General features: G+C 38.6%; 1 protein-coding gene across 1 annotated transcript; it reads right to left on the reverse strand.

The window, feature by feature from the left end:
- Positions 1–32,617: 32,617 nt before the first annotated feature.
- Positions 32,618–103,661, reverse strand: LOC137598909 (uncharacterized). The gene is made up of 5 exons (XM_068319474.1): positions 103,326–103,661; positions 98,857–98,981; positions 95,317–95,364; positions 41,567–41,772; positions 32,618–35,774 (listed from the first exon to the last, which is right to left on the reverse strand). The coding sequence occupies exons 1-5, from the start codon at positions 103,381–103,383 to the stop codon at positions 35,549–35,551; spliced, it is 663 nt and encodes a 220-aa protein (XP_068175575.1). The 5' UTR covers positions 103,384–103,661; the 3' UTR covers positions 32,618–35,548.
- Between the last annotated feature and the right edge of the window lie 40,518 nt (positions 103,662–144,179).

The following is a 144,179-nucleotide window of genomic DNA, read 5'->3' on the forward strand; positions in this document are numbered from 1 at the left end:
CTATTCATCACTCTAATACCTGACAGAAATGGAGGAAAATGTTCCTTTGAAGATTCAATTACTGCTGAGAGGGAGAGAGGTGTCTCTCTTCAGCAGCCACAAATTGAATGGGCTATTTGCAGAACAAATTGGTGTTTGAAGTCCTTGCGAGACCTAATAGGTCTGAAGGAGGGATCCGGTAATGGCTGATGCTCTTATCAGTGGAGTCTGGGCCTCACCGTCGTCCCTGAAACTGTGCAAAAATCATGCAAAAATCTACTCAAATGGAAATGGGCCAAAAGAGTAAACAGACTTCTGTGTTTTATTTAAATATACTATGGTAATCTCTGAAACCAAGAACAATGTTTGTTATTGTTATTATGTAGTGTTTCTGAAATAATTTCTCAAGGTAGCATAGCTACGGTGTTAATACACAAGTTCTATGAGATATATATATATATATATATATATATATATATACAAATAATATAATATAGCCTAAATGTATTAAAGATGGACCAGAGCACCTGCTCTAGAGGAGGAACATATGTTAGAAAAATAATTAGCTCTGCCAATGAGTTTAAGGTTTTTTTTTCCTGGCATTGTCTGTTAAAGACTTTGTAACTATTACAGGACAGACGATTACAGGATTTTATCTCTAGCGTCATGGATAATGTCTACAGTTCTTGGACTAAAATGACACAATGACATCATAAGTTCAGGATCCAAGTAATATTCAGTATCTGTTGATCAAGAATGTCAAAATTTATAAGGCTCACAGAAAATTCACACCTACGAGAAAATAATAATCCTGCAGACATGAACTCAAATGCACTCCAAGAGCTGTCTAGTTTTCGTGTTTAGTTTAAGTTCCTTTCTAACTTGCATAGATTCACTTTTTTAGATCATATTTGGACAAGCGTCTCGTTACTGAAGCATATTTCTTAAGATGAGACTGACTGATGAGGATTTAACAAAACTAAAATATGAATCAGAATCCAATAGAGCACAAATAATTCTGACCTGACTCACTGTAGTTAATTGTGTGTGAAGAGGCCACGCATAGGACATTAACAAACCCTGGTACATACAGGTATAATTTAAAGTAGGAGTTTACACAAGAAATGAAAATTTAAAACTAAAGAGAAAAGACAGGTTTTGTCTTGACAACTAAACCCATTGTCACCCTTCATGCTGTCAAAGGGACATTCAAAATCTTACTCTTGTTGAAACTCATCGGAAATTTACAAAAGTAAGTGGTCAGATTTACAAATATATGAACAATCTCTGGGCGTAATTCTGTTTTTTCATGTAACATTAAAGGGAGCTTTGGCTAGAGGTTGTCAGAAGCACTTAAAACTGGAATTTTTGGGAATAACTGAAAAAATCATCAGAATATAGTCAGCATTAATGTTTAGATGACTGAAAAATGTTCCAAAACATCATCCTCATTTAGCTTAATGTGCTGCATTTTGATTTAAGGTCTTTTAGGACGATTTAAGGATGAAGCAGTGGCCATCCATAGAGGATGTTTGGGTGGTGATGACCAGCGAACCAGATCATACGTTCCACTTTCACCTGCTTATTCCATGACTCGCAGGCCAAAGAAGCCTTTGAGTATCAGATTTTTAAAAAAAAGGAATTATCCTTTAAGTTGATTTTGGGTTTGATTTTGCTTTGAAGTGACCTCAGTAATCCACATCTGAGCAACACTATATCGTGCAATGCTAGCGTTGGCCTCTCCCATTATGAAATCCTCTTGGTTCCATTAAGCTGTTTACTCTGTTTACACACACACACACACACACACACACACACACACACACACACACACACACACACACACACACACACACACACACACACATAGATACATGTGGCAAAGACAGATTTGTTGCATCACCAATTTATCAAACGAATCAAAACGCTCTGCTCCAGACTCGCTGAGGATATTTTAGAAAACTATTTACACATAATGCGTATGTGAGACTTTTTTGATGTGGTGAACCAGAGTGAGCGCTAATGGATCTCACCACAACAATGGAGCACACTTAAATGGCACATCTGCCTGAGGGAAATCATTGCGCTTCAACTCCAGCTCCTTCCTGTTCTCACTGGGGAGTCTGCTGATACACCACAACTGCATTACTTATGATTAGTCACCTTGTATTAATTTGTAATTGGTTTACGTCTTCATTCTGCAGCAAGTTTTTCATCACCATTAAGCTCAGTGTGTTGGGGAGTTTTATGGAGGAGCAGATGTTGTGTTCTTCATTATGGGCTGTGCAAACTGCAAAACTTCATTTGAAATCTGCAAGCAAGTTTACTCTTTTTTCACCTCCACCAAGACGTTAATGTTTTTACCAGAGATTGGTTTGTTGGCTGGTTAGTTTATCAGCAGGACCATCCTAAAATTACTGGATGGGTTTCCATGGTAAATACTGTACAGTTGAATGAAATACAAATGCTTTCTGTGGCTCCTGATAAAAAGATAAATGATTTTTTCTAAGAAACCCATTTCCACAAAACTTTGTGAACGCATTGTAAATGGGTCTGGGTTTGAGTTGTTTATAAACTTGCAAAAAAAGAGACATCACATCATTTAATGGAAACCACAATTTACAAACAATCTTTTTTCACAGTTTATGGTGAGATTGCCAGGGAGGTGCATGTGACCCAGGGGAACATGCAAAACTACAGTATTGTTTCCTTTTTCATTGCTCAGTTAGAATAAAATGTTATTGGACATCCGCCACAGTAGGTGGCAGTGGCACTCACGTATCATTTTACTAAAAACAAACACACAGAAAACATAATGAAGAATATTTAACTGGGATGACAAGAAAGACAGTGACAGAGATAATAAGAGAAACAAAAGTCTCCTGAAAGACATGACGGGGAAATATGAATATGGAGAATTTCACTGTGTCTATAGTGGAAGATGAGGAAAAACATGTTTACTGAGTCTAAAAATATTGGCAGTGGACATCATGAAGACAAATACATTAAAGGATCACTTAAAAAAATTCACCCCAACCATGCTGTTAAGCTGCTGGAGTGGTGAACAAGTATCTGCCAACAAGCATTCCGTTTAGCGAATGTTACTGAAGAAAAATACAGGCACTGTTAGCATCAAAACAAGAGGAAACCCTGCTGTAGGGGGATCTTCCAATGCACAAACAAAAACAAATTGGGTTCAAGTACACAGATGACCCTGCCACTAAAAAAAAAAAAAAAAAATAGGCCACACTCATTTTACCTGTAGATAATGGGCAAGGATATAGGCCCAGTTATGCTTCCTTTATGTACGTAAATGGATCTGTCCCACCTTAAATTGTCTATCTCTGACTTCTTTTTTGTAGATCCTTTATTGCAACAATTATACAACCACATGAGGGTAACAACAAATATGACAACAGTTAAGTAGGTTGTGATAATGTACTTTCTTCTGTGCTAACCTCACTTACTTGTCATGCCTTTCTTACATAGTAATGATATTGCCCCCAACCATCTGAGATGGTATAACTCTATTTCACCCACCTATTTTCACCCAACTTATCATCTTATTACAGATAGCAGATTGCAGATAGCTTTGTAGTGTCCTCTTCAGTGGATGTATTGTGACTTAGGTCACCGATGGGTGTCTAAGCCATTGAAGAAAGGTGAACATCCAATGGAGAACTTTTTAGGACCTTTTATAGGGGATAAAATGTCATTCTTTGCTGATACAGCTGCCCTATATTCTTGGAAAAATCGTCCTTTGTGTTCCTCTAAATCAGGGGTCTCCAAACTATTCCCTGTAAGGGCCACATAACTTTTCCCTTCTTTGATGGGGCGCCCGGGTCAGTTTGTAACAGAAAACTTGATGATTGCAGGGGTGTCTAAATATACACATTTGTCTTCCAGAAAGCCACACATAACCAAATATTAATAACCATTTTCGGAAGCTTAACAGAAAAAAGTAATGAAGTAAATAAACTATTAATGAAATAAATAACACTATTTATGAAATATATAGTAAACAGGGTGTTTTTCTGGTACTGTTCAGGGAGTCGTGCCAAACATGGTGGCGGGCCGCATGCGCTTGCGGCCCATGGACCGTCATTTGGGGATCACTGGTCAAATGGTCAAATAATCGTAGTTCCCTCTGTGTTTTATTACAGAAGTTCAGGAGATATATTGTGATTCATAATACAGCCATTTTTATTTAATGTGATTGGCATACCTCTAAGATGCTTTGTGTCCTCCAAACACAAAAGAGCTAAACAGCCAAATTGCAGGCTTTTATTCATGTTTATCCTGCATATTCTCTCTATGAAAATTTACTTCACAACAACAAAAAACATTCAGTTTTGAATCTTTCAGAGCACAACCAGGTTTTGTGATATGTCAATGTAATCTGTGATAAACATTTTGACATTTGCATCAAGAAATTGCATCAAAAGCATGACCTCCTCTGTCAAGGTAACCACGGTTTGTAAAGATTTTACAATTAATGCATCATGACCACATACTTTCAGTGCCCTTTTCATTTTTCACAACTGTCCCTCAGACAATCTGAGTCCAACATGGTCTACTGGCTTGCTCACACAGCATGGAATCACTAGTCGGTAAAGTTATGTGAAGTTTGGAAACAGAAGTGAGAGGACATTAAATATCATGATCTCTATGATTCACCTGAAAATGAGATTTTGGATGCCTTCAAAATTGCCCACCCCTACAGTATTCCTTCAGTACATTTTATAGATTTATTTATTGGACAAAGTTAAGAGTTTATGACCTGGGAAGAGCTGGTTTAACACAAGTCTAAGCACTTCCAAATTCATGACCTGAACGAAAAATCCTTGATTGAGTATAAAGCCATTTTATTAGCTATAACATTATCCTGCCTTTTCTTATAATCTACAGTTGGAAACAAATTATTCAACTCCATTCTATATATTTTTTTCTTGTTGCAAATTATAATATACATCAGCTATTTACAACCACATCAAGCAGGAAACTTCAGGTAGCTCAATACAACAGATATTGCAGGTGTTTTCCCAGACATAATACAACATGCTAGTTTTACTGACAGGCATAGTCTACTATAAATGAGTCAGCCCTTAGTGGAAAGCATCCCTATTTCTTTGGAGACTCTATAACCTGCTGCAAACATGATGCATATCCCTACACCAGATTCCTGCAGCTTTCCTGAGGAATCTTAGCCCATTCCTCATGGATAAAGACCTCCCGTTTCTGGAATATTTCTGGTTTACTGGGTTTCCTGTGGGATTCAAATCCGACAAGTCGGTCTCTTAAACAATCCTGACTTCTTCTGACACCGAGCCTTGATGGATTTGGAGGTCTGCTTGGCATCCCTGTCCTTGTTAAATGTCCACTGAAGCTTCATTTTCCCCACAGATGGAGAGGTATAACCTTCTAGGATTTCTTGATACACAATGATTCCCTCTGACCCTCTTCCACTGATGGTTTCCAGTGACCAAAGTAGAAAAGCGTCATCAAGCCAAAGCCATGTTCTTCTCTGCAGAAGCTTCATTCTTCCTCCTCCAGACGTACCTGTGATTCATAGACCCCAAGAGTTACAGTTTGGTTTCATCACTGCACAGAACAGAATCCTAAAGCAACCAAGTCTTAACTAGATGGCACTGAGCTATTGGAGCAGACTATTCTTGTGCTTTATGGTTCGCAGTCGTCAGCCTCTGGGAATTGAGACGTAGGGCACCTTCAGGCTTCAGTAGGAAAACCTTTGTGACCTTACTGTTAGAACAGTTCTTTGATGGTTACCTGTGTTTTGACATCTGATTTCTGTGTCTCTTTTTGTTCTGGTATTCAGATGGTTCATTTTGCGACTGCAGTATCCACTTAAAAACCAGATTTCCAAATTTCCCTAAAAATCAAGTATACATAATTTAAAAATCTGTCAAAAAAATTGTTGAATCTCATATAGGCTCAGCACTACGAACAGCCCTCTTCAATCTCCTGCACTATTTTGTCATTATGTTTGTATGACTGAAGTGTTGTGGAGCGTGAACTCCTTCTATTTGATGGCTTGAATGTCAAAATGAACAAAAGACAATATAACAGTAATGCAAAAAGCACAATTAATTAACAGGACAAAAGTAAATTTGTCAATTTAAAAACAGTGTAGTATTATTTCACAAAAAAATGTAGAGTACAACCCTGGTTTTACAGCTGCTTAAAATAGCACAAGCCCAATATGAAAAAGAGCTTCAATCCTCTATAGCTCAATTTTTATTTGGGTCCTTCTGACAATATACACATTTAGAGATCCCAGCTAACAATAATGCCAGATTTTTTTTTTCTATCAAGATTGACTAATTATAATGAGAGGCCAAATTTAGGATGTCCTATCTTGCCATGTTGAAGTAAATCAAATAAATTTAGGTATTCCATCTTTGGGAATCAAAAAAACCTTTAAAACTTAGGCAAGGAGCTATAGAACAACTAAATCAGAAAGTCAGTTGGCCACATGCTAATGTTAGGAAATACATATAATTCCAAATCTGCTAGAATGAATGGTGGTTAATTGATAATTTTGTGTTATCTTGTGTTTCCTGGATTTCATATAAAATACAAAAAAGTGCATTACAAGACATGATGCATTAAATAAAACTTCCATACCATTATTAAACTTTTTTTATTCGTTCCCTCACTAGCTCATCCATCCATCTGTTTTCTTGGCCAGTCTTGATCAGATTTTGCCAAAACTGTGAAAATTATGCATCCCACTATTATGTTCCAGGATTTCTATAATTACACTGATCAGGTCCAAGGAGTTTTTGTTTGTTCCTTTGTTCATTTGTATTCCATAAACCATTCATCACTGTTATAGAAAACTCGGACAAATGAGACAAATCTCAAGACCAGACTCTTGCTTTTTCGGACTGCTGCACTTACTGGTCAAATATTAGCCAATTTTGAATGTAATCACAGTCTGTTTGCATTTTCAGTCATTTAAATGGTTAACTGCTCCATAGGCACTGATTCCTAAAACAACGTCATCAACATTAACATTATTAATTATTGATGTAACAACAATATTTATTAACTGATATATTAATTTTGAAATATTGTTGCATATGTCCACTGTAGTCCCCCATGGTAAACTATCAAAGGATGTTTTATAATCTGATTACCAGAGTTAGATTATATTGGTGAGCTGCATTTTTGAAACAAAGATAATGTAAAAAACTGATTTGAGTGATTTTAATGTTTAGAAAAGGCCATTGTATCCACGCAGTGGATGACAAAAATGCCATATGTCAATAAGTAGGCCTCCTTTATTTATTATATTATTTATGTCAAAATAAGCCCATCCTTTAATGTTAATGAAAAAAAGCTCATTCTGGATCCATGACTGTCATACTACCTAGCACCACAAGTCCATCTCTCCAAGAAGTTGCAAAACTCCTTGAATAACTTTTTTTCTGCTCAAACAAGCAGGACATACTTTGAGATCACAATATCCAACACTGCTGATGGAGGTAACAAGAAATTATGAATTTAAATGTGACTACCAGAGAGCTGTTGATAATCTGAGACCATCCATGCTGGGATACATGGCGTTGAATGAGCTTTCAATGAAACCTGAGGCCCCTAAAAACACTATAATGGTGTGAAATGCGGTTCATGATTGTCTTGTTTTAGCCCACTGTGGAATCAGCAAACAACTTAAAATAGTACCTGGATTGCGGTGCTCAGTTACTTAGCAGGGTGTTCAATAACACGGTGAGCGACATGCAAATATTGGTAAGGCAATTATTGGCAGTCATGTTTGGCCTAAAGTAGCAGGTAACTCTATCCTCTCCATTATGCATGCTGTGAACTCTGGTGCAAGGAGTGCCGTTCAAGCTTTGCTTTTTACTGTTAAAAGGCCTGCCTGATGAAAAGGCTCACTTTACACTCAAATGTCTTTCTGAGTGGAAATGCACTCATAATGCAACAAGAGAAACAAAGCACCTCCTGCCCTCGGGACTTTTATTTTCTTAAAGCCACATTTACTTTGCATTTGTTAAGTTGCTGTTATGCCTTGAAAAAAAGAGGCAAAAAATAAATGAACCACGTTCTTGCTAAGAAAACTTTATTTGAGAATATTCCAAATTTTTTTCAAAGAGAACTTTCCCGTCATTCTGACACCAGGAGACGCAAAGACATTTAATGGGTTTATGATATAGTCATCATTTTCACTGAAACAATAAATACAGAAAAGGAATGAGAGCACATTTTCCCTTTGACATAAATGTTTACTTCACCAGAGAAGATTGTAAACATGACATCAGGACTCAGGCTGCTTTTATGAGTTGTTATTGAATAAAATGAGCATTAATACAAAAAGGATGAGATTGTCGACACTTATTTACCCTAGGCAGGCATACACACACACATGCACGCACGCACGCACGCACACACACACACACACACACACACACACACACACACACACACACACACACACACACACACACACACACACACACACGTCCTCCCTTTTCACTGGTTTGAGGCTTGAAAAGCATTCCTTGTTCCATTTTCCTCCTCAAGAATGTAGTAACAATAATAATGCATTAAGTGGACTGAGCACTCCAAACACTCAGAGCTTCCTCTCACAATAAGTGCAGGACCAGTTTGCCTGCTGTTGAAAGCATCTCACACACAGACCTAGAGTGAAGAGTTCAACACCCCTCCCCAAACTTCTTTTTTCTTTTTGCTCACACACACAAGCACAACATATAGACTACGACACACTGATGAGCCCAACACTGCCAGACTTTAGCACCGTCCAGTGACTCACAAGAGCTCAACATGTGATATAATTGTGTTTGCACCAGCGTCTTATGACGCCTGCAGGAAGAAAAAAAAAAATCCTCTCATGCTCCTTCCTGCTCTAGCCACCAGCATGGTGCAGCTCTGAGCAGGGGGTTAAATCCCCCATAAGAACACCAAAAGGTCACCAAATGCTCTTGTTTATCAGCCATCCTAAAAACTAGTGCCGGGTGGGGATTGATTTTAGCTTATCCATGCCAGCATCATCACAAACATACCATAGCAATGACTCCAGTGCCCCTAGTCACACATATGCAGTAGATAGAGCATGTAAAGCAGTCCTTCAACCTTCAACTTGTTTAAATGATTTCTCCACTGAGTTGATATTGCGTTTCTTATCAGACACTGTGACTGCTTGACTGAAATTGCTGCAGCAGAACCAAGGGTGATTTTTTATTCCAACTGTTTGTTTTTCTATTAATGTTAAGGATTATTTAGCTTGAGCCTCAACAAATGCCAACTTCAGTGACATCACTTGAGGACACTTGTCAAACTTTACACAGCTACTTCCTTTTTTGCACAAGGCTTCACAGCAGCTCCAATAAAAACCCATTGGCGTCAGTGTGAAGCGATCAGACCAACTTGCCATTTCAGCCAAAAGGAGCTTGTGTCACAGATCGTTATATAAAGATAATGATATATTAATAACAACATATTATACATATACTGATGTTGACTGCATGTGTGCATGTCTTTTTGCCTTACACAGGGGGTTGACAAAGTATTTGATGAGCTCAGTTGAAAAAAAACATTTTGGTAATATATGAATATATGAAAGTGATTGAAAAATAGAGTTGAACCCTTTTTCAGAAATTAAGCATGACAAACATCAGTCTTCAGCAGCTTTGGGTCCATATGTACAGCTCAGCAGTACAAATGAACAATCTGAGTCTTCAGAGTTGGAGCCATTAAAGAGCATTACATCAACTCACCAGTTGTCTCAGCAAAGGACTGTGTGATTTGGCATTATCTCTGCAATTACAAGTGAGGGAAAAGGATCTGTGTAAGATCTATCTGTCTGTGCCCTTTACACACACACGCACACACACACACACACACACACACACACACGCACACACGCACACGCACACACGCACACGCACACGCACACGCACACAGACTGAGTGAGCACATTAACACTTTGTATACCTGCAACACATCCTTTGTCTTTATTATCCTGGCTCTGCATAGCCTAAATATCTGAAATACCATATTATTATAAATATTTTCTGTTCATCTGGGTCAAAGCCTCATTTCGTTTAACTACACTTGTCATATTACATTAAAAGATGTACACCAAGAATGTGGAAAACAGCAAATATCACAAATACCCGAAGACAAAAATGCAAAGTAGAAGACCTGAACGTGAAATTTCTCTTCCCCTGGTCAATGACCTATACTGTACATGTAATTATGGGACCAGTTCAAGCTGCTTCAAACATACCCTAAAGAATGTCCTGAGCCATCACTTCATCGCCTCAGAAAGGACGTTTTTTTCTTAAAGGCATTACAGTTTGTTGCTTCTTCATATGTCACAAAGATTCAGAGTCTGTGACCTGTAACAGCCTGAGGGGAGCGACTTCACAGGCAGTTTCCTCTGGGACTAATGTGTTTTCAGAGCGGCGACCATCTTTTTCGCTGTTTAATGAGCTCAGTCATAAATAAATGCATGGCCTTAATTAGCCTGTGTGTGGCGGGGGCACTGGAATTAGTGTGAAGCTGTGGAGATGGCGGCTCTGCGCCTGCCTGAGTTCTTCTGGAGATGATGATCCGGGCGTGGGGAGGTGGCCTTTGAGCAGATGCTCTCACTCTCTGCTGGTTGAGGCTTCCATGATTCCTCCTTTCATCTAAATCTATTAAGCTGCTCCTCACTGGGCTCTCCTTGGCTGGTGAGGGGGCTTATATCGGACAGTGGTCCAGACCAGAGCCAAAGACTAGTCTTTTTTATCATAATTAAGTCAGAATGAAGAAGTTTTAGTAGTTGTTGAAGTAAAGATGGAGTTCAGAATGTGTATGTGTGCGCGCGCGTGTTTGTGTGTGTGTGTTTGTGTGTGTGTGTGTGTGTGTTTGTGTGTGTGTGTGTGTGTGTGTGTGTGTGTGTTGTTCCTCACAGTTAATGCATTCCAGGAACCACACGCGATTAACGAATTCCGCGATAGAGCGAAAAACTATTTAAGTTATTATCTACAGTAACTTAAACGTTTATGAACCCTCCCCATACTGATATTAAACCACCTTCTATCTGTATTACCTTTTTCCACCCTCTTACTGACTCGTTAAAGTGCTTTTGTGTCTCTCGTAATTCCCAGACTCACCGAACTCGCACACTTCTGGATGCTGTCAACCAATGGAATGCCCGTACGGTATCACATGACTGCCTACCAAAAATCCGTGATGAGGTGAAGTCGCAGGCGTTGATGAGTGAATGCGTGTATACATATATATGCACTGTATACATATATATATATATATATATATATATATATATATATATATATATATATATATATGTGTGTGTGTGTAAACATAAACTTTGAAATAATAATAATAATAACAATAATATTATTAATAATAATTATTATTATTATTATCATTGTTCCAACATAAATTAGTACAGAGGATAGTTGAATATTTGCTCGATTTATATAAATTACCATTTACTGATCGTTATTTGATTATTTAGCTGGTGGTACTATTGTTTGGGAATTTCAAACTTGGCCATTGTGTATTTGTACAATACTCCTACAATAACATCACCCGCTGTTACTTTAGATTCAAATCACTGATTGTAATCATTACTTTCATTTTATTGAATCATTTCAGACCTCTAATATTACATCTGCTCAACTGAGACGAATAATTGCAAGTTAAAATGGTTTCATTTCATCAGGTTTAACTTCCACTTCTCTCCATAAAGTCAAGATGTTACCATCCGGTTTAGTGAAGGCACTGGGGTGGTAATCAGTTTCCTGTTTGAAGTGTCAGACAGAACAGAGGGAGAAGGTTGTGGAATTTCAAGGCTTTGGTTTAAAAGACAAGTAAATCGAGCAGCCAATTAAAATATCTGAATGTTGTTAAATGTCAAATTGGTTGTAGACAAAGGCAAAGAGAACTGACGGATTTGTAGCTGTATTTGTGAACAGAGTGAACTAAGTTTCAATATATCTGGGGGAAGCATTGTCCAAGCATAAACAAAAAGCAGCCCCTGACAGTAAGGTTGGCAACAATCTCAGTTTCTTCAAACCAAACTGTCCTAAGAGCTACACAAATAGCATTTCTCTACACGAATGGCCACTGAACAGTCACAACTGGTGGTCCCCCAGGCCAAATCCTGACCATGAGAGGATTCGCTCCAGACTTTAAAGCCCTTCGACATGATGGAAGAAAGATAATCAAGCCTGCTATTACATTCTGTCATCAAAACAATAAATGTAATGTATCGCTATGCAGTGAGTCTCACTAAAATTTTCCACACACATATAGGAACATATATTTTTGTGGATTTTTTATTATTTAAAACTTGTCCTGTATATAGTACAGGGTTAGGGTCAGGGTTAATGTATAGTCACTCCTGTAACTGTGGAAAATGAACTTGAGATATACTGAAATGTACAAAATGGATGTTTATCCAGTAAAATGAGTGATTAACTGGACGACTGAACATGTTTGCATGAATGGGACGTTGTCAATAGAGGCTGAGCCCCCCGAGAGATCTGAATCACCCCCGGTTGACAGTTATACATATTATATACTATTCATTTCTGGCTTTATTTCATTTACTTCCTTTTAGTAGCAGCGCAAATTATCTCTGTCCAATCAAAACTCCGGACCCAAATGTTTGAACGCAGTGGACATTGATTGATTCAAGGGCTGATGGATTGTCTTTAACCGAAGGTTCAGAAAGGAGATCAGTATCTTCCAAACCAGAAGATGAGGTGGGTGGCGGGGGCCGGAACACGGACGTCTACAGAACACAGGTGGTGTCAGAGTCATCACTGCAGTGGGTGAATGCCTGGCGGGGGCCGGATGATTAGCTGCGCTCTCAGATTACATTCTGTTACAATGAAAGTATGAGAAGACTGGAGCCTCCTTCACATTAGTGCTGCTAAAACCTGATTACACACACACACACACACACACACACACACACACACACACACTGATGACCGTCCAATCGGACTCTGATGAAAGCAGAGAGGGGCCTATCATCTCTCTTGACCACTACATCCATCGTCCCTGACGTTACTCCTCTGGACCATGTGAACAGCTTGAGCACAGTTCACTTCTCCGTCTCGCCAGTCATCAACATTTGATTTGACCAAAACAATTTGCGGAGAGTGGTCCTGGCTCCGGATTGTAAAAATACATTAGGAACAGACATTAGTATTATTGCTGGGCCATATGTGTGGCAGACCGCTGAGGTCACCTGACACCGAAGGTCACCTTTTTCAGTACAAATTATTAAGTGCTTCCCTCCTAATCAGATGAGACGTCCCACATACGGCTTATGCACACAGCAACCAGTTTATTTATAGGCTCCAAACTGAAATGACCAGTTGGTTTAATTTAATAGTGAGCAATAGGATTATACATGGAAACAAATTACCTAAGTGGGGGTGCACACTACCAAAATCTTTTAACAATGATGGAAACCACGGACATGATGTCTCCCAGTATTATTTCATTACTGGGTTTAGCCTGTGCGTCTGTCAGCTAGGCCTGGCTTCTGGATGGACCCAGCTTGCGTCCAGACTGACACACAGCTGCTCGCAGCTCGCATAGACCCACGCCCCAGCCATCCCACACGGAAGGGTCATTAAGGGGAAGGGCAGCATCCCATCCCACCCACAAGCACAGCTACCCAATTACAATTCAATCTCATAACCCACCGTAGTCCAAAAGAACGAGATGTAGAGGTTTCGCATGTTGACTACCTCGTATATCAACACAACAAACTGAAAATGCCTTCATCTGCGCATCATGATATCTGTTATTATTTCTCCCACGTGCTCCTGGTGGTGAACAGACTTTCTCTGCTAGCGTCTCTGAATGAGAGTAAGCGTTGACATTATTAAATCTGATGGAGTCCAACAGCGTATGAGCACAAAGCTTAAAGTCGTTGTAAACCATTTCTCCACTGAAAGGCTCGTGCTGGTGACAAGGTTTTTATTTATTTTATTTTTTTTATCAAGGAATGCAATTAGACTTCAGCCTTAATATCTCAGAGGCTGTCTCATTCTCAAACTACTCTGCCATGCTTGCCAACTGCAATCAGAAATAACTCTGTCCCTTCAACTTAATGAAAAACAAGTACTTGGCTATAAACTTGTAGTCATCCTCTATCCAATCACATTGTCTTGAGTAATTAAAATGATTAGCTTAATTAGCTTAATTAACTAAATTTGACTACAGGACATGGCCATATGGTGAAGAAAAACAAAGATGGGAGCTAATTAAAGTTAAAATAATGCAGGTTTTAATTAACTCAACCCTTAGGCATCAACATTTTCAAATTTATCCAAGCTGATAATTAAAAAGTCCTCTTGCCCAAGCAACATTTCTTCTCTGAGCTAATTAAATCTGGAAATAAATTAGCAACATGACGCTCCAAATATTAATTCCTGCTAGAAGATGACTTCACTTTCTAATGAAATTAATTAGCTGCACTGGACCCTCAATCAGATGCCAGGCGCTGTCCGTGAGCATAGACCTCATGTAATCTAGCGCCGGGCTAAGGGCCCGGGGGCAGAAATTTACAATTGTAATGAACACTCTTTAACTGTGTGTCTCTCTTAATATACCAAATGAACATGTAGATCTATTTATGCCAAGGGCTTCCTCATTTATAAAGGAGCGGTACAACCAGCTAGTTAAAACTTTATTTTTTTTAGAGAAAATATGGAGAGAGAGAGAGAGAGAGAGAGAGAGAGAGAGAGAGAGAGAGAGAGAGAGAGAGAGAGAGAGAGAGAGAGAGAGAGAGAGAGAGAGAGAGAGAGAGAGAGAGAGAACATAACCACATAGCTGCCAAAAGCAATGCCAAGACCAGCTTCAGCAGCCTGTAAGGTTCCACAGGCTGTGCCTGTGTGTGTGCCAGCCTATTACAGAAGACCCTCATGAATTCACCCCCTACTCTCAATTGGCAGCTTAAGGGGATGACACTGTGGACAGGAGAGATGCAGTAAAATGTATCCGCCTGCATTCGCTGCTCCTTACTGTCCCTCTTTCTTAGGTATGGCATTTCTTGTATATGCTGAGATGGAAAACAAATGTCCTTTTAGACCATTATGGATTTGTTTAAACAGATGTCTTGTGTGTGAGGTGCCCTCAGCCAAAACATTACTTTACTGTACATTCTTATGTATTTAAGGAGAACTTAACCCTTAGCACTGAGCATGAAACAGGAACAGTTTACTGCATCAGAGGAAAAGCAGGTTACAAGATATTCAAACAGATTCCAAGATTATGATTAAGAAGATAAGATCAAGATGAAATTTTAATGAACCCCAAAGGGAAAGCGCATAAAAATGAAATTATTACAGCAAGATCCAGAAGACTTAGGCTGAAGTGCCACTACAAGTCTGCTTTTAAGATGAAAATATAGATCACAGCAATGACATTAGGATTTATGTTAAAGATCATTCAGGCAGGGCAGCATGGTGGCACAGCGGGTAGCGCTGTGAGGCAAGAGCTCATTCAGGCATTATTTAAATCCACACAAATAATGCATAATATGTGTCACTGAAATCTCAGGTAGATGTTCATCACACAGTTGAGAAAATGTCATTCAATGGCCTCTTGAATGCACTTATGTTGAGACAATAATAAAGCTAAGAACCAGTGTGACCTGAATGAATACGCTGCATCCTCAGCCTCGTTAGCGCTGCTTTATTCAAAGTAATGAAGTCAGTCTCATGCTCAATGACACTGATCAATATGATGCACTTTGTATTATTGAGAACCTGATAAACATCTCATCAACCAGGCACACAAACAAAGATGCAGACTGTGCAGTAGGTGGCTCTCCAGAGGCTACACCCCATCCTCTCTTACTACCCTTGATTCATACATCCCATTGGGAGCAGTTCCTGATGAAGGGCAAACCTTCACTTTTGAGTGGTGACACAAGATGCTGTAGCCTTTGTGAGGAAATTTTTCTCTCAAAAACTGCATGCAATGTCTTTAAAATTGAGATAATTGTGTTTACGGGGCGTAGAAAGGCTTTGAGTCTGTGTAGAAAACAAACTACGTGTAGGAAAAAGCTGCTCTTTTTATGCTGTCAGTTTTTTTTTAAATATTTAATGCCCTCCTCTGGCAAATTTGATCCAATATGTAAATAGTATCTCATCCCATTATGCAGAGCATTGCTGAATATGACAAAATTCCAAGAGATGACAGTCCAGCTTTCAGAGTTATGGCAAAAACAACAATACACTAATGACCCTAGTTTTTTATGTCTGCCCATCTGAGACTTTAGAGAATCTGAAATTAAAGGTACAGTTGGCGAGCACGTCAAAGTGGCCCTCATCTAAGTGGAACACTCACATCAGTCAGGATGCCGCTATGATGCGCCTGAGCTGAGCTTAAAGCTAGATATAGCTCACATCAAAAGAGCGTCATCATGCCCAACAGCTACCCGTGCCATTTGGATCCCACTGATTCTGATCCTTTAGTTACATTTTTCAAGCTACTGTATGTCTCATCCTGCTTCCATGGTTAAACACCATTAAAATGGAAAATATAGTGTTTTCTGCATCAGCCCTGGTCTTCGTTATTTCAGACTTGTTCTTGTTATCTTGATCTCAGTAAACAAGCAGCACATCCTCCTCTGAGTTCCCCGCTCTAGTGTGGAGTTGTCTGACAAAGTGGTCAAGAATGTAGACACAATTAGTGCTTCAAAGAAATGTCTAGATATCAACGAGGTGGTGCGATGACCTTTAAAACAAAGGATTATAAACGCTGGGATCAGAGAAATGTGCTGACTGCTGCCATGAGGGTCTAACTCATTTATTTCAGGTATTTTTCATATGTTCTGGTTTGAGAAATAATAAATCTCGATGCTTTAATCATGCGGTTCGGGGCTGGGATTCTTCCCTTAGATATTATTAAAAAAAAATATACAGCAGCATCAGACATTTGATGGGAGATGTGCACATCTTCTACTCAGAAGGAAGGATCTCACTGCTAATGTGACATTTCCAAATGATCCAACAGAACATTAAAATGTATAGAATTTCTTGCTTCCTTCATTTTTAACGCTGGTTCTTTTGTTCTTTTTAAAACTAGTTAAACAGAGCACAGCTGTGATTTATTTTAAAAGGTCGTCTGAAACATCTTTCAGGACTCGTGTGAGGAAACCTGGTTGAATGTCTCTAAATGATGTACTTGCAGATACACCAGTCTTGCCCAGCGACCCCAAAAATACATGTTATGCTTTAATAACCCCCGACAGCATACAGAAGTCATTTCAAGACCTCCTGGCACATGTACCTGCAAAAAAAACAAGCCGTCCTCCACCAATAGTACATCAAGTCTCCCTTAAATGAGTCTTAACATGTCTCCAGCTGCACCTTTCGTGACCTACCTCAGACACAAGAGGTTAATCCATGACAGGGTTAAAAACTTATCTGGCCTTTCTGGTCACATAACATCCCAATTACTTTAACAATCTCACAGTGAATGGGGGAGAAAGAGGGAATGAAATAAAAGGGAACAAAGAAAAATACAATAGATAAAAGTCTGTCTCAGAGTAAAAGATAAGTTCTTATCTTAATCTAATGACTCCACAGCTTTAATTTGTCAGACCTGACTTGGGGGATGGAAAAAATAGAGATCCTTGTACACAGTGTTAATAAGGGACATCTCTCAAGTCTCCGTGCCTGCGAACAGAGGAGAAAGGATCATCATCAGAACATTCAGTGGCAGCAGGGAGATGTGTTTCATTCTGTGGATATACAGTTTTTTTATTTTTTTATTTCTGCTAACAGTTGCTAATTAGCACCATATCACCCTCCAAGTAGCTCTATGCTGTGGAGATGCCAAGCCCTGAGTATTTATAACCCGACTTCAGTGACTGAGGAGATAAACAGCTCAGTGTGGGCCGATGGCCAGATCAAACATTTGGTGTTAAGAAACTACTTTGCCACTTTATTCTACAAAAAATATGAGATTCATTAAGACAACAAAAAACCTTTTAGACCAGTTTCACATGAACTCATTACTGCAAAGGGCGCTCTGTACAGCTAGCACCACCTCCAATTAAAGAGACAGCGTTTCCACATTTGAACTTCCACATCAATGAGGCTTTTAGGTTTTATTTTGCTTAATTGTTTATATTATCCAAATGTTTCCAAATTGTGAAGATGATTTCAGCTGAGGTCATGCCACATTGATTAACATCAGCAGGGTGGTTGTAGAATAACAGCTCTCATAATGTTACAACATAAAACTCACAGTTCTACCAGTAAATTGCTGTATATTTGGGGTGGCGGTGGCTCAGTGGTAGAGCGCGCAGTAGAGCGGATAGTCCAATGATCTGAGATCAGCGGTTCGAGTCCCGCTCCCACCCCCCCCAAAAAAACACACCCAGAGGTGAGCTAACAGTGGGAGGTGTCAGCTCACCTCTGGTTGTGCCGTCCCCCTTACAAGTTGCTCATTTGGGCACACCACGAAGGAGCTGCCCGCCACTCTACCTCCCTCTGCATGCACACAGGCCCCTTGTGTGTGTGTTTGTTTATTCAGGGCCCGTATGTACTAACATGTGCATGTGATTTGAATTAACTAACTAGAGTGTGTCACTAATTTCCCTTCAAGGATTAATTGAGTATATTAATATTTAAATTTAAAAAAAATAAAAAATTACTGTCAAGTTTATTTTAATTCATTATATAGATGATGTGTGTCTTCATAGATACAGCCTGTATGAAGTATGTATATTTCATACATATTCTACATATACATATATCTATATGTGTATCTATCTATCTATCTATCTATCTATCTATCTATCTATCTATCTATCTATCTATCTATCTATCTATCTATCTATCTATCCATCCATCCATCCATCCATCCATCCATCCATCCATCCATCCATCCATCCATCCATCCATCCATCCATCCATCCATCCATCCATCCATCCATCCATCCATCCATCCATCCATCCATCCATCTATCTATCTATCTATCTATCTATCTATCTATCTATCTATCTATCTATCTATCTATCTATCTATATGTGTGTATAGATATATATTTAGATATACAGTATATACTGTATATATGACAGTTATGAATTTTAGGTGGACTCCTCATATATAGACAATAACTGGTACATTGACGTACATGCTCGACAATACACAATAACCATTCTGACAACACTAAACTGAAAACTGTGGATTACCACTAATACCCCCCCTAAACAAAAGAAATGTTTTAAAGTGGATTGTGGTACCATCAGACAATGTTTGCAATGCTACTACCTACACCACAATATCACACCTGAAGCAGCAAAAAGAAAGTTAATGTTAAAACCCCAACCCTAACTCCATAGAGCCCTATTCATTTTAGACTACCTGGACAGCACCCCCTACACACATAGAAGTACTTAATGTGCTGTTTTACTACTATTAGAATAATTCTACCCCCCCCCCCCCCGCTATTCATTTTCACATAATACATTGCAGGGATGTTTAAAGTACATTCTTGGATATGATGCATTTTTGTAGGTGTTGTAAACACTAACTGTTTTCCCAGCTTACATTGCAGTATACTGTGTAACATATCACTGTGTGGCAATTGGAATATTGTTCAAATTTCATTGTATGTTTATATCACAGATTTTCAATGTTCAAAAACAGTGTAGTTTGCCCAGGTGATGCTTTTAGCAATCACTTGGACTCTAGCAATACAGACAATAGCCGTCAAACTGATGGGTAGTACATATCAATGCAAAGGTAACTTTCCTCCCACTTGCTCAGGAATAGCAGGATATCTGGCATGTACATTGTTTATATAATATTTAATATGACTCATATGTCATCAACAACTTCACTCTTTCTGTACACAATGAATTTGTGAGTATTCAGACTTCAATTATGTCTCTAAGATGATGATTCTCCACGTCAAACCACAGCTATTTGTGTGCTTACGGCGGTGTTACTATTGCTATGAATGTAGTCCTTTATTACATGGATGAATTCCTTTGGAATCAAGGCACTAAACCTGGCACTGTTACTGACATGCTTTGCTACCAGAGCTAGACAGAAACAGACTGACGGAAATGGCTTGAAAGAGAAGCCATGCCTCTCCCATGCAATGTCTTTGGTGAGACAAAGAAAATAGAATGTGAGCATTGTGTGAGAGCAAATCTCAATAGATTAATTTGAAGTGTTCACTGAATTGTGATTCCTTTTAATTAATGACAGAATTAACTGCTTTGTTAATGCGTTCCTGGAGGAAATGAGCTGCTGGCGAATTCTGCAATGAACAAAAGGAGGACACTCTCTTGACATTTACACAAGTGTAACTTTGCCAGTGTCAGGGAGCAATAGCTCATGTTTTGTGAAATGTATCTTGAAGGAATGTTTTCCTCCACTGTTGAAAGACAATGATTTGAAACCACAATTGTGTGTGAAATCAATAAAGGCAGTGCTGTTAAAAGTAATGGAGAACTGATTCTTTAATGCTAACTACAGCCAAAGCATCGAGTTCACCATGTTTAACCTCCATGTGAGTTTGTGGTTTTAATTATAAGCCTTGTATTGTTAAGAAGAACCAAAAGTCTTTTGTAGTAACTTTGTTTACGACAATAAAGTACTGAACAGGTTCACTGATGACATCTGAGCACATGCAGATCATGAGGTGCTCTGTATTAATTCATCTTTACTGTCAGTACGTTACCTGTATTGCAGTAAGCTTAGCTGCAGTAACATGGCAAAGTTATTTCTGTCAGATGAGACTAGTGAAAAAATAAAAATAATCATTTATAGCAGAAGATCATGATGTAGTTAGTCTGTATGAAAGTCTTAACAAATAAATGTCCCTATTGTGCCTGAACACTAGTGGTGGTGGCGGCTGATGATTCTGGTGACAGCAAAGAGTTGACTGAAATAAATGAGTGAATCTGTGAAAACTGGGTGGTGATCTGCATGAATGGTCCAGAGGTACAATTCAATTCAAGGCAGTTTTTTTTGTAGAGCACCAGATTATTACAAAAATGATCTAAATGCACTTTCCAGGTAGAGAAAGCAAGTATATGCTCCTATACAAGCAATATGTCAATGAGGTAAGTAAATACTTCCTGTTAACAGGCAGAAACCTTGAGCAGAATTCAACAGACAATGAGAGAGAGAGGGAAAGAAAGAGAGAGGGAGAGGGAGACAGAGAGAGAGAGAACGAGAGATTTGACTTGATTTTTAAAATTACATTTATTCATAAAAGCCAAATTACAAGGTATGCATGTTGACACGTTAATAATCATGTTGAAATCCAAAAGACATTCACGTAAAAAGGAATTCACACCTCAAAAACAAACAATGGTAGGATTTTCAACAGTACTGTGTGTTTCCTGAACAAAGAAAACATCTAATCTTTTAACATTTATCAAACTAAAAACAGAGGCTCTTGTCTCCAGGGCTCCGACTCTATTCACATTCAATGTACTTGAAACTCAGTTGTTGTTGTTGTTTTTTTAAAAAAGCAGACAACATTCAAAAAACAAGAGAACAAGACAGAACCAAGGACAGAGGTAGGCAGAGACAGAGAGAGGGTGAGTGAGTGACAGAGACAAGATAGAGAGAACATGAGCAGACAAAACATAATGCAATTACTAATCTATGCAGAGGTTCATATGTGTGTATGTGTGTGTATGTGTGTGTGTGTGTGTGGGGGGGGGGTGTCCCCTAGCAGTTTATACCTTTGACAGCTATTGGATGGATTAATTATAGAATGCATTAAAAAGGAAAGTTTCAATCTACTCCTGAACCTGGCGATAGTGTTAAATCAGGGAGCTGATTTCACAAGTCTGCTTTTACAAATTTTGGAAGCACAAGCAAACTGCTGAGGTGTAGTGGGGTAGCATGGAACAATGAACGGTTCAAGATAGGGGGGGATCCGGCTATTAAGGGCTTTAAAAGTGATAAGGTTTGTAAATTATGTTTATGTTTTAACACTGAGCCAACACAGAGATGTTAGCATTGGGGGAATGTAATCTCTACATCTGGTCCCTCTTAGAATCAGCTGAAGATTTTAAGTGTAATTGTTGGGACAATCTGACAGTAATAAATTGCAGTAATCCAGCCTGGATGTAACAAAGTCATTGATGATCTTTCCTGCATCGTGTTGGGCTAATATTTGCCTGACCGTGAAGGATAAATAGTTTGAAATTGACTAACAGTAACAATGAATTAAAATTTACTGAGAATTTTTTTTTTTTTAAAAAGAAACAGACACTGATTTTGAATTGTGGTTCATCAAAATTTATTTTAAAAAACCCAAACAAACTAATTTAACAGTCCTAGACAGATAACACTAGCAAAGAATCAAAATAATTTGACCATGTTTAACTCAAGCATGTCCTCTAGTTAGCATCACAGGAGTCATCAAAGCTGTATTCAGTCAGTCTGAAGACAACTTGGACAAAACGTGACAGGTAGTCAGTGAGTTTGATGACGTGGTGTTTATCACACTGAACATGGACCACAGGAAGCGAGGGAGAGTTGTCTCAGGAGATTAGAATGAAAATTATAGACAAGCTTGTTAAAGGTACATGTTATAATACCATCTCCAAGCAGCTTGATGTTCCTGTGACTATGGTTGCATACATTATTCAGAAGTTTATGGTCCACAGGACTTTAGACAACCTCTCTGGATATGGACACAGGAGGAAAACTGATGACACATTGAAGAAACGGAAAATATGAATGGTAACCAATGTATCCACAACAACCTCCAAAGAAATTAAAGGTGAACTTCAAGTGGAATGTATATCAGAGTTAGATCACACCATCCGCTGTTTGAGCCAAAGTGTATTTTATGGGACATGATCAAAGAGGACACCATTGTTGAAAGCGAGTCATTAAAAAGTAAAACTGCAATTTGCCACAATGCAACAAGCCACAAAACTTCTGAGAGATTGTCATTTGAACAGATGAGACTAAATTGGAGCTTTCTGGTGAGATACATCAGCTCTATGTTCAAAGATGCAAAGCTGAAACTCACCAAGAAAAAAACCCACTGTCCCTACTGTGAAACATGAAAGAGGCTTGGTTCTGGGCCTGCTTTGCTGCATCTGGCACAGTGTGTCTTGATTCTGTGCAGGGTCAACTAAATCTTCAGACTGTCAAAACAGAGAGACTTGTGCTGCCTAGTGTCAGAGAGCTTGGTCTTGTTTGCAGGTCATGAGTCTTCCAACAAGATAATATCCTAAACCAGGGGTCACCAAATTGGCGGACCGCAGTCCGGATCTGGACCGCGTGATGGTTCTGTCCGGACCCGTGACCAGTCCATGATAAATTCAAAAGAATAGATTTTCTTGATGCATTTTTACTTGCAGTTCGAGGCTAGAGATGGTAATAGCGCCACTCAGTTCAGCCAATCAGATCATTTGTCTACCCTGCGCTGTCAGTGCACCAGGAAGTGAGACAGCTCGCTGCCGCTACCGCTGTGAGTTTACCGCTACAGCGGAGCACAGAAGAAGGGAGACAGCATAGCTCCAAACGAAGGGAGGTTAACGAGGAAAACCGCTGGTTAACAATGAGTGGACGGACTTTGTTTATTTCTTCGTCAGGCAGTTCAAAACCATTTTACCTGATATGATCTGAACACGTAGCATGAATTAAAAGCGGTTACATGAAGCGCCACTATGAAAAAAAGCACAGATCTTTTGCGCAGAATTATCCCCTGAAGTCCCCTGAGCTGAGGGCAAAATGAACCAAAAAATGCAAACGAATGTTCACTAAAGGCATGGTAGAGTTTGGGGCAACATAAAACATCTTTTAGTGATGGGACAGTTGTTAATAAGTGCTTAAAAGCTGTTGTTGACGTTTTGTTTGGGGGGAAAACAAAGACGAGATGTGTGGAAAAACTCCCAACGTCAGCTTCAACAGCAACCAGAAAATCAGAAATATTAACAGCTTGACGCAGCTATTCAGAGAGCACCATGCATATCTGTGGCCATTGATGAGTTGTATTTTTTGTGTGTGTGTGTGTGTGTGTGTGTGTGTGTGTGTGTGTGTGTGTGTGTGTGTGTGTGTGTGTGTCAGGTTCCTTTACAAAGATAAGGAGCTCTTTGCTGAATGTAGCACCACTATGAAACACACACAAGGGGAGAGGACATACATGCAGCAATAAAAGATGCTGATCAAGTCCAGTGGTCTTTTTCACCAACATTACAGAGACCACCACAAGGTGGACCACCACCACAAGGTGTCCAGTTTCATTAGTAATTGTGCTGAACCACAATTCAAATGTAATGTGTATTTTTCATTGGTTCATTTTCACAACATTTATTACTGTTAATTTTTCGGGGACCATTGTTGGGTTTTTCTTTATTAACAGAAGGGTACCAATAATTTTGTCCATGTGTGTATATCTACTAATGAGTGTCACCGTGTGGCACAGTGGTGCAGGGGGGGAGCGCTGTCCTGTGAAAGCGGAGGAAGTCATGCGGTCATCATCCTATTGATGCTATTGGATGACAAAATCTGCAGAAAAAAAAGGTTCATTATGTATGGGAAGTCTGAATGTAAGGATAGCATTAACATGCAACACGATTTCAAGACATTCTTGATTCTTCTTTATTAAAATTTACATTTTACTACATGTTTATACATTGATACAATTCTGCATTGGTGTGTCAACAGTCATCAACAAACCAATACACTATATGCAACCAGAAATGTTATTTTAAAAAAAGTTTAAAGAAGAACAACTTGTGTTCTCTTCTTTCACTGCTCCAAAACAAATTCTCTAATTCACAAGGAAAGAAATAGAAAAAAAAACATATCTTTCTAAATGTATTACAGCAAATATGTTGCTAACAAAATGCTTCATAATACTTCATAACTGACTACATGCCAGTGTCTATGTATGGATGCCACATCACTTACTCATCCTTAGTAATTTTATGCCAAATAACAAGTTCAGACAGTTCCAATCTGGGTACATTGTTGTTCAAAATTTGTGATTTCTGTACAGTTTTTTTTTAAAAAGAAAAACAATTAACAAAAGTAAGACTGAAGATTTAATAAACTTGAATCAACCTTTCATTTTCTCCTCATTCCATTCAATTTATTAAAGGACACGAGCAATTTGAACAAACAGAGTTTTACAAGAACAAATGTGACTTTTCCTTTCACACAAGCACATGTCCTGTTCGTAGCTGTCTGAGGAGGGATAGGCGTCACACTGAAAGGGTGTTACGACACCCTCCACCTCCACATCTCACTGCTCATTTAAATATACACTGCCTTTTCAGAACATGCCTTTAGCTGCTTCCCTGAGTGCCGATGTTCTTCTGAAATCTGACATTCTGGAAGTACTGATAGCCTATTAGGAAATGGCACTTAAAACTACACGGGCCTTTTACTAGGATGGATGTGTTCTTACATGAATTAGAAATGTCTGTTTCCATGCACCATCTGTTTGAGTAAGTAAACTAAGAAAACAACATACGTGCTGTATAACCATGTGTGCAGGAATTGCACAAAGAGAACTTGACAGCAAAAGCTGATTATACCATTATATTTGATTTACTTGTAGGAAGTATCACAAAATACTTCAAAATGTAAAGGAGTTCTTCACAGACCAAGTTGGAACTTCATTCTTCTTCAGAGTTGATGACATCAGTATACTGTGTCCCCTCTGAAAGCAGCATCAAGGAAAGCTTCAAGTGGTTTCCATGTTTCAGAACATTCTTTTACTACACTTTGTGATGATTTTGTATTTGACGGCACACGGAGACAGAAAATCAATGAGATTTAATGGACAGTGATATTGGAAGTGGAGTGTTCCAGGCTACATCTCTGCAGTGACTTTTAATACCTACTGAATTAATCTGGGCCCACACCCAAATTCATAAATCCATCAAAAGCAGAGAAATAAGGAAAAAAAAAAAATCTGTGACGAGCGAAACACATCTTTTCATACCATCATTCAGAACGTTTAATGAATTATTTGGTATGTGCCTCTCTTGTGAGTTTGGTGTGCATCTATTCAAAGGGGTGTTTATTCAGGAACAGCTGTATTCCACCCCTTCCTACAATATGATCATGCCTTTTCAATTTAAAGAGGCTTTTAACTCATATGAGCCTTAACGTGCGGTTTTAATACAGGACAACCAGTCCTGACTCCAGTGGGACTATGATTTCAAGATGGTTTACCTATCAGGCTCAGAGGAGCACATGTTCACGCAAATGTCACCTTGTGTGAGCGGTGCTACCCCCGCCGACCGTTCCAAAAACAAACAACAGCAGCATATTGTATTCAAGAACAGGGAGACCAGGCATCCAGACAAGCATAATATCACGGAGCGGCCGTTCCTCCCGCAGGCCTGTCGAGCATGATGTACGCAACGGACCGGTATCTTCCCTACCAGAGCTCAGATTGTTTTGATATTTTTATTAGCATGTCCTCAATCATAAATCACCCCGATGAAGTGAGGCCAATCCCTCCTCTCTGCGCAGAATCAGATTATACATATAAGACAAAGTAATCGGACACCTTGCCACGTGTCTCGCGTTTAAGCTACAACACTTCTTCTTGTGTTTGTATTAATGCGCGAGACTTAAATTCAGCATGCACTGAAACGTTAGAATGGTGCGGAATATAATATACATAATGTTATGTAAATGAACCTCGCAATGCAGAGGCTGGGATTCAAAACCAGTCTTCTGTCCTTCACTTGTGTTTATCGAAGCTGGAGACTAAACAATTTGGACAAGCAGTAAGCACGTCTTGCTATGTCACGATTTGATGTCATATCACTTTAAATAACCTCAGAGGACATCATTTTGTTATTGCGCGTTTTGTGATGTTATCTGCTTATAAAAGGGCGTATTAATGTATTGTTTACACACAACACTGTCCATTTGCATCACACTACGACTCCATGCTGGGTTTTTTTTTCTTCTTTTTCTCAGCGAACTACTCAGTGCTCCTCGACTCCACTCTGGCCAACCAACGTTAGCTGTTCTGTAGCCACACACATTTCATATCATACTAACTTGCCACTGTGTGCAAAACTGTCACACTCTCTCAAAGGCTAGGGATGGTATGTGTAATTCCTTTAACACAAGGCCATGCAGATGTTCCTATCATCGGTGTAATGGCCTGCTCATGCCACCCTGCATTGTGCGAGCTTGCACAAGGCAACTGGTAATTAATTTAATTTATTCAAGCCGACCTGCTGTGGATCACACCACACTTGTGTGTACGGCCGGAGTACGTGGCCGGACACTCAGCAGCCTTTGTCCTTCAAAGGTGATCTGAGGGTCGTATCTGATTCTATCACAGGCCAGAAAAACATCATTCATGGATTAATATCTGCAGACAAGGACTCACAAACACCACAGCTCTTGGAGGAGAGAACCATGTGGATAAAACCAGGGTTCTATTTGAAGGTAAAGAACTGATTAATCAAAGATAATCAACTGTTTTAACTACAGCCTGTCTTGATGAAAGCTTTTTTTTTTTTAAAAAAAACATCATCAGAACAGAGATTGCTTTGTTTGTTTAATATGTAAACACCATCTGTATTTTGTTTAATCCTCCCCAACAGGTAGCCAACTCTAAAGCAGATCCCCTGTCACTCACAGCGTAGGACATTTGGCACTCTGACACACTGATTCAGATCTGTGTGTTGGTGCTTCAAAGCGGGTATCTTGTTCACATGAGGTCTGAGGCTCAGCGGGTGCGTTCAACTGGATCTCAGTCAGTGCAGAGAGGGAGTTTTATCTCTCCTGGTAGATCTGGACAGTCATTATAAGGAGGACTCGTCTAATGAGCTCTGATTTTACAAAAGCCTTGGCTGGAGTTCAAACTTATAGAAGTGTAAGGCATTAACAAGTTGCTAAATGGTGAATTTATTTGGAATTTGTTTTTTGCATTTTGAGATAATTTATTTACATTTTTAAAAAAATTGTCAATAAATGTCAGGGTTTATATTTAAAAAAAAACACATAAAAGAACAAAATGCAAATTGCCTGTGTATTTACTTACCTTAATGTTGGTGGAAAATACGAACGTTTATTATTTCAGAAGACATTTCTGGAGTTCACGCGCAAAATAACATTGGTTAAGTTTCCTACTGCACTTGGGACACTTTTATAGAATGCACAAAAACAATACAAGATGAACAAATATTGCAACCTGTGCATTCTTTAGTAATTACTGGCACTCAGAGGCTGGGTTACACACTATAACATCACAAATATCACCGTTTACTGACATTTTTAGTCATGTACATAAACCTCATTCTCTACTGTTGCCTAATCTTGTAATATTAGTTGCAGTTTTATTAAGATACTCCAAAAACAAACTTATAGGGATAGTTCAAGTAACAAATAAAGGATAATCTTTAGTGTATGGAGCTATAGGAAACCCAACATTTATTATTACTTTTTGGATTCATTGATATGATGTTTACTCTGTTGATGATAGCAGAAAATGTTCAACTTGGGGTCTCAGTGTCAAACGTGACCTTTCCATAATGCTTAGAGTAATAACGCACAGCATATTTGTATAACATGGAAAGTAAAGTTTGTCATGATGAACTCTCTAACATTCATTGCCTGGCTCTGTAGGTCTTCTGGAATCTATGGAGCCTTTTATCAATCTTCAGCTCACTGTGCTTTCATGACAGATGTACAATATGTACATTTCGCATCAGTTCTAACATGTTCAAATGCCTGGTTAATGGCAACAGTTGGTAGGCCTGATAAACTGACTGGAATACCTGCTCAGCACCAAATGTCAACATTGGCAGGTAGCTGCTGAACTTTCTGTTTGACCCTGATGAACAGTGATGACAGTTAATCAGAACGCAATGTGTTGAAATGTTGATGGTGGTGTTGTCTTGCTCATATGGGCAGCTGCAGCTCAGCTGGTTGGCCATTAATCACAGTAGCTCGTCTCGTTCGCATCATAAAGTGTCCTTGATTAAGACTGCACCCCAAATTTTTCCCCAAGTACATGTATGGGAAAAGTGTTAGCATACAGGATGATAAAAGATAGTAAAGAACACTGACAATTCACTGTTTGGGGAGAAAGTTTATTATTTTGAGATTTTAACATTCTAACTACTACTTTTACTTTTTTACTACTCATCTTCATGACTTACAGGATGTCTTTCTCATCCGGTCAGTGTAAATGGCCTACCAACACCATACAATGACCTCTGACACCTGGAAACACTGGTTTGCTTCTCCAGGGTTCGGGGGAACATTTGTCTTGCAGGACAGTCTCGTAACATTTTGGTTTGCCATTTGCAGTGCAGCCCAGTCTCTGGGTATAGAGTCCGCTGGGGGGGTGCTCTCCCCCATTAGCCCACCTGCCTCTCTTGCCACAGTCTGCTGTACCATGTGGAGCCCCAGATGTAGCCGGCAGAATAATCCACACTCATACACTCATGAAAGTGTCCATCTGGCCCCGCATGCACACATTAAGCCCCCGGAACCATGGAGGCATGAGGACACTGGGATGCCTCTCCAGTCCTGTTGTGGTGGCATTTATTACATAGTGAAGTGTGAGGTGCTTCTACACTGCTATTCTAGCCACAGAGAGGCCAAAGCTGAGGCGCTGCACAGGCACAGGTGAATCAGTTGGCTGCAACCAAAAGGTGAAATGAGGAGGGACTGAGCAGGATAAGCCCACAGAGCGCACTGCTAGCAGAGCAAAGCAGGGTAAGGAGGATCTTTTTACGTTAGCGGTGCCTCAGGCTCATGCAGATAAGAGCAGAGCTCCTGCCTGGCAGCAGAGGCACCAACATTACAGGCCTGCATCACAGCTGGTAATGTTTATCCAATCAAAATAAAAAGACTTCGTTTCATTTCAAGCTTCTCTTTGCAGATCTGAAAACTATCTCATGTGTTCTCCTTTGACTAAATGCTGCTAGATTTGAAAACATTTCACCGAAACGCCACACAGAAGGCCTCCATCACATTTCATTTGTTCCCGTAAATACACATTTTTGAAAAGCATTTTTGTTTACAGTAGGAAAACATCCATATATAAGTAGTACAAATAAAAGTTTTACAGAGGAGCGTTTTTTACGGTACAGTTTAAGGCAAACAACATTAAATGAATTTCTATAGTTGTGAAATCTGAATCAGTATTGTAATACTTAGGGAAATAACCAAAGTAATGTTATCAAAGTTTTTCAGTGATGTCATTCATGATGTTGTTGGAGCATTAATTGTACATCTGGTTTATATTTTGGATTTGTGTGGATTTGTGTGGATATAAACCAAGACCTGAGCTCCTTTGACGACTTTCTGAAAGGACAGGTTTTTTTTTTTCTTTTGGCTGATAAAGATATTATCTGCTTTTTGAAAAAAAGAAAGAAAAGTTTTAATAAAGTTTGAAAACCGTTGTTGAGCTTTTAAAGACAAAAATAAATGTGTAAGAAACTGTTTAGTAAGACAGACATGGCTTTGTTTCGTTTTTTTTAGAGTAGTGCAAAATTAAAATGTATTTTCTACCATAGTGTGAAATTGTGTTTGGCTCAACAAAATATGAAATCAGCATGAGGAAAGTTGAAGTCTAAAAAAGTGACAGAAGCGTTGCAACACAGCACACCAGTAAAAATAACAGCTATGTGACATGTAAGGTATGACAGAAGACTGTAATACAAATAATTGTAGAGCAAGATGTAGGACTCACTTATCATGTGTAAAATCCTGAACTAACCAGTTATAACACTTTTGAAACATATTATAGTAAACATATAGAACTCTGGTATATCTCTTTGATTAGCTGACCAGCTGCTCTGGTCAACCTATTCCTACGTGGAAAAATAAAAAATGGACTCAATTTGACTTTCGTAAATAATTTATAGGGTTGATTCATTAAGAAAATGTATTGCTTGAAGATGTCCTTCAGTTACAGTTTTAACAAACTGATTATTAAGTAAGGTTAAATCATTTGTGTATTCAGTAAAATAGATTGGAACTCCAAATGATCACGATAAAAAAACTATGAAATTATTACATAAATTTATATAAAATATAAGAAACAGATACCAAATTTAAGTGGAAATAAATAAATAAAATGATCACTTCATGCAGGAAGAACATTTGTCTAAACCAATTTAAATATTAGAACCAATTGTTTTAGTCAAGGATTAGTTTCTTGGCCTCAATAAGTGCTCAAAGATTTGAAATAGGAAATTCTCAACGTGCTTAAAATCTGACTCGCTACAATCGAATGTTACATAAAAAATACTGATATTTCTTAATTAACTGTTTTGTAGTCTAAATTTTAGAAAGAAGGACGATTTCTGCATCAACTAAGAGCTGTAGTCGTCACACTTGGATAATATCTACACCAGCATGTCAGTACTGTACTTGACAGTTCGTACACTCATTAGTTATTGTCTAGGCCATCAACTGAGATTTCGGCTATTTGATCAGCTGGCATCATATATCTGATAGCACAGTGACACATCTTCATTGTTAGCCTATACAGTGGTACCACTACTTACGAACGTCTCTTCATACGAAATTTTCAAGTTACGAAATGCCTCAACAGGAAAATATTGCCTCTTGTTACGAAAGAAATTTCAGGATATGAAAGGTAAAAATGCAGTATCGGCTGCTAATCGCAGCTCCCAAAGGTTCCTGAGCATACAGCAGAGCATCCTTTTAGCTGCTCTGCTATTGGCTATTACCTAGCATCTTCCTGGCATCCCATTGGCTAAAAGGGACCTCTACATTTAGCTAGATAGGTGTCTATGCAGCATCCTCATCATTCGGCCCTCGACCCATGAGGTGTTGTCATAGTTTTACATAAAGCTTCTTCTTCCTTTCCTTTTGGCTTTTCCCTTCAGGGGTCTCCACAGCAAATCAATTGCCTCCATCTAAACCTGTCTTCTGCATCCTCTTCTCTCACACCAACTACCTTCATGTCCTCTTTCACTACATCCATAAACCTCCTCTTTGGTCTTCCTCTAGGCCTCCTGCCTGGCAGTTCAAAACTCAGCATCCTTCTACCAATATATTCACTATCTCTCCTCTGGACATGTCCAAACCATCTCAGTCTGGCCTCTCTGACTTTATCTCCAAAACCTCTAACATGTGCTGTCCCTCTGATGTACTCATTCCTGATCCTATCCTTCCTGGTCACTCCCAGAGAGAACCTCAGCATCTTCATCTCTGCTACCTCCAGGTCTGTCTCCTGTCTTTTCCTCAGTGACACTGTCTCTAGACCAAACAACATCTCTGGTCTCACCACAGTTTTGTACACCTTTCCTTTCATTTTAGCTGAAACTCTTCTATCACACATCACACATTACACTTTCCTCCACCCGTTCCATCCTGCCTGTAATCGCTTCTTCACCTCTTTTCCACACTCTCCATTACATAAATAATTTGCGAAAAGGCAAATGCCATTTTTAATGACCTCGTGAAGGAGGATTCAGGGATTCAAGTCAGCAAAAGAACACCAGGAGTTTAAGGCATTGCGTGGGTGGTTGGAGAAGTTCAAAAGGAGGACTGGAATTCACTCTGTTGTTCGGCATCGTGAGATAGGAGCGCACGAACCAAAGAGGGCAAAAAATAATGGGGACAACAGTTAACAGGTAAATGACCATCATTTTTATTCTTTATTCTTTGTTTTTTACATTATGTACAACTCTCATTCATTGTGTAATAATCTAATTGTAACGTATTTGTTACGTGTTTTGATGCATTTTTATGCTTTTAAAAACATTTATGTCTGAATTTTGGGGGGCTTGGAACAGATTAGGGCATTTGCATGGAAAACGTGTCTCTAATTACAAAATTTTCTATCTGAAATTTCTTCTAGAACCAAATAATTTCGCAAGTAGAGGTACCACTGTATTATCTTCTACTTCCCAATTATCATCCAGCCTTTCAAATTCACCAGACTCATCGGCCACCACCACCTCCAGTTCCTGGACTTCAAGGGGGGGGGGGTGACTTTTCTCACTGTTGCTTAGGACAGATACAACTACATCCCAATTTCCCTGAAAAAGAAAAAAGTGTGACTTCAATCACTTTGATCTTGCAAATGTCTAAATACTAACCTAGATGGTAAAAGCATTGAACCTGTATTGTCACTATGAGGATGTTATTATCATAGATCTATTGGTATTGTTGAATACACTGATTTTTAGTCCTGGCAGTAGACATACTAGCAGCAGACATAACTAACTATAATTGGCTAGCTACAACTTTTGCTCGCACATCTGACAAATATTTTTACCCCATTTGTTCACTTTCTATTTTTTCATTGTATTTTCCTTTTCAGACATGTGACCAGAACTTGAAAAGGTATATTTTTGTTTGGACCTAGTGATGCTTAAATAGATCCTCTACCCTTCAAGCATTTTACTGTCATTTCCCTTGAATCCACTTAAAAATATCTGAAATGAAGAAAAGGTTTCTTTCCAAGACAAGTGACATTTACTCCAAGTCAAAGGACCCTCATTAAAAAGACCTTGATGATCCATTTATAGTAAAAACTACATTTTGATTCCAAATTTGTGATTATTACATCTTGCGCATGTGCCGTTAGTCTCTGTGACCTTTTTAAAATATGGAAAGACCGAAGTTTCCCTCTCTTTCGACACAATATGTGAACTAAAGTATGTGCGCGCTGTTGCATGATCTGTCATTTTGTCATCTACATTGTCACTTCTGCTTTGATAAACTTTGGCTAATTAGGAATCATTGTAAGTGACAGAACATTATTTCTTCTTTCAGAATACTCGTGGAATATTTCATTCACATGATTCATGTCTGTCAGCCATTTTTACAGATGTTAATATTGGAGGTGTCACCGCCATGCTGGTACTACTTGTATTTTACTTGTTGTATTTTACTTGTTTCATTCCTTCGGTATGCTTGAGAAGGAAGATATCAGTGCTTTCTGATCTCTCAAAGGGCAAACTGTAACACCCTTACAGGTACCTGGGATGTCCCAGATCAAGAGAGGATGTAAAATTTCAGTTCAAATATTGAACTTAAATATTGATGGAGGGTTTGGTATATGCAGATAAATGTTTCAAAGCTTCTAGGAATAAAAACAGGTTGTTTTGGAGAATGCTTCCAGGAGCCTTTCAGCCAACCTGCAGCATTAATTCTGACAATAAGAGTGATCTTGAAAACACTCTTGAGTGAAACAGACTAAATATCCTAAAAGAGAAAATTAAAATTTAGATCCACAGCTTAATATTTGCCTGCATATTTGCTTGTTTTCTGAATTAGAGTCCAAAAAGTGTACAAAGCACATCCTGGTAATTTTGCAGGAGATGGCTTTTCCACTTTAATTGTTGTAATGCCTAATCTTTGAGCCATATCTCTGATATCTCTGATTGCTTGGACTGAACACCCCATCATAGTCAGCTTTGGCCATGATTTTATCCACTTTGCTGCATACAACCTGAAAATTAGACAGAGTGATAACAGGCAAAGCGAATCAGCAAATGTGTCTTCATGATGGCTTTTCCAACAGCAGTCGCCAGACAACAGGAACAACATAAGGTAAAGAATGATTCATTATCATACCATGACTATTGTAATTCAGTGCTTTTTATATGGTTTATATCTTTGCACCTCATTTCAACCATTTCAATGGATCAAACATCCACTGGAATTTAAGAAAAAAAAAAGCACCACAAGATACAGGTTGTAAGAATTACAGGAGCTAAATTTAGTGGAATAAGTTCTGTTCCATACTAGGGAGTCTGGGATGCTGATCCAGATTTCACAAAATTAATTGGTACTCCAGTTTTTTATTCTAACACTTTATTAGCATTGCACACATAAAATGAAAGAATATTCCCTTGAATGTCTTAAGACTCCATCCAATGTGGACACTTATACCTTGAAGAAATGTGAACTCTTCATCCCACTTAAAGCACAGCATACACACAAACTGAAAGCCATGACATTTTATATACATGAATATTATCTGTAGATGATATAATAGTAATATAACATGAGGGCTACATGTTAACACGTCCTCTATCTGTATGATAATGGTTTAGGTTTTGGGAATAACAGCAGTGCCGCACTGCCTCAAAGCTTTACTCTAGTTTCTGAAGCAACAGCGGGACAGACGCTCCTCTCGCCCTCGTCCTCGTCACCACTTCACAGGCAATTCAATTAGCAGGAGAAGCATGGGAGATGGAGCCATAATGGAGCTGATGAGATGCACAAGGACAGGTGACACTAATCAGAGCGGCACCCCATTGTCTCTGTGTGGACATCATTAAGGAAAGAGAGTGATTTCAGGCTTTTTCCCCCCTCTGAGCCTGAACACACTCATGAATGCTACGTGCATTTTGTCCCTCATGAACAATTTGCAATATGTGAGAATTAATCCACAGAATAAAGGGAGGGTTTGTCATAGAAGAAAACAAGAATATTTGACACCTTGAGAATAGGTTTTAAAGTGCAAAATCTCATGAATGCCACACTGATTAACTGGCATGATGTCTTGAATGGTTGTTAGAAACATCTTATACCCAAATACTTTCTCAGCTCATACTGTAAACTCCGTCTGTGAATGGCAGAGGCTGAGACATTGTCCTTTTTGGACATCCTCTTTCTTTTCCTCCTCTTGAATGGGTGACACCACTGCTAAAGCAACGTCAGAGCAGTCCCAAGGGTCTGGATTCATCCTGTACTCTTCAGAACCTCTGGCTTGAACTGTGAAGGAGCTCTGCTCCGCCTGCCGGTAACGACTGCTGATGTAGCTGGACAGACACCTGAGGAAACACAAGTCGGACATGATGAGAGAACAGACTGATGAATGCATTCCATGTTTCTGTCATGAAACAACAAAACATAGCATAACATGAAAGGTTACAGAACCTCTAAGGGTACAAAAGCAGACCAGAAATATAGAAATATGGATTTTTGGTCTGCATGGGACAAGATCTGGTAGGACGGGGAAAAAATTCTTCTGTTTTCCAGAAAATAAATTCTGTGGACAATTTCATGCCGTACCATATTATAGCATCAGTAACTCCCCATAATGTAATAAAATATTTTAAGTTAACTCTGAAACTCTCGAAGAAACTTGTAGTTTGGTACAAAGTGGAGCACTAGACCCAGTACACCGACCAAAGGCATAAACCCAGTGCACATAATAATTGGCTGCTGAGGCAAATCAACGGTTCAGATCAGAATGGAAGCATTCGGCTTGTTTACAACATCTATCATTTGTTCTTATCAATTGTGATCAGAGCAATTTTCCTTCCCTTAATATAGGTTTGATGGGACAAAGAAAAGCTCAATTCTCAGAGAATTGGAAAACACATTTCTTGTGCTTTGTGGTAACTAAACTGTCAACAGATAAGAGAGTCTATAGCATCAACTTGTGAGTAATTCACCTCACTCTTGGCAGACGTGTTTTCCTGCTAAACAGCTTGGAAATATTGTTTGAGGCCTTTGCTCAAATGTCACAGCTAAAGGCTTCATCCGAATGCTGAGACAGAGGAAAATGTAACGCGGAATGCAAATACTTTAAGCACCATTCTTTCTGAATGGTCTAATGTGCAGCTGCTACATTAAAAAAGGCACATTTGTACCCTTGTGTTCTCATATGTCTGCAACTGGGTGACGAGCAACTCATCCTCAGGCAGAAGCGTAAACTGCTGTAGACAGTAGCGTGAGGTGAGAGAGCAGTGTAGGCCACTTTGTATCATGTCAGCACTAGCAGTTAGACGCCATCTCCACAGTGGCCCTTGTCACCAATCACATCCTTTTAAACCACCCAGGGAGCTCGATACCCCCTCCCCCCCGCCTTAAACACACACACATGCACGCACGCACGCACACACACACACACATACACACACACACACACACACACACACACACACACACACACACACACACACACACACACACACACACACCCTTATCTGTCAATGCTGCTTAAATAATGTAATTAATGACTTAATTAACATTTCCATAATCTATTTTAATAAATCTAACACGGCATAATGAGAGTTTCTAACCTCCAGGCAATGGCATATAAAATTTCACAGTGCAGAGCAGCCTGGTCAGGGCACTATCTCAGCGCCCCGACTCTGACAAATGTCATGTGGCTTTTAGAATGTGTCCAATAACAGACCTGCAGCAAGAGGAGGAGGGCAAAAAAAATTTTTTTTATATAAATAAAAACGGAGGTTTAAAATGTTGAAAGGAAGTCAGAGTGCTCTAGAGTTTGAGATGTGAGGGATTCATTTGAAAGAAGTTTGTAAGTACACTGTAATGAAGGACACATGATAGAGTGTTGAGCAAAAACACAATTACCTTGAAACCACAGCGGCTGTGCTCTCTTTTTTACTGCTTCTAATGATAAAATGTCTTTATAATAGCAGGACAATTTACTTTCCTTTTTAAGTGAAGGAAAACTCCAAATTGAGATGAAATTACCATTAATGGTTTGTCTGACATTATTTAATAGTGGCTGTAATGATTCCTACACACAATGTCAATTGTTAAAAATGTGTAATGAGATTACAGATCCCTAAAGTGAATGGGCACCATCATTTTTGACAAACATGTCTTAGACAGAAGGAAAAGGTGCAATGGGCATAGAAATGGAAGAAGGTTTCATTTCTTTGCTTGGTTCTTGTTAACCGTTACAAAAGGAACAATAGAAATTTAATTATTGAAAAGTTAAATATATGGCACGGCTATTGGATGGCCCGAGACAGGACAACTTACTCCTAGGTTTTTGGGAAGCAAGGGAACCTGTTTACGGTTTATTCTGCTGTTTTCATGGAATTTATTGGCAATAAGAAAAATAGAAAATGATGGTAAAGGAACTAAAGGTTGCATTAATGAAGATGGCCATATGTTTCATTCCAGTGAAGACCTACATCCTCAATCAAAAGCTAGAGGACCATTAACTGACAGGGGAGAACAGTGTTTTAGTGCTGCTGACAAGAACTGCAATGACTACATGTTTACAGCGAATCAAGAGGTGCTTTAAATTATGAGCACACAACATGAAACACAATAAAGGCCACACTGAACTGTTTACTTGTTTACCTCATCCTTGTTGTAATGACTAGCAAAGCCGTATGCTCTGACAAGTGGGTTGATCCTTACAAGGACTTCCACCCTTGGGGTGAAGGCTGACTCAAATGCACCCTGACAAGGGGCAGCAGGAGGCTGGCACATCCCAGGCAGCACAAGCACCACAGGGCACGGGTCTATAAGGCCCACCAATCCTAATAAGGGCACCCACCACCCTCCTACTGCACCAGCGATAATGAAAGCCTCCACTGACGGAAAAACCTGTTCAATGTAGTGCCATTTCATATGTCGTGTCCTACCCGAAGAGATAAATACATGGTGAGTCCCTGGTTCCATATAAAATACAGTTTCTGTTGGGTGAATAGTTTGTACTGAATGCATTTGAAAGTGTTTAGAACTTGGTATCAGCCAGCTGTGATGTGAGTACAGGCCTGTATGCATGCAGGTTATGGCTAGATAGAGGGGCGGGCAGCGGCTTTGGGAGCAGTGCTCAGGAGGTGAACTGGCACCTCCCACTGCCAGTTCATTACAATTCACTTTTTTTTTTTGTCTGACTAGGGCCTCGAACCTGCGACTTTGATTCCTCAGCCCTACAGTAACTTGGCCTGGGGCCTAAAGGAGCTACTGCCACCCAACTCCAGAATTCTTGACAGTTTTTTTTTGCGAAATCCATGAGACACAAACAATTTAAACAACACTGATCTTGTTATAAATGCAGTAATTAAATAAGTAAAGATGTCACCAAATGAGACAAATTCTTATTCCATACATTGGGGGCCAGTCGTCTTATCCTCTAAAACAGCCTATAGGACATATGATAGTCATCTGACCAAAGATAGAATTTCCATGTGTAGGTTAAAGGTTACTTCTGGGGTTCAGAATACATAGTGATTATTTGTTTTCTTTTTAGGCTTTTTAGTTTGATTCAAACTAAAATTGCAGCTGAAACATATGACACAGCAACATGTTTTACATTCCAAAAAGCAACAAAAGAGTTTGACCAGTCTTGTTGCTGTGTTCTCGGTAGAGGGATCATGAACAAATGCCTTCTGTCATTTGAGAGGCTTTAAACCAAATTCAGTTTAATCCTGCCAGCCCTTCTCACCTTGTGTGGTTCATTCTGTAAGGATCGGGACCAAGACTCTGAAACGCTGCTCTACCATCCTCTTCTCCCAAATTGCATGCTTACAGACCCTTTGTTTGTGTGTGTATACCTGTGTGTGTGTGTTTGTGTGTGTGTGTGTCTGTGTGTGTGTGTTTGTGTGTGTGTGTGTGTAGATGTGTGTGATTGTGTGTGCGTGTGTGTGTAATATATATGAATGGAAAAATAATCTCCTCATGAGGATCATTAGGATATAGAAAAAGATATGGGTGAAGAAATTTGGAAACGTGATTGTGAACTTGACAGAGCTGACAAACTTGGTGAAGATTTACGATTAATGTTAGCATAAAATCACATAATATGTAACATGTGTTTTAATATAGGAAAAATAAGCTTTATTCGTATTTCATTTTGTGACTTAAATATTAACAGTATGACTGGTTTTTGTGGGGTGTGGTGGTTGAAATCGGGCCACCCACCTACAAAGTTCACCATTGACTTTGCACATTGTACAATTGTGATTTTGACATTAACAACCAGTGATTAATAATAATTAGAATTGTAAGGACTGAATTTGGTAAAAGAGCTTCCAGCTTTGCTGTCCCCTCTGCGTGGAATATTCCACAGACTGAACTTAGACTCTTTGAAGTCATTCCTCTTGGAGTCTTCCGTTCTATCCTGAGGGACAGACAGCGTGAGACCACTGAACAGTGCCCGCATTTTAACTGTAAACTGTTGTGTGTTGTTGTGTTACAGCTCTCACGCTTCTTATTGAAAGCACTGTTGCAACTCCAAAAGTATACGTTTTAATCTGTGCTTTCACTTCTACATAACTGTTCTTCTGTCATGTGCTGTTGACCTCTTGACCTTTTGATCTTGTTAAAGAGATCATTATCTCAACAGGTTTTTCTCTGGTTAATTAAATTGAAATACAATTTTAAAAATATGTCATTTGATTCAATGTAACAAAAATGTATAAAACATGCATCTTGTTTATTTACTTAACACTAACAAAAACATTATTATTCTAATTATTATTATTGTTATTGTTGTTCATTCATTTACTCATTCATTCATTCATTTTAATAACCGCTTCATGTGGGTTTATTATTATCAAATAATAATAATAATAATAATAATAATAATAGTAACAATAATAGTAGTAATAATAATAATAATAATAATAATAATAATAATAATAATAATAATAATAATAATAATAATAATAATAATAATAATAAATATTTTTCTAGACCGTACACATTAGACCTATATGATTCAGACTTTGACACTTTAGCACGGCGTGCATGTATAATCAAGGGGTATTTGTTAGTATGACAACATATCTAAACATCTTTGTGATCATACATTGAAAAAATACCTGCAGCTGCTGAATGTGTTGTAAACAAACCTGTTTCCTGTCATAAAATTACAGCTCATTATTAGCATGGATAAGGGCTTCAACAACATAATGATGTAGAAGCACATTACCAGTGCAACCACATTTATTAATTACCAGCTCACTAGCCACATTCCTTGCAAATGCGGCTAATGAGGGGAAAAAAAGTTACGAGCCTTGTTGAGTTAATTACAAACAGGCTCTCTTGTTTAACTTGAGACATATAATTGAGGAAGGACAAAGTTTTAATTTTGTTACTGGCATGAAAAGCAATTTAGGATGATTGGAGGGTTACATCGCATCTGCTGCCACCCTCGTACGTTACCATGAATGGAAGAGGCATGTTTGTCTGAATGGCAGCATTCACTAGAGTAAGGTCAGCCAGTCACATTAAAATGAGATTTTATTGTGACACATACAAATTTTGGCTCTTTTGATTTTTACGTGATACTTTATTTATTTTCTTTCTTTATTTCGTAATTAAATTATTGCTTGACACATTTGCAGATTACTTAACCTGTAGTTGTAATCTGATTACACATATCTGCCATATGTTGCTTTCTAATTACAGAGTAGATATTGTTTATGCCAGGAATCTAATGCATTATTTACAAGCTGGATGTTGATAAAAAAAATAGACTGTTCATTTACTAATGGTTTAAAGTAATGGAGGCATTATTTTAATTAGTAATATCAAAATGGGGAGGAAGACTTAAGTGAAAAACAGAGAGGTGGGGTCGAATGATATCATGTTTTAAGAGCTGATTATTTTGTTGACAGAGAAAAGTCTTGTTGTCAAACTCATAACATTGAAATTTTACTTGAAAATATTATAGCTTTTGGCAGATGGAAACACAGAGCAAAGAGTCAAACATCATTGTTTTAATCATTAATATTTTGACTGTATTATGACATGTTATACAAAGTTGAAGTCGAGGCCACTTCAAATCAAAGAAATAGTAAAACTGTTATGCTTATAGACATTGGAAACTTAAAATACTCACTTTATCAGCAGGATCTCTGTCAGCAGACCAAAAGAGGCTGCTGCCATTTTAAAGCTGAAGGGAGGAGGAGGGTCAGTGAAGGCCGTCATCATGCAGTGAACAACATAAGGCACCAGTCCCAGCAAAACAAACGCCGTGATCAGCACGAGCCACGTCTGCCACCGGAAGCTCATCAACCGCCATGGAGAGCTCCTCTGGAGCTGATACTGAGCAGGGAGACAAGAAAACCAGCCTCAGTCTGGATATCTTTAGCCCAAATTTAGATGCGTAAAAAACATAGAAGTGTCCAACATGGCAGTGGTGATGGTATCAGTCCAGAAGCAAACATCCTCACAGTTACTGGTTTACAGCTGGGTGACAAAATAACTGAAGGTGGCAGCTTTGGCAAATTTTTTAATGCCACTTTTTATCATATTCATTGTAAGCAGGCTGGTCTACTGATGTTGCACTTTATGTTAACCATGGATCTTTATGAAACCTTTATATGGATTATATTGTTTTTAAAAGAAAAAAATAACAGATCTCAAATATTTTTTTTAATCTACGTACATACAGTATATACAAAAAAGACCAAATGGTTTATAAACTTTAACACATTAAATGGGAAATTAATGTGTGCTGTTTTCTACCATTATATTTTCTCCATCGATGGTACATCCGTTGGTTTCAGCTCCATAGACCCTCATTTATTTTGGACGACCTTACTAGCATTGGCCACGTGACCCAGACAGCTATCTCTATGCTAGTAGAATATCCATGTTTCCTCAAAGCTTGCATGCTAGCGTCACTGTAGTCCCAGCCTGATTATCAGTATTATCACTTATTAGATTGAATTTTATTTTTTTTATTTATTCAGTTTATTTTTTCTTCTTTCCAGACATGTTATTACAACGTATTTCACTTTCATCAGTGTTGAAACATCATCATCAACAACATATCGAAAAGAAAAAAAAAAGGGTTAATGGGTAGAAGCCATTGGCTTGTAAGATTCCCGTCCCCTAAATCATCAACAAAACATGTCTCTCATTAGAATATGTAATCAACAAGCTCAGACATTAAAAGTCTTCAATCAGCTCATACATTGTATTCTGACCGATGTTCATACCCTTATCCACTTCCAGATATTAGCCTTTTACCCTAGAGTATAACCATGTTTACATTCTTCCTAGGAACACAAGGTTTGTTAACATCATGTATAGTTAAAACAAGAAGTTGACCTTGCCAGTGTTCTCCACAAGAATATAATGATCACCTTCACCTCTTTCAGCAGACAGTGTTTATACAAAAATTAACCAGTTTGTTACAGACACTTTAACAGTTTCACATGGTATTATATGGTCAAAAGATATCAACATGCTCTTTAAAGTGTCAAAGTTAATGTTATCCCATGTTATCACAAATACATGGTTTTGTTCTGTTTTTTTTGTTTTTTTGTTCATTAGTCCATGTTTCTGACATCAATGATGTTGATTTTTTTGACTCTTCCATGAAATACTTGACGTGTCCAAAATTGTAGAGCTCCCAATACTGAAGTGACTCTGTTGTACTGATCTTTGGTGTAGTAACAATTCTTGTCAGTCTTTATTGCTCATATTTCACCAACTCCTCTGCACTCCTGATCACCATTGTTTTCATCTGCTCCGGAGAAAGCCCCTTTGTTTTGATGAAGATCCTGCAGTTGTTCGTCCAGGTGTTGTCGATCAGCCCATTCTTCTTCAGTTGTCGAGCTTTTTTAGAGATATCAGCATTCTTTTTAGTGAGATTCTCATTAATGTAGACATTTTTTCCTTTCAGTTTGAAGCCTTGTTTCGGAAGAGCAATCTTGTGTTTACGATTGTTGAATTTTATCAGCACTGCAGGTGGTCCCTACCTCCAGATGGTAATGCCGAGGTGCCCTTGAGCAAGGTGCCGTCCCCCTTACAAGCTGCTCAAAATTGGGGTGCGTTCCGAAGCCGCTGCCCGTCACTCTGCCTCCCTGATGTGTGTAGTTTAATGTGATTGTACTAACTGCATGCTTACAGGCCCCCTTGTATGCTATGTTCAGGGGGCCTGTATACTTGTCAACTAACTGAGTGACTTTGTAATTTCCCCTTGCGGGGATCAATAAAGTATACTTCTTCTTCTTAATGGGTAACATGTCTCAATCTGGTCCGGATTTATAGTTACCTCCAGATCCCTCAGTTGAGAACTCACTTGTTGCTTCAGAGATTCGATGTCAATGCTAGCCTAAGCACTTCTGTAATTCCTTGGCTTGATTTTGATTCCAGTGATGATCACATCATTTATGCGAATGCTTTGTTCCAAGTCATCCATTCTTTGTTGTCCCTGTTCCAAGAAACCAATTTTTTGTTCTTTTTCATCCATGTCTTCCTGCATTTTCTTCATTTTGTCCTTTATTTCTTACAAGGTGTCTAGCACCGGTTTGAGCTTTTCTTCCAACTTTTTATCAAAGTTACTCCCTAACTTATCAAAGTTGCTCTGTAACTCACTCTTTAATTATTTCTTAGAGACCATCTGGTCTTTAGTATCCTCTGATTTTCCTTTTGGTTTCGTCATTTTGCAGAGAATAAATGAGAGTCAGTCTGGGTATGAGTTAGAGAGATAGCGACAACAGGAGACAGAAGAAAGACGTCTGCTCCCGTTGAGAGCTGGAATTTCGCCCGATTTTAAACAACAATAGAAAAAATATCAATTCACGCACAAGTATGTCTGCAAACAGGGCTGAGCGTCAGTGCCTCATCTGCAGCAGGACTTTTGGGATTATAAAATGTCATTCAGATGTTAGTTTTTGTGAATGTAGCTGCAGGTAGCTAGTGCGGCTGAGGCTTCACCACTCAATCCTGGTGACAAAACTGTGATTGGGAAATTGGGACATTTTACAATCATAACAATGAGAAATTTTGGCCCACTAAATTCCCAAGTCATGCTATGTACTGGAATAGAATAGATAGATTAGAATAGATTTCTAATCAAATGAAGAATATAAGTGCATAATCAAAACCACACTTGTATCATTAAATAATAATTGTTTTTTACAGACAATTTCATTATATTTCTTTATATTATTTATTCATTATATGTTTCAGCCTAGTAAACAAAGGCAGTGTCAACAAATACAGTATTGTAGAAATAATAATAGCAATAATAATAACCTCACACCTGTTATGCATATACTGTCCTCTTCCAGTACTGGATTGCCACTTCACTATCTGCATTGAGAAGTGAAACAAATGCCAACAAAGGTACTGACACAGGCACATAGATAAAAACATTGAAGTGCATACAGTCATCAAGGCAGCATGCAAACACAACTTTAAATCCTCCTCAAATATTGCCTCGCTCTGGAGACAAACCAAACCACTTAAACAGCGTTTGATTAGTGTCTGGAATTCATCTGCAAATGCACACTTGCCTTGTCTTCTTTCATGGCTGCTATTCATTAATTAGACTCTTTGTGCATCTGAGCTATCCTAAATGTTTAAGGCCTCAGTAAGTGGCTGCCTGATAACAGAATGCATCCATCTTCATTACTCAGTTCTTTCTGTCGAGGCATGCTCCTCTGCAAGTGAGCTATGTCAGTAGGTTCTGAGGATCTCATACATTTATTGCATTCAGATCCTGAACTTTTACCTCCTTTGATTTTAGTCACTCTGATTAAATTACTGGGTTGTGGTTTCTATCCATATCAGGTTCTTTTGTATCTTCTCCAGGAGGAACAGCAGCGCCACAAAATGAAACCCAAACACCCTTTTTGTTTTTATATTACAAACTCTTTAACATGCTCAGTGAGGATGGATGCTTTGAGCAATTGCACCCATACAAGTCAGTAAAAGTGGGTCTTTTTTCAAGTTAATCGGTTTTATTAAAAGCATTCTGATTGATTTTATGAGTAATCTTGACAGGCCAAAGCTGTGGATCAGTCTCCCAGTTAGGTTATTAATAAAATAAAAAAGTCAATTTGAACTCATTGGACTTAATAATCAAAAGATGACTAAATTTAAAATTAGATTTTGGGCAAATTAATTATTTAATTGATCTTATGTAAATCAAAGGGCTCCTGTAATATGTATAAATCTTTTAGCAGTTGGTCTCATGCAAAAGAGCTTCTTCTACATCTCGTTATTAACGAGAGTGAGAGAGAAGAGAAAGAGAGAGAGAGAGAGAGAGAGAGAGAGAGAGAGAGAGAGAGAGAGAGAGAGAGAGAGAGAGAGAGAGAGAGAGAGAGAGACAGAGACAGAGACAGAGACAGAGACAGAGACAGAGACAGAGAGAGAGAGAGAGAGAGAGCTTCAGCTTCCATCAAGGCAAAATCAGTTTAAATGAGGTTCAAGCAGCTCAATATGTGTTTAATATATAAAGTATCCCCTCAGCCAAGGTAACTACCTGACTGAACTAGCTAGACGGAACTACACCGCATGTGTCAAACTCAAGGTGAGGGCATCAACGGTCTAAAAATCTTCTCCTTTGGGCTTTTCCCTTCAGGGGTCGCCACAGCAAATCAGTTGCCTCCATCTAACCCTTTCTTCTGCATCCTCTTCTCTCACACCAACTACCTTCATGTCCTCTTTCACTACATCCATAAACCTCCTCTTTGGTCTTCCTCTAGGCCTCCTGCCTGGCAGTTCAAAACTCAGCATCCTTCTACCAATATATTCACTATCTCTCCTCTGGATGTGTCCAAACCATCTCAGTCTGGCCTCTCTGACTTTATCTCCAAAACCTCTAACATGTGCTGTCCCTCTGATGTACTCATTCCTGATCCTATCCTTCCTGGTCACTCCCAGAGAGAACCTCAGCATCTTCATCTCTGCTACCTCCAGCTCTTTCTCTTCCTCAGTGACACTGTCTCTAGACCAAACAACATAACTGGTCTCACCACCGTTTTGTACACCTTTCCTTTCATTTTGTCTGCAAACATCATAGTCCATGGAGATTCCTGTCTAACCTCGTCTGTCAGCCTGTCCATCACCATAGCGAACAAGAAGGGGCTCAGAGCTGATCCCTGATTTAGTCCCACCTCCACCTCCACCAACTGCGTTTGACACCCCTGAACATCACATCATCGACAAGCTGTTGGTGCTTTCTTGTTTAGTAGCTCAGTTCAAAGAAAACACAGTAGTCCATCTCTTTCTTTGAGGAACCCTCATTTTAGACATACTATGGATTAGGACCATCCAGCAGATACCAAGGATGTGCCTGACATGCTTGTGGGATCTTTTTTTTTGTTGTTGTCAGAATTATTTTTAACATTTTCTCATGACTATCTTAAATCCAAATAGCATGTGATAATCCAAACACTAGCCCTAGGAACAAGCCACAACTTCAGTCAACACGCAATTCATTAACCAGTGGTTAAAAATCACAGTGTGTTAATTACATTCTGATGTTTTATTACTGTGACCTTTAAACACTGTAACAATCCATCAATAAATGAGGGAAGCAGCCTACTGGGAATATTTAGAGCCACAGAATCTGAAAGTAGGACACTATTTATCCAAACACAATCGTTATTAATAGCTGGACAGTCAACCCAAATACTTTTTCTGCATATATTCTGTATTACCCCCTCTCCCTCCAGGGGTGCAACAACAACACATTGTCCAGAAAGGAGATACTTAATTAGCCAGGGGTTTTGTGTCTCTATAGCTAAAGGGACAGATGCAATAATATCTTTCTTGTGGTCAGATATGCTGTTAAAATGGTGCAGATATGGAGTATTATCAAAAAGTAGTCAGATAAAGGTTTTGGCGTTTTGTTCATGCGTGTTTGGTGGGGATTGATCTACCATTAAAAAGAAAAGTAATCTTAGAAATAATAATTGCTTGATTCCACTCATTTTTAGTAAGCACATACATTTCATCATCTGAAATTATATCTGATGCTTAAATATAATATCAGATAGCAGGAAAATTAAAGCAAATATACACACATATAAATATATAAATGACAAGGCGGCACGGGCGCCGTGGGTAGCGCTGTCGCCGCACAGCAAGGCGGTTCTGGGTTCGTGTTCCGCTCTGTGCGTAGTTTGCATATTCTCCCTGTGTCTGCGTGGGTTCTCTCCAGGTTCTCTGGCCTCCTCCCACCGCTCCGTGGTGCACTGGCGTTGTGCCCGGAGTTTCCCCCGCCTCACGCCCCTAGACAGCTGGGATAGGCCCCAGTTCCCCGTGATCCACTATGGCGGATAAATGAATGAATTAATATTTTTAAACACCAACAATATACTGTACAAGTTTGCTTATAAAATTCACAGTTGAATCAACTGCTATAGAACAAGAAAGACAACTAGGTAACTAGTTCTGGGAAATTTTAAAGCTTCTTTCAATTTGTCGATTTTAACATCTGAATCTACAGTCAGGGGTTCCTATCATATACCCGCTGATGAATATTAACTGTCTGGGTAAAAACTTAGACATTGGTTAAGTAATCTGAAGAGTACACCAGAATGATAGAAACGGACAGGGAAAATACTTTCGGTGGTCACAGAATCAAGTCTGGGCTCGAATTAAAAAAACAAAACTAAACTATGGTATACCAATGGTTTTGGTGGTGGTCAAAGTTAAAATGTCTTCTAGTCCAAGTAAAACTTACAAATAAACATTGAGTAATATTTCGTATGTCTGTATCTTCAAAAGTGAATGCAAGTTTTCAATTGTTGAATCTCACATTTATTCCTGCATAAAGTAGGACAGAAATAAAGATAGTTCAGCTTGAACTGTTGACTTAGTATATAGTATATTTTTGTAGGTAAACTGAACAGAAGATTTTGCCCTCAGAATGCAGGAAAACAACCCCATTTTCTAAAAAATTCCCGGGGGAGGCCCCCCGTACCTGCCCTTACAGGGGGTATCCCCCCTACCCCCCCTCCGCAACAAGCATTGGTCATCAGCGCGCTGCGTCGCTGTCTTGGACACAGAATGTGGCTTTTTGTGGCTTACTCAATTCTTTTACACTGAGCCACAGTGGCTTGGTCATACTACCTCCTAGTGCAAGCCCAGCAAGTTAACGTAATGTTGTAATGTGACAAAGTTAAAGTTATTCTAAAGGAGAGCTAAAATGATCTGCTGCCATGAAATAATTGACACATCCAAAAACAACACAGAAAAGGTTCATATGCTAGATTTTGATAAGATCTTGTAGATTTCTTTCCTACATTGCTTTCAGCTGTATGTCATGACTAATACACCTCAAGTGTCCTTCCTGTTGACAATTGCATTACATGCATTCAGTTAAATGAGTAAGCAACTTAAAAACTGCATAACATATTTGCCAACCACAAATATCTGTTTTATACTTGCTGCAGCACAGATCTGGATATTTTTTCCTAAACTTAGTATGGAGCAGTCTCTAACTTGCCACTTGCCTCTCTTGGTGTATCGACAAACTTCAGTTAGATCTTCTCATTTCAGCTGCAATGCAAATCAACTGTGTAATGTGGAAATGCAAAGAAGCTCTCTCCCATGTACATGCTGCTTGTTTGCAAACAACAGGATGAAGTTCTACTTAGCAGGAGCAGGACCAGAAAGTCTATTAACTTATTGAGATTAAAAGCCTGATGCATTCCCTCCCACTCAACCCTCCGTGGCCCCTTCCCCTGGACGATATCGCGCCTCCAAAGGAGAAAGGTGATTGATGAGAGCCATCAGGCAGCTTGGAATCTCTGCTCTCATTAGACTCCTTATGCATCTAAGCTGTTTCAACACACAGAGAGCAAGGCAAGGGGGGAGGGAGGGAGTGAGGAGGGAGGAATCCATCTTTTGACTTTTCAGAAGATAAGTACTCACACTAAAATATTTATCTTGTACATTAATCTCTAGGAAATTAATTTACCATTATATTTTCTCCGTGAATTTTTTTTTTTTTTTCACAGAGGTGTGTTTTTCACCTTTCACTCTTCGTGCTTCATGGCCTCTCTTTTCATCCGCTCATGCAATTGCTGGGAAATGAATGTCCCTGAGGGAACAGTGTTTGGACACTCAGGGTGGATCCTAACATTGACCTTTGAGGCTCTCCCGATAAGGGGTTAGTTGGAGTGGCGGAAAAGAAAGAAGGCTACATGTGGGTATCCCCAAAGCAGACATGCTCAATCACATTAATGCAACTGCAGCACATTATTATGTACTAATTGCCAATGGAGAGTATCTAACAATAATGTGCTGCTGATTGTATTGCTGCAAACCAAGTGGGGTCCATTCTGTTCAGATAAATAACCTCATTGTCTCCAAGACAATAAACAAGATAAATAGTTAGAATAAATTCCCTCTATGGAAGCAATTTAGTTTGTTGCAGCTCATTGTGTTCACTTTAATTTTACACACTTTTACAGTGGACTGCAAGTTTTGAAGCAGAACTTCGGTTTATTTAAAAGAATGCTGTAAATTATGATTCAAAGACCAGATTCCCTTGAAGTCTTAATAGATTTGAAATCCATCATTCAACATCTTCAACAAACAAATGTCCAAATGTAGTGTATCCAAATGTGCAGACTGCCTTCAACTAGGCATAGCTGAAAAAGTGCCAAACAGGTCTGGGTGAGGTGATCACTTCTCACTTTTATCAGCTGTAAAGCTAACATTAACCTCACTGTCTAATGTGTTAGCCTCGTCTTTTCATTTAAATCTGAATACCCGCATTGAGTCTGTGTATGTAAATATAAAGTATTTAATTAAAGTATTGATTACATAGGAGAGGAAATAAGAAACAATACTAATGCCATTTAATTTGTCTAACAGTGAAGATGATTTTGCACACAAACCACCAGAATTCTGCTGCTATATGTTAAGGATTTTCAACTGAGTTATTTAATCACTGGTCCATGAATTTGCAAACACTCTTCTGAATCTGAATTCAAAATGGAATTCAATGACTATCTAAAGGATGACCAGGACACCCTTTTGTTTTTGACAGTCAAATGTAGATCTTTCTGATGCAGTAACAGATTATTAATGCCACAAAGTACACATTAAAAAGCTTGGATTGTGTAGTGCTTCAACTATCTAAATTAAATTAAAGTTGCATAAAAATATGCTATATATATATATATATATATATATATATATATATATATATATATATATATATATATATATATATATATATATATATATATATATATATATATATATATATATATATATATATATATATAAAATTGCCAGAAAAATGGTTCCTCAAACACGTTTCATTTTTGGGACCCTCAGTAATCACAGCCTCCCAAATGACTGATACACAACCCAACCTTGTGAGAGTGAACTACCGCTAAACTAATACACACCAATCAAAGTCCCAGAGCAGATTTCTGTGTTTATAACTTACTACTCACAGTGGAACCATACTGCTAAATATGAGGAAACATTTTTAGTCCATTTAATTTTGAATCACTAGTTAGCCATGTGAAAACGGAACCCTGAAAGGCACATCAACACTTGACAAGTAGTAAAAATCTGTATGTCTTTGAGGAGAAGTGTAAGACAATGTGTGTGGATTTGCATGATTGTATATGGGTTGGAAAGACAGAAAATGAATTGTGGAGAGAGAGAGAGAGAGAGAGAGAGAGAGAGAGAGAGAGAGAGAGAGAGAGAGAGAGAGAGAGAGAGGGAGAGAGAGAGAGAGAGAGAGAGAGGAGAGAGAGAGAGAGAGAGAGAGAGAGAGAGAGAGAGAGAGACAGATTGATCTGATTTTTATAATCACATTTATTCATAAAAGTCAAATTTCAAAACAATCACGTTGACACACAATCCAAAAGAAATTCACATAAAGAGGATTTTCAATAGGACTGTGCGTTTTCTGAACAAAGAAATATCTAACCTTTTAACATGTATCAAACTAAGTAAAAGCAGACAAAATTAATTTAAAAAAAAAAAGAGTTGTCCACAATCATCTCTTCTACAATCACGTCTTTAACTTTTTTCCTTAGTTTTTTCAATCTATAAAACTCTCGGTCTGTAAAAACTGGTTCACCACTTCTTGTTTTACTATATAAAAGCTGATGCTAACCAGAAACATGTTGAGGTCAGGAAAAAAAATTTCTACTTTTGCCCTTGAACCTTTTGTGTCTTGCAGGATTTTTTTTCCGAATCTTTTGCCAATCATATTTTTCTGTTATGGCCTCTTTCAGACTGTTGTCATTTTCATTTTCATAGCTGCTTGTATCAGGAGGTGTCTCAGGTGTTATTTTAGCAATTTTCTTTGCTTTATTCATCCTTGTGTTAGTGTGTTGTCTTTTAAGAGCTATCTTAAATAATTCCTCATCCATCACAATATCATCATCCTCCTCCTCGTCCTTCTCTAGCAGAGACTAGAGTGAGAAAGAGAGAGAGAAACCGTGGAGGGTGGGGTTTTGGTCATCTGCCATCGGATAAGATATCCTGACAAGGCAATCAGAGAGAAACAAATTCTGCAGCCAGACGGATTCAACTCTCTCGTTCTTCACTCCGATTAGCTTTTTTAAAAAAATTGAGTGCAGCTGAAATTGGTTTTGTATAAGAAGCTTCAGATCTGTCTCTTGTCAGGATTATTGCCACCTGTCTTCATTGGTTGCAAAGGTCTGTTAATTAATCTGCCTCTCCTTCTTGGTGGCCAGAGACGACAGGCTGAGCAGGGTGCTGTATTTCCTCCTCGGCGCTGGTGTGTCAGATGTGCTTTACCAAACAAATAGTCATGTACCTCATGATAAGACTGCTGTGATGTCCAGAAACTACCCCAATCAGTATAATTAAAATACTTCATCATGCCCTTCCTTTCTAATTTTATGAGTGAAGCTCTTTAATTGGGTATTTAATTTAATTTAGTTAATGGAGGTCCTTGGAAATTTTGTTTGAGGGACAACGATATGTTATGGGATCAATGAAACTCTCCAGAGTGCCTTCCTAACTAACCATGTCTGACTCAAATGGTAACTTTGTACCAAATATCAATCAATACTAATGCAAAAATTCCTCTTTGAGCATGTAGATATACAGGTACAAGGTTCCATAGGAACGCGATTCCTGGTAAGACACACAACTATTGTCACTAAATGTAAGTATAAGCCTGCAGTTAAGAGCACGAGTGTGTGATCCAGCATTGATTAATTGGACATGGATAGATTAATATGCTTCTAGCGATCCCGCCAAGCTCATCAGAGTAAAAGTGTTATTACACAACCATCAGCTGTGATTCTATAAATGAGCCGGAGAGTGTCAAGGGATTTACTTGGCCAGGATACTGAAGACAAAAAAAAAACAAAAACTCTGGACTTCTTTCCTTTGTTGCATCAGACCCAATCACAAACCCACATGGAACTTGCCACTAGCATCAGCCTTGCAAAGTGTCAAATTGATCAAGGGTTAACTGGGATTGAGTGCTGCAGAGTCCACACCTGTGCATTCCTGTAAGTGATGAGATCCCGGCGATTCTTTGAGCAAAGCTTGAACTTGGCCGGCTGTTTGCACCTCAGGCATACCCAGACTTGCCTGGCTTAGAGCCGCTTGTATTCTACACACACTCTTGTCACTCTCAACTGTTTCTTTGGAATGTAAACCACCAGTGTCACACCAGTGTGATATACTGGGGCTGCATGTTTTTGTTGCAGTGCAGGTGCAGTTGGGGCTCAGCTCTGACATGCATTGCCAAGTCATAACCTGCCAATGATAGCAGTTACTTGGATTTAACATGCAACAAAAAGTTTCCCTTCTCAAGTTGGAACAAAGAATATCATCAGATAATGTTCATTACATTTCCCCTCTGAATGCCACCGTACTCTTAATCAACAGCGCTATTACATACGTTTGATTAAAGTAGAAATGAGCTGTTGTTTCTCCAAGGACATCATTTCATGTGAACAATACTTTTTCATTTAGTAGATTCTTATATGCAGAACCGTGTTGTTGCCGCCCACAGGTATAATCAACCAGAAAATTAATAATAACTCTGCAGGGCTACAATAAATCATTATGCTTTGGACAATTAATAATGGAGGCGAAGCTCTGGATGTCTGATTACAATAGTTATGATGCATATCATTAAGATTTAAATTTAACATTTTACAATGGGTTTTCAGACACCAGTGCACATTACTGATGTTTAAATTTGGCATTAGGATGAGTTAAGGAGTGTGAATCTCCAACCATAACTCCAGCTAAAGTGCTATTATAAATAATAAGAAACAACACAGTTTATAGCTATATATTTGCAATTCATCAACAGGCCTAAAACAGGATTTTATGGTTTCTCATGTTACTTCACAAGCTTAAGTCAAACGATCAAATATTTATAATAAATAATAGTATTTTAATATTTAACCTTTACTTTTTGTCTCGTAAATAAGTCATATTTTTCCCGTGAATAAATACTACAGAAAGGAGACAGCTGTGAAAACATCTTTACTTTAAAAGTCATTGTGACGCTTTACGGGATGCACATTGTCTTGTCATAGCTTCCCTTTTTGAAAAGAACTCAAACTACATATTGTGTATAACAGTGCAGTTAATAATATATGTTCATTTCTAAAAAAAAAAAAAGATATACATGCGTGAAGCTGACAGATCCTGAAAGAAAGACACGTCCTGGTAGGTTTATAGCAATTATTAGAAGTTTTCATGAGTAAAAGCGGAACAAAATTATTGGTAACTGATTACTGGTATCTGGTTCTAACTTGTTACCTGGTGTTTGTTCCCATTCCTGTAGGGTCTTGGTTAAAGTGAAAAACAAAGTCTTTGAGGGTCATCGGATCTGACACATTCTGCATGAACAGTCTGTTTAGGCACTAGACTAGTGGAATCCTATAACCCTGACTGAAACTTTGCACAGTTTAATAGAGAAATTCCATCCCAGCTGAGTGATTCAGACAGTAATTTCATGGCTACTGTCATCTTACTTAATTTTTGTGCTGCATTTGATTTAATAGACCATTAGATACTCTGCTGTGTAATATTTTCCGGTGGACTTTTAATTGTATTTCTTCTTAATCTGATGGTGTATCCTGGAGAGTTGTTCTGTGCTGCTGCTTTGATGTATTTTTGACTTGTATTAACGTTTGCTGAAGACACTAGTGTTTACATATCATCAACCAGCGATGAAAATGAAATGGAATATTGAAAAATCTCTGTAATTAGATTTCAAATCATTCTGAGCCTCCTTTTGGGTCTTTACAATTCTAAAATTGTACAATTATAAGATGTAGTAGCCAAGCACAGAAGGCAGAAGTTTAAAAAAAAAAATCCTGAGTTTACTGGATTTAGAAATGTGGCTGCGAAACCTGCCTACACTTGTGGACAGCGTCTGTTTAAATGTCTCCAATCTCTGGATTAACTCCTTTATCCAGATCTAACAGTGTGATGGGAATCCGTTTACAGATAATGTGAAATCCTGCCGGCAATCCAACAAAACAAGCATATATGAGAGAAGATGTGAGTCCTTTCTCAAAGGTTAGAAATTGAATTAATTTCAAGGTATTGAACATATCAGACAAACATACATGTAGGATTATTTTGCCTCAAATCAATTCCCCACTATAGCTACCATGATTAGTTTTATTTCAACAAGTGTCTCTCAATCTTGCATCAACTTGCAAAATATATGTTTCCACCTGTGTCCCTCTGTTAAACTTGTGAGCAACAATATGTAAAAAAAGAAAGTGGACTGATTTACAAAAATAAGGTGAGTGAATGAGACATATACTTGTCTGGCTTCTAGTTTGTCTCATAACACAGGTGCACAGATGTTTTGCATGCCGTGAGGCCAACTGTCAGCGACTCCACTCAGTTTTGATATGCAGCTTTGAAGAGTCAGAGAAGAAACACAAGGGTCCCATACCTGAGCGGGGCAACCGGCTCACTGAGTGGACATAAACTTCCTCCACCTGACACATGATGGCTGGAGGATTAGTGAAACACTCAGCCCTGGCTGACTCACGATGTGGAATCACAAAGTAATCTTCAGGCACATTCACTTCGGCAGCGGTGTGATGATCCCAGGCCAGTGATTTATTCATCTTAGACACGTTGCGAGGCTCTCAGAATTTGTCAAGTTAGAATCCTAATTAAAACTGTTAATCACAGATTCCTGTTTGTTCAGCACTCGAGTGAAATGAAAAATGTGATCAAATTATTCATTGCTCTCTTTCAGACAGGTAAGGCAGCACAGCCTCCAGCACCAGAGTGATGCAAAACATTTTCTTCAAGGCTTATGAAGAATTTTTTTTAGAGTTGACTTTTTAATCCATTTGATATACGTACAATTTTTAAGTTTGACATTAACAACTTAACCACCTGATCATTGTTGGATTTATCTGTTTATGCAGATGAGTATACGTTAAAGAAATGTGGAAAATGAGCTCCCAGAGATGAGAAGTATGCAGTGGCCTGAATCAAAGTGCATGTTCTGAACTGCTCCTACGGAAAGCCTGGAGCGACATCACGCAAAGAAAAGGTGACTGATTATTTTCTCAGCACTCATATTTGAATCTTCATTTTGATTTGCTGATGTAATGAAACAGCTACATTATTCTTTTAATGAAACCCCCTGTGTTATGGGTTCTTTCATAAAATAAAATAAAAACTGTTTCACACAGTGTGACCTAAACCTGCCCGGTACTCCGGATCCATCAAAGATAAATCTCACAAGCTTGCGATAAAGCTTCAGATACTTGTTGTTCCAGAGCAAAAGGGAAACCAGGAGCATTGGGGAGTCTGGAAGAGGAGACGAGTAGCACAAATGGTTGTAGGGCTGCCTGCTGTGAGGATCCAATAAAAACAATGTGGACACCAGCAGGCAGTCATTCTAAACACCACCAGTGGACCCCTTTGATGTACAGTAGCTGCCCGATAACAACTCAGACAGTTTGACCATGACATTCCCCTCCATGTGGATATGGTGCATTGATTACCTCACATCAGAGTACAAGTAACTCCACTCCAGCCTTAAATAACAACTGAATTCAATGGAGAACATGACTGCTAAGGATGATCAATCGTATATGTGTGTTTAGCGTAGCTGATCCAGGACTGTGTGTGTATGTGAGGGGTAGATTGATTGGCCTACTTCCTCCGGTGTGACTTCCTAGTTCTTTCACCATAGAAACAAGACATGTGTGAACTGTGTTAGATGAGCCTTGTTCAAAGAATATCTGAACTGAAGCTAAACACATACAGCGAGGGCCACCAGGGGCCTGGCGCCATACACCAAATGTCTTTGATAAGATAAAAAGCATTACATCATGCTGCTGTGCATCTGTGTGCATCTTAACATGCAGGTAAATCTCTGGAATTTTGATCTCTCACATCATTGGATAAAAGCCCTTCTAGTGAAATGTATAACTGTTAGGAATGAGAGATTGATATATGTAACCTGAGTCTATCTCAGGTACAGTTTACAGCAGACTGGAGTCCAAAGGGAGACGAGGAACCACAGGGACATTGCTGTTATTGATATTTTATCATTAGTGACATTTTAATCGGCCAACAATGAGCTGGCATCTTATCTAGGGTGTACCGCACCTTTTTGACTGTATCCAGCTGGGATAGGCAACAGTTGACCTTTGACCTGCAGGGCAGATAAGCAGATGTAGACAAGATGATTGTGATCGTCTCGTCTACAAGTAAATTTATGTCACCCACATGTCACTCATCTCTTAGAAAGATGAACATTGCAGTTCTCTGAATGCTCTGTATGGACTTCAGATTATTACTGGAAAAGGTATGGATTTTGTGTTTGTCTTCAATTCCAGTGCCTAGGATTCCAGATTTAGTTATCACATTATGAATGTCACTCTGGTAGAATATAAACCATTCAGAATTCAGAATCTCATGACGTTATTGAAAACCATGGACATGAATGTAAACATGAATCATGACATTTCTCGAGCTGTGATTGGAAATAATGATGTTGAAGAGGATACATTTGATGATAAACTCCATCTTAAATTTCCTCTAAAATCTCAAAAATGATATAAACCATTTCATAATGAAAGTAACTGTAAATCTCAGAATTAATAATCAGATCAACAGAGAGCAGCCTTCCAATCTAGATAACTCTTCATTGTCTTCAACTCATCATAAAGAGAACTTCATCTAAATCTTTTGATAACTTTTTTCGGATCAACAGTCAACAAACAAACAAACAAACATCTGTTGTCAGAGATAATAACACTAGACAGGAGTGGAAAATATTAATTTCTTTAAAAAATACTGTTACTGTCTATTCTAATTTGTATTACCATTACCGTTCACTTACGATTGGATAAGATGCATTCAGTCGTTCAGTAAATAACAGCAAATAGGAAAAAGCAAACTAGTCATTATCAGAAAGGAGGAGATAAATTACTATCATATTGTGTCCTTAGTTTTATTTATTGCATTGTGTTGTGATAATGTGGTGTCAGTGATGCGTTCCAGCTTAATGAGCTGATACAATGGTAAATTAGCAGCTTGTAAATTGATACATTGCTGTTCTTTTCCCTGATTTTCCCTATGGGAGGCTGCTGCTGCGCCCAAACGGAGACTCAGTAACAGCTCTTCTGCCTCCAGGGCTGCTTATGTCACTTCCTCACTGAACAAATGGAGGCACTGTGTTTTATTACAGTCCTGTTTTTGACTTGGTTATTTTGATATTATTTAATTATATGTGTACAAGCAGGGGTTCCAGAATTTTTAGCATCCAGAAAAGAAACATGTCTTTGTCACTGCCTTTTTGTCTGAATGAGTTATGACCTGGTCAATAGACTTAAGTTTTTTGTGGGTCAGCTGTTCGCGACTGATTCCCTGGAGATTATTAAATAATTTGGAACAAACTCTGATTTGATTCTGTTGCTTGCAGACCAAATTAATTTCTAGGTACTGTGAGAAATATATATATTAATTTGTTTATTATTTGGATGTATTAAACTGTTGTTTGAAAGACAGTTTAGTATTTTTTGTTTATTGGAGGTGTGACAACAGAAAACTCTCTATGCATTACCTTTAGCTATGACTACAGTTCCCAGACGCTGGAAAAACAACACAAAAAACACACTGGTGTCTAGTAGTATTTAATATTATCCATAATTAAAGATTCCTTCATGAAAAAATACAAGCCTATTCTACGTTAAATAATGTAAAGTACATGAATTAATTAGTCATATTCCTGTCAAGCAAGTTTTTGTATTGTAGGAAACATTGTCAGACTTGATGATGTAGAATCAGTACATTGTAACTGTTTGCTATGATTGTTTTTTAATTATACCTATGAAAAAACGTTATATTTCTCAAAAGAAAAAAAGCAGTGCTTAAAATTTCCAAAATATCAAGACCTCTCTCAGTATGTAGGAGGTGTAGATGTAAAATATTGATGAATTTATTGATTGTAGTACCAATAATAATCACCTGAGACATATTCTGCTAAAAGACACAAAATGTATTCAACTCCACTTCAACCGTAGAATTGGAAAAATACAAACAATAGTAAAATCCTCACCAGCTAAAGAAACCATTTTGCTTTTGTGAGTGGGAAGCTTTGTTAAACAACGTTGGTCATTTAAAACAAACTAAATCACCAGAATAGGTCTATATCGTAACTCTGCGAATGAAAAAAGAAAAAAACAAGAAAACAACAACAAGAGGCACCACTTCATATCATATTAATATTATACTAAGCAGTTTTTGAGTTGTGCTCTGGAAACCAAACTAATAGATGGAGGTGATTATGAAGCCTGTTCCTATATGTCTCTCTCACAGCGTGGTGAAGGAAGAATTATGATAATTAGAAAATAATATGAGAAAAATACATTTTTACCTCATAGCCTGCTTTCATTCTATGACTCTTCCCCATTAGGCCTGACCTCCCAGCTAGGAACCACCACTATCACATCGGATGCCTGTCACTATGTGGTCAGTGACATTTTGAAATGTTCTGTTCATCTGATCATGTAAGTGCAACTCAAACTAAACATCTGAACAAAGCATGTAATTGTTGGAATAATTTTTAAAAGGAGGGTGTAGATCATTTGCGTCATTAGTTAGAGCTGCTGTCACTCAAGTCCTCCTTAGGCACCCTGGACTGGTTTCAGGTGTTCAGTCTGCCGTGTGACAGCTCACGTAGCTGAGTGGTCCCCTCTCTAAAAGCCCATCCAGACAAAGATGCATAGCACTGGTGACCTTTAATTTCATTCAGACTGTGTACAAACGACTTCAGCATAGACCACTTAAGGAAAAAAAAAGGCCTGTGAAAGAAAGTCTTTGCAAGATTGGAGCTGCTTTGGGTTTGGGCACAACAGCATTATCTACTCCCAAGCTTTAATGACTTCCCGCCGAGAGGAGCCACGGTGAGAGCCTTGGCAGTCAGACTAAGAATAGCATTAGACACAAGGTTATCTGGGCATTACACTCACTGTAACATGCAATTAACTCTACTCCTCCATTTTCATTACACAATTATTCATTAATGTCAATTTAATTTTATGCATTGTTCTACATGACCAAAGCCTGATTACGGGGCCCTTGCACTCCAATATCCCAAGTTAACTGGTGCCGGCCTCACTTGCAGGCCGACTAATTGCAATTTAGCTCAAGACAGCACCTCCCTCTTTAGGCTGTCCTTAATGGAGCAACTGATTCACAGACAGGTAACGATTGGAAAGACAAAGTGCTTCTCTCTCTGAATGGAAAACAAATGCAGTGCTGCTAAGCTGTTTTCTTTGTGATAGCACTAAGGTCTGCCCTTTGTATTCAGAAAGGGACAAGAGGCAATATGTTTCCTTAAATCCTATTTGTCTTCCAATTCTATCTCCATATAGAAATAAGAAGACCCCTATTAAATCACACAGGAGTCACAGTGAGAGCCACGGAATTTAGTTTATGGGCAGATAACAATTTGCAAAGCTTTGTCAAGATTAAAGTAGCATATGCAAGTTTCTAAAGTTAAAGGCAACAATAAACTTCTGATACTTTCATTCTCTGACTATTGCTGTTTCATGAACTCGGTGTTCAGCGACTTATTTTCTGGGTCATAAACAATTTCTCCTCTATGTTATTATAAAAGTTCACACTTCGCTAGTCAAATTGCTTCTTATGAAGGAAGGTTAAATTAAGGAACTGTATACAGGCCCTGGGAATGAGGTTTCATGCTGCCTGTTTCTCTGCCTTATAGATCACCTTCAACTCCTTTGTTCATTAGAACTGGTGAACGAAAGCTTGTTATTTTTTCAAGAACACATAGACCTAACTTTAATTAATAGTTCATGTTGCAATAAGACATTCATTTAGTTGCAGCTTGTATTATTCTGCAAACTGCACGGCACGTCCTGACAAATCAAAGCTGGGCAGTTTTAAGCTGTCTTCTCATCTCATCTCATACCTCATTGTATCTGAGAGATTTTTGCAGATCTGTGATCTATAATGAAGTTCAGGACTGGCAGCAACATGTCCCACTGATTTGTTTTAAAGAAAGGAAGAAATCATATAAACTTTCATTCATTCATCTTATAGAAGATGAAATGACCATGAGGATGCCTGTCTGAAATATGTTTTTTTGTGTGCATAGACGGAGCCTATTTAAGCTGACTATGGGAGAGAAGCGCCAGGTCATCACAGGGCCACAAGGTATACAGATAACCATTCTCACAACATTCACACATATAGTCTATTTACAGTGACCAGTTTATTTAATTTGCATGTTTTTGAAGGTGGGAGGAAGCCAGAGAACCCAGAGAGAACCCATGCAGACAGCGAGAACCTGCACACGCTGCACTGGTACAAATAGGTTTTTGTAACATTTTTATGTTTAACTTTTAAGTTAATTACGGTTCCTCAAACTCTTGAACTCATATGTTTTGCGCAGCTGTTCAAAGTCTTTCCCCTCAGGTGATCTCCAGTACTGACACATGTATCTGACACGAGAACACAATAGGTGATCTCCACTTGGATTACTGCGATGCTAATATGTGCGTGGGTTTTCTTACCTACGGAGGCAAGCAGCAGTTTAGTATTATTCTGCCTGTTTTAACGTATTCCATTAATGAATTTATAACCACAATATAATAACATCCCAGACTCCTCTAAAAATGTTTGAGTTGTTAGGCAAGGAGAGACTTGATAGCATTTCTGCTGCAGCTGGTATATTCATTAGTATTGACTTGTAAATTAAGACTGAAATACAAAACATGAGGCTTCTTTCTTTTCTTTCAAATCCTGTAAAAGAAGCAGCATATGTGTGTGCATACTGCATATGTGTATTTTTTCAGTGTACCATGTTTATGCTACTTAGTATGAATGCTAAACTTTAGCAAATTATATAATGTCACCATTATTTCTTTTAAAAAATTTTTATTTTGTATACTAGGAAAATTAAGAGCGCACTCTAGTTGTCTTCAATCAAACACATGTTAGTGTTTACAGGCCCCTGTAGCACATGCACACACACACGGGGCCTGTAAGCATGCAGTGGGAGGTAGAGTGGCGTGCAGTTCCTTCCTGGTGCGCCCCAAATGAGCAACTTGTAAGGGGGACAGCGCCTTGCTCAAGGGCGCCTCGGCAGTGCTCTGGAAATAAGCTGACACCTCCTACTGTTGACTCACACTCCAAGGTTGCTGGGCGGGAGCAGGAATTGAACAACTGATCTTGGGAACATTAGACGACCCGCCATACCGCTAAAACCACTGTGAAGCAATGTTACTATTATTCCTTGTAAATTTAGGAGATTAAAAAATTGTCTGTTTCATGTCTGTTCGCAATTTCCATCGGGCTCTCATTTAAAACAACACATTTGGTCTTCATGTGTGGGCGTGGTCTGGTCTGGATATACTTAACAATAAATAACAGACAGAACGACAATGACGATATATATCAGAAAATAAAAATGGTCTCCATTTTCCTGTTGTTTTTTTTTAATCAAATTGATTTGATTCAGTTTTCAGGAGTTTTTATTTGTTCGAATCAAGTGTTTTTTATTTAATTTTTTTTTTATTGCTATTTCACCTACACAGCAGGGTGTGTTTTTACTTGCTCCTGCGTTATCATTGGCCACTGGGAAAAAGATCACAGGTAATACATATTAGCATCTTATGATGGATCTGTTAGCTGGTGCTGTTACCATGAAAACAGCTCGACAACTAGGAATTTAAACCTGCTTGTAATACAAGATAGACAATTGTAGTACGTCCAGTCGTGTCATATTGTCAAGATATAGAAGAAAATAAGGAATCAAAGGATATACAGAGCAGCATAGATATTCCTGGAGCCCTGTTGGCAGCGTGGCTAAAAACGGGTATGACTGACCTTTCAGTTGCATCCATCTGATGGTAATTAGGTGCTGCTATCCCAATGTTTATGAAGGTATTAACACAACAACTGTTAGGGATTTTCCTCCTATCCTGGCTTCTGTCTGTCCTCTGTAATATCCTTCATCAGCAGCCATGAGTGTTTAGTGTGATGACTAAAACCATATTTGAGAGCAGCAAATTTTTTCACACACTTCTGTTGAGAATGTGGCCTCATGCAATCATGGTGAAAAATTATAAACCATGAGAGACCATTTTTTTAATACACCTGACATGGAAGACATGATTAAAGAGTGTAAATTTGAGGGTCACCCCAGGCCAATTGGACCTGTCTTTCATGCACTGATTCACATCAAAGCGTCTCAGGCAAGACTCCTTCAGGCACACGGTATGTGATCAAAGCAGCCCTTCTTTTATTTTATCCTGTTCTCCATATTACGTTTTACAGGAACCATACTCATCTCATGCATAATTGTGGAGAGTGGGGTAAAGGACTTTTTTTTTTTTATCTTCCAGAACTGTGTTCAATGCACAAAACAAGAAATTGTAATGTAAGATAATGACTAATGTACTTCTTTGTTGATTGACCATTGAAAGGGCTACTCTTTCATTCTCCTGTTCCTCAGACTTTCTGAGCATTGGAGCTGTAATTACCATTCAATTTCAGAGTGGGAATAATGAAGGCCTTCAAAAGAAAATTAGATAATAAGCATATAAAGTATGAAAGGAAAGAAACAGCCAACTTGGGCCTTCACAATAAATAAAAGATATGATTAACATAGCCAGAGGTTTGCTGAAATTATGTGTGAACATAATAGATATAATTGCTTTCATGTGGAACTTAAGTCAATCCATTACGATATACGTCAGTGAGGTGAACTTTCTCTGGATTTAACGTGTGTATTCCCATGTCTTTGGTCATAGTGAATTAGCATCTGTTATTATTGCTACAAGAAGATGGATGGATGCATTGATGTTATTGTTGTAATTTTATAACCTTTGAAAAACCTATGGAGACATGTGATTACATAAATAGACCCTTCCATCAACATGCATATACATTCTATTCGAGGAGAATTATTCATTCATTCATTCGTCCTCTAACGCTAGTTCTGCTGTTGCGGGTCGCGGAGAGCTGGAGCTTATCCCAGCTGGCTTAGGGCGTGAGGCGGGGGAAACTGGGCGTGATGCCAGCGCACCATGAGGAAAGTTACTCATTTTCTACAGAATTACCTAGCATGTGTGAGGTGTATAATGGGTTTCACTGAGCTTACAAGAGCTCTTTTTGTGACGCAATCCTTTCCTCTCTTGTAGTCAGAGTTTCACTCAGAATTCTTTGCTGTTTTCTGTGTCGTTCTTGCTGTTTGGACTTTCTGCTCAAAAACATGAAAATTGTTGGAACAGTTATGACACTGTAAAATGATGTTAACTTGGAAGTCCATGTAAAGCTATTTTTCCTAACATAGCAGATGCCTTACGCCAATTTGTTCATGTGATTCCTTCTGGCAGATGCGCCGTGATTGGTTGGGCACCGTGATTTGTTGGGGGCTTGATTGACAGGTAGTGGGTGGAGTTGGTGACACTTTTGAGCTTATTCAAATATATAGGTGGTGATAATGTTAGCTTAGCTTTGTTGGCTGAGCTCAGAGACTGCAAAGATGGAAAAGAGGCCATCCTTACTCTGTTGACCAGTTTACCAGTTAAATCAAGAGTAACTAACAATGAAAGATGTATCCCAAACAGATATAAATGTCCCATGACTGCCTTGCAGAACCACATCAAATCCCAAAAATCAAACAAATGAAATCTTAAATCCATAGGATCCATCCATCCCTAAATATTTTTTTTTTTAAATTGCTCGTAAATTTTGTCATCTTAATCTCGAAATGAGGAACTCCATCTGTGCACAAATATAATTTGTCCCTACATGTGTGTGATGTGTCTAATGTGTATCCTTTGACAGCCAGCTACACAGTGTGTTATGTGCCTTTTTAAAGGTTTTTCTTTTGTTGCATTATTTCAGCTTTTCAATTTTTTTGGTATCCAGTAACCTTTTTTCAGCTGACTCTCTCAGCTCTTCCCTCAGTGCTGTTCTTGTGCCCCATAAGAACTTATTTTTACTGTTAACAATGCGTTAGTATTGTGAGCCTTTCCCAGTATGTTAAAATATTTTCCAAAAAAAAAAAAAGGTTCATGTTATAGTCTTAAGAGCTAACATGAAGTAGAGAAAAAGAGATGGCAGTCCATAATATGGGGTTAAAGAGGGCTAAGTTGGTGTTGTTTAGAAAAACGATAACTGATCAAAGTATTCATCATGTTGGTTTAAATCAGTGAAAATAAAACACTCCAATCTGCTGCTTGTTAGTCACTTCATTCTGGTGGTGACTGATGTGCCATCATCATCCTGCTTGATTTGTAGGGATTAATTAACATCTTCTTTCATTCCCCAACTTCTAATTTCTTTTTGTCTTTTAATTAAAAACTAGTTTAGTTCACCTCTGGCTGTATTGTGCAGCAGTGTAACGAAAATGAATGAAGTGGAGCCTAGGGTGGGAGCACTCCTCATAAGATTAGAGGCGTCAAGATGAAAACTCTTCTAAACAAGATTCAGTTTAACACATTTTCAAATATGAATTGTTAAGTGTATTCCTGCTGCACAATGAAAACATGCAACCAGAATTTTATTTTGTTATATTACAAAACAGCACCATTAAATATTAAATGTGACTCTTGGAGAATCTTGGAGAACAAGATATTTCGTTTCACATTTTTCATTTCATTTTCAAGTGTTTACAATAGACAAAACAAAAAAGGCAAATGCACAAGAAAAAATAAGTCCTGAAATATTACTCTGAGATCCAATGCTGTTGCAGCAGCATCTGGGTAATCAGGACAAGAGGATAATTACATTAAAAAAAAAAAACAACTTAGAGCTTTAAATGCTAACATAGATAGTTCATGTGCTGCATATCAGTGTGTCCGCACAACTTAAGGGCATATGGGTAGGCATTAGTATAAGCACAGAAGGCCCTGGATGTTAATGGGAGGCTGAACTCCCTCTGCTCAGCTCTTCAGCTTGAGTGTTGAGATGGCTCGACTGATTGTCCACTGAGAGTTGTTTACATTTCTTCAAAGGCTCCATTTAGTTTCCCCTGACAAGGTGGAATAAGTGACTTGGCCATGATGGATGGAGGCACCTGTCCTAATGGTGGCTCAAACTGTGCCCACTAGTGCACGCTACATTGATAAATTGACAACAGTTGGGACATGGTCTGCTAGCATGAGTACCAGGACATTTGACTGCTCACCATGTTTCTGTGTCAGCATTATGGAACCTAACAATGTGGAAGCCCCCAAACAGCTGCAGCAGAAGAAAGAGTGCTCTGAGGGGTTCCATGAGTGCTTTGTTCTCGGTCGCTGCTGGAAAACAGACTGAGGTCTGACAATGTAGCAGTTTAAAAGGTGCATGCATCTGCTACATGATTGTATCTATATCATATATGTACATAGTGCGCCCTCGCGCATTCGCGCATCAACGCTCGCGACTTCACCTCATCATGGATTTTTGGTAGGCAGTCATGTGAAACCGTATGAGCATTCTATTGGCTGACGGTATCCGGAAGTGCGTTTCGTTCCATGAGTCTCGGACTTACTTGAGACATGCATAAGATAAGAGTGTGGGAAAAGGTAATACAGATAGAAGTTGGTTTAATATCAGTATGGGGAGGGTTCATAAAAGTTTAAATTACCCTAAATAATAAGATTAATAGTTCATCGCTCTATCGCGCAATTTGTTAATCGCGTGTGGTTCCTTGAATGCATTAACCACAAGGAATGAGGGCGCACTGTGTGTGTGTGTGTGTGTGTGTGTGTGTGTGTGTGTATGTGTATGTACATGTGTACACTGATTTTGATTCTTCTGTGATGATACTCCATCAAGTACAGTAGTTTCCGCACTATAAGGTGCACTGGATTATAAGGCGGTCCTTCAATGAATGGCCTATTTTAAAGTTTTTTTCATATACAGTATAAGGTTCACTGGATTATAAGGCCCGCTGTTGGCTTTTGAGAAAAATTAAAGCTTTTGGTGCACCTTATAGTGTGGAACATACTGTAATTTATGCATTAAAGACAAATGAACCAAAATGTAAAAATTTAAAGAAAACGAAACCTAATACATGACCCATCTTCTTGATTTGATTACATTTTACTGTACATTTATATTGGTTCTTTGCTACCACATGTCCCTCACACCAGGTAGTTTTTGTGTAATCCTGCCGATGATCAGACAGACAAACAGCAAACATTCCCTCCTAGGTGAAGGATAGAAACACTTTGTCACTGCTGAGGTAATGATGTCACTAAATGAAATGTGTGCTAACTGAGCCTGTAGCTCTGAGTCAATTCGAAAACAGTCTGAGTAATGGTGGAGGTCATGTTTGTACTACATATATGGCCCTGCCATAAACCAGCTGCTTATGGAATGGAGTTTTGCTTAACACTCAGCAGACCCCACTCTAAAGACAGAGGGACTTTTCACTTAATATTTCACATTAATTCAGCAGCCATACCTTTAAATACTAAACCCTGTAAACACCATAAATTAGGAGAGAAAACACACCTGTTCCCTGCTCCTCCTGGCTTATAGTGAAAGGTCACTTAATAAGCACAACAGCTATGAAAATAGAGACAGCTCTGCTCTGCCACAGCGAACATTAACTAGAGATTCCATTAATAGGTTGTTTATTTAATATTTTATGTCAAAGGAATTCATATTTGTAAAGGTTAGTTTTTTAAGAAGGTAGACTGAAAGGATGTTCATTCACACCTACTTCTTTATTTCTATGAAACGATAAAGACAACAAGCACAATGCTCAGAAACTTAATCAGGGACTTCTATGACATGAACAAAAATGAATCTGCATATTTTCACAGGTTAGTGTCGGGTTTATAACAACAAAGAAATTCATCGATCATGTAGGTAAAACAATGTTGAGATATTTGGGGATGAGGCAGATGACAATTTTACATTTAGGCCTCCGCTTGGTTTGAGTCATCGCCATGAATAAAACAGCTTCCACACATTTTCCATTCAACGCTAATGATGACCACACAAACAGCAAATGGTGGTTTTAAAAGCTCCAGATCATTATGTAACCTGTATTGATAGTTATGTAATCTATCTTTCAAACAGCACATACAGTGAATAATGAGCGTCAGCTCAGCATACCTCAAGTGAGACTCATAAAGCTCCCCTTCCTGCTGTCTGTTTTGCCTTAGTGTGATATGGGGTCCATAATAATCAGCAAAGCCCTAATTATTTTTGGCACTCAAAACTTGCTCTGAAGGAGAAAAGACCAACTTGAGGCCTTTAACATGCCTTAACCTTCTTTTAAAGAGCCAATTAGCAGCGTATCTACCCATGAAACCCAGCATTACACCATTTCTGTCAATCCTTTGGCGAGAAACTTACTTTATACAATTAATGAGGATACTTTGCAGCTTGTATTTCTAACTATAACAGCTATTGTTTGTCTTCGAGAATTTGCTGTGCACGTGTCAGCGCATATTCTCTATGTAACACTACCAAAACAGTTTTAAAGTGTTTTAAATTAAATTAGGCTATATGGTCATAGAATTATGAACATTCATTCATGGAATTTTTAAACAGAGAATACCCTCCAGACACAGGTAGGGACTGTTGCACCGTGGTAGGGAAGTGAGACAGGTCAATGGACTATCACCTCTCATTACCAATGGGTAACTTGGTCAAATTTAAATGAAGTTATTTGGACAACTATTGCTTGTAATTATCTCACATCTGCAATAGTTTATTTGGGTTGCTCTGGTGATTAGTCAAGGTCCTCAGGCTGCGAGAGATCAAATCCAGATGTTTCTGTTTGTTCACAGCTCTGACAGCTTAATAGAAGAAAACAGTTATCAATGCAGTGAACTCTGAAAATGATCCTGATCATTCTGCATCATTCAAAATACATGTCTGTGTAAATGAAATGGGCTCACATAGTGGAAAGGGCCTCCATAAAGAGCATATAGGTAGAGTGTCTGAAATCCTATAGATGTAATTTCACACCTCATCACAACAACATCACATTTAGAGACTGAGGCCTGTCTCCACAACAAGTGAATCATAATGGTTAGTCATTTGTCTCATGGAGAGAAATGTCATTAATGCTCTTGCTGTAATTAAAGCTGCTGTCTGTTGGCTCTGTGAAGGCATGCTTCCAGCTTTGTCAGACATGCGTCACCAAAACCTGCTGCATCTTGGAACATTTCTTTTGGTACACCACATTAGGTTTATTTTATTATTTTTTATCATTATTTCTGAAGATATTTTATATTTCAATACTCAACTGTCTCTGTGTGCAATTTTACTTTACAATACCAAAAAAGGCATCTCTCCTCCTCCACTGCTCAGTGATTAAATTAAGGACTAGAACTCCATGGAAAACCCACGCTGCACATAAAATGACGTTTACATTTTCAGCAGCAGTTTGTTCTGGTTTTGACAGCATATTACTGTAAATGAACTGAGAAAAATGTCATTTTTAATGGGTTTCAACAGATGTGACACAAAATTATGGAGGTGTTACCTTTAGCATTACCACTTCAGTTTGTTGGATTGCTGAAAATGTGATAAATGGAGCGCTGGATGACACTTCCCACTGAGGGGACCTGATCACTGTAATGTGTGTTATTCCCTCATCAGGAACATGTACTGTAATACAGCAACAGATACCTTAGGTGAAAATGGCAAAGATGAAGGTCATGACGTACCAGTAAGATGCACAGGAGAATTCATTTATAGTTTGCAGTATTTTACCTTGATGACAAATGCAAATGAGAAGCATCAAAGTAAGAATTTTATTTGAACTGATCTGACATTGTTGTGTAAATTCTTATTTCATGTTTAAATGAGCACTAGGCAACAAATGTAGATTATAAATCAGTGGTATTGTATTGATAAAGCGTCTTCATCATCGGTAACAGACACAGGCTATGCTGGTATTTTTTTTCTTTTCAAATTCGATTTGAATCACCTTTATATGTGGTTCTAAATAGAGTGCACATGTGATTGTGTCCATGCGACATGAATGGGATGAAGTTGGAACTTGTTTAGACTTTTAGAATTTGAGCATCCAGAGATGATGACAATAATGCAGATCCTCACTAATTCAAAACCTGCTCTAACAAAACCCTCCTCTAGGTGAACGTGTCGTGCATACCTTTGTTCTTGTACATCCATTTTGGTTTAAATGTCACAAATATTCTCACAAATGTGATCATTTGTTGATTTTGACATGGTGACTTGTCCTGAATATACATGCAGACTTTCAGAGCCAGATGCAGGTCACTTGTGAATCTGGTAGAACTCAGCACTGAGGTTTGTATGTGAAACTATAGCCTCAGATGATAGAAGGAGGTCATTCTTATGCTTTTCAGATCAATTTCACACCTGAACTTCAAATCTTGACTGTTTCATGCATATATTCCATTATTACTTTTTAACCACATTTTTTATTATTATCACTTTAATTGCACCATTAGCTTAATATAAGGCCCGTTTGGCTTAAAATAATTGCAAGAAGTTAATTTATCCCATCTGAGCCTGAAATTATTTATAAGTCTATAGGTAGTTTGGTTTGCTCACCTGTCATTTTTGCCACTTTTGTTGATTTTGTCTTCAGCTTTCACTAGACTCTGTAAATTTTTAAAATTTGTGGTAAGCTATAAAGTAGCCCTAGTTCATACCCCGAGGTCATTGCATCATTCACTCATGTAAAGCTACCTAACTGACATGATTATCCAGCATGCCCATCTCCTTAAGATCTGACAGCCAAACACAAAACATAGAAAGTGTCTGAACTCAAAAAGAAACAAATGTAAAGAAAGGAGAAACAGAATATATATGAGTGAGCTGTCCCAGTTTGGTACACTTGCATTCAATAAAGTGAGAATGGAGGCAAACTCCAAATGTCAAAGATAGGTGCAGAGCAAAACCAGAATCTGAATACCGATTTACCGTCTTGTTTAGTAGTAATATGAATTCCTACATACCTTGTTGTGATTTAAATCAAGATCATTAACTGTGATATGTGGGCAAATGCAGAATTGGGGCATTAATCCTGCCTTACGAGGTGTGATCACAATGAACTGAGAATGAATAGTTTAAAAAATGCAACAAAAAGTCTGTGTCACCAGACAAATCTCCCACAAGTTTTGCACACAATTCCTGAACTGTTCAAGATGTCACAGAGGGAGGAAAATCTAGGGCCATGATTTCCGTCCCCACGAGCCCCATTTTCTCAGCTATTTATTGTGCATTGCTGAAATTCTCTGAATGTTCCGAGCCTACTTCTTAGGAGGAAAGACATTACTGCCAGGATTTACACCCATTTTAGATGAGATTAATGGAAGAATCGCGATATGTAAGTTTGTGAAGCATGAAAGCCCTGGAACAGGTGAGGAGAAGCTGTGATTTCTTGATTTCCTTGTTTTGTTACCTCCTTGAAGGAGATGCTTTTGCCTTGTTTTTGTTTGCTGGCTTGCTTGTTGTGTAGGGCTGTGACTGGGTAGGACATGGGTCAGGAAATAATCATAATAATAGTAATAGTAATAATAACAACAATTCTTGTAATAATGTGGTCCCTCTCATCAGACTCAGCATCAACTTTGTGCTAATTATCCACTGTTTACAAGCTGATGGGCTAGGATGAACATCACACCTTCTGAACATCTACACCTTAGCATTGTTGGTGTGAACATGTCAGCATTCTGGTGGAAGCACTTAGCTCAGAAGCTGTGTTTACCTTAAATCTCTCATAACTACTAGTATGGCTAGTTACCATTGATTCCACTTTGTCACTTTGTTCTTTTTTAAATATGTTTCCTATGTCAAACAAACTACCTTCACTTATGTCTGGCATGATGCTGGGTTTAACAGCAGCTGCAATCAAACAGACATCTACTGGAGATAAAACTTCTTCCTCAGTTTTGACCGCGAGACGGCCAGCTGATGAAACAAATACATCTTTTTGAGTTAAGTGACTGAACTTATGTATCTTTATCAATTAAAAAAATGTCCTGTTCTCATAATAAAAGCAATAATTTGATGCACAGATGCCGCAGGAATTAAGGAAACTGTAGATCAAAAAAACGTCACTTCCTTAAAATCACACAGTACCATGTGGCCTTACTCTTTTGTCTCTATTTAAAGGAGATTGAGAGTCTGTGTATTAATTAGAGTGGTGCATCTGCAGCTTGTGGCAAAGGTAAATCCCTTTGTTGGGAATTGGCAGGTGTATAAAATGTCTGACAGCTTCTTGGGTTTATGAGCTCTCAGAGTCCTTACATCTCACTTACACATTTTTTAGACTTCACCGTTGGATAGAAACCAGATTAGATCTGCGTGTATAAAATGGGATTTCTTCTTATGTCGAACTTGAATTGTGAGATGAGATAAGTTAAACTAAACTCAATCTAATTTCTGCCTCGATTTCTGATTCGCATATTCTGTGACTACAAAGTGGAATGATTCACCTTTTACACTTCCACAGATGGGATCATCGAGGATCAGCTGATACATCAATGTATTTAGAACCTTTTTTTCAGCATTAAGTAGCTTTTGATAAAGACTTAATTTCCTTACTACATCATTATTATCATTTGATACCAATGTGCCATCTGGCAAATGTTAAAGCACAAGCAGATAAGAATGCATAATGAATATGGTTGACTCTATGACAGATTGTAATAACAGAGACGGGCTGTGACAATTATCGCAGAGACAGAGCGTGAGGGCATTTGACAATGTGGCAGGCCTGCACTTGCTAATTGCAAAGCTGCTCGTACATTTCCTCTATCTCACCGATCATCAGAATTCCTTTATGTGCAATCACATCTTTTTTATGTTTCCACTCCTAAAATCTTCCTCTCCTGCCCGAGTCAGCCTGTTCGTCTAAATGGGGTATTATTTAGTGGTTAAATTGAGTTCAGTAATATATAACACAGGACCTATCACACTTTCCCACCTACACATGGTGAGAATGAATCCAAATTGTTCTCTTTCACAGCCGTGTCAACTCCTCCCCAGCACCACCTGTCATCAGGATATTTTGCAGTAATATCAGAGGAAACACTTTGGAGATTGCGTGAGCTGCTTGCTTTCATCACTGTCCCTTAATTAAATCTACCTTTCCCTAGGCTCTCCTGTGATCTCTGCAAATAAAATACAGAGTAAACACACCTAATTAAAGAATTTAAAAAAACACAGCCCAACCAGGTTCTGTCTCAATGTCAGTGGCTGGCATATCTGCACAGTCTTCACAGTGTGCTGTAATTCCTCCCCAGCTCACCGTCAGAGCAGGCTAAAATCATGTGTCATTAGTAAATTACACAGGTGCCAGACTGAGTTATCATCTTGAGTATGAAAAGCTTCATAATAACCTAAGGAGGTGCTTCTAAAACGGTCCTATCTTTTAAGCTAAATGAACACGCCACACTGATATGAGATTATCCAGCTTTGGAGCAGACACGGCTGCCCTGAGGCCTGCAGCCAGTTTATGATGCACTCTTCTGCCCTAATCTTTTTCAACCTTAACAAGCAAGAGTAAAACGAAGAGGAGAAGAGAGAAAATGTGTTAAATAGATATAGAATTTTGTTTTTAAATACTTTCAGAATGATTGGTGGAAGAATTTGTCTTGCAGCTCCTGAACAGCTGAACAAATCCCATCAAGACACCTTCATAAATAACAACTAAATGATTAGTTTCATTGTTACATGAACAACATGAACAGAAACTGACAGTATTATTTTTCTTACAAATAGTGGAACATTTGAAAGTTCGAATTTCATCTGAAATATCCAGTGTATTACTCAAGTAAAGACAATTTTACCCCTTTGAGTAAATAAAAGACATAGACTTAAAATCTAATAAGAACGACCACCCCCAATTACAGTTGGTTCAGTCCTCCAGCACCCCACCACTGTCAGCTCTTCTAATGTGATTCTGATACTGGCTCGAACATGTGGGGAGAGAACTGGTGGAGAAATATCAATAAAAACAAGTACAAAAACAGAAAAATCACTGTTGTGGATTAAGTCTGACTAGCACAACAGACATGTAGAGACATGTAGTGTAAGGTTTGTACAATAAGTATTTATCTAAAGCATGAAATACTCCTGACCAAATAAGGAACAGCATTTTCTGGGCCTCCTGTTGTTAGTTTAGATTTGACTGACAGAGCTAGGAACATACAGAAAGCAAACAACACCTAAAATGAAAAGCCTGATTATTGAATAGAAGTCCATGATATACATTTTCAGCTAAAGACCATCCAGTTAACAAATCTTGTTCATGTTGGCAGAAAATAGTGATCAAACAGATCTTCATCCCTCATAGTGAAGATTAGAAAAAGTTGCAGGACCCTTAAGTGAAATACATAAAAGTCCTTACTAGAGAAAAGAGACATAAAAAGTCCTCTATACATCATGAAACAAACAAATACATATATGAATACACTCAAATAAAACTGTATTTATCAGAACAGAAGACGTGACTGCTGGCCAGATTAAAATCTTGCATACCAAAGAAAGCAGGAACAATTCTCTGCCTTTTATGCTGATTAATGTGTAAGACATGAGTCAGATGTAGTGTGGCTGAATAGATGAGTAGATTAACAAAAGTGACTGTGTCTATGTGAGACCCTATCTCATGAAAACACATTGGATTAGCAGTCTATAATTTACTCCATAGTCCCACAGGCCAGTGTGCATATTTTACTGAGCGATGGTCAAACATTGTCAAACAAAGCCGTTGCCATATTTATTCAAGATTAAAGAAGATATGAGTGGAACAGGTGACTGTGAGAGTATCCAGGGAATCACAGAGCCAATGTATAAATCATATTACTGCGCTAGCATGACCATTTTACAAATGCTCAAGTAAATGATTTGTGTGTCCAAACTGTTGATATGACTTTCAGGCAACAGTTACTTATTTGTGCAGTCTTTTAAATTAGCCTTTGTGTACATTGTTTGTGACTATTAAATGGGATACCAGCACTTTCATTGGCTGGTCACATCTATCCAACTGCACAGCAACATAACTTCAATGTCAGCCTATCATCTTGCTGCTGTCTTTTTAAAAAAAATATAAATCTCTCTGTACCTGTAGTTCATTCACACCACCCTTCACATCACAGTTCTATTTTATCAGCCTCACAGGACTCAGCAGAGTCATTGGCCGTCACCAACACCAGTGTCTCAACTCCATCAGGTGATGTACAGTATATTGCTAATTCTGTATGTAAGTATAAAGGTCTTTCTTAGAGACTAATTTGCATATAATTTCATTATCATATTCATCTTCTGCAGACAACAATTTTGTCTGGCCCTTCAACTGAAATAAACTTGTGTGAAACTAATAAATAGCTATGTATTTCTTAAGGAAAAAAAAATCTGTTTGAAAAGCAACATGTGTAGAACTTTGTCTTCAACCTAGCACTACAACTTAATAATGTAGTTTGGATTGTAAATGTTTTTGTCAGTCCATTGCACTTCTACTTGCAAGGCTTCCAGTTTGTGACTGTCCAGAGCTTATCTCTCCAGGACTTATAGGACTTAATGAGAGCAGCTTGACAATGTGAAACTACCCGGAGCCTGAGGGTCTGTTGAGGAGTGAGTAAACCATTAGACTTGGCCCTGGGGCAAACAGTTACTGAAAAGTACTGTGTTCTGCAGTACCATTTTATTTCCATCTCTATGCAAAGGCCAACACTCTGCTGTGTTTACTGGAGACAACTGTTTTGTCCATTTACTTCCATTGCAGATATTTAATGCTGTGTGCCATCAGAAACCTGAAGGCCAAGCTAGTCAAAACAAGTCAGAGATATAACACTGACATGCAGTAATCCCTGCTACCAACACACATGCACTGGCTCTTTTGCAAAGCAGTGAAGGTTGATACAGCCAAGGGTAATGGGTCTCTCACCTGAAACGTGATCCCGTTTTTTAGAGGGAGGGCTGAAGATGGCTGGGTGTGCCCACCCGCCACCCTCCCTGTTGGACAGCGCTATTCTGCTGCTCATTGTCTTCATGTGATGGGTCAAGAAGATAAATCCTCTTTGCTCTCTTTTCACAAACTGCCACAGAAAAACGATAGCCCTGGGAGCATATTTTTGGCATCATATAAATAAGAAATGAAAAAAAGAAATTATACTCCTGAAAGATTCATCTGATTGCAAGCCATCCACAATCATGGACCCATGACACAATTTTACATGCCAGAGTACAATGGTAGCACAGCATGCCAGTGCTGCATGAATGTACTCATTCATTTGTTTGTTCATTCATTCATCAATTCATTCATTCATTCATTTTTTCTCTCTTTCTTTTTTTATCAACTTCTGTAAAGTAGAAACGAACAAATGCTTGATAGAAATTTTCTGTCATTTGAAACTGTCTGAATTGTAAATCAACTGTAAATAACATAAATAAATGCAATTTAATTAGATTAAAAGGAGAAAAATTATTATTTTAAAACATATTTTAAGAAGCAAATACATATAACTGTAACTGTCCGTTTTCATACAGTGTGTCTGTACATGTATGCTACTTATTTTAAGTACAATATTTTGGGATTAGCTGATATCATTGATATAATTAATGAACAAATAATTCCAATTGTAGCCAACTGTTTGTGTAGTTACATGTATGTTCTTGCATTAAAGGACAGTAGCAGTGTGTCTTCAGCATCTAACAATCTACTGTTAGATGCTGTGTGTTAACTACTCTGCTGAGGCTCCATGAAGCAGCTTTAAATGGAAGTATTTAATTGGTCATTCTAGTAAACAGTGGCCCTTTGCATTATCATAAATAAGTTTGTCAAAAATAAAAGTCAAATGAAACACCTTTAATTGAAGAATCTTTCAAATCTAACAATCTTGAATCTGTAAAATGAACAGTGGTGTAAGTGTATTATCTGCAGTCGAAAAATGACAGCATAGAAATAGAAGAATTTGCCACTGAAAATTATAAAAACTACTGTAAATAGTGCTAAATGGTGACTTAAAATATAGCAGAAGGCTATTGTAAAAAAAAGAAGATAATTTCATCAAAATGTTAGAAATATGACAACCTGATTAACTAGTATGGGGAACAAGCATATGAAGAATAATCAGTTTAAACTGCAAATATAAAACCAATAATTCCGCTATGATTTAAAATACAAGCAGCATAAAATTAATGTATGTGTACTAAAAAGCAAACTCGAACCAAGAGAAAGATCACCACATGTTCATTGCAGAAAATCCAAGTCTAGCAACTTTAAAATAATTTAATTTAATGCACTGTTATAACAGCACAAAAACCTCAACAGCAGAATTGTCTAGAAAAATTCCACAAAAAAACAAAACAAGAACAAATTTACACCCTGGTTCTAACTGATTTAATCTTCTTCTGTAGTTGTTCTGGCATGAAATCCAACCAGTGCACAAGCATTGATCAATAAAAGTGTAAGGTTCCAATATTCTTACTTGTTCATGGTGAGCATTAATGATAGTTAAAGACACCTTATATATAAAAAAAAAATACTACATGATAAATTATATATACCATGAATATCTTCTAAAACCTGTATTATTATTATTATTATTATTATTATTATTATTATTATTATTATTATTATTATTATTATTGCTATTATTATTTAACTTATAAAATTTACTATTAATGTACTTTATATACAAATGTGAATCACAATGTTGAAGAGTGAAGTAATTCTAACCCTGCTCTGTGTCATTTTTTAGGTCAGAAAGTTTGACAGGTGGAACATTGTGTACGGCTTTCCAGACTCACACAGTTTAAGAACAGTGGCTGCTCTTCGGAGTACATTACAATTATTGTAAAACATGTGAAATAATTCTAAACATGGAGATGATTTATGGCATTAACGCTGAGCGCTAGAGACCAGCACAAAGGGAGATTGTATGAAGATTACAGTGATGAAATAGTCAAATTTATTATCCTGACAGCTGGATATTCCAATTTCTTTGCCGCTGAGCCATGTAGATTTTCCAGAGTGCCAAGGCATTTAAGTGCTTCTTCAGACTCAATTAAATCAGATACTAGTTAAATTACCATTTTTATTAACCTACAGGTTCACATTTTTGTAATTTTAATTACTTTTGGAAAGACTATTAGAGCAGCTTTCCTATGAAGACAGAACGAAGGGTCATTTAGACAGCGGCGGAATTAATCACACAATGTCACTTGGAATCTACCTTTCAGTTCACTCTAGAGCTCGCTCTATGATTTACATGTGCACCAAGAATTATCTGTGGTTGGTTAGAAGAGAGATTAGGAGTGGTGATGAGTGGCAGTCACCTAAAGCTCCAGGAAACTTGAGCATCACACCGGTGCCAAAGAAAGATTATTAAAATGAAGGCTGCACACTTTTTCAGACGGCTTAGGGTGCTGCTGTTAAATGTCCAAAGTTCAACCACTGCCAGTACTACTTGACAAATCTTTCTGCATCCCCGCCGCCCATTACCTGTGGAGCCTCCATTTCTTCCTCCATTGTGGGGTGTGAGCCGTCTCTAGAGCATGGAGAGTAAATAATATACCAAGAGAACATTAACCTTTAGTTGTGGTGTTAAATCGGAGCCTCAATTAACAAGAGTAAATAATCCTTGTGATTACTTTTGGCTGGCCTTTATCTCGTACATAACCTAATTAAATGGACCATCCAAACATAAAACCACAACTAATCAAGAGCTTTGCTGACGCATTGCAATATGACTGTTTGATTAAAAAACCCCCACATACGTGCAAGCATTCATGCGTTCCCCACACGTGCATGTGCACACACGCAGACACCCACACCCAGACGCACGTGTGCTCGCACACACACACACACACACACACACACGCACGCACGCACGCACGCACGCACACACACACACACACACACACACACAGACACACACACACACTTATTTTGAGGAGACCCAATAAATGATTAACATTTTTTATTTAGGAAAATCAGTAATTCCTCACTATTCACTTAATCAATTGTGGGAATGGTTTTACTTTTACTCTCTCTCTCTCTCTCTATCTCTCTCTCTCTCACTCTCTCACTCTCTCTCTCTCTCTCTCTCTCTCTCTCTCTCTCTCACTCTCTCACTCTCTCTCGCTCTCTCTTTATATATATATATATATATATATATATATATATATATATATATATATATATATATATATATATATATATATATATATATATATATATATATATATATATATATATATATATATATATATATATATATATATATATATATATATATATATTATAACACACACACACACACACACACTACTCACAATAAGGTAGGACATTTTGAGAGACTCATTGGCTGTAATACATAGGGTGTTTGTTTCACTTCGGCGATGTTCGGGATAGGGAGGCAATTGTATTGGGGTAATAGACACACCTCATTTTGTGTTTTCCACATATTGGTCTCACTATGTACAGTGTGCCTTACATATTGGGGCCAATACCAAAAAGTACAAAAAGACAAAACTTTTCAATGTGGCATCAATTTCAACATTCTGTGGGTATAAAAAGCTGGGATTGTCAGTAACCCATTCCAAGTTCATCATTCAAACAGTTATGAACACACGACGTCACTTAACGGACAAGCAGCCCTACCTGGCCATAGTGCGCCTTCGGGTCGGTGGCAGGCCTTCAGATGTTACTTGTGAACTTGGTGTGTCTCAAAGGGTCATCAGCAGACTTGCATCAAGACACAGAACTACTGGCAGAGTTTGTGACAGACCCAGGAGTGGAGCCCCACGAGTGACAGACCACAACGACGACCAGGGCCTAACGACCTATGCACTCAAACATTGTTATACAACTGCCACATAGCTGCAGGCCTGTTTACAAAATGTGAGTGGTACTCAGGTTTGCAGACAAACCTATTGCAACAGACTCCATCGGGTTGGCTTGAATGCCAGACGACCGTTGCAGGTGTTTCCACTGACACCAAGACACCGCCATGAACGTTTGCAGTGGGAACAAGACAATGTGACCTGGACAATGCAGCAGTGGTCCACCGTCCTGTTCACCGATGATTGTTGGTTGATCCTTGCACAGAAATGATGGTCGTCAGCACTGCACGGGAAGGCGAGGTGAGCAATACACCAAGGCCAACATGGTTGCCAGGGTTTGCTTTGGTGGAGGAGGTGCAACAGTCTGGCCAGGCATCACCAGCCAGTGTATAACAGATTTGGTTGTTTTAAATGGCTAAGTCACTGCATGATCTTACCTTAGAGACATCATAGAACCCATCATCATCCCCCAATTCCGCCAGGACACCCCCAACTTTCTGTTCATGGATGATAATGCTCCACCACATTGTGCCAGAATGTTCTCAGCTCGATTTCAGGAATTTGGACTTCCTTATATGGTATGGCCAGCAATGTCCCCTGACCTGAATCCCATAGAGCACATCTGGGACCAGCTGAAGCAGAGACTGGATGATCGTACCCCACACCCAAGTGATCTGGCAGAACTGCGTGTAGCACATTTGGAAGAGTGGAACGCATTGCCTCGGAACAACATAATATGGCTAGTGAGGAGCTCAAGACGTCGGTGTCAAGGTGTCATTGCGGCAAATAGTGGAAACACCTGCTACTGACATTGCCAATTTTTGTTATTTGGGGCTATCCTTGTTATTGTCTAAATTTTTGGGGTAATAAATATTGAACTGATGAAAATGGTGTTTCTTCTCATTCATTATTAGTAATTTCAAAGGTGACTTATTAAGATTCAGAACAAATCAGAAAAGGACTCATGTAAATAACAATATCCCTAACTTATTGTGACTAGTGTATATCTCCCCACCTATAGATTTGAAAAGCTCACTTGAAAGTCTCACCAACTCAACCCACTACCTGTCAATCAAGCGCCCAACCAATCACGGCGCCCAGCCATGGGTTCCAGAGGTTTCCGCTAGCATACATTATATATATATATATATATATATATATATATATATATATATATATATATATATATATATATATATATATATATATATATATATATATATATATACATATATATATATAGTGCATATATATAGTGTATATATATAGTATATATATATATATATATATATATATATATACACATACAGTATTTAAAAAGAAAAAATATATAATATATTGTATTGCCCTTTCTTAAAGTTTATTTATATTAAATTGAATAAACTTTTATGATTTCCAACTAAAAGAAAGCCAATTATTAACATACTGTAGATGATGAACATTCTTTGTAACTGAAGAGATGTATTAAATTTACTAACTCACAGTGGCCTTGTGATTAGTGTCTTGAGTTCTTGAGAGTACAACCAATGACTGTGGCCTTTAGAATTTATCGAAAATCCATTGAAAAGATGCAGAATTAATTTAAGTTTGAATTAATTTAAGCAAACAACACCAAGGGTTATATGAAGCTGCAGTTATAATGTATTTTTTTCCCACAATAACTGCAATATACAACATTTTGCAGGTGGGTGTTTAATCTTTATTTGCCTTTCAAAAGATTTGTTTTAAAATACAATCAGAAAATAAAACATTCCACCTGCATCCATTTCCGTTCTTCTGCTTTAACTCCGGATCTTAATTGAAAGAAAATCAATGAAGTGAATGAAGTGTATGATTGCTCATGGATATTCGAAGCAGGAATATGTAAATTGTGAGCTGTCAATTTCAACAATAAAAACATTTAAAGAAAAAAATAAAACTTTTTCCACCAAAACAAAATACTGAATTTAACAAAACCCACATCTGGATTTTTCTTATGGCTACACCTGTACTTGCTGGAGTAATGCCAGTAGCCTGGCTAATGTTAGCATATTTCAGATAAGCGTTACTGTGAAACTAGTTGTAGCCAAGAACAAACTTAAACGTGTGGTGTTTTTTTCAGTTTCCTCAACAGCATTGCAAGTTATTAATCGTGCATTGAGCCTGTATCACCATCATACATTTGCCTAAGTCTTTTTCAGTTTCTTATTTTAAAGACTACTGATTTGATTTTACTGTAAAATTTTGATTTTGTTTACTGTATCATGTACAATAACTGAAGTAATGTCAACTTGGGTAACATAAACTGAACTGAAATAAACTAATTTAAGAAAATTATTCTGATTTCCTTTAATGAAGGAAAAAATCTTTCTTTTGTTCATGTTTTGCCAACCAGATAATCAATGTGCTATATTTTTATGATCATTATTGTTTCTGTCATTTGTTTTTTCATCAAGTCATCAGATTTTAAGCTGTGGTCACAAAATAATAAGCATCCTTCCGTAAACAGTTTCCCAGCATAGATCTGAACTTTTTTAAGGTCTTAAGACTTTGATATCAGATTTGGTGTAATGGTGTTTGCAGGTTGGAATTGGTTTAAATAGGCCATAGGAAATTGTCTGTATTTCATCTGAGAATTGAAATGTAGACCGTGTAATCAGGTCTCGTTCACTTGCGGGCCAAGATAAGACTGGTTTTATTTGTGTGTAAATCTATCCTGAGAGGCCTCATTCTTGGCTGTGGCTTTAGTAAGCCATGCCTCCAAGCTACAGCAGCGAATTTGTGTGTGTGTGTGTGTGTGTGTGTGTGTGTGTGTGTGTGTGTGTGTGTGTGTGTGTGTGTGTGTGTGTGTGTGTGTGTGTGTGTGTGTGTGTGTGTGTGTGTTCGTGCGTGCGTGCATGCATGTGTGAGTGTGACTAACTGGTCCTCCACTTGGGTCCCCACCCTCTGCCTCAGGATCCTGGTGTAATTGAGAGATGATCTGGGCATCACACACAAAGCATGGTCACACCGCCTCAGGAAGTGAACACAATAATCTTTATAACAAGGCGAGGAAGCCTCTTCCTCTTTCATTGTGAAAATAAGGAAATGTAACTTAAGGGGAGATTATATAATTCCTTAAGTGTGTTGTTCAATACGAGAAGTTCACCAGAGGTTAATATGAAGCTAACACCTGAGAGTTGCAGCAAACAAAAGTTGTAGTGTAACACAATACACAAATATGTGTGTTCATAATCACCTGCATTCATATCTGTTACTTTAGCTCTGTAGTCTCACAATGCATGATGATGAAGACTTCTGTGAGTTGTCAGCTGAGCCTCATTCGCTTTAATTACATGTATGGTGTGGACATATATGCATACAAATGGCTTATTTGGAGAGTGGATGAAAAGGAGTTCATTTGAAAAACTACAACAAAACCATTTGTTCTCACCAAAACAGCACTTGCTATATGACAAATGATGCTTTAGTCTTATGAATAATTCTCAAATTCCAAGCAATCAAGTTTTAAAGATATCGTAAATCCTGTTTAAATTGCCTCATTCATTACACCGTGGGTATGGGAGGGATGCTAATAAAGTGTTACGTCTGAAATTGTCACTGACTTCATGCGTTGCTGGGAGATATTCAGCAGCGAGCTGATGTATGGTGCGACTGACTGTATGGTGATGGAAATGTCGCTGTGGCCTCGTTAGCATTCTGCTGTAACCCTCGGGCAGGGGTGTCAGATTCCCTCAAAATTCTGTTCTGTTCATAATGGCTGCAAGGGGCCTTATAATAAAAATACTGATCCACATTAGCAGGGTCAGCTAGGAGGGGGATGTTGATTCATGAATAAGCATATACTTCAGAAGTTAGAATGTGTCTGAAGAGGCCAAAATAGTTCTAATTAAATGCCCTTTATGTCAGCTTTCTCTCTCATAATAATTTCAGTCAATGACACAACTGTTCTGTGTAGTGATCACCAGCATCACGTAGGTCTAAGGCCTATCATGTATCAAGCCCAGGTAGTTATCAGGGCTTCATGTTTAGACCTACAATGCCAGCAAATCATTATAATGAGACCACCATAGTACTGCCTCATATCATGTCTTATATGTAACTGCAAGCAGAAATAAAGGCATGCACTCTATGTGCGAGGGAAATAGAGTTGAATAATATTAACAAAGTCATAAAAATAATTATCAGTCATTATTATATCCACCAAGGGGGTTATGTTTTAGCCCACGTCCAGACAGCTGGACATATTTTTAATGAAAGGTGGTGGAAAAGTGGTGTACGGAACAGGAAAGAAATCATCACATGTTGATGCAGATCCAGAGAGAGAGGAGGATTCAGATGTTTTCCACATTCATCAACATGGCAAGGTGGCGTGTTTTGTGTGTGGCATTCGCACCAGGAAAGAACCCCCTTTAATTGTTGTGTAGATGTGGATAAAGACGTGGAATTTCTATACACACACACACACACACACACACACATATATATATATATAAATTTATGTATATGTGTATTTGTGTGTGTGTGTGTGTGTGTGTGTGTGTGTGTGTGTGTGTGTGTGTGTGTGTGTGTGTGTGTGTGTGTGTGTGTGTGTGTGTGTGTGTGTGTATGTGTGTGTGTGTGTGTGTGTGTGTATGATAAACGTTTACCTAAATACGGCCAGTATAATGATTTTGACAAACCTTTGTGGAAGGTGGGGCATGGTGGCTAAACTGGAAGATAGGAAATATTCAGTTTTTGAGCACCACTGAAGTTATTATGTTTGAGATCAAGGCTTATGTCCATCAGAGTGGTTCGTTTTATTTTTTTTTATTGTCGTTTGTTTGTCTGTCACTCAAAAGTTATGAACAATTTTAATGAAGTTTGTTAGAGAGATAGGATATGGCCCGAAAAGCAATCCATTCGATTTTGGTGGTGATCCGGATCAAAGTTGAGTTGCCTCAGTGGAGTCCTGACTTATTTTTATTTCATTACTGTCAACAAATCACATTGAAAAACCCAGAAAAATAAAATTTAATTGATTCTATTCCTCCATGCTGTAAATCTGCTATGTCCAAGAACTACTAAAAAACACATGAATGAGTCTCTCTGTTGCACTGGGTGACATGTTTTTCATTACCATGAACACACACTAGTTTATTTTGACTCAGTCCCACATCCACCCTTCTGCTGCTAACACTGAGTACGGTGCTAAATGTGTGCTTATCTGCAGCTAAACCGAAACTTGCTTCTGTTTGAGAAACATTTAATTAAAAGGACTGTAGTAGAAGTTTCTGATGATAGTTTTTTGTTTTTAAAAGGGAAAGCATGTATGTGGCGTATCAGCAGGAACTGATGCCTTTGGATCTCCTTACCACAGATGGGAAAGTAGAGTCAGAAGCTATTAAGAGATGGGCTAAGACCATATTGATTTTAGCGTCTGTTATCCAAAAGACAAACCGCCAATATTATTTGAATTCAAACCCTGGAAGTCCTTGTACATGTGGTCTAATGTGCTTTTGGCCATGTGCTGACCTGCATCTTTAAAGGTCGTATATGAATGTAAAAAATTAATTCACTACCTCAGCTGCTCTGAAGGCAACACATGTAATTGAGACAGTATGTAAATGTCTCTAAGAAGGGTAGAAAATGTGAATTACAACTAAGCTACTTAACCACAATGAATTAAGGCATAACGTTTGAAAATTTGATACTGAAATTACTGTCATTATAGTGCATTATGTCTGAGCATAATGATTGCTTTGGCGCTGTTTGAAGACAAAGGCGGGCTCTAGGGGAAAAGCACAGTCAGAGAAAAAGTTGATTTCATGGCTGTTAATGATATGTGAACTTCAAACCTTCATTTTAGTAGCCATCATTTCCTGCCATTTCACAACTCCTCTTTTGTTAGATGCTGAAATCGTAATGGATTTGCAAATGATTACTCTTTCTGTGGACCCAGAGTGAGCCACACACACACACACACACACACACACACACACACACACACACACACACACACACACACACACACACACACACACACACACACACACACACACACATCTTTTATTAGATGTATGTTTGCTTTGTGCCACATGTGCTTCAATGAAGAGCAAATAAGAGAGAGCATACTGTAAAGGCTTAACAGGGACAGTGTTTTATCATGCTTTGTTAATTAATGGATATGATTGTAGAGGACGCTGTGTTCTCTGAAACCATATGCATCTTCTAGCAAAAGATGGAATAGTAAAATATACTGTATTTGTGCAGGGTTTTCTTTGGCCTCTGCTGTGTTTTTGTGGGTACAACATTTGCACCAAATATCCAGGGTGCTGACAAAGAGATGAATTACATAGCCAGATCTCAGACCACACACTAACTGTGACCACCATGTATTCTGCAAGACTATTTTTGAACTCTCATAACAGACATATGGAAAATGGCAAATGAGTTTCTTTTTTTGTTTTTGTTTCCAAGGTTGCAAACAGAGACCAACTTGAGTTGTTATTAATTCTCCATCAGTTTCAGTTTGGATGCCTGAAAGCCAATTAAAGTGTGTTTAATTGAATCAGTCTCAGGACCCTCCCAAACAGGAACTGAAATGAATTGTGCTCCTGGAAGGATGGCAGGAGGAAGATGAAGGGCACAGAGGTGAAATAAAAAGGGTAAAATTACCAAACGTCCAGGTATTTTTTTTAAATAACAGTGAAAGAGTAAGTCCACTATGATATAAAATAAACATTATTCATTATTCATTCTATGAAGATATAAAGTGGGTCTCTCCTGTTCCTCCCCAGACAGCAATAGTAACAACGAAGTAGTAACAATGCAGGACCCGACATCTGTTAGCAGCAGAATGGTGTTGTTTTTGAATGATTTTTTGTAAATGTCGCAACCACGAGACTTAAACACAATTATGATATATTTGATTTGATATCGGATTATTATATCAAATAAATGGTAATTTGATTGGCTCATGCCTTTCAGGAAATGAGAACATCAACTCCACAGTCCGTTTTGCGATATATACCTCATGCTGAGGTCAGAGTCTGTTGTACTATTCATTCATGATAACGTCTTCTATGAACATGAAATACAATAGTGTGGTTGACTCTGTTGAATGGGCTGATGTTACATTCTGCTTTATCAAAGAGTCAACCACTGTTTACATTAATTTACAAAGATACTAACACAAAAAAGACTCCTGTTAATTTTTTTTTATGTTGAAAAGTTCAAAATATTGTATACAGCAGACCACTACTACACAGTGCACACATACCTACACACAGAGTTACATACACTGCTGGCATTTTGGATAATGCGCTCACTTCCATTCATCATGTACATCTAAACTCAAACCTTACTTTAAGCCTGACACAGACTTCAGTGATTTGCAATCTTTGGTCCCCATTGGGACTGCTGGTCCTCACAGGATGGAATCCAGAGCAGTAAAAGGTCCCAGTTTGTTTCACACACACACACACACACACACACACACACACACACACACACACACACACACACACACACACACACACACACACACACACACACACACACACACACACACACACACACACACACACACACCTCAAGGCCATGTTCCATTGTCCTGTTAGAGACATGAGGAGGATTTCTTTTCATGTGTCATCTCCTGTCACAGCGCCGTCCTGACAGAGGCTTAGTGACATACGAGAGGCCTCGGCTGAATGTCCTGCTTTTAGTCAAATGAAGAGTCTGGCAGCTGCTGTATTTAATTCATCAAAATCGAAGGATAATCTGCTTTCCATATGAAATCAAGTGATGATTAACGTTCTTTTTTCAAAAAGGGTGATGGGAATGAAAACGGTAACACCTTTAAGGAGACACTTGAGAGACACGAGGCGGGAAGGCTCCAAATGGGGCAGAATTTTTGAAGTTACACAAACTTTGTGTACATAAACTAATCTATTGGGTTCGGGTGTTGCTCTGTCTGGGCTTATTTCTCTTCTGAGCTAATCATCATGAAAACAATATAATTCCTGAGGCATAAAACACATATCAGGCACTGTAACTCTAACTGCCTTGTTAATTATATACACTTACATTTAGGTGTGGAAAACGTTAGTACAAATTAATGTGTGTATTACGGTTGTGGTTCACTGAAATTCCTGTATGGTGAAATGGTGTAATATCCATAAGGAGAAAAAAATCTTCTTATCGCTTAATTTATTTTATAAATATATTCTTATATTTTGAAATAAATAAGATTTAATATGATTTTAATTAATAGCCATGTATATTGTATTAAACAAGCATGTTTTTATTTCTCTAAAAATATGTTTAGTGTACTACAAATTTCTGACAGTAAATAAAAACAGTGCTCAAAATTTTGGACCCACCCCACTGAACTGACTACCAGGCATAACTTACTGGACATTCTCTGTGATCATTATCAATTAATTAATTCCGAGGGGCCAGCATAAGAGTTGAATGGAGAGACTTTATTTCTGGTGGCAAACAGTAGTGTATTTTATTCTGGACTGCTCTCAGTCCACTGATGGTACAGGATCAGCGATGGATCAATGTCAGCTGTCCATCATCTTCAGACCAGAGAGTCGCCAGTTCTGTCATGTTTAATGATGTTTTACTGTTTTTCATTTTGTAGATTAGCCCCATGAACTTGGCGTGAGCATGTTGTGAGGCTTATGTGGTTAGCATCTATTGATCAGACTGGAGTCATCTCAAGACTAATGTTGAGGGTAAGTCATTAGAAACTTTATGATTGTTGAACCTTAGGTGACTCCATCTAAATGAGAGTAGATTGGTGGGTGCTGTTTTTTGGGAGACTTTATACTGCAGCTGTTGTTCAATTAGCACTAGTATTGTTGAGTTACAGAAGCCTGTTCTGTTTTGTGCCTGTGTGTGTGTGTGTGTGTGTGTGTGTGTGTGTGTGTGTGTGTGTGTGTGTGTGTGTGTGTGTGTGTGTGTGTGTGTGTGTGTGTGTGTCTTGCTGTTGTATGTAGATTTGCTTGACAGACATGCCCTGAAGATAACATTATAGCTATGCAGAATAAAGAATTGCCAGTCAGCAGAAATTCATTTGCCCGGCAACACTGTGCCTTGATTAGCACCATTAGGCCACCAGGTATAGAACGCAAGACTAATTTAGAGAATTCATGACATCTACTCTAATTTTTGGTACATTCGACTAAGTAAAACCAAAAATCAAAAATTACTAGTGTGATCTACCTTCTGATCACATTATCTGTGGCTCTATAAGAAAAGAAAAAAAAAACCCAGAAAATGTTCCAGATGTTTTTTCTGAGTTTATCTTAGTATCCATTACATTTCACCATGCAACCACTATTTGATACCTTAACTTCTTTAGAAAAACAAAAGGATAATGTAGCACAGCGTCTGTGCTCCAGTTATACTCAGAATAACATAGACAGTAACAGAGAATGTCATATAAAAACGATTTTAAAAATACAAATTTATAAAAATTGATTGCAGACTAGAAACCAGTTTTCTAGGGTGAAACGTCTGTAATGATATGATAAAATAATCCTTTTTCAGTTTTAATTCAAGTACTATTTAAATGTTATTCAGTACATTCTATCCAATTGTATCAAAGGTCCTCTGGTTGTGTCCAAGGGTACTAGTATCTTTAAGTAACTAATCATTTCTTAGAATTAGACATTTCAGCCATAGCTTTTCTGTTTCAACCAATCAACAAGTTAGATAAATGTGCAAACCCTTGCTACAACACATTGTCTCTCTTCTCCACTTCAGTTCTGTGTCAGAAAAGAACTAATCAGGAACAAGAAAAAAAACCTTGAATTTCTTCCTCCTTCAAAACTCCCCACCAATGTGGGGAGTTTTGAACTTCAACCAAAGGGAGCAGAGGCCATTAAGAGGCTCCAGAATGTAGACCTCTTCTATATAATTACACCCTCCTGGATTGACTGTGCACCAGCTAGCCCATTGCTATTTGTGGTAATTAGTCCAGAATGTGAGCTGTCAACATGCAAAAATCGTGCCAGTAGGTCCACAACGCCACAGCCACCCCCACTGTGTTGAACAACAAGCACCTAGCCTCGGCCCCTGGAATGCATTAACTTCCTCCTCTCTCTTTTTCCCTCGGCGACTCATGTCAAATTCAGGTCCCTCAGAACAAAATCTTAATAATTAACTGGCAAATTTTAACATGATTGCTTGTGACACACCTACTCTGGTAATTATTGCTTTGAGGCCATGTGCTAATGAAATTAATGCATTCATTGCCTCAACAAATTAGCATAACTCATACAAATGGCCCACATTTGAGACCCCGTTGCAAGCAGGGATAAATGTGTGAGAAAGAGACACAATCAATACAAAAAACAAATAAAATGAAATAATTGGCATTCTTAATTTTACACTGTGTGATGAGCACCGCTTGCGTAAAGTCTTAATAGCAACAGCCTCTTAATGTTAGCAAAGAGTGATAGCAGCACAGGACTAAAAGATTATCATTATGATCATCACAGTCATTGTTGATCTGCTTACACATTCATCTCTGGACAAATATTTAACGGCCATGCCACTGCAGACATTAAAATGTTGTTATACTGATGCATTAACTAACTGCAGTAAAGTTCATGTTAATATGCAGTCTAAGCTCCCCAACAATCATTCTTTAAATGGCACGGCTGCCACTTTCAGCATAAACCAGTCCTGCCACTAACCCCAGTTCATAGCTGTTGAGTCTCTAAGTGGGATGTCTCTCAGACATGTACTGCTCAGCATTAATAATTGATGATGATGCCATTGGTACAATGGACCAAGACAACTGTAATGGCAAGTTGGAGATGTTGCAAGAATGGAAGAAATGTCCCCTTGTAGGTGAGGGAAGAGCAAGCATGGATGCAACACCTGAAATATTGTATTTGCCAGCAGCCAAATAGTGTCAGGGATTTTTAAAAAAAGCATCTTCTGAAAGAGCGATGTGGTACATGTGAGAGGCTGCAAGTTAGAATGACAGCTCATGCCAGGATTTCAGAAATCTTTTTTAGTATATAATTTGACCTTGTTTGCCACAGCCAATCAGTGAATTACAGTGCAGAAAAATTATTGGTTATCTTGTCTGTAAAACTGTGTTGGTAAACTTTTTCAATATTTAGTCCACTTTTTAATTTCAATTAATTTTTAATTTAACAGCCTACAGATTTAGTATATAATAAATAAATGTATTCACAAAGCATATATTTTGAATGTCAAATTAGAAAAGCTGTTATAAATATATGTATTTTAATTTATTATTTGGGCAAGACAGTGGCACATTGGGTAGCGCTATTGCCTCACAGCAAGAATGTTCCGGGTTTGACTCTTTTCTGCGTGGAGCATATTCACTTTCCATCTCTACACCCTTATTCTTTTCTAGCACACTTAATTTAGAAAAACAATTGTTGAAGCAGCATTAATTTCAATGATTAAGTAGAACTTATATTTATTTTTTTCATGCAACATGGAATTGATACCTGAATCTGCGTTAAAATGGCTACATCAATATGACCTAAATATTAAATGTCAAAATAATATTGTAGAACTTAAACCAAAATATAATACAAAGACATTTTTGAAACAGAAATAACTTTTCTTCACACAATCTTGTATTTTGCTTTGGATATGAGAATTATTCTTTAGATAATTAGTTACTGAATTTAGATGAACCCTCGTAGCATGCCTTCATCTCCTGTCTTTATTTTTTCTTTGGTTTTTCTTTGTGTTTGCCAGGGTGGGGCTGTCAAATCAATATCAACCCACTTGAGACTTACTGTCAATCAAACACACCTGAGATCAGCCTTTCATCACCCCCGCCCCCTCTCTCTACTAAACAAAGCTAGCTAAGCCACAATTTATGGAGCAAATAAAGCACCAAGTGTTAGGGAGCTAACATGACTCAGCAGGTGTTGAAAAGACAAAATAAAATAAAATCAGATTTGAACCATTTGTTCACCTTCATGGTTGAAGCCTTCACACCATGTACACTGGCGATCACATTCTGAGTGGAGGATGACAGGGTGGCTATGCCACTTAAAGGAACCAGCAACTTTGGTGGAAGAGAAACCTGTAAAGCAAATAGCTACCCTAGCTTCCACTTAGTCACTGGTATCTAAACTGAAACCTCGCTTAATGTCATAAAAAATTGTTAAATGTATTAATTTAATGTATTAAATTGTCAGTTTATACTGTATTAGTATTCATTTGATGATTTTGGCTTGTTTGTAGCACATCAGTAAAGTTAGCATCACAATTCTAAGAAATACTGCCTCTTAAATGTCAATTTGAAGTAATGTAGCACACAGGTAGACTACATCTTGTGTAGACGGTGTAACCTGAAGGAGATCAGTGACTGCAAAGTAGTGGTAGGTGAGAATGTAGCCAAACAGCATAGGATGGTGGTGTTTAAGATGACTCTGGTGGTGAGGAAGATGAAGAGGGCAAAGGCAGAGCAGAAGACAAAATGGTGGAAGCTAAAAAAGGAAGAGTGTTGCATGACTTTTAGGAGTTAAGACAGGCTCTGGGTAGTCAGGAGGTGCTTCCAGATGACTGGAAAACTGCAGCTAATGTGATCAGGGAGACAGGTAGGAGAGTACTTGGTGTGTCATCTGGAAGGAAAGTAGATAAGGAGACTTGGCGGTGGAATGAGGAGGTACAGGAGTCTATACAGACAAAGAGGTTAGCTAAGAGGAAGTGGAACACTGAGAGGACTGAGGAGAGTAGACAGGAGTACAGGGAGATGCAGCGTAAGGTGAAGGTAGAGGTAGCAAAGGCCAAACAAGAAGCTTATGATGACTTGTATGCTAAGTTGAACAGTAAGGAGGGAGAGACTGATCTACACAGGTTGGCAAGACAGAGAGAAAAAGATGGGAAGGACGTGCAGCAGGTTAGGGTGATTAAGGATAGGGATGGAAGTCTATTGACAGGGGCCAGCAGTGTGATGAGAAGATGGAAAGAGTACTTTGAAGAGTTGATTAAAGTGGAAAATGAGAGAGAAAAAAGACTAGAAGAGGTGACTGTTGTGGACCAGAAAGTAGCAAAGATCCGTCAGGATGAAGTGAGGAGGGCACTGAAGAGGATGAAGAGTGGAAAGGCAGTCGGTCCTGATGATATACCTGTAGAGGTTTGGAAGTGTCTAGGAGAGGTGGCAGGAGAGTTTCTGACTGGGTTGTTCAACAGGATCTTAGATAGTGAGAAGATGCCTGAGGAATGGAGGAGAAGTGTGCTGGTGCCCATTTTTAAGAACAAGGGAGATGTGCAGAGTTGTGGCAACTACAGAGGAATAAAGCTGATGAGCCATACAATGAAGTTATGGGAAAGAGTAGTTGAAGCTAGACTAAGGGCAGAAGTGAACATTTGTGAGCAGCAGTATGGTTTCATGCCAAAAAAGAGTACGACAGATGCAGTATTTGCTTTGAGGATGTTGATAGAGAAGTACAGAGAAGGCCAGATGGAGCTGCATTGTGTTTTTGCAGATCTGGAGAAAGCTTATGACAGGGTTCCCAGAGAGGAAATGTGGTATTGTATGAGGAAGTCTGGAGTGGCAGAAAAGTATGTTAGAGGGGTGCAGGACATGTATGAGGACTGTAAGACAGTGGTGAGGTGTGCTGTAGGTGTGACAGAGGAGTTCAAGGTGGAGGTGGGACTACACCAGGGATCAACTCTGAGCCCCTTCTTGTTCGCTATGGTGATGGACAGGCTGACAGAAGAGGTTAGACAGGAATCTCCATGGACTATGATGTTTGCAGATGACATTGTGATCTGCAGTGAGAGCAGGGAACAGGTGGAGGAGAAGCTAGAGAGGTGGAGGTTTGTCCTGGAAAGGAGAGGAATGAAGGTTAGCCGCAGTAAGACAGAGTACATGTGTGTGAATGAGAGGAACCCAAGTGGAAGAGTGAGGTTACAGGGAGAAGAGATCAAGAAGGTGGAGGATTTTAAGTACTTGGGGTCAACAGTACACAGCAATGGAGAGTGTGGAAAAGAGGTGAAGAAGCATGTACAGGCAGGATAGAACAGGTGGAGAAAAGTGTCAGGTGTGATGTGTGATAGAAGAGTTTCAGCTAAAATGAAAGGAAAGGTGTACAAAACTGTGGTGAGACCAGTGATGCTGTTTGGTCTAGAGACAGTGTCACTGAGGAAAAGACAGGAGACAGAGCTGGAGGTAGTAGAGATGAAGAAGCTGAGGTTCTCTCTGGGAGTGACCAGGAAGGATAGGATCAGGAATGAGTACATCAGAGGGACAGCACATGTTAGAGGTTTTGGAGATAAGTCAGAGAGGCCAGACTGAGATGGTGTGGACATGTCCAGAGGAGAGATAGTGAAGTTATTGGTAGAAGGATGCTGAGTTTTGAACTGCCAGGCAGGAGGCCTAGAGGAAGACCAAAGAGGAGGTTTATGGATGTAATGAGGGAGGACATGAAGGTAGTTGGTGTGAGAGAAGAGGATGCAAAGGACAGGGTTGGATGGAAGCAATTGATTCGCTGTGGCGACCCCTGAAGGGAAAAGCCGAAAGGAAAAGAAGAAATGTCAATTGGAAGTCAAACACCCATTCCTCTGCTGATAAACGTGAAAAAAAAAATCATGCAATTCCTTGTATTATCAAAGTTTATATTTCCACACATGAAACACTGAGTTCAACCTTTAGACAATTTTCAAAGAAAACGTGAAAAATTTAAAGAAAGTTGTATAGGTAATAGAGTCTTTTGTAAATACTGCACCAATTGCTCTTCAACCCCAAAGAGAGGCAAATTTATATGAATAAAAACAGTCAGTGGAGCCATCCGCACAGACCAAATGTTTCATTCAGCTTTCATATGTGTGACTGTGTGTGGATCCATGATTTCATGTTTAAAATATCTTCAAATCCTGAAAGGTCGTTGTCAGAGTTACTGTGACATTTTCTCCCAGTAAGTGGGCCCCGCCTATGCATATACACAAGTACAGACAACAAAGATTACATTTTCAACCCAGAGCTGTGGAGCAAAAGATGAATAAAACACACGCTAGCCAGCATCTGATGCTTTGACCCACGGCACACGCATGAATACATACAACACATCAACAGCAAACTTCCTAATCTAAGATGGTTAGTAATGGGGCCACCTTATCCAAAGTGCAAGCCCATCTGTGATGACACATCAGCTCCACCATTTCATACTAATAAACCTACAAACACAAGACAAAATGTGTTGACAGAAAATTTACATTGGGAATGTAGCACAGGAAAGCGTGATTAATTTCTGCTCAAGAATTGAATACAGATTTTGTCATTAGGTGTCTTGTATCCTGCCAAATATTATAACGTTTCTTCCTGATTTTCTGCAGCAAGTGCATGCTGGAATCATAAGGAACACAAGACAGCTAACAGTTCATATGGAACACAACTGTTGGCAAACCAGTTAAATCAAAGAGCAAAACAAAGACCTGATTGCTCATTAGTATTATGGATCTGCTCAGTTGAAATCTGCTTCGTGAGACGCAGCCACTGTTTAGTGACATAAACTGTGTTTGTTTAAATGCTCGGTACCTACACATCACACTGCAATATTATAGATGAAGACATCCTCATTCAATGTGTCACCAAATACCCCCCCCCCCAAAAAAAAAGAAAAAACACACGTGTACCTTGGCTTTGCAGATGATGCATCTCAATCTGTCTTCATTTCCACATCCCTGTAAAGAAACATTATTTTTTTATAGGCACTAGGGTAAACCATCAAAACAACATTTCTAAATGTATAGTATGACATGCATGGGTGAGAAACCATCTATTTGAGATTTGATCAATAAAAACATTATATCTATATCATATTTATAATTTAATTTTGGTGATAATAGGTTTTATTGTTTGGTGACCCTGGAGTGCAAAATTTACCAAAAAAAACAACAAACAGCATCAATCGAAAAATTATGAAATAATTGACATTCATTTACCTTTAGACAAACACACGCACGCATGTTCGCACGCACGCACTCACGCACGCACACACACACACACACACACACACACACACACACACACACACACAGCTTGGTGACATTTCTAACTGCTGTGCTTTCTAATTTTTTTTTTTTTAAACACCACTTTGCCACTATGGACACAGAAACCAGTGATCAAATGTCCATAACTGGATGCTGCTATAATGCATACACTGGTGCTAACTCTCCAAAGATGCAAATAACAAGAAGGTGATTTGTACTGTTCAAACATAAACTGCAAGATCCACGGCTAATATGCATAGCATGTAGGAGACAGGTTTGATCGATGTTAATGGTGTATAATTATAGAAGGCTGCTATTAGGCCATTTGATTTTATAAAGAGGACCATTGCCCCTGGCACTGTGGCCTGATTGCTATGAATGTTGGGCTAATGAATCTAAACCAAGTCTGCTTGCAGTGATGAGAATTATCAACACATGAGAGGGAGACAGAGTGGGCGGGTGGGGGGTGGGGTGGCTTAACTATTCACATACCTTGCAATTAAAAGGAAATATAGGCATGCACACTCACAGTTAAGTGCGTGTCAGCTGACAAACTCACAGAAACACATATGAGAAAACATATGTAGCACATGTCATCATGAAAACTCATCCTCTCATTACGTGTTACATCTGTTAACACTTTCAGCAACGCTTCAGTCTCCACTTAATCAATGCAATATTTAGCTCGAATGTTCAAAAGCCATCCTCTCATCCCCCAACTGTGTAGTCTCAAATAGATGGTGTTACAAATCCTGAAGGGTGGAATCATATTCCTATTAACTCCAAAGGAGATTTATAAAAATGGAAAACATATTTCTCTGTTGGTGGAAGCAGATGAACAGCATTACTTTCTAAAAGCTCTCGTCTTTGCTCTGTGTATTCTCCAGTCGTGGTTGTGCTGGGCAGTGAGACACACCAGGCCACACACTCAGCTGGTGTGGTACAAGCCATACAGTCCTCCCATGCCCTTGTACTTTGCGCTGTGAGGGGTTTCACCCCTCCAGGAATGCACTCCCCATAATGAGGGTCAGAGGTCAAAGTGCTGCTGCGCCTGGAGGCCGGGATCTCCTCAGCGCACTCAGTCACTGACTCGATCCCTATATTTAAATCCTGCCTCAGGACATGTTTTTCAAAGGGCATCTCCTAACTAGTTCCTGGTTACTAATTAGTTTTGCGCTATGCTATTTGTCTTTGGGAACCTGGGAAGGAGAGGGAGATGGGGGGGGGGGTCAAAAATGAGGCAGTCTAAAAAAAGATGGCGTATGGTATACCTCAGCTCAGATGATAATCAGACGGTCTTTTGCTGCTGAAGGATGTATCAACAGTTGTGGAAACCAATGCCAGCACTGTTTTCTCCTCTAATTCAGCTTGCTTGTTATTTAGTGACAGCTGTTGTGTGAAATTAAATAAGGACAAGGAGTTTGTCCTTTTATGCTCAAGCTGCTTTTGTAAGAGTGCATGCTATGCCGAGCTCACTAGCCCCCTCTCTAAAGTCCAATCATTATTGGATTACATTTTCTGGCTTCATAAAATGCGGTTAAGAGGCACTTTAGACATATGTGCATGACCTGCTTTCCAGAGATGGCTATCAGAGCAAAAGTGACAGGTCAATTGCTGATTTCTGTTCCATAAAGGGAAAGGCCTCCCTACCCTGAGCACTCTAAAAGGTCGCACGCTCTCTCCCTCAGCCTTTCGCTCTGTCTGCTTCTCGCACACATGAAAAGCTAAAGTAGTCTTGTAGCATCAGAACACACTCTCAGCAGAGAGGGGCTCTGTGTGTGTGTTGAATTCATAGGTTTAAGCTTGTGTGTCTGCATATAATTGCATAGTGGTAAGACACATTAAAAGGAAGTGGCTCTTCGTTCTGACAGATGGGTGGTGCAGATGAAAGGTCCACTATAGCACGTTGTCTGGTCCACTTGTGGAGTATCAAAAATACCCAGGGCTTACTGGAGTGGAAAACTCAACAGCAGTTTTTTGTCATCTTTTTTAATTGTTACCTAATGGTACATATTTCTTATTTAGTCAAACAGTACACATGACTATAAATCTGAATGGTTTGAGAGATACAAGGAAAATATTAACTGAATGTAGTCTTAGATTTCCTGAGCTTAATTATGGATCAGGCTCAGTAAAAAATAGCTAACAACAGCATCTGCACATCAGAACCAGTACATCATCCTCACATAGTCGAATGAAAAATCAAAGTATAAGCCTTAATAACTGGCTTGATAAAAGTCTCACAGAGCAACATAAAATGACACTGCTGGATGACTGAAGGGAGGCAGAACTACGAAAGGTTTGTGACTCAATTTGTTTCCCTTTAAGGTAACATCATAAGGTCACATCATGTATGAAAAACAGCATACCAGCATATACACATCAGTGCATTATCTGTAAACGAGTCCCCTGTTAAGAATGTTCATTTCACATGGAATAAAAACTAGTTTTCTGAGGAGATTTATTACTTTAAGTAAATAATTACAGCAGAGGTGCACAATAAGTGCAGTTGACTTAACATCTACAAATCAACACTCCTCATTTACTTTTTCTTTTTACTTCTGGGAAAATACTTATGCTGAGGCAATTATACATTTTCGCAATTCTTTTAGCAGAAGCACTTGGCTAGAAATTAATGGAGGATGAGTAATTAGCATGAGCAGCAACGAGCACCATGACTGAATCAGAAATGTAAGCCACCTACAGAACTATCCACTTCATTAGCTGAGATGAGTATAAAATGATCTTTTTGGAGGTGCTGCTTAAAAACAGCCCATCAGTGTCCACATTATCAATACAGCAACTGGTTCAAGGAGTGCTCCAGATGTTAATGAGATATTTTTCAGTAGGTGACAGGTGTCAGGTGCATGAGAGCTTTCTGGATTCCTGCCAGTCCATTATGAGGTACTTTCAGCCTGTGTTTCAACTGCTTAACGATGACGTCTTATCATTGTTAGCAAACCTCGTAAAACTAATTGGCATTGCTATTTGAAGGGTAGCTCATTACCTTGAGGGAAAACAGCTACGTTTTGTCTCAATAAGGAATGCTAACGTGGCAAACATGTTTATTCCCTGTTAGAAATCCAGTGCAGACACACAAATTCTAATTTCACCAAATGATTAGAAACCATCCCAACTGAAATTCTCAATATCAAGGTTTCCAACATGGAAAGGCTGTCTTACCCTCTGGATCCACACAGAGAGACACACGTGATGGGCAAGTAAATTCTTGCAGTCGCAGAATTTCCTCAGTGGGTCACTGGCTTGAAGTTCAACATCTCTGCATATAAAACACTCTCTCTCCATCTCTGTAGAAGAAGAGTGGATAGAGGTCATGAGCACTGATTCCACAACTCATCAGAGGCTAATCTCAGATTCACATTTCAGTATTAGGAATTAATTAATTTCTACAATAAATGATTGTATTTTATTTTTATCAAATGACCTTTGCAAATATTTTCAATGTTTTTGTTAAAATTTCCAGTACAACTTCATGCTAAACACACGGTTTAGAACTGTGTTCTGGTTATCGTGGGATATTGGCTTTAAATAGTATGTAGCAGATTGAAATGCTAAGCAATAGACACAATAGCATAGAGGGGATTGGCAATAAAAACAAAAAAAGTAGTTATTCTCTGCTGTTAGTTTTGTTCCTCGTGGTTGGATGGTGGCTAATATACACACACACACACACACACACACACACACACACACACACACATATATATATATATATATATATATATATATATATATATATATATATATATATAAATATCACATAAATATATATATATGTATATATATAGAAGGCTTTAGTTTTATGTGCTAAATTCCTTATTCCATGTTTTGATGTTAAGTTTTCTTTTGCTTTAAACAGCATATTTTGTGAAGGTTTTTTCTTACATATGAACTAGAGAGGAAAGTCAGCAGAGCTTATTCTTCTGCCGAGACTGAATAACCCTAGACTTCCCCAGTTTGTTCTTGTAAAATCAATGTGATATTTTTAAGGAAAATATGATTTCAAAAAATGCTGTATAATAATATGACAATAATCTTGACCCATCTAGCAAATTAGAGTGGAATAGAAATGTTCCTTTCCTGGCCTTTGCAACACCAAGTTTCCTGGAACCCTGGAACAGTAAAAGTTTATGTAATCCTGCTGGCAGTCAAAACCAACCAACCAACCAACCAACCAAGCAAGCAAGCAAGCAACCAACCATCCAACCGATGACAATACAACCTTATGGGCAACACACAGAAACTATCCAAACAGTTCAGTACTATAAGACACTAGCGTGTGACAAAGTATGGTATGATAGGGTCACCAGCCTGACAGACATGACTATACTAATTTCAGTCACCCTTTAGGTGAATATTTCGCACAACTAGTCTAGATTAGCGCATAAATGAACAAAAGAAAGGTTTGAAAGCTTGATCTGGTGTAATATTTCTGTTTGGCATCAAGGTGAATAGAAGGATTAGAAATTGTTAATTGTTAACAACCTCACATTGTTTTCCACCTTCACAACTTCACAACTGCTGAAAACGGATCTGTCCTGGTTCAATTCGGAGTAGACAAAAAAGGTGACTGGTGGAGAACATCATGCGCCAGCTGCTAGATGTGTAGGCCTAGCCCAGGGCTAGTGAGCTGTTCATGGTTTTATGCTGCTACCAAACAGCATCTCTGATTTAACCTACAATCTTCACCAATAACTAATTATGTCTAAAGTTGAATGCTGGATGGAAGCTAGAAGCAAGATTAGTATTTCATCAAAACACTGGGAGGCAGCTGAAGGAGTTGGCTGTCATCTGTGGGCTCGCCTTACTGGGGAATAAACTGCTGCATCAGAAGCTCCTGTCTCTTTTGGGCCTCTCAATGGACCAGATCGCTTCGGGTGAAAATCCATCCTAAGATGAAAAATCTTCCAATCAAAGGAAAGATTTTTAATGTAACCCATCGCATTCTGTGTAAGCAAATTTTATTACTGACCAAGCATTTATCTCACCTTACATTAATCTCTGAAACAAGACAAGCTCTCTAACGGAACAAGAAAAGGATAAACTTTTTTTTCTTAAAGCAAGTTTTGTTGAGTCAAAAAATCAGGCTTGTTCACATAAATGTGTGTTGTCTGGCTGCCACTTCCATTACCTCCCTGTTACTGACACCAACCACCTGGTCTATAAATGAATGAATCATCATTTCAAATACTCCTGCGTGTCAACATTCATATGTTTGCTTCCTTTCCGTCTGCCTGTCGAACAGTTCATCAGATTTAGTTGGTTTTCACTCATTGTCAGACTAACTTTGTATGTGGTGGAGATATTGCAGGAAATAATGGAGCCACACAGAGACATCCATATAGGGTATGACAGCCTAGAAACCAAGCAATCTGAGTCTTTCAACAGCCTGACTGAAAATATTTCTGTGATGGAAGCTTCACCAATTATACCCACAAGTCCTTTTTTAAAATTTCATTCCCCTAAATCTGTACTGCTTTTACGATCATTATGGCAAGGCCAGAGGCACTTCTGGTGCTGAATAACGGATGCACCGCTGCTGAGAAAATAACTAGAAAACAGCATTACAACAGAGATGTAAACACGCGGCATGTCAGTCGTAGCCAAGCTGACACGTCTGCGTGATCTGTGACTCTCATAATTAACTGTCAGGGGTGTCAGTGTTCAGCAGCGTTTCATATGAAGGTGAGTGCTCCACTAACTGGCTGAAGTCACCCCCTCTACACATTTTAACAGCTGACAAAACTTCTTCTGTGCAGTGGTAGCAGCAGCTCCAGGCTGTGTTGTTCCCACACAGTGATGATGCACTGAAACAAAGTTGGAGTCAGTTGGCGACGATGATCTCACACCATCACAGAACAGAAAGCACCAATAAGGACTCTGTAAAGAGCTGTATTTACACAACTCTACTGCCTGAGAATGGTTTTAGAGGTGGGCGTCTGCCCGTGGTGTTTTATTCCCCCGTAAGAGAACATGAGAACAAAGTGAGCAGTGCTACTTGCTGACTTTGATACAATGCACAGCGCGGCATACAGTAGACAAATGAGGAAAAAAATGCCAGATTGAGATAATTTAATTGTCCGTTGCATTGCTAACGACCTCATTAACAAAAGAATGATGGGAAATCAGCATGGTCTGGGCCAGGAACTGCCTGTGTGACAGCCATCTGCTATGGTGGGGGTGGGGTTGAATGGGGGTTGGGAAGTTGGTGAGTTAACACCACAGCCGGCATGAATTCCAAGTGTTGTCCAAGAGCACCTCTAGATGGAAGCAAGGTTTAGCATTTACTTTAAGTTTAATGATCCACATCAGAGAGTGAACTAAATATTAGTAAAATATTATGGAAGCAGTCTGCTCCTGAGGTGCACGTTTTAGAAGAGGCAAAACTCATCAAGTTCACATTAATTTCTGTGTGCAGACATATTTTATAATGGATGTAGATCTGACTGCCTGACACCAGTTTGGCTAGAAGTTAGTTTAATATGAGATATTGGTACAGGTGCAATGCAACAATAAAATAAATCATGTGACTTTTGCCATATGCATAAAGAGCCACATGACTAGTGTATGACAGCATACTGAATTTCTTTTAAAATAGAAGAGGAAATGCAGTTATGCAAAAGTTTCAATAAGTTTCAAAAGTTAACATTGTCAAATGTTCCAATTTTGGTTATCAGACAAAGTTCAATGAATTCCCATGAGCTGCATTCATGCAAATCCTCAGTTATTTACCAGTATGTATTTCAAATGACAGATCTTGTGCTTATAATGTTGAGATGGTCCGTATTGTTGTAGTGTATTGGTGACAGGATGGTAGTAACCACCTCCAAATGTAAGTACTGTACATCCATACATGAGGAAATGGAAGAGAAATGACAAGTTAAAATCTTAGAAACAGATGACTGGATCTTTTAATTTCACAGAATGTATCTCAGTCCATGTTTTAATTTGACGCTGCATGTCAGAGTCTTTCAAATACCACACTTCCAGTTTTATTGCCCAAGGTAGGGTAGATTATGATTATCAGACCTCATAAATCCATTAACTATCAAACAGGGTCGGTGTACTCTAACCAGTAGAAACATAAGAAATCAAAATTTCAAATTGTACATTTAAAGGTGTCCTCAAAAGCAGAGGAAAATAAATGTCTGTTAGTTTTAGTTACATATGCATTTATACTTCAGCCACATGACTGTCTTAGCTTGTTATAACAGCAAACTAATTGCACTTTATTTAGGCATTTTAAGGTCATTATTTGATGATTTCTGCATTTATGATCAAAACAATTTTCAGCCATAGCTATTATTCACACATTAAAATGTACAGGGAAAAATGGTTTGTGAAATTACAATTGTCTTAACTTCAACTTCAGTCTTAACTTCATTTACCACAGAACTATAAATAGATTTAAATATCATAGTTTGAAACACAATTCTTAGTAGGTATCGTGAGACATTTGATGGATACAGGCTCTTGTCTCAGAGTGAAAACATCTGGGCTCCAGGAAACGTAACATTATTAGACATTACAGAAAAAACAAGATGTCTACCTTTAATGTATGAAAATAGAATAATTATACATAGAGTGTTACCTATTAAATGTAATAGAATACTTCCAGATGACATACATACCTATGAACACACTGGTGTATGACTCTGCTGAAGACAGTTGTTGATACTCAGTGCTCATGTTTCACTCTCTTTGTTGTTGCTGAGAGACGACTCGTACATTCACCTCAGAATACCTCCAGAATCCAGTACTTCCTCCACTTTACTGCAACATTCCTCGGTTTTCTCTCGCTGGGGTTACATGAACATTTAACATGTCAAAACAGATGTTTACTGCTGTATATCTTTCAATTTCTCGCACGGTCAGCTGATCACTGTGAGCTTTTGTTTTTGAGGAAGTTTTGAAAGTGAGCAGCCAATGACAGGCAGACACTAGTTGCACGTCAGGAGAGGACAGGAAGAGAGAGAGAAAAAAAAAGAAAAAAACATTCCAGTTAACTTTGTCTGTCAAGGCTGCTGAAAAATAGATGTGAGTTAGAAAGTAATGAATACAAATACCCAACAAAAGTAGACTCTTTTTAATGTTGGCCTCTTGCATTGTCCTGTTTATGGAAATACACAGACTGAGGTTGGCATGGTATCAAAATGAACGAGGAACATGTAATGGAGCGCCCTCCTAAAAACAGCTGTGTGTCGCAACATGCAATGATGCATACTCACTGCTGGGAAATGACAAATAAATTTGGAATTACCCCATTCTGTATAGAGTAAACATCAAATGGAAGTTTCCAATGAACAGTTAGGATACTTTTCTGGCTCCTTATGCTGAAACTGTACAATGGAATTGAATTGTGAATGTATTTTTCGGTGGAGTACATGCGTTTTTTTCTATTAACTAGATTTTACTGTGTTAATCAATGTCAAACATTTGCCATTCCTTTTGCGAGTCAAGTTTCTGCTATAGACAGAAACATCAAGATCCAATGTCATTATCAATCTTTGTGTGTGTGTGTGTGTGTGTGTGTGTGTGTGTGTGTGTGTGTGTGTGTGTGTGTGTGTGTGTGTGTGTGTGTGTGTGTGTGTGTGTGTGTGTGTGTGTGTGTGTGTGTGTGTGTGTGTTTGTGAATTAATATAAACTCCGTGTTTGAGGACTGGAACACCCCCTCTGATGAGGCCATATACTGCTATAGAGTCAGGGCAGCAACAACAACTTGATCCCAGCCCTCACTGAAAGAAACTGTAGGCTAAACTGACCTCAGAGGTGTTTGTCTAAATGTTTATCAGTATAGTTTGCATCTGAATATAATTTAATATTATATTACTGTACAAATACAACGTCTAACTGGTTCTATCCACTTGCTCTGTGGAGGCTCTAGGAGAGATTTCCACCAAAACACAGAGTTAGTTTGAGATTCAGAAAAGAGAAAGTATCTATGAATAATAAAAGCTGCTAAACATCTGCATTTTTCATATCAGTTAGACACAAGAAGTCGGCTCTTATTTACTTCTTGATAAAATCAAAGGCCTTCTTAAAAAAACAACAACTGGTAACGGTAAGTGGTAAATCCATCACTGTTATCACTGTAGACTGTGTGCCCATCTATCTGTCTTTTGATACTAAAACGATAGCATGCCGTACGCTTACCTCTGTTAACCAAATGTTCTGCATCTATTCAGGCAGAGGCTGTCTGCACCAGAAGGACTGACTCATGTCTATGGAAAGATTGATGTGCTTTTGTGATTTATAAAACAAGTTAATTATCAAACATTTGTAATTCAGTATACAAAGAATATTTATTTTACTCTCAATATGTAACTTGTTCAGTACTTCTTAGACAGGCGTTCAAAACCCTTCAAAAGTCACTATAGATGACCGTTTTTTCTTCACACAGATGGAAAATCTGAGGACTTCCACACCTTCTCTGACAACACAGTCGGCTCAAGATAAAAAATGCCTCCAAAAGTTTTGTGGATAGGATAGGGCTACACTCTGCTGATTAAATGGCACGTCTCCTACAATTCATGACGAGCTCTTATTAAAACAAGCATTCACATTCAATCCACTAGATAAATGACTTTACACCAAGTGCCATGAAGCCCATTAAATTGCTTCTTTAGAGATGGATCAGGTCCAAACACACAATCAAAGGATTTGACTGGGATTATCTCAGATTAGAAACACTCAGGGACAAATGAGGAGTTGACAGGATATCATACATTGAAAGGATAAATTAGCAGTCACATACCGGACCAAATTTGTGATGGGTGTTAGGGAATAAAGAGTGGGGGAAAGACTGAGTGCTAAAAAGCAAGGAACATATCTTTACTTTTTAGTAAGCCAAATGATGCATGGCCAATGTAAACCACAGTAAAAGCTTTTCCCTCTCCCTCTTAAACCTCCTGCCATGTAAATAAAGTTCACATCAGGGAGAGAATTAAACACTAAAGATATAGAAATGGACACACGGTAACTAGTGAGAGATGAATCTATTATTTTATAAACTTTAAATGCCACTTTGAAAAACACAATGCATTTGAAAATGATGATAACATGCCTTTTGATGTTTTTGACTTACAAATCTCATAGCGACCATTGCTAAAAATGGAACTACATTTACGAAACACATTCACTGCATCCTTTTGTAATCCTGGAATTCACATATTTCACTATCAGCATGTTGCTGATGTGTTTATATTTAAAGGTTTTTGATATTTATATGTTCAAGATTTTTCCAATAGAATAAATTTGAGCCTTGCTTCAATATTTTATGTCTCCTGTGATGCAAAGTTGAGTCAGTTCTTGGCGTTGTTTCAACCTCACTCAAAAAAGGTATTGATTACAGTTCATAGCTATGCCTTTAGCAATTCTTTAAAAAATTGCAGCCCTGCAAATTTGCAATTAACTAAACCATTGGTAACCAAAATATATGAAAATTGTGAGCTTAGTTGTAAAATCACATGTAAAAGAGCTCTTGTCGGCATGGTAGCTAGTCTTCTGCTGTAATTTGAATATTTAAAAGTAAAGTAAAGCAGGCCTTATGCTGATAAAACACTTTTCAGTAGGATAAATAATGTAGGACGTGGTTAATGTTCAAATGTACTTCTTTGCATATTTTAAAACCAATGAGGACTCCCATTCTATTGCATTAAATTAAAGCTTTTCCTTTCCACCCGACAGCAATAAAAGGTATTTTGGAGGGTTTTGCACATTAAGGAAATGTGACCTATGAACTCAACATAATCTCTTTTGTCACATGCTCACTTGTTAGGCTCTTTTACCTCACAGCTGTGACTAGATAGGATGAACAGTTGAAGGCAATACTGTACCTGCAGTGCTCAGTGAAAGCTGAAAAGCTCAGTTCATCTACTTCATATCTTTGATCACCCTTCATGATGAATGATGTGACTTACAGCTTGTTTTTATACTGGGTTTGTCCATTGTAGACCCAAAGTTCATAGATTCTCCTGGCACAACCCTAATACTAGATTTTCAAATTTGGACATTGTATCTTTCCTGAATTATGGCTGAGTGTTCGGTGTTCGGTGGATGCTACATTCAGGAAAGCACAGAATATGATAGATTCTAGCAGTTTCTAGCTTCTAGAAACTATCCGGATTACTAATTGATAAAAGCAAAACAGTCTAATTTACCTCTGTACAGTGTTGTTGTATAAGATTTTTTTTGTGTGTGTGGAAATAGCTGTTTTTTTTCCTACACATGAACAAATTCAGTGTGAAAAACCCTTAAATTGCAGTAAATTGTATCTATCAATCAAGTATACATCACTTATAGCTCAATGAATATGACAGCTGTGACGGTATTCCTTTGGTGTTAAGAAGTTGCAGCATAACTTGTGTGACCTAATTTATCTTACTTGACATCATAAATTCTACAATGTGACCAATTACATGGTTACAATACATTGTTGATGTTGAAACAATATATGATGCAGCTCAATGTTGTATAATCACCAGGTCTATTGTTTGGACTTTTCCATCGAAATGTTTTTGTATTCAAGCTTTCAGTGTCTCCGACTACAAATAGTGTGTGGTTTCTGCTCATATTGACATCAACCTGTCCATCCTCTTGTAGATGAGATGATCACAGTCATCTCATCTACAAGGGGGGATGGTCATTGAGGGGCAATAAAACAAGACAAACAACCAATCCTGCTCGTATTCACATCAGTGGATACATTTGTTGTGATCCATTGACCTGAGCTTCATATTTCTGTGGGTGAAGGAGGTCAGACAAACTGGACAGAGGCCGCAGACATGGGGAGAACTTACAGACTCCACATAGGGCAGGGCTCAAACCTGGAGCCTTTAAGCTGTGGGGCACCAGTGCGACTCACTGCGTCACTGCAGCGGCTGACACTAAAACAATCATACTGAATTACTGTCTTTGTTATTCGGTATAAGGACCACAGTATAGTATGTAGTTTAATGTAGTGTAGGTATCACTTTCACTGCAAAAAATTTGATGAACTGAAATGTGAAATTTTTTTAGCCAAATAATAAAAATGAAACACAATCACAACATATTTTAGATATCACTTAACAAAAACTATCTGTTTTTTCAGTGTGACTTTACATAAACCACCTGTCACACGCGCGCGCACACACACACACACGCACACACACACACACAGACACACACACACACACACACATTGAACTTCTCAATGGAGCACTGAATGCTTTTGATCATTTCACTTGATCACAGCTTTAAGATGTCAGCTGCATTTGAGATAGGGAAAATTTGTCATTGGCTGCTGCCAACTTTCTCCCTGTCATCCAATTTTACTGCCTAGATTTACAGGAGACGCTGACAATTTGAGTATGAATGAGGGCGTCTCACAGACACATAACTCCATATCTAACACCTCATAAACAATAATCTGCCCAAGTTATTTTGTTCTTGTCCCATCCTCCGCTATTAACAAGATTCTATTAAAAAGGATGACAGGCACACATTCTGATCCTTAGTTGCTGCTCAGTGCAGCTAAAAGCTACCAAAAATACAAAGCAATTATTGTCACAAATTTTAAACAAGGTGATAATCTCAAGGTAACGTTTAAAATATTCATATTTGACCATGTAAAGCTTTGGGATGTAGGGAAACTTCACTCCTTCCGAGAATGTACAAGCACAATTCTGAAAATGAGATAAGGGAGAATCAAAATGACCTGAATGAAAAAAGGGAAAAACTCCTCCAGTGCAGAACATTGTTTGATTGATTCAGAGCAGATGAGTTTGGGGCTCCAGTGTTGGCAGCCCAGGGTTCATGCTGTAATGATAGCTTTATAATTAAGATTAAAGACCAGAGAGCAAAGACAAGACACTCGAGTGGTGTTGGAGGCTTCTTCAATGACACTGGGAATAATTGGAGATTATTCCTACCTCCTCAAAGAGCAGGAAACCGTGGGTTTCACTATATGCAAATTCTTGACAAGCATTTCGAATGAGTTTCAATAGCTTTCAATCTCTGCATTATTTGCAGCTTTGAAATTGAAAAGCTACTTTTTCTATTTTAATGTGGGTATAATTTTTTGAACAATGTTAGGAAAAGGCAATGCTGAACCAGGACACTATGTGCCATTGTGATGTTTCTGCTTTTTCCACAAGGCAGGTTGGAGAGCCATCTGGGCACCAATTATGACAGAGACTGACTGACTTCTGTCACTAATGAATTTATACAGCATAAAAAGACGAACTACATTCAACTACTTTACTTTTTTTGAGGAAATCAAACTATTGGAGAGAGAGAGAGAGCGAGAGAGAGAGAGAGAGAGAGAGAGAGAGGAGAGAGAGAGAGAGAGAGAGAGAGAGAGAGAGAGAGAGAGAGAGAGAGAGAGAGAGAGAGAGAGAGAGAGAGAGAGAGAGATTTGATTTTTAAAATCACATTTATTCATGAAGTCGATATTACAAAATAGGTACGTTAACAACATCCAAGAGAGATTCACTCAAACATGAACACAAAATTCAAAAGAGAGAGAGAGAGAAAGAGAGAGAGAAATATTTTGATTTGTAAAATCACGTTTATTCATAAAAGCAAAACTAGAACATAATCATGTTGACACAAAATCCAAAAGAGATTCACTTAAAGAGGATTTTGAATAGTACTGTGTGTTTCTTTAAGAAGTATATCTAACCTTTTAACATTTATCAAACTAAAAAAAAACAGGCTTTAAAAAAAAAAAAAAAGCAGACAAAATTCGTAAAAACAACTTTCCATTCTCCACAATCATCTCTTTTACAATCATTCCTTTTACTTTTGTATATAGCTTCTTCAATCTATAGACCTCTGTCTGTAAAAACCGATTGGTCACTTCTTTCTTGATTCTTTAAATAAAAGCTGATGCTAACCAGGAACATGTTGAGGTCAGAAAAGAAATTTTCTACTTCGACTCTCGGACCTTTTGTGTCTTGCAGGAATTTTTTTTATCTTTTGCAAATCATATTTTTCTGTTACAGGCCTCTTACAGACTGAGAGCTACTGGTACCAGTAAGTGTTTCAGGTGTTTCTTCAAGAAGGTTTTTTTGCTTTATTCACTCTTGTGTTAGTGTGTTGTCTTTTAAGAGCTATCTATAATAACTCCTCGTCTATCACAATATCATCCTCCTCCTCCTCCTCCTTCACCAGCTGAGACTCTACCATCCAGGCGGCTGTCTCACTGGCCCCCTTCAGCCTTCACCAGATCACTCTGTCCATCCTTTGTACTGTTATCCGTGTCCTGCGTGTTATTCTGTGGCTCCTGGTTAGGCGCCAGCGACTGTTTATCCATCCTAGCGGCTGTCTCTCTGGCCCCCTCAGCCTCCGTGTAATTCTGTGGCTCTAGGTTGGTGGCCAGTAACTGTTTAATCATCCTGGTGGTTGTCTTTCTGGCACCCTCAGCCTTTACCAAATCACTTTGTCCATCCTTCATGTTTTTATCCCTGTCCTGCGTGCTATTCTGTGGTTCCAGGTTGATGGCTGGCGATTCCGCAGGGGGTTGAGTTGGTAACTCACAAGGCTGCAATTCTGAAATCATTACCGCAGCACTGGAAGACACTAGAGGGATTGCGGTCCCTGGCTGTTTAACCTTTCCACTGTTACCTGTTCCCTTCATGTTATTCCAGGGAATGGAGTCGGAAACCTACAAGGCCTCGGAGCCTGGGCCACAGCACCGGATGCCGCTATAGCTGCGTAAATAGCAGCAACCACCGGCTCTGCGGCAACCACAGCAGCTGACCACGTATTGGCTGCCGGTCGCTACAGCCCTCCCCACCGCAGCCGATGGCCAGCGCTCATTCTCTCCCTTTGGACAGTTACGCATGAGATGTCTCTCCCATCCACACTTGAAGCATTTCATGCCCTCACTGGTGACATAAACTGTGTAATCAGTCATCAATCTCAAACGTAAGCATGAAATTCAGCTCTTCATTTGTCGATTGGGGATTATTGTAACTTGTCTCCGAAAGGCGTAACATAACTGAGTGGTATTGCTGACCTGGAACATATTGATAGGACTTAGAAGCCGACCATGTCGCGACAGAGAGAGGGAGAGAGAGAGAGAGAGAGAGAGAGAGAGAGAGAGAGAAATCTCTCTGTGTGTCCATCCTTTCTTAAATAGTATTATTTCAGTTGTCTGCTTTTCGGCATTTCACTGTAGCTTGTTGAGGTTCATGTTCAAAGGGCCATCATTTCTCACCTTCGCTGACATCTCCTATCTGATGAGGGTGAAGTCAAGTCGCTTAGATGACTAATAATCATATCAAAGGTGCCATGTCACACGGTATATTTAAATAAGAGGGTTTGGGCATCATTTGCATGCATCTGTGTGCCTGGGCTAAGAGGCTAATGTCATAAAGTACGGCGCAGACATGATTTAATGTAATCTGTCATGTCATATGCTAATCTTAAGTCTTCTCAGAAACATGCGGCATGTTACCATGGGGAGATTTCAAGGAGCCCTACAGTAAGACAGAGGTGTAATACTGAAGAGTGTAAGATTACCTAAAGTCGAGGTTTAAGTTGATAAATAAAAGAAACATATTTTCTGTTTATGTGTATCATTTTATATTTGTTCTCTTGTGGAGTATAACATACAACAACTGCAGGTTCACAACATATAATGTGAAATTAAATAATAACAGTAGACTTGATTCAAAATACTCATTTTGTATGTGTACTAGCAAGTTACAGCTTGATCATGCATTCCAGGAAGTGTTTGAAGTGTGAAGGATGCAAAACTTTTCCTCAGCCAGGGAGGACATCAGCAAAGTGAGTGGAGGGTGGAACTGAAGGGATAGCATGAGCCCCGTCTATTAATGAATGAAGTCATCAAGTTGAAAACATAGAGGGGTGCTCTGTAGACAGCCCCAACAGGTAGTACAACAGAATGCCATTCTTTCTGCCTCCTTTTCTTACGTTGTTCAGCTCATGTACATCGCCAAGCAGTCAAGCCCTCATATCTGCTGGGAAAAAATGTGCATGAAATGCTGCATCAAAATGTGTGCATCAGTCTGCAGGAAGAATGAAAGAGAGATGTTAAGAGGGTGTGGAAACAGCTCCCTTTAGAGGGCCTGTTCATCCCCTCAAATGCTAGCTGGCACCACTCTATCACTGGACTGGATTTAGACACCTGCTCAGGCCAGGTTGCACAAGATCAACAAAACCACAAGCAAACCTCTAATAAATGCTCTCAAGCCACCTTACCAGTTTTCTCTTTGACTAAAAGCAGCCTGCTATTGCCACTGTTCTTTCTACTTAAAGATGAACCTACCCACCATCAAAGTACTAACTCAAATACTGTACTGAATGTTACTGTTAATCAAGTATATCTTAAAGTTCAGTAGTAAACATCATGGTTTGGTGGTGAGCTGAGCCTTCCTCATCTCCACCATGGCTACACACCATCATACAGTGCCACGCTGTAGGATAATGTCATCCAAGTTGACAGTGGCATACCTACTGGGGCCAAACCAAACAATCCAATGGGTGCAAAGCATTTAGGGAGGAGGAGACTGTTTTTTTCTCCCCTCAGACTCTGGAAATATTAGGATTTATCTCTAGGTTAAATACACAGCCATGAGAAATTGGGAGTTGTACACATGGGACATGGGTTAGGCATCAAATTGCCCAATGTCGACATAGAAATGTACAAACCAACCTATATTACCACAAAAACAATGTAACTACACCGAGTGATGCTTAATTCCTACATTATACCATGTTCAGGGTAGCAGAATCACTTTTCATCACTTTACAAGTAAACAACGCTGATGTAAATCCACCATGTAGCCCTGGAATGATGCTGTACTGACCTGTGTGCCCTGGGAACATGTCAGCTGAACATATCTGAAAAAAAAACTGTTCAAAACTGTTGCGTTTGCACACCGTTCACAACTCATCTTTCTCTCTAAGCAAAGACACTTAGAGAAAAGGGTTCTTTCTAAATCCCTATTTTCAAAGGTTTGAGTTGGTAAATTTTGATTACCCCATCCCTGTGAAAACATGAGACCTGCCAGTCAACAGCACCTCTCCCTGTGTGATCACAAAGAGCCATTGCCTCTAGGCAGGCAATTTGGAGCTAGAAGACATACAATACAAGCACTTTATCTCATTCTTCTTATTTGTATAATCATTGTTATTGGGACTCTGAAGTTCATCAAGCTTCTCGACTGCATGTCCACAACCACACTGCTTTCTGACAAAGTTTACCCAAAGGGTAAAGACCACATGGCGATCTAGGAACTCTTGCACTGTGTCAAGTGTTATTTCTCCCAGTTAGGTTCATCATTGTTTAAAACATGATGGACACTTAAGTCTTATTCAGACTTTGATAAATTCTCAGCCTATGAATGATTCAGACTGATCCAAGTACAATAATTGATCAGTAAATATATGTGCCATAAAGATGCAAGTATTTTTTCTGATTCCACTTTGGCAGGTGATCTGAAATAGTGTCTGTACAAACTCTCCATGAATGACAGTGAGGGTTCAAAGGTCCGGTAATGGTCATTTCACCACACACTGTCAATCTGGACAAGATATTCATCAGTGTATCCTCTCCCCCAGAGTGTCATGACTCATTCTATACTAACTGTCCCTGACCAATGAAGGACACAAATGCATTAAAGTGCACTAAACGACAATACGTTTTCATCATTTTATATAAGGCAAAGAGTAAAATATCTTTACATGGATGGGTGGACGGATGGATGGCTGGATGGATGAAAGGATGGATGGATGTATGTATGGATGGATGGATGGATAGATGGACGGACAGATGGATGGACGGACGGACGGACGGATGGATGGATGGACGGATGGATGGATGGATGGATGGAGGATGAATGGATGGATGCTCCAGAAAGAGACAACAATGGGTCTAATTGAAAAATCAGACAATCAAAAAAACAAGATATATAAACTCTCCCTCTCGTTGCCCCAACCATCTTTTAGTAATATTTGCAGTAAACTTACAGACAATCCCTGAATCCATTAACTCTTGCTCTCCATTAATAAGTTTCTTTTTAATCACAGTCTACTGTTTAAAATATTTTGTGTACTCACAGAAAATTTGGAACATTTTTTGATTCACCTGCAACCTGAAATAAAATGGAAAGAATCCTTGGGTAAAACAATCAATGGACCCACTATATCAGCAGCCATGCCTTGTCATAAATGAACTTTCATGGAAGATTGTTCAGTAGTTTTAACGTAATCCTGTTAAACACAATGAAATAAGTAACAGAGAGTGAGAGTCAATAGAAAAAGCAACACTTTTCTATATACTACTGTAGTTTAACATGCTAACAAAATGCATAGACAATGTCATCAAATATACAAATCTAAAAAGTGAATTAAACGTTTTTAAGATTGCCAATAATGCATTCTGTTCACTGTGTGCGTTATGATCCAATTTAGAGTGAAATAGAAAATAAAGCAATGTTTTGAGACATGTAGTATTGCATCTGCATTGTTTCTTAATCACATTTGTGTCAGACAGCCATTGTCCCAACTGTACTGACAACAGTTGCACTTTGTACAGTGACAGCTCAGCTATAGCCTGTGATGGATTTCTGGGAGAAAATTATGTTTAGTCTAATCCACTTCTAAGACATTCCAAGTATTTCTTGGTGAAAACCATGAACAAAAACATTCAGTCTAAAATATATTTTGTGCCTCTGAAAGTACTGAACTGCATGTTGCTATACATTTGGTGGTTTGAGCTTCAGATTTCAGTTGTGGGTAAGTCCTTAATTATAGGACTGTGTCATATTTTAGCAGGTTGATGGATTTGAGGGTAACATCTGCAATAGTGGCTTTGACCGAAAAAAAAATTAATGTCACATGCTCTTTGTTCAGAAAATAGTTCCATGATAAGTCTGAGTTGATGGATGGATCACCGATATGGGTTTTCTCTTTCATTCTGACTTGCTCAGAATTCTGAGGCTATTTCTTTTACTACATATCATTCCGTAGTGGGGCACATGAAAACAATGAATTATAAATTGATAATGCAATTGTGCATCAGTTGATGTGACCTTTTCTTGCTGGAGAGAACTTTTTCTCTTTTTATACAAGAGCAATTCTCTTTTATCATTGGCATGCAGTACACATGGTGTGACAAAAGATCTAAATTTGGTCACAAGTGGCATCAATGCCAAAATACCAAAGACTGAAAAATAAATTCATTGGAGGAAAATGTCAGATACGAAGCTGTGAAAGGACTTCGGAGGTCTGACAAGACACAATCGCAGTCTGCCCCCCCCCCCCCACTGTGGACTGGGATGTGGTATTTTCATGTTGGTTTAGGCTCACAAGTAAGCCCACAGCAGTGTGGTACACCAGTCTTGGATCTATGAGGAGGGTGAATATGATGCATCCCTTTCTTGCTGCTGATATAGTGTGGGAATGAATGTCAGGACAAAGTCAGCAAAAGGCCGCCACTCCCAGACATGCTTTGTATGCACACAAGCATTAAGATGAATAAACCTGAATAATTGTGAGCATCCTGTCTGTAGATGATGATCTCTGAAAATGGTGGGTAAAAGTGTACTCATAGTATCCGATATATGCAATATGATGGGATATTCACACATACCATTTATACTTTCATGTAATAAAGTTTCCAATTATTCATACCCTGAAGACAGGCTGACAAATTGCCTGTGGTAATTAACATGATTAAGTGAGGATTGCAAAATAGTAATTTATGCTTGCATGAAAGAGTTAAGTAAACCTGGTTATAAAATGTGCTTAATTAGCTGTCATAAAATAGAGCAGGATGGTAAACCAATGAACACATAGTTAGAGGTGCATATGAGGCTGCCAATGTAAGTTGTTATCCTTCGCATTTGTAAAGAGCGACCACAGAGCGAACAGACTGACCTCCTACAAAACTATGTGAAAGAGAAATGTCACTCTCATTCAACTGAAATAGTATCTTCAGCCACATACGAGTGTTTGATGGTTTTTTTTGTTTATGATATAACTGGATAGCTCTCAACATAAAAAACAAAAACAAAAACCCATTCCATTTACAGACAGGCTAACCTTGGGAAAATATTTTAATTATTGCAATTGTCTAACAATAATGCTACACTAAATGCAGCACATAAACCTAATATAATGTAAGATATGCAATTGAAACTACTGTCTTTGAAGGCAAGCCTTTGCTAGTGGTTTAAAGGTCCCATAATATGATTTTTTTAATTAATGTCTTTCAGCTGCCAGATGTCCAACTAAACAGTTTCTGTTTTCTTCAGTATCTTTGATTGAATATTGATAAATCACTTCCGATCCAGATGCTTCGTTTAATGGTGCTGGCCATTATATGCTAATGACCTCCCTCCGTCATAGAGCCGCTGCACCACTCCAGATGTGCTTTTCATATGCTTTGTGCATGCGCATGCTACCGCCCACTCACGCTTTTTAAACTTTCAGTAACGTCATTAGTACAAAGTTACTAATACTAGTAACTAGTATTAGTAGTAGTATTACTATTAGTAGTAGTATTAGTAGTATTAATACTAGTAACTACAGTGGGCCGTGCATTTCACACCATTTCACAGGCCTTCAGTGATGTTCTCCATAGTCAAACATGCATACAGTAAATACATCCCATAATACTGTGAGTGGCTCCTACCGCTGCCGCCTGTGTAGCGTTCAGGACGTTTATAACTTCTCTCAAAAGGGCCAGCCCCACTCCTTTTATTGTCACTGGCACAGAAGAACCCCGCGGCCACACCTTTTATAGATGTCATACAACTACATCACAGAACAAAACCGACTGAAATGACCATCATTTATGACACCACAGCTGGAGAAAAGAAATACAAACATTCACTAACACACTACTAGATGTTGCATCACCTCTATCATGTATAAAACAGGCTATTTTACAGCAGGGAAACAAGTCTCTTTGTGTATTTCCACTACAATCACACAGCTGCGCAAGTGCACCACATCATGTACACACATTGCAGAAGAGCAAGATTTTTTTATTTTATTTTTAGTATATTTGTCATTTTACTTCATTATAATTGATTTGATATAAATTAAATTAAATTACAAGAACATTAAATACTAAATAATTAGTTAAATGAAATACTTGTACTCACTAAAAACAGCAGTTCAAACAGCTTATTTAAACACAAAATCCATTCTCCTTTTCTTCCTAAAGAACACTACGTTAGCTAGAACAGGTTTAACTAGTTCAGGTTAGTTAGAACAGGTTAGCTAGTTCAGGTTAGCTAGTTCAGCTTAGCTGCAACAGGTTAGCTACAACAGGTTAGCAAGAACAGGTTAGCTCCTTCAGGGATCAGACACTCATCTCACTAGGGATTCTCTTCAAACGTGCGTCTGCATGGCGCCGCCTTCTGAGAGTGAGTATCCAATCACAAGACACGTAGATGTCAGGTGAACGTGAAGCCAGCTAGAACTCCTTAGTGTCACCAACTCGTGATCTGATTGGCTATCGCATCTGTCTATTAACTATATGTGCCCGTTCACTCACATGCAGGGAGACCTGCATTCTAGATTCTGAAGGTCCTGGGCAGATTTCATTCAACCTGGCAACACAAGCTAGCTGAATTCTGATTGGATAAAACCCCTCTAACCTAAAAATAGAACACTGAACCTGGTTTGGCCTACGTCATATTATATCCAAATGTATAATTATATATTCATATAAATATATTTGCATATATTTATTTAAGGAAAATGCACTAAAATATAATTAACTTTTATCATAAATATTATCATGATTTCTGGTTATGTTAGACCAGCAGAGAAGGCCTTGCGGGCCCTGACCGCCCACCACTGAGTAACTAGTATTAATTAGTACTAAAACTAGTACTAACTTCATACTAAGTTAACTTCTCTGACGGAACCTCCTTAAGGGATTAATAAAGTTCTATTGTACTCTCTCTACCCTACTCTCTACATATTTCTCTCTTATTTTTCTGTTTTTTCACGCTTGTTTTTCATGATTTAACTGATCATTTTTCTGCTGTAATCATGGAGCTACTTTTTCAGTCAGCTAAACATGATTCAGCCCATTGTGTAAAAGTTACAGTGGTTGATTGACCTGTAAACACCGTGCATGATTTGTGGAGATTGAAAAACATAGTGGCTGCAAATGGGACAGAAATCAGTGGAGACATCAACAGATGATTACAAACCTGAGGTAATTAAAATGATGACAATCATTATGGACAACGAGATCTCTTTCAGTGTGTAGCTCTGAGTCTGGACAATGCCACACACTGCTACCTTAGTCTGAAAACGATCTTCACCTCAGGAATGACCACACCCATATCCTGGGAGAGGCCATGTCAATCAATCAGTATGGCTCAGGATATGTCAAGACGGAAGCTGTGACAAAATGGATCGTTTTCAGGGTGTCTAGCAAAAAATTCCATATATTTACTGATACAGGAAACATTTTTTCCACCCCAGATTTCCAGACAGTGTGTTTGTTTTAGTGTAATGCGCGCACATACACACACACACACACACACACACACACACACACACACACACACACACACACACACACACACACACACACACACACACACACACACACACACACACACACACACACACACACACACACAGAGAGAGAGAGAGAGATACACAGTGTAAAATTATGTCTACTTGTGAAGAACTGGAAGGCACAAAGACTCACAGGTGAATTTTAAATTATTCATTCATTCATTTTCCAACCGCTTCATCCCCTGTGGAGCGTCGCAGGGAGCTGGAGCCTATTCCAGCTGACTGAGGGCGTGAGGCGGGGGAAACTCCGAGCAGGACGCCAGTGCACCACAGAGCCTTACAGAGACATAGACAAACATGCACTCACTCACCTATAGCTACGGACAATTTGGAACAGCCAAGTAACCTGAAACGCATGTTTTTGGAGGTGGGAGGAAACCGGAAAACCCAGCGAGAACCCACGCAGACACAGAGAGAACATACAAACTCTGCACAGAGTGGGACACGTGTGTGTGTGTGTGTGTGTGTGTGTGTAACTACGCACTGTGCCACCGTGCTGCCATTTTAAATAATAACATGTTTATTTATTTATTCATTTATGTATTTGTTTTTTGTGTTTGTTTGATTACAGCAAAACAGTGATGTGTTTCTTGCCCCATAAAATAGGCCAAGTCAACTCTTTTCAGAAAGTTAACAGAACATTTTCTCACAATCTAATGAGCTTGTCCTGTATGTCAGACCACAGCTTTCTGGGTTCGGCCTCCAGCCCAAATTTGACCAGTTGGGCTCGATTCTCCCAGGCACTGCTTCAACAAAAGATGAGTCAATACAGCAAAACTTTGTTTAACATCACTGTTATGTCTGCCACCATATCGTAAATGTGTGACCCTGTTTTGTATAGTTGCTCATGTAAATTACAAGAGTGTGACGTCCAACAGAAGAAGGCATGGACAATCTGGACATCACACTCCTGCTTTATTCGGTCTACTGATTGGTGTCGTCATTCCTCCATCCACTAATCACTGGGTTTCGGCTGGGGATTACCATATATAAGCTCCACGAGGGTGTCAGTCAGGGTGTCAATTAAATAAACAGTTCGCCATATGTGTTTCTTTGTATTGGAGAAGTTGGTTCTATTTCAATAGAGGCACTTACAATTTTGAGGAGAATCTTTGCCTGGGATACAGGCTATATGTTAAAGTCACTCTAACTTTTGTTTAGACACACCAGACATTGTTTTTCTAACTCTGTCTTGTAGTTATTCTTTATTTGAGGAATGTTTAGGTAATTATCAGCCCCAATTGAGTCCTCTTTTGCGGTTTATTTATTTATGTTGAGGAGCACCCAACTGCCCTGACTCCTCAGTTTGATTTTCACACCCTTTTTGTATTGTTTTTTTTTTTCCGATTGATTGGAGTAGGATTAATAAATAATAGTATTTAACTAGCAATATCTGGTTTTATGTTCTGTTCCCATTTCCATTACGAGCTAATGGTCACACATTAATTGAAACGTTTCTTGAAGTAGACTAATAATGCCTTCTACAAGTAGAGCCAATATACTTACAAATAATACTAAAAAAAACCAGGAACATGACGTGTGACATTAAGAATTATGTGTCATAATTTCTGTGTTTGTGTTTCTGTGACTCATGTGAGTGTCAAAACATCTGTCTAAAGCTAAGAAACAAAAGCTGGGCAATGTGACTCTGGTTCTATTATGTTTTCATACTGATAAGATCAGCTTACTTAAGACAGTTGTTTGGCAGCAAGAGCTCTGGCCATGAATGATATAACCTGACATTGTATTGCCAATTTAAATTTATATTGCTTTTGATCCCTTCAAATTATTGACATTATACTTTTGTCAATGATCCCCATTTGAACTTAGCAACAGGATTTTTCCAACTTCTCTTCTTGTGTTGCTTTTGGCAGTGTGAGCTCTGCTGCTTCTTAAGTTTCGACTCAAGTACTATATGTGCACATCTGAACTCACAGTGATCACAAGCTTTTCACGTTCCCCAAGGACGTAATGTAATTGGTTCAGTTTCAGAAGAATTCTCAATTTAAAAAATAAATAAAAACATGGGATAGAAAGAAAAACAATCAAATATTAATCAAATTGATTCAACCTCTGGCCTGTTGGATTACTGTACATTTAAGTTTGTGCTCACATTTGTAAAAGTTTAAAAATTTTGAAGGCACTGGATTCAGAAATACAAGCTTTAATTCTGTTGGCTATCAATTTATCTTTTTAAATGTTAAGTATGTGACAAAATGTTATTTCTTCATTCTCGAAAATCTTTTCTCTTCTGTTAAACATAACAGGTTGGTAACATACATGTTTCTAATCAAAGGTAATTCAAAATGATAATGTAACTTGGCTCATAATATAAACTTGAACACAGTTTATCATTGATACACAGTGTTTTCAATTTTTTTGTCCTTATTTCATCAAATTTGTAAATAAGATGATTCTCTCTGAGATAGTGTCAACAATAAATCCCACTGTGAGTCAGAAAGTGAATTACATTGAGAGATCTATTAATATTTCTCTTCTCATTTATGTTCCTTGATGCAGTCCTGTTTGACAGGTCTGTCCCCAGCTAAGGTTAGTCTCTCTTATCCTGTCCTGTACTTGACGTTACATCATGAAGCCGATAAACAACATGTCGCAGCCATTGCAGAGCCCTAAAAGACATCCAAAATAACCTTTCCCAACATCGTCTATCCCTGCACCAGCCTGTCACATACCCACTTGCATTGCATGTGACACTACACTCTGGGCAGATTTATCTAAAATATGATTTGAGATGATTGAAAGGTTTTTGATTTAAAAGTGTATTCTCTTAAGCTAAGTGCTCTCAGAGACCATCAAGGAAATTTAATTGCCTCACTTAGAGAAAAAAAGCAGGTTTTCTGCCTCAAATGATATCAGATCTTAACATCTCAGTAGAAACACATGGAATTGGATGGTCAACTGGACGCCTAATGTCATTGGGAAATGTAATTTTCTGATGGCATTTCCTACGTCTGTCTCACCGAGAGCACAAGATTGATCAAAATCTTAATGAGCCATTTTCAGAAGTGGACAGTGGCCTTATGGTGGATTATGGAGCCAAGTAACCATGAATGTTGACCTTATAAAAAGAAAGTTTCTATATATGAAGAAAAGTCGACCTGACATGACTAGTCAGTCACTGTGCAGTCACATAGGCAAAGAATTAAAACAGCAGGTTCATAAAAGAAGAGTGGAATATAAGAGCTACACACACACACACGCACACGCACACGCACACACACACACACACACACACACACACACACACACACACACACACACACACACACACACACACACATCCTTTATGCATAAACACACTTAACAAATGTATGACTTTGTTTGGATAAGTATTCTTCAGGAAGCTTTATGAGCTTTTCTTCCATCTGCATCATCTTTTACATCAGGCTCAAATACAGCTATCTGAACAGAGCAAACAAATGTTCCACATGCATCATGATGTGAAGACAGCGAACAGCTCTAAGGTGGATCTGCCCCAGACAGTCTAAGAAGAAGCTGTTAAAGACTATTCTGCAAACAGAAATGTTGAAGCCGAGCATTTAATATTATTATGCTGAGTGTGGGTCAAGGGCACAGCTCTTTCCATCAGTCCCTGCATGCATTGATATTCAACTAAAAGCAAAGAATGCTCTTCATTCCAACAAACCACTCAACACTTTCAGTGTCATTATGCGATCTTAAGCCTGGCTTTTCTCCAGAATGCAGGGAATATTCCAGTATGGCAACATTAGCCAATTGTGTCATCAAATGTGAAATCCAGCCCATTACAAAACCTCTGTCATACCTATTATTAATTATTTTCTGTCCATTACTCATCATCATTTGTTATACCGATATTAAAAAGATTAACTGGGCTGAATGTTAAACACACTTCAGTTGCATTTACGTCTTTTACTTTTGCATGGTCATTCTTCCAGAAATACTATGATACTGGTTCGTACCCCTCCTGTTTTCAGTTCTATATGTGTTTGTGTAGGTATACAGTATATGTCCAGGATAAATATGGTGCACTGCCGGACACATTGGTGTAATTCCTCCTTTATAAAATTACGACCTAATAACTACTCATGGATGTAGTAGTTTACAACAAGTTTTAACAAAAATTATTAAATTTAGCGGGGTAGGTAGTTACTCTTCTTCACTCCTACTGGAGCATAAGGCAATCACCAGTTTTATACACCGGACTCTGGTCTGTGATGTCCGCTTAATCTGTTCCCACAGCATGCCAGTTTCCTGATGTTATTCTTCAACTGAATTGTTTGTAAGTTGCTAGATATGAAGTCCCCCTTTCTGCAGAGTAGCACCGCTCCATACTTGCATCTCCAACACTCATCTCCCTCATCTCGCCCAGTTCGTTCTTGCAATTTGTTCCGTGCAACTAGTATCCTGTTTGATTTTTGCTGTGCTGTTTTGTTCATTCTAACATCATTTCTTTTCAGATCCTGTTCTACCCTGATCAACCAGAAATCAGTTCATTCCCTTCACCTGCCTATTCGTCACTCACCTGCTGTCACTTTCTAATCAGCCTCAAACTCTTCATATTCCCAGCTCAGCCCTCTGTTCTCTCCTTGATTGTTTAGCTTTCGCCCTGACTGTCCAGCCTGTTTGGTTCTGCCTGTTCTCTGGACTCATGCATGTTGCCTACCCTTCGTAGGATCTGTCTGCCTAGTTTTGATTGTCTTTGTATTTTACCCTGCCTGATCACGGATCACTCTGCCAGTCTTGTTTGAGCTCTGACAGAGTGTTGGAGATGTGCATATGGAGCGATGCTGCTCGGCGGGGATTGCGGCAGAAAGGGGACTACATTTGGATGTTCCCAAAGATACAAACATTCAACTGTTCATAAGTCAGATGTTTCATATCTAAGAACATCCAAATGTTCATAACTCAGATGTTCGTATCTCAAGGAACTGTTTTCCAGACAGCAAACTAATGATTACTACTCAGATGAAAAACACTTCTGAGATCACTGAAGTACCAGCTTTGGATAAATTCACAATGTATATTGTGAATTAAGGACATTGTGCAGCTCAGCTACACAAACAGTAGTGGAGCTGCTAAACAACTCCTTAAGTTGTTTAGCAGCTCCGCTACAGTGTATCCTAGTCAACGAACTCCAGTATATGGTCAATGTGTCTTCACATGTGACTACCTTTGAGCGAACATTGTGTTCAAATGTCAATATTAGTCAGAGTCTCATTAACTACGTTTATTGTTTTGCCTACCATGTCTTAGTTAGTTAGTTAGTTAGTTAGTTAGTTATGGCGCTTACAGGTCCATCTCTCTCTGTCTTTGGCAACATTTTTGGCTTGGTGTTGGGGCGTTTTGATAGACTTTAGATCCTGTGTGACGCTGTCCAGCCAGCGGAGATGGGGTCTGCCACGTGGCCGTTTTCCAACCAAGGCGTTTTGGGTTGATTTCTATGATATCCTTGGCCGGGTATGCTGCATCCTTGCGCACAATGTGCCCGAACCACCTCAGCCTTCATTGGGTATGAGGACTGCTGTGAAGAGGGTGTGACTACCACCCTAGACAAGAAATCATACAGAGCTCTGGTTAGCTGGACACCTGTGTCATCTAGAATACTGACAGCACGCCTCACACACACACTTGGAAAAGTCACTGTCATATCCTGCTATGTCCTAGCAATGCCTTAATAAGATCAATGCATGACTGCTGTGTAATGCCCTTAATGTTATAGGTCACTAATATACTTATGTAATCTTTCCAGAACAGGGCGACAGTGATTACAATCCTCACCATAAGTCATGCCACAACATGCACTCATATGACCGTGTCATGACTTCTGTCATAGTAACCAACCTACTGAGGTGATGTTAATACCGGAAGTAACTAACTTATTGTCTCTATTTTATATCATTTCGTGTTTGTTTTTTTCTGTGCTATTCTTGCTAGCTCTTCCTTATGATTCAGCTAATAGGTTGGGCTTTGGAAGACATTCTCCCAAACGGACCCTTCGATCCTTCTTGAACTACAGCTGCCACTATTGTATAAACAAAAACAAATGTGGCTTTAACAGTTTGCTCTGCTAACAAAAAACAAGTACCTGAAAGCTCTGCTGTTCTCCAGACACACCGAAAGGAGATCTGCACAGTGCTGAGGTCACTTTCCCAGTTAATACAAGTCTTGTATAACTTTGTAGTATTCTTTAGTGAATGTAATTTAAGGTAAGGACCTCACACTTGAATTGGACACAAAACCCAAATAATGGGAAAAAGCAAAGGCTTGAATCAGGACATACAAATGATGTGAGGATTTTTTGCCTCTAATTATTGTATTAATGCAGGCTTTTAGCTTGTTATTATGAGAAACTGTAGGAGTGGTGTTCCACTCTACAATGCCTTTCATCTTCAGGCCTGGCATTGAGTGAACATTGTTATACAGCGAGAGGAAAATGGGACTGGCAAATGCTTACAACATTGTGGTGATTGGGAGCCTTGTTAATGAGTAAGGGATCAAGGGTCCCATGCTGACGTACATTTGGTCTGTTCTGGTCACACATTTTTTTAGTAGATAATGTATATTCCAGCTAACATCACCTCGCTGTTGAAAAAAAATCCTCAAACTCACACATTAGGGTACAACCTAAATATTCTGCATTTACACAAGAAGAACAGTACTGCTGCTCAATCTCTTTACTTCAAACTACTGTATTTTAATTTAAAATCTGAGGTTTTCTTAGTAGACTTTATATAGAAATTGACTTTTCTTAGACTACACCTTCCAGAAGAGCTACACAACTAAATGACATATAATGTCACAAATAATGTCACAAGGTTGAATCAGTACCAGGAGAAGATTCAGAAGTGAGTGTTTTGCTTTCTCACTTTGAGAAATCAGCTAAAACACCCCAAATTAGTTGAAAGCTGTTAACAGGAACATTCAGATGACTAATCATATCAGTTTTTTAAAACATAAAAGGATACAGTTTGTAATATAGACCACTGTGACAATGTCACTTCAAGTCATCTGAAGTTCCAGCAACATCTCCTACATCATTCCCACAATTAATGGCAGCAAGAAACGTCAGTAATAGCAAGACAGCAAAACAAAAATCTAGTTTTGGACAGACAAGAAAATGATCAGTTATTTTGTGGTGGAGTCACTAGTAGATTAACAGCTTTGGCTTTTGTCACCTCTTCAATGAACAAGGTGTTAAGGCTGAAAGATAGAACTCTAACAAAGTGAAAATAATAGATAAGACAACTCATCAACTTCAGCATCAAGCCCAAAGTGCGGTACCCAGTACCAACGCAACCAGCGCCACTTAGACCCATGTGAAATTTAAAAATAAAATGATTTCCATGTCGATATGAAGTTTCAGAAATGACCTCTCTGTGATTTTCTGCTCATGTCAAACCTGAAATTAAAACTGTAAATAGCCTTTAAAAAGGAGGCCCACTTATTCTTAAGACTGAAGTAAATTTAATGATTGGTCCCTTTTTGAGGCATTCAGAGCATATCAGGAAGAAAAAAGCTTCAGCTTTAGGTGATTAGATAATGTGTCATTATTTTATTTTATTTATTATTTAATTTTTATATTTATTGGTTATTTCATTTATTTTTTCGGACATGGTAATATAACAGATTTCACATCTTCATCACAGGGGCGGCAGTGGCTCAGCGGTAGAGCGTGCGGTAGAGCGGGTCGTCCAATGTTTCAAAGATCGGCGGTTCACTTCTCGCTCCCGCTCAAAAAGAACACCCGGAGGTGAGCTGATCGAGGCGCCCTTGAGCAAGCCGCCATCCCCTTTACAAGTTGCGCATTTGGGGCGCACCAATAAAGGAGCTGCCTGCCACTCTACCTCCTCTATGTTTGTGTGGTCAGGGCCTGTACACACATATATATGCATGATTTGATTTGAAGTAACTAGACTGCGGGGATAATCAGTATATAAATTTTAAAAAAAAAATAAAAAATTACAATATCAACAGCAACATCCGAAAAAAAGGGCTGACGGGTAGAATCCAATAGGCTTTTGAAATTCCCGGCTCCCAGAATCAACAAACCTCTCTCATTACAATATTAAATTGCCATTATACAATTATTATTATACAACAACACAGAAGTGATCATGACATCTAGTAGAATTAGTAGAAACTAGGGATGAGCAAGTACACCACTATCCGTATCTGTATCTGTTCAACCATCTAAAATTTCTGTATCCGGATCTGTACTCGAAATGGGCGGGACTTGAACTGGAAGTGGGTGTGGTTTGACCAGAAATGGGTGGGGCTTAAATCAGTATATTATTTTAAGTCTGAAATGGATACAGATAGATCAGAGGTTGTGATATTGTTTATTTTAAAACTATTTACAGAACAGCCTCAAAATTGAGATTCAAATCAATGTTTTTGATCACAAAAGTAAGAGGACTATTTACAGAACAAGTTTTTTATGAACTCAGAACATGAATATTCTTAAGTTAATGAATGAATATTTACAGAACGGCCTCAGAATTGAGATTCAATGCTTTTGATAACAACAGTAAAGGAACTATTTACAAGACAAGTTTTTATGAACTCAGAACATGAAGTGTATTAATGAATACAAACATGTAATAGGAAATGATGAACTACAAAATATGCATAAACAAGAATTGTCATAGTCACAACTTTCAAATTTTTTTCTTCTTTTTCTTTTTAATTTTTAGAGCGAGAGAGAAAGAGCGAGAGATAGAGAGAGAGCATGTGTGTGTGTGTGTGTGTGTGTGTGTGTGTGTGTGTGTGTGTGTGTGTGTGTGTGTGTGTGTGTGTGTGAGTGTGTGTGTGTGTGTGTTTGTGTGTGTACCCGCGTACTATGTAACAGTTAAAATCTATACTATATATATATCAATTATTAATTTGAACTGAAGTGACAAAGTTTCAAAAGAAGAGCAGTGATTCTCTGTTACATACGCCGATATCAGTGGTCCCCAACCACCAGGTCGTGACCCTGTGCCAGGTCGTGGGACATTAGTTACTGGGCGGCACACAATGTTTGACTTTCCTTTTTTATTGATAAGTAAAGATGTTTTATTTTAAAAAGTGATGTCTGTGTGTAATGACGCACAGATGAATGCATGAGTCTGTGCCTCTTGACAGATCTCGGTCACGTGACAGGTTACCAGCCGTTACCCCTAAATTAAGCACCCACAACTGTGCCAGTGTTCTGGATTAAAGTCAAGGCAGACAATCCTGAGATCGCCCAAAAAGTATCAAAAACCTGTTTCCATTTCCAACCTCCTGTCTTTGTGAAGCGGGATTTTCTGTAGTGACCATAAAGAAAACCAAACTGCAGCGTAGACCGGACTTCAGATGTCATTGTCTCCCGTTAGCCCTAGATCAGCGGTCCCCAACCACAAATTCTCCTTATTGTGATTATTATTATTTGATTGACTTGTTCACCCTTTTATTGGAAATGATCAGTGTTTCTCCTACATTATATGCACTAATTGTAAGTCGCTGTATTTCAAAATAAACATCATTATTGCAGTCACTTGAATTGAGTTTTTAATATAATTATTTCCTACAGTTATTTCATTTACAGATATGTTGATAATCAATTTATGAAAGAAAGGTTTATTGTCTGTTGATGTCTGCATTTGACATAAAACCACTGCGGATGATTTATTAAACTACAGCTGTCCTGGCGTCATTAACGATTATCGAGCAAATCAATGCTGGTCCATGAAAATATTGTTTTAGATGAAATCGATCCATGAGGATTTTCCTTCAGCATGAGCACGGGTATTGACGAGTTTTCGTCATATCGTGCTGGTACTCGTCAAAAATGCTTTATCCGTACTGGATACTCGTCTGAAACGAGTACCGGACTCAACCCTAGTAGAAACCATGATTCCAAGAGTGAATACAATATCAAAAATAGTTTCAAGAACTAATGTGGCTCTCATCACCAACTGTGAGCTCCAGGTGTTGCTGAGGCTAACTTTCATGTTCTTTGAAGCCTTCTCTGGAAAAGGGTGAGAAAACTGTGTCTATTTTACATTCCTGTTCATTTCCTCCATTCTCTGATCTACACTTTTAACGAATCACTCCGTAACTGTGTGGTCAGCATATGATGTTACTGGCTGGACAGACTTGCATGACCTCAAAATTAAGAATTAAAAAAGCGCATCTTAAAGTGGATGCATCAGGTTCTGGTTCCAAGGAATACTTAACAGTTTTCATACAGTATTTCCAGATATTTACATAATATTCAGAAGTTGTTGCTATGAACAGCCACTATTTAATTTGTATCCTGTGTAACATGGAATTATTTTGATTTGAGCATTATGATGTTTACAGAAATCTCTGTAGATATGAAGATAAGCAGTGAAATGCAATCTAGTCGAGCTCATCGTAGACTGTCCTTGAGGCTTTCAAACAAGATCCATTTAGATTATATGGCAAAGAAAGGAATGGGGTTTATAATATCTACAACAGCTTTGTAGATAACGATCAAATGAAGAGATCTATGGAAAAAAAAAAAGCTTGAACCCCAGTGATGATTAGGATCCAGTTATAGGTTGAGAAAAAAAAAAAAAACAATCCCTTATTAGCTTTAGTATTGCTTTTTAAAAAAAAAAAAAACTCCCGACGTCATTTAGTAATATAATTTCATTCTGACCGTAAATAACTTCACATGATTAACTCATGACAATTTATTCAAAAGTGAAATACAGTACTACAATTATTACTTTTGTTTATAATCCATAGAACATTTGATTTCATTGTCCACTGTCCCATCTATAATGTATTTTATAAATGTAATGTTGCTGGTCAGGATAAAACCAGTTAAATTTAGGTGCAAATCCTAAAAATAGACTGCAGGATCTTTTTAATTTTCCTCAGCATTGCTGGGACATTTCAATTAGTTCTCTACAATTAAAAACATATTAAATAAGATCTCACATATTTCTTGTGTTTCTAATACGATCTAGATCCAGATAATAATATGCTGAATGAAAACATGTATATTTACAGGGTTATCTTAGTTTGCCACTGTACAATAAAAACTAGATTAACATGTGAAGAACTGTTCAACACTCTACAGAGTGTAATTCCAGTCTAATTGTTTATGCTAGTGTATCTGTATTTGTACACACCTAAGAGCAAAATAAAAACAACCTTTTTCCGCAATATTGTTGAAATTTTGTTTCTAGGCAGTCAGAGAAAAATGCATGAAGACATTTCCAAATGTTAGATTTATTAAACATTTTTAATGTATGAGGAATTCAGGAATTCCTTTTGAAACTTTGACATGAAATATCAGTATTATTATTGTTCTAATATATATTTTGTCTGTCTTTTATTGTGTAATTATTTGTTTTGTGATATATTAGCAATACTGAACCCTTCATGGTTACATAAACACATGCTGGCACCTTCAATCTAGAGTGTGCACACTATTCTGCGTCTAGCCATTTTATCTATTGTGTTCATATTATCATGTTCATATTATCATATAATGTACAGTGGTACCTCTACTTACGAAATTATTTGGTTCCGGAAGAAATTACCTAAATAGAAAATTTTAAGTAGAGATGTGTTTTCCATGCAAATGCCCCCCAAAATTCAGATATAAATGTTTTATAAAGCATAAAAATGCATCAAAACATGTAACAAATACATGTTACGATTAGAGTATTATATATTAAATGAGAGTTGTGCATAGCGTAAAAAACAAAGACTAGAGTAAAGAATAATAATGAAGGTCATTTACATTTAACTGCTGTCCTCATTGTTTTTTGCCTCTTTGGTTCATGCTCTCTTTCCTCACCATGCCGAACAACAGAGTGAATTCCAGTCATCCTGTTGAACTTTTCCAACCACCCACTCAATGCCTTAAACTCCTTAAACTTCCTTTTGTTTTAATAATGTCCGATTGTAGATGCATTACGTCCATATTCTTTGGCGAGCTCAACCGAACGCATCCCTTTTTCATACTTTTCTATGATCTGTTGCTTTGTATGTACAAAAAAAACCTCTTTTCTTCGTCTTTTCTTTTCCTCTTTCTCCGTCACTTTCTTGGGGTCCATAGTGAATACTCAAAAAGTTAATATATTTACGTAAAGCTATCAGAACACGTCACGGGTCGAGGGCCGAATGACGAGGACGCTGCATAAACACCGATCTAGGTCCACACAGAGGTCCCTCTTAGCCAATGGGATGCCAGGAAGATACTAGGTAATAGCCAATGGCAGAGCGGCTATGAGAACGTTGCGTTCAGGAACCTGTGGGAGCTGTGAGTATCTGCCCATACTGTATTTTTACCTTTCGTAAGTAGAAATTTATTTCATAACTAGAGGCAATATTTTCCTGTCAAGGCGTTTCGTAAGTAGAAAATTTCGTAAGTAGAGACATTCGTAAGTAGAGGTACCACTGTATTATGTTCATGTATTATTTATTACCCCTATCACCATGGTTACCAGTGCACACAAGATTTTTCAATAATATATTGAGGAGCATCTTTGACTAATGAATGTTAGTGTATGGATAACCAGTAATCCACTCTGTACATCCATGTAAAACTTGCATGTTACATTAGAGAAAAACGCGCTTTAGACAAATCCTAACAACATTAAAGTTTGCAACGGTGAAAAATGTGTGGAAAGCCACTACAGATGACAGAAGTGTTCATTATCACATCAAATCTGAATCCCCTGTGAATGGAGGTGTAGGCTAACACACCAGCATGTTCTTTTGCAGTCATCCTGGGACTGGAAGATCTACTATGGTGTTTGTTTGCCACGTCGTAATGAACATCCTTGATTCGCTAAAGCTGACTTGCCGACATCACGCTGTGACAGCAGAACTCACAGCTGCCTGGGAAATAAGATCAACTATTAGCAGATGAAGCAGAGCTATTGGTTCCATTTCACTTGAATCAGGAAATTATTTGCCTGTGCACAACCTTAAGGAACTAACACAAGGCCTTGGCTGCTTCTACAAAATGACGTGCAAACACAGCGCAATTAAGTTCTGTATGGCATGGGCAGCCATTATGTATGAAATCAAATTACCTTCATTAACCTGCCAAGTTGGCTGAAGGCGTCACAACCCACTGGTTCTTTCTCCGCCCTTACAGAGGAAGATGAATGACAAACCAAAAGAGGTGTAGCATGCTGATATCCCTGTGGAGTTCTAATACAACATCCCCTCCCAAAATTTTCTAATGCATTCATACTCATGGAAACCATTTCTGGTGCCTCCACCACGTTTGTTTTAATGTTGTGAAATGAAATGCATGGCTTCAAAACAATATTCCACAGTATGAGATAATTAGCTCTCCTAGCTTGACAAATGGGCCAATACCTATGTGCATACATGCTTTTGTGCACTGCATATGTTGTCTTCATGAATAGGCATTGCGCTGCATCCCTGCTTACAACCCTTTTATTTATTGCAGTAACATAATGCATATATGATGGCTGCACAGAACACATACAGCTAAATTGCACCGCTGTGCCAAACAAGATACACAAGCTAAATATATGGGATCATAGTTGAGGCTCATTGTAGCATCACCATGGAAATCTTTTTTCTACTGTTTTACCAAAGCAACCTGACTTTTATCTACTGACCTAATTCTTCACCACAGAGGATGCAAGGCACTGTTGAATTTTCACACTTGATGGAAAAGAGCAACTCCTCCACAAATTGTTATTTTTCAAAGGGAAACAGGAGTAAAGTTAACAACAAAATGTTATCCTGTTAGGTTACACCTATTATCATTTGGCCTTATGCAAATCTCTCGGTGGAGGTAGTGGGGGGAACTGATATTTGTGGTGACTGGCTATCAGAGTCAGCATCAGAGGTAAGTGATTCTATTTAGATAGATAATAAATATGCGGTCATGGGGAACCTATATCCAAAACCCACATAATGACTTTCTGCTGCGGCTGCAGGAGCAGGATTGCTGATAAATCTTCATGATATTTACAGCAATTTGCCCGCCTTCATCCCTCTCAGTGCTAATTTTATTTCCTCTTCATTACAGATACAGATAAATAAGGTATCTTCTCAGATACCATATTATAATGAGGGAAGCCTTTTTCCAGTCGAAATGTCTCTTCAATTCTTGTATTTATCAATCACACAGAGGCTTTTAGGCTTGAGGCACACGGGTGAAACATGGCAAAACTAGTTTTGAATTCCACTTAGTAGATGCACTGACTGATTGGGAATTAGCTTGAATGCTATTTGAATGACGGTCATATAACGATAGTGAGACAGCTGCAAAACAAAAGCTTTAAAGCACTTAAACGTTAGAGTGCATGCTGCGTAAATATCCCTTTCAATTGTTGAGGTCACAAGAGACAGACTTCAGACAATTTGGACTAAAACGTCACATATGAAACAGAAAAATGCTTTTTCTGAACACTATCATGGCGATTAGAAAACCCTCGAACTATGCCACGTGGATCTGGCTGATGAATCAGTGCAATAGCCTCAAATGAGAATAGATATTAGCTGGGATTTCAGCTCTCAAAATATTTTGATGAAGCAACAATATTTTCTTTTGCTGCTCCTAAAGGCTACATTACCATTAATGGAACAATTTTCCTTATTGGACTCTTCTAGCTGAGTGAAATGAAACATGCATCCATCTGCCGGCATGGTCATCACATTTACGTTGCTAATGATCATTTCTAAAACCTTTCAGATCATCTGAAAGCACCAATAGCTGTTCTCAAAATAGCAGCACATTACTGCAGTGCGCATCAGGCAGTAATATTGGCATTTTCCTAATATAGCCCAACCTTATAAGTACAAGCAGCATGTAAGATGCATAATCAGAAAGCCTCTGTCCAAATATTTCCATTTGATTAAACAAATGTGATTCCACTGATATAATCAGTCTGACCAGAAACCATTCATTGATGGTTCTGTTTCCCTGGGCCTGTCTTCCAGGGTGAGGAGTGTTACTTTTAGCTTGAAAAATATATAATTTTACAGTTTGAGAAACTAAAAAATAACATTAAGAAGCTCAAAGAAAGTGCCCCTCTTGGAAACTGCCTGCTAAAAAGTAGGTGGAACTTTCAACTGAAATCCAGCCTGTCATTAAAACCCATAAGCTATCAGGAGACAGAAGTGAATGAAGTACAGGTCATTTGGATTTTCTTGCTTTTTTTCTTTTTTTTGCTGCAGATGATATGTGAAAATTAGTCTGTCAGAAAGTGTTTGGCAATGCATCTTTTCATTGAGATTTTGGTTGATGGACATCCGTCCTGAAGGGAAACAGGACAAATCCTCTGATGGAGTCCAGACACTGGTGGCGGCGACGGCGGCTGATGACTGTTGAGATTGATAAATAATCGAAACTCGTCAACCTCTAAATGAGCTACAGGTACGGAGACGTACATTCAAAGAGATGACAGCTAAGAAAGAGGTTGTGCCTGTTGCATCTATGCAGTTATCTTATATTGAAATCAGTTGACGATAAACAAATTAGACTCAGTGCTTTCCACTACAATACAGCCCCTTTCCACATGGCTGTTGAGTCATCCTGAATACATAAATTTATTAAGTGGAAAAATTATTTTTACACATATGCAATTTCCTCCGGGATTAATAAAGTATATCTATCTATCTATTTACTGGAGGACATGTGCGCGCACACACACACACACACACACACACACACACACACACACACACACACACACACACACACACACACACACACAGACACACACACACGCACACACACACACACGCACACACACACACAGTCTGATGGAGTGGAGGCAGCCACGTAGCAGCATCCTAGGAGCATCTTGTGGAGGTCGGTGCCTTGCTCAAGGGCACCATGGCAGTGCTCAAGAGGTGAACTGACGACCAGTTCACACTTCAGAATTTTTGGTCCATGCTGGACTTGAACCGGCCACCCTCTGGTCCACAAACCTGCCCCCAATCCTGTGCTCAGTGCAAGGGCAACACCCTGAAAAGAGGGCAGGCATAGAAGAGGCAATTAAAGACGGATATTATTTGAGTTGTAATAGTCTGCAGAATATAAATATTTGCAAAATATTACATTGTGAGCTAATTACACAAGGAAGCACAAGTTCAATGTGGCAGTAATGTGGTTAATCAAATTTTAAAGGTAGTATTGATTGCTGTTAAGCTCCTGAGCCATCTCAAACTCATTCAAGTTCAGGAACAAAGAGACACATTCAGTTCTGAGAGGTTAATTTTAAGCAACTTTTGATGTCATTATTTCGCTGTCATCCATTGGTTTCTTTGTTTGTCTGTTTGTGAGATTGCACAAAAAGTACATGGTAGATTTTTATTGGATTTAGTGGTAAGGTTGAGTAATTGCAGGGAGGAAAACAATAGATTCCGCAGTCGATATCACAAAGGGTCACACACAGGATTTTATTTTCACTCTCTTTGACACTATGAGACTACCAGGCATATTTTTAGTAACTACAAGGATGTGTTGGCCATTTAGGAAGAAAGAATTCATTAAAATTTTGAGTGGAGCCACATAAATGGTTGGATTCAGGAATATTTTTTCATTCTTAGGAACATTTTTTGTCAGCTATGAATGACCTACATAATAGATTACCATGAGACCCAATGTTTCAAGGAAGGAAAGAGCAAAGCAAGGTAGATCCAGTGATTATTTTAAGAAGAAGAAATGCACGTCCACGAGCAGAAGCTCGGTGGACTGAGCCAAAATGGAACCATTGAATTTTAGATCAGATTAAGATGAAGTTGTGGATCTAGGACTGCAGTTATGTTGCTTGGTTGATGTTTCACTAACAGAACCAGGACAAATAGTTCTGATATGAATTGTTTTAATAGGCTAGTTTAATAATTATAATAATTATTACTTTATTTGGATTAAATTTAATTACATTCATAGGGCTTTCAGTTTATGTTTTAGCTCTACTGAGTGCTCCTCACTCACTCGTCTTCACACACTGCATCTGACTTAATGAATGATGTGGCCTTTAAAATCTGTGCCATAATGTGTGTGTGTGTGTGTGTGTGAGTAGATATTTGTGTGTGATAAGAAATGAAATAGAGTACTTTTATAATAGTATCACATCTCATTTCACTTCTCAAATGGGCGTCATCAGAATCACAGCAGACATGCAGCATTACGGTAACTAAAGGAATCCTGGGTAGTTTGTCATTGATTGACTCTAATAGGTTACGGTAAATCCCATTTTTCCCCCCTCATCAATTACTTTCATTTATTTAGTGGAGCATAACTCTATTTGTGAATGAAAACCTTCTCTGGAAGACAAGAAAAATTAGCTTGTGGGTGCTGGATTGTTGGAAAAGGAAGAAAATGAGGTGTCTAACCCAAAGTGACATTTACAAATTACCTGTTAATTTCAACTGGGTTGAGGGATGATTGGACTGAATTGCTCTGACAGGAGGGTAACCAGGTAATGAAAGTCAAGTCTGTAGTGGCCAAATGGTAACCTGCACTTAGCAACAAATTGGGTTTATTCCATGTGAGCCCCTTAAGTATGTTCACTGTCTTATCTGAACTATATTCTGTCCACACCCACCTCAGGAGCTTGTTCCTACCTACAATCTACTTTAGGGCCAATTAGGCAGAGGCTGGATGATGAATAGTTACAATCAGCCTTGTTTTAGAGGCCGGTGCTCAGGAGGATACTAACCATGCAGAGCAAGTGAGAGTGAATGTCCAGGTGTCACAGAGCATTGTGAAATGGTGAGACTTACCTATGGTGTCACCTTGAATCTGTCCCTGCTAATGTTTGCTAAAAAAAAAAAAAAAGGCAACAAGGCAAAAGAAGTGGTGTCCCTCATCCACATCCCCCCTCCCTCATGCCCAGAGCAAACATTAGGGAAGAGAAAACAGTGCCAAGTGGAAACGGGTGACATTTGAATTGAATACCTCAATAATGGATGCAATCTCCCTGTAACCTCCATTTAGCTGGCAGAGCCGTAGCGGCGCAAAATCAAGACAGGATCCCTCAGGTCAATGGAAACAGAGGACGCCAGTTAATGATGCCTGTAGTCCTCTGAAAGCATCACGCTAGATGCAAGAGGGAGGATAAAAGCCCCCGTGCCTATTAGCAGTGGAGAGGATGCACATTTCTGATTCGGTTTTCCTGGAATCTGGATTTCAGTACAACCATAATCCCTTGTTTGGTGCTGTCATGTTTATTAGCTTCTCTCATAGGTCAGTTGTTTCCTACACATGTAAGAGAGGAAGAAACGCAGAGAGGGAGAAGAAGAGATCAGTTAGGGGCCTGTGCTGATTGGCCTTAAAAAGGTCAACAAAGGCTTCTTACAATTGTAGGACACTTGCTGGAAACTCCTTAACAATCTCTACAGCGCACCAGACTCCACCCTGACCTCCTTAGTAAGGCCGGCCCGGCGTCTCCCTCACTTCTCAACTGACCGGAGAAAACTAATGAGTGTGAGGCTGTGGGTAAGACCTAATGGGGCTCAGTAGTTTTTGCTCCGGGCTGACTGCTGAAAATGAACATTTAACCACAGCTCAAGTAATTGAAAAAATGACAAGCAATACACACAGGCCTTTGCCTCACGCAAATACACGCACGCACACACACACACACACACACACACACACACACACACACACACACACACACACACACACACACACACACACACACAAAGAGAAGCCAGATTACCATGTTGATTTGCCACCTCTGGATTAAAAGTCTCTCTCCACACTGTAAACTACGTGACCAACCAAGAGTAGTGTCAGAATACACAGGACGTAGCAGGGATATGGAAGTGACATCAATTAAAATGAGACTGTTAGCCCCTAGTTATGCTGGATATAGACAGAGTGTGGACTGATGGGGTTTCCACGCTATATAGACTTAACTGTGTTGAAGCAGGCAGCACAGAAAAAATAGAAGCTCAGCCTTAGTGGGAGTTTGTCAGAGATTAACTTTGCTCACAGCTCCACCTGCTTGTCATTTATTGACACTGACACCTCAAAGTCAACCGGGAGTGATGGCGGATGAGTGGTGTAATCTGATCCTCAATGTAGCTAAGGATTTTACAGCAGAATGAATTTAGATGAAAATAGTTTTAGCTGGATGTCTCAGTTGAGTCTGTGCTCCACAGCTGAACTCTGATATTTAGCAACATTATAAAGTGAAAACTGCTCATTATTATTGTTATTGTCCAGTTTTATTAATAAATTAACTACTATTAGTTTTTCCTCTCTAAGAAAAAGCCTGGGTGAAGCTTCCAGAACTCACTCACCTCAATAGACAGGCATCACATGTTCACATGCTGTAGTGGCTTGGTTTTAATTCATCAGACTGACCTTAACCTTCCATAATTACAACAGCTTCATTAATTATAAATGTGCCTTTTAACACTGTGTCATGAAACGTACATGTGTAACAACAAACAACTTGTGTGTCTGAGCTGTTATTGTGTTACTCCTTGAGTACCTAAAAGGGTAATGTGGTTTTCAATATACAAAAAACTGATTAAAGCTAAATTATTATCTCGGACATTAACCAGATTGAACACAAGCTCTGAAACCATGATCCATCATAATAGTTGAGCATTATCTTAAATGTCCAATGGCTATTCCGTTTATGAATGTTATGCTTGATGGATGATGGCAATTAACAAAATGTAATCTCCAAAGAGTTCTCAGAATTCTCCGCCCACAGTCAAACACGGCCACACAGGAGGTAAGATCCTGTTTGGAGTGCAGCAGATTTACCAAATCACCTGCTTTCAAGGGGAACTCTGGTGATTTCAAGTCCTTTCGAACATTTTATCCCAGAGATTTTATTTCAAAATAGGATACCAATTGCCCTTTGCATTTCTCAAAGATGTTTATACTGACCCATCTTTATCATTTCAGGTTACGACCTCATGTATTACACAATAAATGCAGAGTTTCTGTTGAATCCTTTTTTCGATCTGAAACAAAAGGTCTATTTTCTCCTTCCTGCCAGGATGAAACTTCAGCAGTCAGACGACCTATGTTGGCAGACCGGGTCCAGAGACACAGGAGATGCAGTCTCAATCCATGCTCACATTACTAAACCGATAAATAATGTTGGCTCCTATTGAAGCCACCATGCATCTGTAACATCCAACCTTATTTCCGAGAGGAAATAAGGTTCCTTACTTCTGATTAGTTTTGTCTTGTCACACAAACTGTTCACTAGTCACTGCTTTGCCATCAGGATTATGAAAAAAAGAATCTCTGTCTTACTTAACTAAACTTTGTACATGAAAGAAGTTTTACATAAAAGGATAACTGCCCATGCAGCTTCCAGTCAGATAGAAATTGACATCAGTGGGTTGACATTGTCTTATAGTAACAATTCGTTAGTCAAACACAAATGGTCTAACATGAGCAAAATATCAGAACTAATCACTGCAGCAAAACTGAAGTCTAATCACTAAGCTAATAGAATAAGATCATTACATCATAACATTCCACAAAGCTGCTCTTTCCCTTCTCATCTCCATCTCATTTAAAGTCACACCCAGACTTATGATTTCACACAAACTTGTTAAAATACACTAAAGCAATTCAAACTAGGGATTTCTCTTCAACCCCCTGTAAGCTAAAGTGAAAATCACAAATTCAGGCAGATACACAGAAAAATAAATGTAAACCACAGAGTTCTAAAGGATTTTCTGATTGATTTCATTACTGGGTAACAGCAGCAGCTGAAGTATTCCCTAACAGTTGAAACTTCCAGTGCTCCAAAAGCCCACAACCCAGTCAGCAATGTCAAAACAGATATTTTTGTCTTTGAAAGCTTGTGGAAGAAGCAGACTGTGAGCTGTCACATGCTTTAGAGTTTCCAGGGTGCAGTTCTGTGTGTTGACTGAGATTTACTGATGATGTTCACAAAACATAATAGATTCATGGAATTACAGCGTGTCAAGTTAAAGTAGGTTGTGTTTTTTAGAGGCATTTTGCTTATATTTGTTGAAAGTTTCTTGCCAGCATCAATAAATCAAAAAGTCTGAATAAACAAAAAAGAGGAGTATCTGTAGGTCCTGCTTGCTGGTAATAATCCATCCAATCATTTCATTCCAAACAGTTTAATAAGTCTGAATACTGTGACTGGACGGCCACCTTGTTTTATTAATATTTCAGGCAAAAATACAAAAATAGTCTCTGGGTAGACTCCCAGTGTTGATTAAATTAAAATATGTTTGAGAGCAAAGTCTGAAGAATTAATGAAAACGTTTTTTTCTTCAGACACAGAATCAAGTTTGTGCACACATACAAGGAATCAGGCTCTGGTTGAACTCTGGTTGAACTTTGGGGTGATGATGATGTGTCTTGTACCATTTTGCGTTGTGATGGATGCGCATGCCCATCGTGTGAGATATAATAGGATGTTGTGACATTTCTGCACTCCTCATTTTTGGTGTTAGGTTTGGTATGTTTATCTGTACAGTCATTTTTATTTTGTGTTTTTCTGTGATTACTGTATTCTTTTGCAATGCAATAATGTATGATTGTATTGTATTGAGCAGAGGTAAACCGTTTCCCCTGTGGATTATTAAAGTATTTATCATCCTCATTTCCAGCTCATGGGGGCCAGCAGCTCAGTCCACTGGGCCTTGGTTTTGGGATTGGAGGGTGGCCGGTTCTAAACCCATGTGGACCAAAATTTATGGAGTGTGAACTGGAATTGGAGAAGTGCTAATTTGCCTCATGAGGACCGCAAAGGTGCCCTTGAGCAAGGCATTAAACCCAAATTGGGAATTAAGTCCCTGCCCACCATTCGACCATTGTCCTGTCTCTGTATTTGCATGCCTACAGGTAATACTTGTAGAAAATACGTATGCAAAACAAATAGAAAAAACAAAACAAAACAATTAGTTACTGTCCTAAAGGACTGTTTTTTTCTGTATTGAAATTTTTAAGATATATTCAAGATGTCTTCAGATAATTTCTTTAACAAACATCTTTTTAAGGCCAAATATTGAAATCTAATTGAAATCTTAATGGTGATAAGTAAAAATGATTCAATTATAAAGAGCAGTGATCGATTGCTATCAAAAGCAAACACAGTCAATGAACATTTAATGCTGATCTGTCCTGAGTTAGATGAGTTACTCCTTTAAATCAGAAAAAATCAGAAAAAAACATAAATGTTTGTTCTGAAACAGTGAATTACTTCACATCATTTTAATTTGTTTTTTCACCATTGACCTTCCACTATTATTTGGGTGAGATCACACATAAGACGTTTTTTTTCATGGTGGAAAGAGAACTAATCTTATTTCTTTTGACACTTCTTAGGGGAAGCCGCCTTTCGTGAGACACAAAAGTGATTTAAACAGTCAATAAAAGTGTGGTAATAAAAATAGAAGGTGGTTTGATATCAGTATGGGGAGGGTTTAACGTTTAAGTTACTGTAAATAATATTATAGTTTGTTCCTCTGTCCTCTATCACAGAATATGTTAATTGCGTGTGGTTCTTGGAACGCATTAAATGCGAGGAACGACAGCACATTGTATGCCTTTTTAGGTACACATCTCTGAAACATGATGACATGTAATCGCAAAAGAAAATGCAACATTTTCAGGAAGCCAAAGGCACAAAAATGTGTAGTTCAGAGTAAAATGTTGAATTCAGGGGTGCCGCGGGATGTTGCAGTCTCTGACTGCCATGTTTTTTTGACGCTTCTCTTTTTCCTCTGGAAGGCCGACACTGGAAGATAGATACGAGCCTATCCCATATCAGCAAGTCTGGTAAGACCAGGAGAGGGAAGCCGACGTTCAGATGCACCCTCCAGCGTCTAAAGTCATTGAGGACTGGGGAGGTGGTGGTAAAGGGGAGGCAAAACACTAACAAAACACTAACAAGCTCATACAATATTTATGAGGTCAGGTGTTGAAATGCAGGATACGGAAGGAAAATCGGACCACCGTAAATTTATCTGAGTAAAAAGCATTTGAATTTTGAAAATACATAAAAATATGCACTCACACATTTTTGTTTAATTTTTTTTAGATCTAAACAATGCAAAAATACACTTTATATTGTTCAGAGGATTAAATTAATATTTATTGTCCAACCTGTACACCCGAGGATGAAAGTGAACACGTACATTTGGAGACATGTTAGCGCAGGCAGCTTGGACTTGTGGCTGCTTGTGGCTAATGGTCTGTTGCAGCATAAATAAAACGGATGAAATGGAACTCAGGCTGGTCAAGCGATGAAAAATAAGACAACAGCAACCACATCTTGACCACGACCCATCTCCACCAGAACAAGCTATTGCACTCAACAAGAAGAGCAGTGTTAGGAGCCAGCAGAGCGTAGGACTCAGACATGACGAGGAGAAAAGTGTTTACAGCCTGGTGCTAAAACACCGTGGCAGTTGATGGACAATGTTACCCAGGAAAAATCCAACCACAATGTCATCACCATGTTGTTGCTGCTATTTACATCTATTAACAGAAGGATTTCTTGAATGTATTTGTGTGTGTGTGTGTGTGTGTGTGTGTGTGTGTGTGTGTGTGTGTGTGTGTGTGTGTGTGTGTGTGTGTGTGTGTGTGTGTGTGTGTGTGTGTGTGTGTGAACTATATATATTCCATTGTGCAATACTGCATTGTACAGAGATGGATTATTATAATGTCTTTCTTGTTTTCTTTTGTTTGGGACAGTCGTTTCCATTAACCAGACCCCTCGAACTTGGTTTAATTTTAACTCACTACGCAAAGCTTTCCCTTCACCTACACACCAACTAAATATCTGCATTATGAAACTGTAGAACACTTAAGACACTCCAGGTTATTCAAGTTAAGAATGTATCCTCTTACAAAAAAGTTAGATGCACTACTCTGACGTTCAAACTGAGCACCAAAAATAACACATCTTGTACACATCTTGCAGGAAGAACAGATGGAGCACTTTTACATACTTAACCTACAACCTACTTTTTCCAAATTTACCCAAGCAGGCCAGTTTGCTCTTAATTTGAAACATAGATATGACAAATATATTATCAAAACAAATTCCAAAATCAAACAGAATCAAAATGAGCTCTGCAGCCAACAATTTACCAGTGCCATGAATATTTCAAGGATGTGAAGGAAAACAATGAACACTGCAGCAAGCGAGAGTCCCAGTGGGAGAAGGAAACCATCTGCCCCTCTGCAGGTGACTGTCCCCGGATGGAGGAAGGAGTTAAGCTGAGACAGCGAAAGAAAGCAGCAGGGCCAACTGTCCTGCTAGGAAGCTGCTGCGGCAGGCAAGGCTACGTAATAGGACCACTACTGTTGTTTCTGGAGGGGAACATCGATAAAAACGTTGAATTTTGAATGAGCCAGTCACACTGTTGAATGACATCACATTGGGTGGTGACACTGTGTCCATTATTTTGTTGCTGTTTTAAAAGGACTAACGATACTACATGTTAGGAATACAACAACACGCAATGTGATCATGAGAAAACAACAGTAAATCAGCAAAAACAATGCTTGAGGAGCCTTGAACCTCGTTGTTGTTGTGCAAGCATCTGTAGCTGAAAATAAAAAAGCATCAGTTCATTAGATGGACACAATCAGTGGAATCATCTCAGTGTTGTTCCATTGTGTTATCAATGCCATGCAAACATTGCAGTTTTCTTGCTGAAAGTGTGATAGCTTGAACAAAAGGATTTCAAGAAACCATCTGAGCATCACCCCCGTGCACTACAACCGCTCATTATGCAAATACATAGCCGGAGGTAATGCAAACCTAAAGAGCCAAAGCAAATTAGACGACACAATTGAGTTGAGCAAAGTCACTACAATTAACATCTTGCTTAACGATGTTACTATATTTTGGATCAGAGGGACTGAGGGTCAGAAGATAACCTTTTTTTTGCTTTCATGTTTAGGTTTGCTGGTGGGATACATTATGCATATTTTGGCCAGAAGGGACTAGCACAACTAGCATAAGAGTGTGAGCTAATGTTGCTGATAACAAGACTTGTGGCAATTTGACATGCTTTAGATTATCAGAGTTTATCTGCTACGTAAAGTAGGACATACCTGAGCCACTTCGGTATGGAATATAAGTGCAAATAACTGTCCAGATAGCTGGTGCATTAGAGGAACACTATTAAAACTCTACAAACAATAAAAATGGGTTTTGAATATGTTATAACTGGTGCCATGCGTGTGTGATCTGGTGTACTAAATGACATGACACAACTCCTTTGAAGAAGAAATTATATATTTACATGGTACATTAGACATAATTAGTATATGCAGATGATTTTTGGAAGCATTTTGACAAATTTAATAAGATGTATTAAAAGGTGGAATAACCCCACAGCCCCCACAAGCATATTTTGAGCTTTCACTATAGCAGTTAGTTAGACGTAAATATAAAAATTATTAATAATTACAACTGAAAAATTCTTCACTCTGGAATACAAGTATGAATTAGCAAAGAAAGAATATACATCTCAAAGGATGTGTTTGAAAAGAGAGCTTCATTATTTTCTTGAGAAATAGTGAAAGGGTAATAAAAGCATTGACAGACAAAAATAAAAATGATGAAAGACTCAAAAGGCATCACTCTAGCATGTGTTTGAAATGTCAGCTAAGTTTCATGACTAGTATTGAGCAGTGTTTGAGTTACAGACAGACAAATTGACAGATAGATTGTAGCTGTGTCACTCTTATTGTAAGCCAAGGGGACAATAAAATGAATGCAACCACGACTGCATATCACAGTATCATATCCAATGCTTGATGAGTTATTGGGAGCACCAGGAAACAAAGAGCAGAAGCAGATAACAAGCGATCTCTCATCTCATTTGTTAGTGGTATTAGCTCGTGCTGCTGTGATGCTACCAGGACAGAGAAGATTAGGTGGAAACAGTGACTGGAGATGCTCCCATTAAGCTGATTGTGTTTATAGCACTGGAGTACAAGC

The sequence above is a fragment of the Antennarius striatus genome, chromosome 7, assembly GCF_040054535.1.
Source record: "Antennarius striatus isolate MH-2024 chromosome 7, ASM4005453v1, whole genome shotgun sequence".
NCBI lineage: Eukaryota > Metazoa > Chordata > Actinopteri > Lophiiformes > Antennariidae > Antennarius > Antennarius striatus.

Coding starts and splice junctions, on each gene's coding strand:
- LOC137598909 (XM_068319474.1), bottom strand. CDS start 103,383: ATGAGCACTGAGTATCAACAACTGTCTTCAGCAGAGTCATACACCAGT. Junction 98,982..103,325: donor ATACACCAGTGTGTTCATAG/GTATGTATGTCA, acceptor CTTCTTCTACAG/AGATGGAGAGAGAGTGTTTT. Junction 95,365..98,856: donor TCTCTGTGTGGATCCAGAGG/GTAAGACAGCCT, acceptor GTTTCTTTACAG/GGATGTGGAAATGAAGACAG.